Source organism: Pyrus communis, chromosome 12 (assembly GCF_041283825.1).
Source record: "Pyrus communis isolate YQ-2024b chromosome 12, ASM4128382v1, whole genome shotgun sequence".
Taxonomy (NCBI): domain Eukaryota; kingdom Viridiplantae; phylum Streptophyta; class Magnoliopsida; order Rosales; family Rosaceae; genus Pyrus; species Pyrus communis.
The window spans coordinates 7,344,728-7,488,906 of record NC_142576.1 but is presented as its reverse complement, the minus strand read 5'-3'; the positions used below and the strand labels follow the sequence as shown (position 1 = coordinate 7,488,906).

General features: G+C 36.9%; 9 protein-coding genes, 1 long non-coding RNA gene, 2 other non-coding genes and 1 pseudogene across 13 annotated transcripts in view; 6 read left to right on the top strand and 7 right to left on the bottom strand.

Moving 5' to 3' along the window:
• The window catches only part of LOC137745340 (BEL1-like homeodomain protein 9), a 5,070-nt gene extending 1,798 nt beyond the window's left edge, over positions 1-3,272 (bottom strand). Inside the window, exon 1 of the mRNA XM_068485284.2 lies at positions 1,764-3,272. Coding sequence (XP_068341385.2) covers positions 1,764-2,645 — 882 coding nt within the window. The 5' untranslated portion in view covers positions 2,646-3,272. The remainder of the gene's footprint in view (positions 1-1,763) is intronic.
• Positions 3,077-3,565, top strand: LOC148692260 (uncharacterized). The gene is made up of 2 exons (XR_015954228.1): positions 3,077-3,211; positions 3,330-3,565. It is a non-coding gene; the product is annotated as an uncharacterized LOC148692260 (long non-coding RNA).
• A 39,460-nt stretch (positions 3,566-43,025) lies between these two features.
• LOC137746041 (protein NRT1/ PTR FAMILY 5.6-like) lies at positions 43,026-47,089 on the bottom strand. The gene is made up of 4 exons (XM_068486092.2): positions 46,743-47,089; positions 45,015-45,232; positions 44,248-44,792; positions 43,026-43,996 (listed from the first exon to the last, which is right to left on the bottom strand). Exons 1-4 carry the CDS (start codon positions 46,882-46,884, stop codon positions 43,132-43,134), a joined length of 1,770 nt encoding a protein of 589 aa, XP_068342193.2. The 5' UTR covers positions 46,885-47,089; the 3' UTR covers positions 43,026-43,131.
• Positions 47,090-64,089: 17,000 nt separating this feature from the next.
• EMB1513 (copper ion transmembrane transporter) lies at positions 64,090-65,505 on the bottom strand. Its single transcript, XM_068486113.2, has one exon. The coding sequence runs from the start codon at positions 65,355-65,357 to the stop codon at positions 64,380-64,382; it is 978 nt and encodes a 325-aa protein (XP_068342214.2). The 5' UTR covers positions 65,358-65,505; the 3' UTR covers positions 64,090-64,379.
• Positions 65,506-78,405: 12,900 nt separating this feature from the next.
• Positions 78,406-79,167, bottom strand: LOC137744299 (uncharacterized). The gene has a single exon (XM_068484144.2). The coding sequence runs from the start codon at positions 79,165-79,167 to the stop codon at positions 78,406-78,408; it is 762 nt and encodes a 253-aa protein (XP_068340245.2).
• A 2,268-nt stretch (positions 79,168-81,435) lies between these two features.
• On the top strand, positions 81,436-81,506 carry TRNAG-GCC (transfer RNA glycine (anticodon GCC)). The gene has a single exon. It is a non-coding gene; the product is annotated as a tRNA-Gly (tRNA).
• A 2,975-nt stretch (positions 81,507-84,481) lies between these two features.
• LOC137745876 (putative proteasome inhibitor) lies at positions 84,482-87,814 on the top strand. Its single transcript, XM_068485910.2, has 8 exons — positions 84,482-84,759; positions 84,859-85,030; positions 85,130-85,282; positions 85,489-85,581; positions 86,544-86,621; positions 86,723-86,751; positions 86,844-86,991; positions 87,563-87,814. The coding sequence occupies exons 1-8, from the start codon at positions 84,585-84,587 to the stop codon at positions 87,633-87,635; spliced, it is 921 nt and encodes a 306-aa protein (XP_068342011.2). The 5' UTR covers positions 84,482-84,584; the 3' UTR covers positions 87,636-87,814.
• Positions 87,815-105,521: 17,707 nt separating this feature from the next.
• On the top strand, positions 105,522-108,725 carry LOC137745899 (uncharacterized). Of its 2 annotated transcripts, XM_068485936.2 has the most exons (6): positions 105,522-105,846; positions 106,417-106,504; positions 107,000-107,181; positions 107,525-107,585; positions 107,683-107,731; positions 108,468-108,725. In XM_068485936.2, exons 1-5 carry the CDS (start codon positions 105,721-105,723, stop codon positions 107,697-107,699), a joined length of 474 nt encoding a protein of 157 aa, XP_068342037.2. In that variant the 5' UTR covers positions 105,522-105,720; the 3' UTR covers positions 107,700-107,731; positions 108,468-108,725. The 2 variants fall into 2 exon arrangements, with proteins under 2 accessions (XP_068342037.2, XP_088536881.1); XM_088680755.1 differs by lacking the exon at positions 108,468-108,725 and having other exon boundaries at positions 105,587-105,846; positions 107,683-107,734.
• A 5,835-nt stretch (positions 108,726-114,560) lies between these two features.
• LOC137744298 (uncharacterized) lies at positions 114,561-115,442 on the bottom strand. Its single transcript, XM_068484143.2, has 2 exons — positions 114,977-115,442; positions 114,561-114,790 (listed from the first exon to the last, which is right to left on the bottom strand). Exons 1-2 carry the CDS (start codon positions 115,314-115,316, stop codon positions 114,774-114,776), a joined length of 357 nt encoding a protein of 118 aa, XP_068340244.1. The 5' UTR covers positions 115,317-115,442; the 3' UTR covers positions 114,561-114,773.
• A 1,507-nt stretch (positions 115,443-116,949) lies between these two features.
• TRNAP-AGG (transfer RNA proline (anticodon AGG)) lies at positions 116,950-117,021 on the top strand. The gene has a single exon. It is a non-coding gene; the product is annotated as a tRNA-Pro (tRNA).
• Positions 117,022-117,152: 131 nt separating this feature from the next.
• Positions 117,153-120,911, bottom strand: LOC137745586 (rop guanine nucleotide exchange factor 7). Its single transcript, XM_068485559.2, has 7 exons — positions 120,055-120,911; positions 119,679-119,795; positions 119,395-119,549; positions 118,927-119,001; positions 118,556-118,846; positions 118,119-118,475; positions 117,153-118,028 (listed from the first exon to the last, which is right to left on the bottom strand). Exons 1-7 carry the CDS (start codon positions 120,668-120,670, stop codon positions 117,522-117,524), a joined length of 2,118 nt encoding a protein of 705 aa, XP_068341660.2. The 5' UTR covers positions 120,671-120,911; the 3' UTR covers positions 117,153-117,521.
• A 4,886-nt stretch (positions 120,912-125,797) lies between these two features.
• Positions 125,798-128,532, top strand: LOC137744297 (putative glutathione S-transferase; annotated as a pseudogene).
• Positions 128,533-128,929: 397 nt separating this feature from the next.
• On the bottom strand, positions 128,930-130,490 carry LOC137745789 (universal stress protein PHOS32). Its single transcript, XM_068485802.2, has 4 exons — positions 130,146-130,490; positions 129,739-129,848; positions 129,533-129,651; positions 128,930-129,154 (listed from the first exon to the last, which is right to left on the bottom strand). Exons 1-4 carry the CDS (start codon positions 130,318-130,320, stop codon positions 129,064-129,066), a joined length of 495 nt encoding a protein of 164 aa, XP_068341903.2. The 5' UTR covers positions 130,321-130,490; the 3' UTR covers positions 128,930-129,063.
• Positions 130,491-144,179: the final 13,689 nt, after the last annotated feature.

Here is a 144,179-nt window from a genome sequence, read left to right as displayed (position 1 = left end):
AACTTTCCATATTCTCTTCGTAACATATACTAGTAATGTTTGCTATGTGATAGGCCGGGTGTGATATGCTTCCATCAAATTGTGCCTACATATTCACCCCACGCCTTTGATTGGTTGGGTTGGAAATACTTGTACGATTGGCCCATGAATATATTCGTTTAGGAGTTAGTCAATGAACCCTTCATTAAAAAGGGTACCAGTACTCAATTTGACAATATTTTTGTTATATGCCATCACATTCACACATAACAACATGCCTTGATAGTGTATTGGGAAGTTCAAAACATAAACACCTAACTTGTTACAGTATTAACGACATCATACTTTACCATTATTATGTAACCTTTGACGATTATAGTGTAACGTTTCAGTTATTGTAATTCAAATGTTGAATGTTAACGCTCTATATGTTGCAAAAGTTAAATGTGGAGTTACGAAACCAAATAGTGAATGACATTACGAATAATTCCCTAAGGTACCCGTATCCATTTTTTGTAAAGAGTACTGTGTATTTGTCCCTGGTACAGAATGAATCAAGAATCAAGATCCATATATGCATCTTGCTACATAATTGCAACGAATTCACTTTGATTTGTTCACTTAGCTCTCCAATAAGTAATTGATCCACATAAGCAAGGGGATGTGAAGTTAACTTCCTTAGGTTTCACCCAAAACCTTCAACCATCATATATATATATATATATATATATATATATCCAAGTTCTTGTTAAATACACCATATCATATCCAAGTTCTTGTTAAATACACCGTATCATATTGTCTCACAGCTTCCAAGTCTTGACAAGGACCACAAAAATTCACAGCAGACCGAAAACCTATTTGTCAGTGAGATATTAAATAGGCATATGACACCATATATATGCATGAAACCATATAACGTGAGACTGAATCTTCATCATTGCCCTCAACGGCTAAAGCCAGGAAATGTAACCCCGACAGCAGGTTTAAGTCTGACTCAGATATCATCATGAAGACAAAGCAACATGCACTAAATACATATCACACATGCACATGGACGAATTATCACATTTTGAAAGAAAAAAAAGTCATTTTTGCGTTTTTTTGTTCCATTAGAAAGTTTCGAATCTCGGACGCAACCTACTCCTACCCATCATTCTAAATAGGAACTGAAATATTGATTATTTCACTGTTCACGTTTGGTAACTTTGTCTGAGTTCATATCATAAAATTAAATTGCCCCGATCCCATCTTTTAAATTTCAAAAACATTATGGTTTTTATACTTTTTTTTTTTTTTTTTTTTGTTTAAATACATGTAAAAAAAATCAATTTAAACGGATTCCCTCCGCTACTTTAGGGCCAAAACTTGGAGACATTGTCACGTATTAGGAACTCATTCCACGGTTGTCAGATGCTTTATAAGCGAAGATCTCAGTGCATATATTCCCTCCTCCTAACACCTTTTCTGTAAAGACGATTTTTTGTTTTTACACTCACCAGTCTCTCCTTCCTTCAATGCAAGAGTCTCATAATCCCCTATTAATTCCATAATCGCACAAATGAATTGTAGAATAACCCTAATCAGTCCATGTTAATTAACACTACCAAATTAAGGACCGCAGTTTGTACTTTGACCAAAAACCAATGAACAATCATATCATATAATGCACAACATACAGTCACAAACGTCTGCCCAAAATTAAATCATAAAACAAATGTTGGGCAAAACAAAAACTAAAACGGGAAATTAATTAAAAATGTAAGTTAAAATTAATTGCATACCTCGTCGAGCATGGAAATTAGTCTGGACTTTTTTCTTGTACTCTGACCGCCGTCTCCCCTAGCCGTCAGTGAGTCGTCGTCACCAAAGCTCTCAATAGGAGGGTCAAGAAACGAAGAGGAATCCTCCGCCGTCAAGACTTTCGCGCTGTAAATTTCACGACTGCTCACATCGCAAAACTCCTCCAGCAACTGCTGCGCCGGCTTTAAAAACCTAGATCCCTTCAGAATCGAAGCGTACCCGGTGAACGGTCCAAAAGGGACAGAAGCAACACTAACGCCAGAATTTATTGAATCATAATTAATCCCAGGAGAGGAAAATCTCTGGAGACTGTTGTTGTTTGTGTTGTTCTGGGTTTGCTGGGTGTGGTGGGTGTGGTTGGTGGGCTGGGAAGAAGAGAGGGACAGAGAGAGAGGCTCTGGTTTGAAGACGACGACTTGATCGTCATAGGGAGGTTGTTGGTGGTCGAAATCTCTGAGGGGGTGGACGTTTTGAGGGGGACAGAGAAATGGGTTGGCGTTGATTTCTTGAACGGCAGTAAGAGTGAGAGGGAATTGTGGATCCATGTAAGGATGGTGGTTGTTGTGGCGAAAAGTAGAAGATGAGGTGGAATTGGAAGCAAAACCCATCAAGTGGTTGATCACGTGATGATGACTACCCTCTTCTTTCACGGCCGGCTCGGCGCACATGAGCAAATCTGAGGAGGAGATGAAGGAGGTGGTGGGATCGTATGAGAGAGGGAGCAAAGCATGGTGGAGATGTGATGGAGGAGGAGATGGTGATCCGGGTTGGAGGCAATCGGGGTGGGTTTGACCCGCCAGGACCCGGAGCTTGTCCCTTCTGCTCTGTTGGGGCACATGGTAGGGCTCGAAACCCTCAGCCATGAATGGAAAAAGCTCTTTAGAGACTGAGAGAGAGAGAGAGAGAGAGAGAGAGTTGCGTGTGGCTAAGAATTTTGTGGGTGAGATTATGGAGAGAAAATAGTGGAAAGGGAGAGGCTAGGCTGTCTTATCATGATGATGGAAGATGATGATCTTATTCTACTGAGCAACGACAACGTCTAAGTATGGCTTGCACAGGAGAGAGAGGGAGAGAGAGAGAGAGAGAGAGAGAGAGAGAGAGAGAGTTGATTGAAGATTTGGGTTTTTGCTTCACTTCACGCATCCTCATATAAACGCAGAGAGAGTTGAGTGAGTTCAGTAGTCACTCACTCACACACAGATCTTGCACAATACCAAAATCTTGTTACAGTCGCTTTCTCTTTCTCTCTAAAACTCTGCATTTCTGGCACATACAACAAGATAGAGAGATAGAGGGGGAGAGAGAAAGAGAGGGAAGGGGCCGGGAGGGCCTGCAGGAGCTGGGAAGCATAGGGTTTCGAGAAACCGGACGACCACCGGCTATTTCCGGTAATAATCGAACTAACTGTGGTGGCAGATATTTCTGACAGGTTTTTGGCTCTTGTCGTTTCACTGATCTTACAATTTTCCTCTCTTTTTTTGAAATTATTTGTTTTTAATCGTTTTTAGAATCCGAATATATTTTTTAAATAATTTTGTATTCCGTAGTTGGGTGGTGATGACGCACGTGAGAACGCGGGAATAGAGGACGTGTGTGTGATGAAGAAATTTTTAGTTATAACGGTAATAATATTTTATGTAAGTGATGAAAAATTGTAATTTTTAAGTTATTAATATTTTAACACATATAACACATCATTTTTATAAAAATACATGATATACCATCTCGTATGACGATTACACTGAAAAATTACTATGCATGATGAATGAAACGTTTTCTGATTTTTTGTTTTGGTTTTGGCATTCCTCCACGCTCGTCACCTTTTCCTTCTTCTCTTCTCGCTTCTCGCTTCACGAGGTTTTCTTCTTTGCTTACTTTCTTTTTCTTTTCTTTTTTCTTTTTTTTTATTTTTTTTTTTTTTTACAATTATTATAGCAGCCAATTAAAAGTATGAGCATATAAACGAGAAAGAACGTTGTTCTTCTCTTTTTTTGTTACCAAGAAGCCAATACATGTTCAAATTTCAATACAAAAATGTTATCAATCCGTGGTCTTAATCCACAAATGATATGTAGCACATATTGAAGTTCATAACTCTAAACCTTAAACCCTAGACGCTAAATTATTATATTTAAATGTACAATTATGATTTTACAAAAATGTTTGTATTGCTTTGTTAAAATCGAAACTATTTGTACAACTACATATATTAGTCCTTTTATTCAACTGTCAATTTCCTCGATCGCTTAGAATAGAAATTTGACTCGTTTATGCGTTTTTCAAACACCTTGGTGCAAGAAACAGGAAAGTTATTTGTTCCTTTTGATGGTTTTGAGTATATAAAATATCATCATGTTATGAGTTTATTTAAACTATAATATATTATTGTACATTTGTCAATTGTGCGACTGTTTGTGAATATGTAATATTTGATAGTTTAGTTATTTAATAATGTAAACAAGGAAACTTGTGTTTTGTTTCCAAGTAAACCCTATGTTTATAATTGACGCTTTTAATGAGAATAATAGACGTCTAATCTCTCCCCAATTCTCTCATCTCTATATTTATATGTTTTATTTCCAACACACATGTAATTTTTTTATTATTATATTTTAAAAATTAAATATATCAATTATGTCCTCCGTCAATATTAGGGTTAGGCAAACAGGTAGAGGAATCGCAGGTTGGGGCAGGTACGGGCCGGTTCCAAAAATTGTAAAGAGAAAACAGGCCGGGTCCATATAATTAGAAAAAGGGGGTCCTAGACCAACCCGTTTCTAATTATAATGAACGGCCGAGATTGAATGATAACCTATCATCCAATCTCAACTGTTAGTTTCAACCCTAGTGAATTCCTCCCAAGTTCCAGAGTCAGACTCTCAGTCCCTCGACTCCCTCCCCTCCCTCGACTCTCTCAAATCTCAATCGTCTTCTCTTCCTCACAGTGCTCACCAGCCTCACCTCACAGAAATCACCCAACCCATCATTGTCGTCGTGACCAACATAACGACACCACCCATCCAGCCATCAACCTCAACGACATCCCAAAAAACCCATCGTCATCTCCATCGAGCAATTGCAGGAGGTCCAAGACGAGCTCTAGAAGGTTGTACCTCCATACCTATCTCTGCATATCCTTGTTGTGCCTGCGTAATTGAACCAAATGGAAAATGGTTTGGGTTTCGATGATGCTCTATTTAGGAAATTTCTACCAATTTAGAGGTTATTATGTTCTTGTTTTTGAAATTCAATTGATTTTGGGGGCATGCATGAGTCTAAAAGGGATTCGATTTTTGGGTTTTGGTTTTCTGTATATAGGGAAATTAACCCAGAAACAAATAAATCTCAGTGAGCTAAGTTACTAGAACTTCTTCTTCGAAGTGTTTTCGAGTTGCAACGATGAGGAAGTGGACGATCCCTTCCGTTTTGCTTCTGCTTTGCCATCTCTCACTCATCCCCGATCAAGGTACGCCTAGGGTTTCTGTAGATCTCGATTAGTTGAATTGTGAATGATGCATTGTTATGAGTAAATGTTTCTGAATTCGAAGTTTGTAATGGAGATTTGATATTGATTAGGTTTTTTTGATGATCTCTGTTTGTTCACGTCGGAAATTACATGCCAATGCGGAGGCTAATTCCGACGAGCTCGTGAAGGTTGAGGAGCATATCGGCGCCATTCCACAAAAAAAAAAAAAACATAATATTTTAATCCAACTCTTATGTTCTCTTTTTATGGGGTACGTTTTTCACTAATTGCTGATGTGGAGGCTAATTTTCAAACAAAAGCAAGCTCCTTTAACCCTACTTTTAGATGGGCAATCAAGGGCAAGAATTATATAACCCTTACGTGCTTGATTTAAAGGGGAAAGGTGTAACTAGGGATTCCAAAAGCATAATCCAAAAAGAGGGTAGGCGCAATTAATTAAAGTTGTTCTGCTGTGCATATCGATTAGGTTAAGATTACTGCTACGTAACCAAACCATATAAGCAGCAAATACTCATTTGGAAAAGGTGACACTTACGACAACCAGGAGGCGGGAGCCAACTTCCTCGTATATATATTCGTTATTGAAGTATTCTTTTTAGTTTTCAATAACAATCCCATTGACCCTTTTTTTTAAAAGGAATTTAGGGTCTATTAGGTATTAGAGGTCAGGTCCCATGATCTCTAAGTTGATGATGCATTCATAAATGCATTTTATGCTGCATTGCGTACATAATCCTTTTCTTATTCTTTGTTTTTATAAATGGAGGAAATCAAACTATTGACCTAGTTTAATCCGATGCATTATCTTACTCCCGCTCGCTACTTGAATTAACCCACATTAAATAGAAAATATTAACATTTGCATGGTCTTTGTTAACGTTAATTAAATACGAGTGTTAGGTATTCTTTAAGGAAACACATTTTACTAATATGTACATGTAATCTTATGATACTAATGATATCAATATAATTTGGTACACAACTTATGTATAACTCTTTAACGAGAATATATATACATTTTTTTTTTTAATATAAGAAGTATCACATCACACATTTATGATACAACTCCCATGTGGAATTGAGACTTCTTATATTGCATTACATTGAATTATATGATATAAATATGGATGTGTCAAAAGGGGATTACATTTCTATTTAGAAGTACAATAATTGATTAACTCTAATCTAACACGTAGTTTTGGCCTATGTGTAAACCGGTACACTAGAGGCATGTACATCGTTACTTTCAAAAGATGAAGCATCATTTTGAATTTTTTGGGTTCGTTGGCAAAAGTGTCAATTCGAATTTTCATTAAAGTGTTTATTCTGATTGACATCTTTTATTGATCTTGGTTTAAGAAAAAACACTGTTGAAAAATAAGCATATATGTACCTTTGTCCTTCATTACACAGGCCCTTGCTGACGGTATCCGTGTATTGAGTCTTAATTTTAACAGGGATAGGCATGCAAGCTTGTGACTACCCAAATTCTCCAATAATCTGTCGGACTAACAACGATTTCTCTAAATTTATAGGAACTTCCAAAAATAATATTTACTCCATAAGAATAAATCAGGTCGAGAACAAATGTGGTGGTAAAAACTAAAAAAGTAATCATAGCAAAGGAGGGGAAAGAGGCCCAGCTGCACATAGATGTGACCAAACCTCCCTCGACCTTCAGCAGCAGTACGCACCACCATATATAGCCACAATGCAACAGGCTCATATTTCTTCCTATAAGGTCATCTCCAATCGATGAGTGGCTAGAAGGCTTGTTTTAGTTCTCTGGTTTTTCAAGATATTAATATTTTAATAAACAATACAAAGTCATATTTGTCTCCGTCCCCAACCAAGGGTCAAAGGGCCAAAGGGCTCGTTTTAGCCCTGTCACAAAAAACCGTCTCCAACCGAGGACCATAGGGCCAAACATAATTTATTATTTAAATATAAAAACTACAACAACTTAAATTTAAAAACAATAACAACTAAAATTTAAAAACGATAAATTGAATTTAAAAACTACAAATTAAATTCGAAAACAACATTAACTGAAATTTAAAAACTACAATAACTTAAATTTAATATCCATAATCAACATCATCTTCATCATCCGTCATTGTAGAAGTATAAAAAAATATGAAGTTATAGGAAAAAATGGAATTTAAAAAAAAAAATTGTGAAATAGAAGTTATAGGAAAACATGGAATTTAAAAAAAATATGAAACAAATTTTGTAAAATAAAAGTTATAGGAAAACAGTACAGTAAAATAGAGTGAGAATTATACCATCGATGATAATCGCCTACACCAAGATTTGCCAATAATCCTCGTCAGTACGAAAACTCTGCTACTAACACCTGGAGGGGCGAAAAACAATGGTGAGTGGGCCTAAAGATAAAGTTTTAATAAAAACCTTTTGAAAGCATTATAACCCCTCGCCGTAAAACCTGTATAGTTTCCAAAAAATAATACTACTACGTAGGTATAAAAACCAATGCACAAGAGCAATGAAAACTGAAGTATGCCATGTCATAATATCTTAGCAATAATAAATGTAAGCCAGGTGTGAAACCAATATAAAATAGTATGCCAATCGGAGTCACCTAACGTGACCTGTACGATTAAATCTGTAGCTCATCAATCTAAGCTAGAACACGAGTGAGAATCACCTAGTGTGACCTGTACGACAGGCTGGGTATAAATATGTACGCTCAAGTGCTACAATCACGTGAAGGCTGTGCGATAATTCGCGGGTCACTTACGAGTCGAAACCACCTATTGTGGTCTGTACGACAGCCTGACACCAGACTTAGATCCAAGGTGAGTGTGCAGTGTAGGAGGTGAACAATCATGTAAAGGTTGGCCCTAGCCCCTGGCGGGAGTACTAATACTGGGGTGCAGCCATGATGAGCTCTAAATAAATGTGTGAATACCAATGCAATACAACCCATTCAATCACATAATACTCACATGAAGCTTACCTGAGTCTCCACATCATCACACAATACAATTCACAAGTGTATCAATGCAATATTTAAAATGTAACTTATTTACGATTTGGCAAGCAAAGCATAGTTCCATATAAAATAAAATAAAAACGTTTCTGGAAATCATAAAGTTTATACACACACACACACACACAAACTATAAAAAGGAAAAAGACCCACTCACCTGAGGTCCGTGCTACAACTCCCTAACACGAATATCGAGGCATCACGAACGATCGTTGCCTAGAACAAATATTCAGTTACGTCTCAGAATTTTTATCAATAGAACATGTAACTTACATAAAAACACATCCCCAAGGGCATTCTAGAATGATTTGAAACCAATTGACCAAAAGTCAACCGTAGGTCAAAGATCGACGGTAAGATCCACAACCCTACGTAACTCGATCCGGAAGATCCGCATCATAGATTTCCGATCCATAACTTCCAAATATCCACATTATGCTTCTAAAACATCATACTAAAGTTTCATTACGATCCAGCAGTCGGATCTCTGCCAATTGTAAATTCAAGCGGCGGTCAACATTTTATTTTACGAACTTAGGAATCCAATTCGGGAAGATCCACATGTCAGATTCCCGATCCGTCAGTTCCTATCGTCCTCAAATATTATGAATAATAACCTATTAAAATTTTGCGGTGATCCAACGGTTGGATCGTCGATTCAAATAAGGATCAAGTGGCGGACCTTAGCGAAATTGTACCCAAACAATGGAATTTCGTTAATCAAACTTCACCTATGCAATTGGAGTATCAAACTTAGCTTAGGAATGTTAGGTGGGGTATCGGCCCATGCCGCTGCACACGGCAGTCAGCCGCCCTGACTTGCCGAAAAAATCAACTATTTCAAAAAATTCAAAAATTTCACGGAAATGAAGATCTCAATGAGTAGAGCAAGTTTCATACATGCGGCTAAGTCCAAATTGACCGGAAAAAGTTTCAAATCGCCAAGAACCCGCTGAAACCCTAGAATTTAGGTGTTCTTCAATTCGATCAATCTGCAGTTTGGGCTTGGTTCTTAACCTCCAGAAAAGTGTTTTGGTGGTGTTGATTGAAGGTAAATGTTTTAGAAATGGGTGGATCACCGCCTAGTATCCACGAAGCCGTGCTTCAGCCTTCACGAAATTGGAACCAAAACTCTCTGTTTTTGGGCTGAGATGGTGGATGGGAGGCCACATGAGTGATTTTCAAGTGATGGATGGTGGTGATCAACAAGAAAAATGGTGGAAATTTGCCGGATTTGGGTCGGGTGGCGCGCGGGTGACACAACCCGACCGAAATCAAGGCGTGCTGGCCATCACGTCTTGATTTCGATCAGGGTGTGTCAGTTTGGTACTCGGGCCCCCACCAAATCCAGGCCCAGGATGTGACAGTGGGTGTATGGACCGACGGGAAGGCTGGAGCTTTCTTTTTTCTTTTTTTTTTCTTCCTGATTTCTGATTGGTCCTTACCCTTTAATTTGATTGGTCCCTTATTCTTGGCTTAAAACTGATTGGGCTTCTTTCCCACAAGGTGGGAGTTCAAATAATTTATAATCTAAAATGTAAGTAATCAATTTCAAACGTCTGTAACTATACCGTTATAATCCGGGCTCGCAACCGGCTTTCGCCTAAGCGTTCGTACCATCGAGTACTACGCAAATATGCCAAAAGAATAAGTCATACGTTTCTCTAGATGATGGTCAACAGAAGTCCAAGTCCTTGCCTTTAGGATATTTTCGTAAAATCACTTTTTTAAAATTTATAAAAACGAAAAATTAGTGACATGTAGTCACAATTGAAGGAATATATACCAATACCCGTAATTTAGAGTTCAATAATAACAGCCAATAGTAGTCTAATTATTTTAATTTATAAAGTGCTAGCCAATTTAGAGTTTCGTCTTAAAATTATACATGAAACTTGACGAATCATAACAAATCCAACTACCGAGGTTGAGATGGTGATTCAATACGCAAAACCCCTAATTTTTTGTCAGCATTCTTGAGGAAGTAAGGTTATTTGATCATCATGATCATAGGAATTGGTATATGTACGGTGCTTTTATTATTATTATTTTTTTTTTTAAGGGTTTAGGGTTTAGGACTCCACATGATATTGTGATAATTGAAAAGTAGGTCTTTCACTTTTTTGTAACGTTTGTTAACGAGTCAGGTTGTTAGCAGATTATTTGTTAAGATAACGGTTATGATATGAAAAGACACAAACACGATCTATTGGCCAAGCCTATATATTAAGCATGATAATTTTTTGCATGATCCATTAATCTGATATAAAATGACACAAAAATAACAGATTATGAGTTAACTTGTTAACTAATCGAATTATTATTAGATCATTGGTTAAAAATTTGTTAAAATAATAGCCATTTGAATAACAAATATAATAGGAAAATAATAAGAACATGACAAGTAAGAGTCATACGGCTAATATAATAGGTGTACCAGGAAGTCATAATCACAATAAAGCTGTTTCATAGAGGGCCTCTAGGGAGGTACGTAAGATAAACTGCTCCTTAGCAAGCTAAGCTACTGCTCCCCAGCTAAAATATATGGGAATCAAACATGGGTATATATGTTCATCCGGTGACATCGTCATGCCAACGTTTTCTGTCCTTTAAAAGCCCTCGATGCCAAATCTTTTGCTTGGTCAAGAGACCAAAGATACAGTTAATACAGAGACACGTACACAGACCTAGCGCCGGATTCTTCTGTATTCAATCTTACTCGAAGGAACGGAACGGTGTTTCAAGTTAAGATTACAGCCTTTTGCTTCACATGTACAGTGACAGAGTCTCCTCAGTCCGTACTTTACGCTATACAGTACTCTATTTAATAGTCCTTACATATATATGACCAAATATTGACCCACTCTTGCGCATATGCACAATGCCTAGCCAATGGACGAGGATCCCATCCGGATCCAAATGATGGGGATTTTTAACTGTTTATCGTATATTGTGCAGTCAGAAATTATTTGAATTTTATTATTTAAAATTAAACATAAATAGTACTTGATGAAAACTGACCGTACGATATACAATAAACAATTAGAATATAAGGATCCCTAAGATCCCACCATTTGAATCTGGATGGGATCCTCATCCCTAGCTAATAATGTCATAATGTTAAACCTACTAGTACTTTAGCATTTAGTTATTTTCCTACAGTCACTCACGAAGTACCGGATATTACAGAGCACCTAAAAATGTACCACAAAATATTATAAATTGGCCCCTAATCTATACAAATATTAAGTTAATCACTATTTTTCAGGATTTGCTGTACAAAGCAAGTTCTTAGGCCATCTTCAACCGAAGGCTAGCCAGATAGCTCGTTTAGCCTTCTGACCCTTCAAGATATTAATATTTTAATGAACAGTACATGACCATATTTCCCTCCATCTCCAACCAAGGGCCAAAGGGCCATAAGACTCGTTTTAACCCTGTTACAAAAAATCGTCTTCAACCGAGGGTTAAACATAATTTATTATTTAAAAACTACAACTTAATTTCAAATTTAAATCCAACGGCTAAGTATTGTAAAAAACTACAACATAATTTATTATTTAAAAACAACAACTTAAATTAAATTCAAGTTTTGTAAAATAGAAGTTATAGGAAAAAAATATAATTTAGAAAAAATATAAAACAAATTTTGTAAAATAGAAGTTATAGGAAAAAAATTGTATAAAAAAAAAAGAAAAAGAAGGGCTACCTGCATTTGAAATTTGGCCTAGAATTCTTGTCGGTTATAACCGACAAGAATGCTAGAATGTTTGGCCCAGCTCGGGGCTGGCTGGCTGGATTGGGTCAGCCCTCTAGCCCTTTGGCCCTTTCAGATTATATGGGACCCATGAGCCCTCTAGCCTAGCCCTCGGTTGGAGATGATTTTTGAGCTATTTTTGACCCTCTTGACCCTTCAGTTGAAGATGACCTTATTATCTTTAGGGCATTTGTGAATTCAGGTAGCACTAATAAAGTAATGGCTATGGAAGTCTAAAATGGGCTCACAAAGAAGAATAATGATTAAAAGTTAAAAAGGTACGTTAGATGTAAAAATAAGTGTGAATAACACTTTTTTTGTCAACAAATAGCAATTGACTTGATAGTTAAATAGATAGAGAGACCAATAATGTAATACTATGTAACTTTAAGTGTGTTAATACTAAATTTTGAAAGACAGAAGCTAAACAGTTACTAGTCTTAAACTACAAGTCAACAAGAGTGCAAAATGTAATTAACTGTTTTGTTTTCTAACCACAGGAAACATATGTGATCGGTTAAAAAAAAACGACAATCGATGTGACAAAAAAATTTCTCGTTTAAAAAAAAAATTGGTAAATTATATCCTAGGTTTAAGGTCTATTATAACTTTATACAATATCTTTAAAACATTTCATTTTCATGCATTTACTTATCATTTGATTTCAATTTCATACATTCGTTAGAAAATTCGTTAATTAAACTGTTAAGTGATGACATGACAAATATAGAATCTCTATTTATGCTGATATAGCTGCCACATTTATGCTATATGCTAAATACTTAATAAAATATTTTAAAATATTAAAATAACTATTTAAAGAAAAAATAAAAAAAAATAAAAAAAAGGGATCCCTTTTTCCCCGGAATCCCCACCTTCCCAACCCCCATCACCCACCCCTTCCCTCATCCCCATCACCTTAGCACTGTGACTTCAATCAAGGAGGTGGAGAAGCAGGACAACCATTCTTCCTCATCCTCCTTAACACACAGCCAAATCCACAAAAAATCGAACCCTCCAGACTCCAGAAACAAAACCCAAATCGTAAATTGAGAGATATATCAAAAAATTTCAGAGATCAATTTGATGGTTGAGGGGCTTCAGAGGTATGAGAGCACATTTAGGAGGCAGGGCTCTGGGTCTACACCAGGCGTTTAATCGAGCGGAGGTGAAGAAGCAGGCGGAGGCAGCTCGAGGCGGCGCGGAATCTGGCACGGCAGAACCCACCATGGAGCAGAGGCGATCGAACGGAGGAATGAGTTATCGGACGGTCAAGGCTGCGGGATCTGTGACGTGTTAGGAAAACTGAAGCCGGCGTCGACCGAGATCGAACAAACAGGAATTTTGCTGTGTTTAAGGAGGATGAGGGAGTGAAGGGTGGAAGGAGGATCAGGAAAGGAGGATGAGGGCCCCACAGAAACTTCTCGACAGGAGGCTGAAGAGCTCCGTGTCGGAGCTACTTTGCCGGTGTGGGGAAGAGCTCGCCGGGGAGGTTCTCGTTGAAGATGGAGGCGCAGTGGGGACGGAAGTGGTTGCAGGTGATGGGGGATGGGGGAAGGGGTGGGTGATGGGGATGGGCTCGGGTGGGGAAGAAGAAGGGGATTTTTTGGTTTTTTTTTTTTTTTTTTTTTTTTTTTTTTTTTTCAGAAGATTCAGGTTTAAAAAAAAATTTAATTAATTAATTAATTTTTTTTTGCCACATGTACAAATGTGGTAGCTACATCAGCTTTTAACAGATAAATAGATGAAAAATGTAACGGATGTACTATATTGAAATAAAATAGTAGATGAGATATGAATGTGAAATGTTTTAAAGATATTGTATGAGATTATAATAAACCTCAATCTTGAGAGGGTATTATGTAATTTACCCAAAAAAAAACTCTATAGTTGGTATACTTGACAAAATGGTATGTTTCAACAAAAATTGAAATCCATGACAAAATGGTATTGTTTCAAGAAAAATTGAATTCAATCACTAAGTCTGTCAAATTTCTAATGAACGGCACACAGTTTCTCATTAAACCCATATTAAAAATTGTGTAATATTACAGAGACCAATTTTATAATGGTAATGATAGGAAACTAAATTTGTAAATTAAATTTTGTAAACTAAATTATATGAAAGTTGATAATTGAAGTATTACTTTAAGTATTGATTAACGTGCTTATTCTTATTGATGATACATCACTTAGTTTATAAATTTAATCTACCTAGCATTACTTATTTTATAAATTGAATTTGTAAACAAATAATGTGGTTATTAATTATTGGAGTTAATGTGCTTATTTTTTATTAGTGACATATCATTTTATTTGCAAATTTAGTTTAGAAATTTTTAGACATTACCCTTAAAATGTTATAGACAAACTTGATACCCAAAAAAAAAAAAAAAAAAAAAAATTGAGACTAATGTAAAACCACCACTAAAGTTGAGAGACCAAATTTTATGTAAAAGAAAAACAATGGGCAAAAAAGTTCACATGAAATGATAAATTTGCAAATGAATTTGAGTTATATATTTAAACAAAATAAGAACATCTTTAAGAGAGGCATCAATTGGGAAGTAAAGTTAGATTTGCTATGTCATAAGTAAAAATGCATTCGAAGTAGCAACCCAACTAGCAAATTAAAAAATCTAATATTTGTAAATTTTTAAGGTCAGTTAATGACACACCCCGACCGAGATCGGAGCGTGCTGGCCGTCACACAAAGGTGACGTAGCCATGTGCACGTGCGGAAGCTACTAAAATAGTAATATAAAAGTACGAATAATTAAAAACTAGCATACAAAGTACTAAGATAAGTGCTAGTAAGTGAGATACAATTTCAGAGCAGGTCTATAGCAGCCCAAACAAAACGACAACAGTAGTACGCCCGAAGGCGACCCTACAATGGGGAATGTCTGTCAGAAACGCCGGAAAGCCCTCAAGGGAAACCACCGCAACGGCTAAGCAACTAGAACCTGGAGGGGCGCAAAACAAAAGTGTGAGTGGGCAAAAACAAAGCGTTCGAAAACCATTTATAAAATACTTTCTAACCCCTCGCCGTAAAACCTGTATACTTCCCAGAAAATAAACATATAACGTACGTATAAACATGCAAAACATGCTCAAGGGTATGCCAATCATGCTCAAGATATGCCATGCCAAAGCCATAATATGAATGTAAGTGCCCAGGTATAAATCATATCAACATCATAACATCTGGCAGCCGGAGTCACCTAACGTGACCTGTACGGCTGCATCTAGAGCTCAAATCTCAACTCTATAACTGAACCTGCCCACGAGTCGGAACCACTCAAGGTGGTCTGTACGACAGGCCTGAGTGTAACATATATATACGCTCTAGTGCTACGATCACGTGAAGGCTGTGCGAATAATCGCGAGTCACCTACGAGTCGGAACCACCTAATGTGGTCTGTACGACAGGCCTATGCACCTAACTTGGATCCAAGCTGAGCGTGTGGTGCGGGAGGTGAACATCACGTGAAAGACTGTGCCCTACTCTGGGCGGGAGCACTATCACCGGGGGTGCAGGTTATGAGCTCTCAAAGTCTCTCAAACTACTGCTGAAAGTAAATATGAATACCACTTACCTGGCACTTACCTGTGCGTCCTCAGCACCCAATATGCATATAAATATGTATGCCACTACTAATGCGTGCAATGATGCATAAACGATAATGATAACATGCATGGCATAAGGCACATAACCCTTTTAAATCAATTTCTGGGAATACAAATGTATATAGGTATATACGGAAAACAAAAGCCCACTCACTAGTATGTAGAAGGGTCGTAGCCCCCCTGTCTCGCGTGTGCACGCTCGTCCTCGGGGTACGTGTCACCTAAATGCGAAACAACTATAAAAACGTTAACTTTAAAGCACATAACTAACTTCTCGTAATAACTTCTCATACATTGCTCAAAATGGACAAATGAATATACCAACGTGCTCTACACAACCTCAGGATCACAACCATATTTTTAAAATAATTTTCCTCCGCCGCACGCGCCCCCACGCGCCGGCCAAGGCACGGACCTACGCGCCCCCCACGCGCGGCCACGTGCCAAGCACACTGACGGTGTCAACAGATGCCGTCAGGAATATTCCGTTAAACTAACGGAATATTCCGTTAAAACTAACAGGTTCCGTTAACGGCGTCAGGAATATTCCGTCAGAATTGACGGAATATTCCGTCGCCTTCTTCATTAAATCGCCGGCGACGTCGCCGACGCCGGAAACTGGGAAAACCTGCAACTGGGGTTTTCTCGCTCGTTTCTCAACCGTTTTTCGTGATTCTTGGACCAAATGAAAGCCCTAGACTAGTAGAACATGTCCCAACAAGTTTTAAGGGCTAAAACTTAAGCGATCTTACCTGTGCAAACAACCAAAACCGGCCAACTTCGAGCAGGACGATCCCGACGTCCAAATTCGTCCAACGAAGTACTCCGAGGCTCCTGGGAACCTCACAAACACAACTACGAGCTCAGAAAACCCAAAAACTTAATGTACAAACTTTGCATGAACAGTACTCAAATCGGCCATTGATGAATCGACGTGAAAACCAAGGATTTCTCACCTAAAAATGGTATGGTTGAGCTCGCCTCGACCTCACGAGTTGAATGGTGTAGTTGGTTCCTTCGATCTATGATGGTTTGGGTGTTTTTGATGTTTGTCCGTACGTCGAAGGAAGAAGAAGAAGAAGAAAGGGAGAGAGAGACACGGGACAGAGGCAGAGGGAGAGTGTGACAGTGTGTGTGAGTGGTCCAACACCTGCCACCCCACACAAACAACCCACAACGTGACAAAAAAAACGAATTAGGGGCAAAATTGTAATTTCACACGTGCGTTTCGATAGTTCCGGGACGGGATGTCACAGTTAATACTTTTTCAAATTAGTAAATTGGATCCTGCAATATATTTTATTCTAAACTATTGTTTAGTAAAGAGTTTGAAAATAAAATTGATGCCACACAAGGTAGGAAAAATTAAGTTAAAATGAAATTAAGATTTGAAGAGTTTAGTTGGAGAGTGAGTTAGATTGACAAATTTTTAAGTTGAATAAAAGTTCCATGTAGATTAGCAAAGGACACTTTTAAAGAAGAAATTTGCTAAACCCCTTAGATTTAGATGAAACATACCATTTTGAATTTAGGTATACTGATATCCGCATAGAACATTACTTGGCTGCTGCAAATTAAGCAGCAGCTCTTACTGTTACCCACTCAAGTTTGGACGTGTGTTCAAATAATTGAAATTGTAAACATAGGTTAGACACATGTTCAAACATGATTGGGTAGCAGCAGGGGTTGCTGTTGAATTTGCTGCACCCAAGTAGTGTTCTTCCACAGATGTATTTTGAAAGATTATATTCAAACAATCAAAATTACTTCTCCCATACTCTTTTAATTTTTTAATATTTTTTACACATCATTAACGCTTGATAGAAAAATATTAAAAAATTAAAAGAGTGTAAAAGAATTAATTTAGAATGTGTGAATATAATCTCCCATGTATTTTTATCTGTTTATGCAAAACTTTTTATTTTCTTTTCTCGGTTATTCTTTTCATTTATTTCGGTCAAAGACAAAAACAATTGTATGTTCCCCTTTGTTAATTTTGGTTTATTTTCTCACAGTACAAAAACGGTGTCAGCAATTGCCTGGAAGGGGAAATCACGACCATTCACTGCATCGTACAGTCATCGTGCAAAAAAGAAAGCTCCTCCAAAATATATAAGCGTAAAAAGAACTCATTAATAAAAAGAAAACTAATAAAAAATTCTTAAAAAAATTAGTTTTAATAAGAAAGGACAAATAAATGCGTAAGTGAATAGTAACATCAAAGGTAAAAATGTCTTTTTCTTTTAAAAATGAACAATATCTATAGTGTTTCGTTAAAACTTCTATTAATAAACCATGTTTCCTTCTTCTTCTTGTTAGTCAATAAAAAAAAGGTTGTTTGTGACACATTTTTTTTTTCTTTTCGTTTGTAAGGATGTTCTAACTATATACGAAATTCTTGATTAATAAGATAAAAAATTTCCCTGGAAACTGCGTAGAATTTCCGCTCCTCAAAAGTAGTCATTAAAGGAGGTTTGTGATAACAGAGGAGCAGGAGGAGGAAAGGAAGCTAGAGAGAGCTAGATAAGGAAAGAAATGAATCGATAGTTTTCGTTGTTACACAACTGCATACAAAGTTTTTACTTATACTGTTTCTAACAAATCTTGCTGATATGACACTTAAACTTAATTATATTCATTTTTTTTCGTTTTTTCAAATCCTAGGAAAAAATACAAAGTAAAAACTAATAAGTGTTGACTGCCATGAGACAACTCAAATAACACATTTCACAAATACATAAAATTGGAAAGAGATCCTCTTCGGATCTTTCTCTTTAAAACTCAGAAATCAAGTGATTTGGGCCTTTAAAATTTGATCTAATGGTTAAAAATAAAGAAGTTAGTAAAAACTTTTAAAAGTTATAATAATTTTTTACCATTAAATTAAATTTTAAAGATCTTGATCATTTGGTCCCTGAATTTAAAAAAAAAAAAAAAAAAAAAAAATTCAAAAATGATCTCTTTCCCATAAAATTCCTCCCCTGTAATTTAACCCACACAAGAATTGCCAGTCTGCCATAATAAAGCAGTTTACTAAAGCTTTTCTAATCGTATATATTTTTGGCTAACTAGGACTTTGTATTTCAAACGTAAGGACCGTCCGATGTTCCTCGAACTTGGCGTTCAACCTTGATCAGCTATCGAATTGCTGGGCGGCCCCCGCGGAGTCTGCAGGACCCAGGCTAGCACCTATATCTCACTAGTTGCATATGCATGTTTATAGGCTTTGAACCGTGCACATCCGTTGCAGGTTTGCAAAGTGCCAGCAGAGGAAGAAAGTCAGGTGTGTTGGATTACTCTTACAATAATGTTGAAGTCATCGAAACTAATTTTGGTTATTGAATGGTTCACAGCTAAATATGTACATGTACTTCGTGTAACTGCCACTCAATTCCATGCACGAAGTATTCCACACTATAGCTAGTTACGAAAATTGATGTTGCATGCATGGCTATAAACAAAAATAATTAAGGAAAACTAATGAAAATGATTTGAAAACTTTGAGTTTTAACGATAAGAAAAAAATAAAGGATAAAGTAAATAGTATCAGGATTGATTTTTTAGTGTAAAAATGTTGTTTTTAGTTAAAATGAACAGTACCGGAAACTTTTCGTTAAAGTTTCCAAATAATTAATGGTCAAGATGTAATTAGAGAGATGAACACTAAAAAACATATATAGTTGAGACGAACGACAATAGCGAAAATAACTTCCGACCTTAAGACTTTATTCAAGACTTTGAATTGTATTGGGTCTCTGTTGTGGATTAAAGTGGGTTTATGCCGGATTGGAATTCTTAATGATATATTGTCATGTGTTTGGTTCAATAGAAGAATGACTGGATTTGACCTTCATTCTTTCAAGACTAGTGTATAATACAAAATAAACTTCAATAAGGTTGTCTAATTGTGTACAGTTCTTAAACTAGTCTTACATTTTTGTGACAAGTGCCTTAAAAACAAATGTGATCAGACAATCGTATCCATGTGTTTCTCGTACAATACTACTTACATATTTGGTGTAGGCCTCAGAGGTGATATTAATTCATTTTACCTTCAATTCAATTGTAACTAGTTATTTTAAATGTGGATAATATATTCAAGTTCGATTGATATGCAGAACAGTCAACTCCCTTGAAAGTTACTTGATATATGTCGACTGATCACATGCGTACATGACAATCCACTGGAAGTTTTGACCAAAACTGGCAGCATGAACACTTATGAAGCCCTGGCTTTCCTCTGTGGGTTATTAATTTTCCGTAATCCCATACATGTTTTGGATAGTGATTTAGTATCTTGTTAGATGTCTAGGCTAAGGGTATGACATTGGAAAGCAGGCGTAATTGGATGCATAATTTTGCTGAGATTTTTCTGTGAGTGCAGCTGTGCAAGAAGAATATATGGCTTTGCTCTAATTAACGAAATAAATTCTCTGTTCACTCACGGAAGTATTCTTAATTTCTTGCAAGATTTTTCTTTTTTTATTATTATTATTATTTTTTTTTTGGGTTGAATAACGTTACAAAAGAAATTACAAAGAAATTCTCGCCGAATCATTTGCGCATTAAGGTTTTTGTCTTTCTAAAGTTTCTGTTATAGCATCCGATCACTAATCAAAGAAGACAAAGACATGGATAACGTTAAACAATCATGCATGCATGACTAATGACTTTGTTTCATAATCGAGCCAATTTTCTCGACAGGGGAAAGCGATTGGTCTTCTTCCTTTCGTGCTAGTTGCTACCACTAACTTACAAGCCAATAATCTCATTCCATATATGGAAATTTGGAAAAATAACCAAATTTTGAGCTCTGTATAGAATTATAACCATCTTTTAAAATTTATGATATTATTAACCAAAATGTGATATGAAAGTACTAATTTATCCTTAATGACTAAAATTCTTGAATAAGGGTTTGTAACTGTAAGGGTCTCCTCAGCCGTCGCCATGACTTTCATTGTTTTGCAACTTGAGTACAACAAATATGGGTTCCTACCTGAGCAATATTGTATGCGAGGGAGAGATAATTTAAAGCTAAAACTTATCCATATATCCACACACACACACATATGATATATATACATATACTAGAAGAAAATGAATAGGAATATTGTCAGGGAAACTGAATTTTCATTCTGTTAAAGAAGAAGAGGAGAAGGAAATGGTTCGTATTTGGGCGTTGGAGGATAGCAGGAGAAGATCGGTGTTAATACAAGAGGTTGTGGTGGAAGCGGCGTTTGGGTGTCATGGTGGCAAGAGCATCAACCAAACTCAAAAGGGACTTATATTTTTCACCGCCCCATAACCACCATATCCAATTTTCCACAACCATTACCTACACTGCCCTCCCATTCTTAGTAGATCCTCAGTCCCATTCTTCACCAGACCTTCCTCCTCCTCCATTGAAGTATAATGGGACAAAATGTTTGGTATTTCGTACGGAGAGCTATTTCTCCTCGTCAGCGCCATTGCTGCTCTAGTCGGAACAACAGAACTACCACTTCGTTCACGGAGAAGACCAGAAAGAGGATGATTTTAGTTACTCAGGGTAAATTAGTACTTTCATACAAAATTTTGGTTATAATTATCATAATCTTTAAATAGTGGTTATAATTCTAAATAGGGTTAAAATTTTGGTTACTTTTCCAAATCTCCCTTCCATATATCATAGCCTAGGCCCTAGCTAGAGACCGAAGAAAGTTGAGGTTTCATCATAAAATCAATTGACAATATGGAGAGTAATCCAACCTCTTATAAACACTTGCAAGGTTTATCCTTTCACCAATGTCACCAATGTGAGACTTTTTAACCTTTACATTCTCACATGTCCCTTCACATGTGGTGAATTTTCAAGCCAAACATGTGGACAACACAAATTAGGTGACGTAGAGCACGTGTGGCCGTTGAGCTTCACACTTGGGCTAACCTGACTTTGATACCATGAATAAAGTTGGGGTTCCACCGTAAAACCAATTGGCAATATGCATGGGGAGTAATCCAACATCTTATAAACCCTTACAAGGTTTCTCCTTTCAAAGACTACTATATAACATGTTCAATGGTGTTGAGCAAAATAAATATCTATATATTTGAGTTATACTGATAATTTGTTGAGAATTAATTTCACATTAATGGGAGAATGAATATTGCATGGCTTATAAGTAAGTTGGATTACTCTTCATATTGTCAATTGGTTTTATGATAGAACCTTAACTTTTTCATGGTATTAAAGTAGGGATTTCCACGTTTGAAGTCTTAACAACTAAAGAAATGCATAAGAAATCTCAGAGAGAAATCGAAGAAGAAAGAAAACAAAGAGAGAGAAATTGAAGAATGCTTTTGTTATTATTTTGTAACGGTCACATGCTATACACGCATAGGCTACTATTTATAGTAATTACATATTTGATGACTCATCACTCTATAATTCCAGCTCACTTAACTAACTAACCAATTTTTAACCAGTTCAACTTATTCATAACAGATTCTAATTGACATGGTAGAAGGATCATATATGGCTGCCATGTGTCTTCAATCATTACCCCCCCCCTCAATCTCAGCTAAGGTAACCAAGTCTGATATTGTAACAATGTCTGATAAAAGCTGGACCATGTAGCCTTTTTGTCAAGATATCGGCCGTTTGATCCATAATAGATACATATTGAACTTGTAGATCATTTCTTTGCACCTTTTCCCTCACAAAATGGAAGTTAGTGTCAAGATGTTTTATTCTGGTATGAAATTGACACACCCTGACTTGGAATGTCCACTAGGACTCCGAATTGAGCTGTGATGGCTGACACCTGGAAGGTGACGAAGCCATAAAGTGTAGTAATATGGAAAATGTGAATAAATTTAAACCTAAAAATACCTAAAGACAAGAGTACGCTGTGAGCGGGAATAAACCCATTTCACATGCGACGTCAAAGCATAAGTAAAGTACATTAGTGTGGGTAAAGATCATACCCTCAGAGGTAGCCATATATACTGAGATTTGCCAAGAATCCTCGTTAATATGAACTTTCAGCAGCTAAAACCAAGAGGGGCAAAAAATAAGGGTGAGTGGGCCTGAAAATAAAGTTTTTAATAATAACCCTTTGAAAACGTTATAAACCCTCACCGTAAAACCCGTGTAATTTCCCAGAAAATAATAACACATACGTATATAGAAATCATGCTCGAGAGTCATGAAAACCGAGTATATTCCATGTCAAGTATCTCAGCAATGAAATAAGTAAGCTAGGTGAAATAAATCAATGTAAAATGATATGCAAGCCGGAGTCACCTAACGTGACTTGTACGGCTGAACATATAGCTCCTTAACCAATTCTTGCACACGAGTCAGAACTACCTATTGTGGTCTGTATGACAAGGTTGGGTGTAAATAAGTACGCTCAAGTGCTACGATCATGCGAAGGCTGTGCGAATAATCGTGGGTCACCTACGAGTCGGAACCACTTATTGTGGTCTGTACGACAGCGTTGTGCACCAAACTTGGATCCAAGGTGAGCGTGCGGTGCGGGAGGTGAACATCACATGAAGGATTGTGTTCTGGCCACGGGCGGGAGCACTAATACTGGGGTGTAGGATAATGAACACTAAATGCATCTAAGCATAACCATACACACTGCAATCACTATCATCAATATGCATTTACCTAAAGCTTACCTGGGCGTCCGCATCTTCATGCAATAATATGTATATCTATACTAATGCATATACCAAAATGTAATGCAATTGACATAGCATTTAAAAACGTAAATCCATTTAAAACCATTTGTGGGAAAATGGAAAACATATATATGTATATATAGAAAACCAAAAGCCCACTCACCTGGAGTCTGTGCTACAACTCCCTAGCACAAACATCAAGGCGTCACAAATGATCGGCGCCTAGAACAATTATCAAATCATGTCTTAGAATTCTTATCAATAGAACAGATAACTTACATATCCTATTCAAGAAGATCTGTACGTCGGATTCCCAATCTGTAAGTTTCTAATATCCTCAAATATTAGGTACTATAACGTGTCAAAGTTTAGTGACAATCCAACAGTTGGATCGTCGATTACTATAATAATCGAGTGGTCGACCTTAATGGAACTAGGTTCAAATGACGGAAATTCGTTAATTGGACTTCACATATGAAATTGGAGAATCAAATTTAGCTTACGAAGGTCAGGGAATGCCTCGGCCCATGTGTCGCCGCAGGTGGCTGTTGGCCGCTCCGACTTCGTCGGAAAATTCAACTATTTCTAAAAATTCTCAAACTTCACATAAATGAAAATCTCAATGAATAGAGCAACTTTCATACCTGCGACCAAAGCCGATTTGGCCTAGAAAAGCCCCAATTTCATGAAAACCTGTCGGAAACCCTATAAAGGGTGATTCTTGATTCAGCCTCCAAACTCACTCCAACACCTCAACAAACCCTTGGGTTTCGTTCCTGAACTCAAGATGAATATAATGGTGGTGGTGGTTGATGGGATTTACTTCAAAAATGGCGGATCACCGTCACGTAACCCTCGGCGCACCGAACGCCGTTCTTCACCAAATTGGATGAAAACACATCAAATCTTGAGTTTAAAAGGAAGAAGGAGGGTCATGGAGTTGGTTATAAGAGGAATGTCGGTGTAATTCGTCAAATCGACGGAAAATGGTGAAGAAGACCGGGTCTAGCATCGGGTTAGGAATCGGGTCGTGTGGGATCCGGGTTGGCTACATCCTCCCTTTCTCTTTTCCCTTCCTTTCTTCATTCTCTTATTGGCCATCCTCTTCTCTTCTTCTTTTTGATTGGGCGTCCCGCCCCTCATTTCTCTCTCTTTTCCCAACTGTCCATTTCCTCTCTCTTTAAATCTGGGCCATACACGTGGCTCTCCAGATTAAGCTCCACAAATCTGGAGCTTTCTAGAAAATAACCAATTTACTAAAATTCCCCCGACTTTAAACGTTAATATCTCCTTCATTATAACTCCAAATCACATTCCGTTTGCTCTCATGCGTTCGTAGCGATGAGTACTACGAGGATATGCCAAGAAAATGAATCTTACATAACTCGACAAGGCAATCAACAAAAGTCACGCATTTTCCTTGAAGGGCATTTCCATAAACCAGCTACTAGAAATGTTTCGACATTCACATTCCCACAACAATATGACCCTGGAGTGAAGCAATGGAAATATAATTAGAGACGAACAATATTGCAAAAAGCTTTTTTTGTGACTAATTACTAAAGTTGCTCCCCAACCGAAAGGTTTAAGATCTGAAAGCTTAAATTAGAAAAACCATATCTCTGACGACATTCTTCGAATGACAATTACAGTTCCAAGCTACACTTGAAAATTTAACATCACAACCACCAAGCTCATAACCTATGCTCATACCTTCACCAATATCATACTAAATTACTACTCAATCCTCAAAGCCGCTTGGAATTCTTTTTGGTAAATCTGGTAAACTCGTAAGAAGATTATACTCCAATGGTTCCTGCTAGCATCAATATGAAACTGGCGCACACATTTGCCGAGTCAACCTATCTTGAATTCCTCATTGATTGAGCGAGAAACCATGTCGAGAAGGCTAAAAGAATATTCAAGAATTTGAGGGTCAAAACAAGTCTATGAAATCTAGAGTACAAGATATCTGGATTGAATATACAGTTTTGATGTCTGAATACGTGTAAATATTTAACTTAATCATGGGCTAGCAACGAAAGGGTTGGAAGTTAACTCAACTTGAATAATAGTTTAAGGAGGGTTGACGGACGGAAACTTAGATTTTTCCTTCACTCAAAATTCACGATAGTTTGTTACAACGATAGCTCCAGGAATAATAAATCACCGATGGTGACGATTTACTCGATAGAATACTGATTAGGTGATTTAAGGACTGAAGGTCTAAACTGAAAGTTTCGACATCTAAATGGTCCTCCTGGACAGTCTGTCAACATCAGAAATTATATGGGGAACATACGAATGACTCAAAATCAACTAAATACCTTTAATACTAGGAGGTGAAACTGAGGGTACGAACATAGTTGATGCGGACTAAAATATCAAAGAGTTGGACAATTTCAAAAATGATGAATTATGCCGAAAGACTAAACAATTCTGTGGTTGTCTTAGGCCAAAAGTAGAAAGGTCGAATTTAAGAATGAGCTAACATGGTTTCTTGATGATCGAAAAGTAACATCACAAAAGTATTAGAGCTATTAGGGACTAAAAGTGATTTTCCCAAGATGTTCTTCTGTCGAGTGCTACCACTTTAGCACCATCGTCACATGAAACATTTCTAGAGTCTTGACAAAAGTAGACTTCGTAGGAATTCTAATAGGTGGTATTCTAATGGATACTATCAAGGAATCAAAACTATTTCGGATTTCCAATCTCAAAAGGTTTAATACTGATGGCTAGATGATAAGGATAAAATTGGTTGGTAAAGTCTCCAATGATACACAGTTACCGATACATTAGCCCGGCTTTAGGCCATCAACTTGCCTCAAATTTACACCTTTCCTTGGCAGGGAATTTCTTCGCTTTAAATCTAAGGGCATTCGCCAAAGTGCTCTTCCAAGACGTCGACAAGTCGACAAAACTACCTAAAACTCAGGAAAAGCTAACACATTTTTCGTATTCAACGAGGTGGCAAGATCCGAACATTAGGCTCGAAAACCAAGAATGCTTTCATCACGTGTGTGATGAACGCAATACTGCCTAACTTATGCTCTGATACCAAACTGACACACCTCGACCCGGAATGTCCACTAGGATTGCGAATCGAGCTGTGCTGGGCGATACTTAGAAGGTGACAAATCCATAAAGTGTAATGATGTGGAAAATGTGAATAAATTTAAACCTAAAAGTACCTAAAGACAAACGTGCGCTGTGAGCAGAAATGAACCTATTTCATACGCGACGTCAGAGCATAACTAAAGTACAGTAGTGTGGGTAAGGATCATACCCTCAGAGGTAGCCACATATACTGAGATTTGCCAAGAATCCTCGTCGATACGAACTTTCAGCAGCTAAAACCTGGAGGGGCAAAAAATAAGGGTGAGTGGGCCTGAAAATAAAGTTTTTAATAAAAATCTTTTGAAAACGTTATAACCCCTCGCCATAAAACCCGTATAATTTCCCAGAAAATAATAATACATATGTATATAGAAATCATACTCGAGAGTAATGAAAACCAAGTATATGCCATGCCAAGTATCTCAGTAATAAAATAAGTAAGCCAGGTGAAATAAATCAATGTAAAATGATATACCAGCCAGAGTCACCTAACGTGACTTGTACGGCTGAATCTATAGCTCATTAACCAATTCCTGCACACGAGTCAGAACCACCTATTGTGGTCTGTATGACAGGGTTAGGTGTAAATAAGTACGCTTAAGTGCTACGATCACGTGAAGGTTGCACGAATAATCGGGGGTCAACTATGAGTCAGAACCACCTAATGTGGTCTGTACGATAGGGCTATGCACCAAACTTGGATCTAAAGTGAGCGTGCGGTGCGGGAGGTGAACATCAAGTGAAGGATTGTGCCCTGGCCACGAACGGGAGCACTAACACTGGGGTGCAGGATAATGAGCACTAAATGCATCTAAACATAACCATACACGCTGCAATCACTATTATCAATATGCCTTACCTGAAGCTTACCTAGGCGTCCGCAGCGTTATGCAATAATATGCATATCTATACTAATGCATATACCAAAATGTAATGCAATTGACATGACATTTAAAAACGTAAATCCATTTAAAACCATTTCTGGGAAAATGGAAAACATATATACATATATATAGAAAACCAAAAACCCATTCACCTGGAATCCGCACTACAACTCCCTAGCACAAACATCAAGGCGTCACGAACGATCGGCGCCTAGAACAAATATTAAGTCATGTCTTAGAACTCTTATCAATAGAACATATAACTTACATATCCTATTCAGGAAGATCTGTACGTTGGATTCCCAATATGTAAGTTTCTAATATTCTCAAATATTATGCACTATAACATGTCAAAGTTTAGTGACGATCCAACGGTCGAATCGTCGATTGCAATAATAATCGAGTGGCACACCTTAATGGAACTAGGTTCAAACGATGGAAATTCATCAATCGGACTTCACATACGAAATTGGAGAATCAAATTTAGCTTAGGAAGGTCAGGAGATGCCTTGGCCCACGCGCCGCCACAGGTGGCAGTTGGTCGCCCCAACTCGCCGGAAAATTCAACTATTTCTAAAAATTCTCAAACTTCACAAAAATGAAGATCTCAGTGAATAGAGCAACTTTCATACTTGCGACTAAAGTCAATTTGGCCTGAAAAAGCCCCAATTTCACGAAAATCCACCGAAAACCCTATAAAGGGTGATTCTTGATTCAGCCTCCAAACTTACTCCAACGCCTCAACAAACCCTTAGGCTTCGTTCCCAAACTCAAGAGGAGTCTAATAGTGGTGGTGATTGACGGGATTTACTTCAGAAATGGCGAATTGCTGCCACGTAGCCCTCGGTGCACAGAACATTGTTCTTCACCAAATTGGATGAAAACATATCGAATCTTGAGTTTAAAAGGAAGGAGGGTCATGGAGTTGATCATAAGAGGAGCGTCGGTGTAATTCGTTGAATTTTGCCCAAAATCTCGACTAAAAATGGTGAAGAAGGCCGGGTCTAGGATCGAGTCAGGAACCAGGTCGTGTGGGATCTGGGTTGGCTGCATCATCCTTCTCTCCTTTCCCTTCTTTTCCTAATTCTCTCATTAGCCAGCCTCTTCTCTTCTTTTTTCCTGATTGGGCATCTCGCCCCTCATTTCTCTCTTTTATCTCTTCTCTCAACCGTCAATTTCCTCTCTCTTTAAATCTGGGCCACACACGTCGCTCTCCAAATTAAGCTCCAAAAATCTAGAGCTTTCTAGAAAATAACTAATTTACTAAAATGCCCCCGACTTTAAATGTTAATATCTCCTTCATTATAACTCCAAATCACGTTCCGTTTGCACCTACGCGTTTGTAACGATGAGTACTACGAGGATATGCCAAGAAAATGAATCTTACATAACTCGACAAGGCAGTCAACAAAAGTCAATGAATTTTCCTTGAAGAGCATTTCCATAAATTCACTTTATAAAATCGTAATAATTGGGGACGGGTCGTTACAGAAATACAGGATTCATAGCACAATGCTAAGGCAGACAAGTTATCACAATGTAGTAAAGGTGGTTCAGGAATGAATTGATGTAAGTCTTTCAGCAATAAATGAATCCACACTACACCAGCCGCACAATGTGCAAGTGCCTTGTACTTAGCTTATGTGGAGCTCCTAGATATCAAGGCTTGTTTCTTCCATTGCCAAGACACATGATTTTGTCCCATAAACACAATAAAGTCTATGATTGACCTTCTGGTATTGGGATCAGCAGCCCAATCAGAGTTTTGAGTATGCAGTTATTGAATTGTCTTGAGATGTAGAATATGTAAGACCACACTTCACAGTTCCTTGAACATAACTCAAGATTCTCTTTACTAGACCAAAGTGAACATCAGTTGGATTAGTCATGTATTGACAAGCCACATTCCAGCATATGACAAATCAGGTCTAATAAATGTTAGGTATTGTGGTGCTTCTACTAACCTCCTATAAAAACTCAGATCTTGAAGAATTTTACCTTCAGTAGCTAATAGTTGAGTATGAGGTTTACATGGAGTTGTAGTTTGTTTACAACCATCCATTCCTGCTTTATGTATCAAATACTTTGCATATTTTGATTGATTGATGAGAATATCACCATTCTCTTTGTATTCTATCTGTAATCTTAGAAATTAAGAAAGTCTCCCTATATCTCAAGTCAAACACATCACAAAGTTCTTGAATCACTGCTTGTACCTTTGATTTGTTGGATCCTGTCAAGATTATGTTATCTCCATATAGTAATAAAGCAATGACATATATGCCATCATACTTCGCAAAGAGACTTGTATCAGATTGAGACATTTGAAACCCCATTGCAGGTAAATATCATGTAAATTTAGCATTCTAGACCCTAGGTTCTTGTTTTAAGCCATAGAGTGACTTAATCAATTTACATACATAATTAGGGTGTGTGGAATCTACAAAGCCTTAGGGTTGCTTCATATAAACTTCTTCCTCCAAGTCACCATACAAGAATGCATTCTTGACATCAAGTTGTCTTAATTCCCATTTATACTGAGCTACTAGAGATATAATCAACCTGGTATGCCTTACAACAAGACTAAATGTTTCAAAGTAGTCTAAGCCATGCTCTTGATTATATCTTTGTGCAACCAATCTTGCTTTATACCTTGAAATGGAACCATCTGGATTTTTGTTCAGCTTATAACCCATTTGCTTCCAATAACTGACCTATGTGTAGGTGATGGAACCAATTTCCATGTGCCTTGAGTTTTTAATGCATCAAATTCATCTTGCATTGCTTGTTGCCACTTAATATTTGTTGCTGCACTCCTAAATGTTATTGGTTCTGCCAAGTCAGTGATTTGCGCCACAAATGGAAAACCTTCAATTTGATAATGATCATCTGTATTAATCTTTAAGGTTGATTACTGAGGTAGATTTGCAATAAAGCTTGCGTAATCTTTCCTTGTAATAGATCCTTATTGCAATCTGGTTTGCATTCTTGATATTGAATTGTCAGTTTGAGCATGATTAGAAAACTGAGATGAATCAAAAGGTAAAATTACCTCTAATTGTGCAGGATTGAGGACATGTAACATCAAAGCTGTGTTTGGAGGAGATGATGAGTTGTTTCGTAGGATTGTGATGATGTTGTTGGTATATTGTGACTACTAGATTTAATACTACTCTGCGTTGACCCCATAATATGTTGGCTAGAAGAACTTGTATGATTAACATTCAAAAATTCATGTATCTCATTGTTGTCCATTGAATTGACATACCTTGAATGTACTGGGAGTTTCACAATAATTGGAGTATTTGTAGATTGTAGTGATTGAGAATTCTCCTGAGATTGAGACTTTATATCACAGACATTAAGCTTATAAGGAAACAGACTCTCATCATGAATTACATGCATGGATATGATTAACTTCTTTGACTGTACATGATAACACAATACACCTTTATATCCCACTGCATATCTAACAAAAACTCCAAATAACAACTGATAAGGAGATTGCATTCCTAATGTTTTACTTGGCATCCTATTTATTAGAAGCACAGAGAGTGCACAAGCATGAAACCATAAGCTTTGAGGTAAATGGGTAGTTGTCATCAATGTTATTGCAATTTTTATAATGTGTCTATGCTTCCTCTCAGCCATCCCATTCTGCGGAGGAGTATATAAACAAGAAATCAAGTGAATTATACCTTTATGTTGGAGAAAATCATCAAACTTTTTACTCATAAATTCTCCACCTCCATCTATTTGCGAGCGTTTGATTCCCCATATTAAACCAAGTAAGAACAAAGCTATAAAATTTCTGAAATATCCATACATGCCTTGTGTATCCATTAACAAAACTAACATAGTATCGATAACCTTCTATAAATCTGGTTGGTTAAGGCCCCCAGAGATCTAAGTGAACCTTTTGGAATGCAAAAGTACATATGACTGTCCTATTTGGAAATACTTGTCTTGACATTTTACCAGAAATACAAAAAGAACAAACATGCTTTTGATCATTAACTGTACTAACTATTTGTGACTACTTCATCATTATTGAGAGAACTTCATCATTACTGAGACATAGAGTATTGAGAAGGAAACACCATTGGAACTTGAGAACTTGGATATGGTAACTGTATTGGACTAGAATTAGGATATGGCCCTTGAGAAGAGTATTGAACATGCCCTGAATTAGATGATGAAGACCCTTGAGTATATGGCCTTCCAAAAGTTGATCCTCCATGTGGTATCTGTGTAATCACTCATCCAATGGTATATGGCACATCTTCAGAGTTACTAGAAGACCCTTGTGTCATTAAGACCTGAGAACTCAATCCATTACTTCCTTGCATATACAATCCAGTGAGACTCTGCTTCTCTTTCTGCACACAACAACTGTTCTCTAAACTTTCTTAAAGACATAGTTGTATCCCTTGTAAAGATTACAGTCCTAATAACATGATACTTTCTTGGCAGTCCAGATAATACAACAACAATAAAGTCATTGTCACTAAAAACTTCACCAGCATCAATCAATTGATCTTTGATGTTTCTAAGCCTAGAGAGATACTGAAGCATATCTGTCTTGCAAATTAACCCAAACTTCATTTGCAGTTTTAGAGCCCAAAACATGCTCAATCGACTCATCAGACAGGGTATCAATTAACAGACTTAAGAGAGCAAGATCCCTTTCAGTCATTGTTTCTTCAATCGCAAGAAATCAAAGACGTATATCAAAGTTTCACAACATACTCGAATCAAGAAAATTCTGCAGTCAAGAAACTCAGAAAAATTACCAAATCCAACTTCTTCCAAGAAACTCAGAAAAATTATCGAGATTGAACAACCAAGAATGGCTTCGTGCCCATAACAATCTTTAACTACTCAATTAGAAATGGCTTCATGCCCACATCAATCTTTAACTACTCAATCAGAAATGGCTTCGTGCCCCCAACAATCTTTGACTATTGTTCTACTGATCATAAAAATAAGAAATCTACCTAGATCTTACAAGAACATACATCTTTTAACTTCAAAAATCTTTACAAAACGCTGAGATCAAAAAGAACTTGGAAACTTTCACTTGAGTCAGCACCAGAAAAACGAGACAAGCAGACTTGCCATATCTGAAATCACCATTAACGAAGCAGTAGAACGACGCAGCAGAACTGGAAACATAACAGACATTCAACTCTCACAGCAGAATCACTGGCTCGATACCATCTTAACAACTAAAGAAATGCAAAAGAAATCTCAGAGAGAAATCGAAGAAGAAGGAAAAGAGAGAGAGAGAGAGAGAGAGAGAGAGAGAGAGAGAGACTGAAGAATGCTTTTGTGATTACTTTGTAACGGTAACATGCTATACGCACATATGCTACTATTTATAGCAATTACATATTTGATGATAATTCCAGCTCACTTAATTAACTAACAAATTCTTAACCAATTCAACCGATTCCTAACAGATTCTAGCTGACATGGCAGAGGGATCTTATATGGCTCCCATGTGTCTTCAGTTATTATGAAGGACAACAACCACATGTATTCCACATTACCTTGAAGTTCTTTCTTTTTCATTGAATTATTTCCTTTAATTTTGAGGTTCTTTCTACTGCTTGACTCAGTGTGTATATATATATATATCCATGGCCCCTTACCCTCCTAAAGGTTGTAATTAAACGTTACCATGCTTCAAAGGTACCTAAGTATATCGTACCAAAAAGAAATCGTTGAAAGCTATAGTTTGGTACGTTTGTCGGAAGTATTGGCACGTTTGTTCTATGGTTGGGTATGATTGTTCGAAGTTATTGGTATATTTGTCTATGATTGTGTACGTTTGTTGAAAGTTATTAGATACACCCTAGATATTTTAATTGGTAGTGTTTTGAAATTGTACATTAACAATAGTATATATTTCAAGTGTAGCTAAGTATATTATCAAAATATGGGTATAATTGCTGTCATATATTGAGTAAACAACAATAAAAAATTCGAATTCAAAAGCCATAAAGCTAATATTTCTAGATTTGTAGGATAATGATGATTTTTAATGGAATTGGAATACTAAATTCTTCTAAAAAAATAAATAAACCCCCAATGTCTGAATGGCTCCTTTTTTTTTTTTTTTGGGGGGGGGGGGGGGTAAGGTGTGGTTCAATCTAGAACTTAATACAGAGAGATGTGTAAGTGGTTTCCAATCTGTTTAAGGGTGAAATATGGGTATAATTGCTGTCATATATTGAGTAAACAACAATAAAAAATTCGAATTCAAAAGCCATAAAGCTAATATTTCTAGATTTGTAGGATAATGATGATTTTTAATGGAATTGGAATACTAAATTCTTCTAAAAAAATAAATAAACCCCCAATGTCTGAATGGCTCCTTTTTTTTTTTGGGGGGGGGGGGGGGGGGGAAGGTGTGGTTCAATCTAGAACTTAATACAGAGAGATGTGTAAGTGGTTTCCAATCTGTTTAAGGGTGATTCTCATCGATCTGTGTGAGTGGTTTCCAATTGAGTCCAATTTCGATGCTGTTGATTCTAATTACAGCTAGAATCGGTGGGTTTTATTTTGTTTGTTTCTTTCTCTTTTCCCTTCTCCCATCCATTATTTTTTCCCCTAGTTTTCTTGGCTAATTTGCCTTCTTCTCTCCCCTCTGAATTCTCTCATCCATATTCATCCAATTTTCGAGCTTCAGTCACACTTTGCCGTGATTTGTTCCGGTGTTTCGAGTTGGTGAGTATAGATCTGGTGCTTCCATTGGGTCGGGTGTTTCCTCTCACCACCACCTTCTCTTTACTGTCTACCTTTATTGGCAATGTTGCTCGTGGATTCCCACAAGCTTTTTTCAATCGACTCCAAGTTCTTTGTTATCTGTAGCTGTGCTATGAGTGAAGCTTGGGACTGGATGCTGGTATTGATGAGGCGAGGCTTAATTAGGGGAAAGAATTTGCGTGGATCGACATGCACGACTATGGTTTTGATGGTTCCAGCGGTGGTTATGGCGGAGGATGCAGCGGATCTAGCTGTTTTCAATTTTCTTTTGTTTCGGTCTCAACTTCTGGTTGGGCCACTGTTATTTGTTTGTGTTTTTGGTTTTTGGGCCTTTTTATTGTAAATTTTGATCCTTTGTATTGTAAAGTTTGTTGTTGCTGGTAATGAAAAAAAAAAAAAAAAAAAAGTTCGGGAACGAGGCACCGAAATCAAAAGCCCCTGTGCTAAGGAAATTTACATGTCCAACTCATAAGCTGAGGTCCAACCGAAAAACCATCTTCTCAAAGATGAAAATTTAAATGCCCCAAAAGAAAGCCAACTAGAGGCATCGTGCGTTTTTGTATTTTGTTTTACTTAATTAGGCTTAAATAAAACAACTTTCATCCAGTTTCTTGAACAGCCCATCAAGTGGATATCAGGCTCAAATTCCTTTACATCGTACAATGCATATCATCAAAGTTGAATGAAGTAAGGATAGCACTAAAGCATGGTTGATTCCTACTGAGCTTCCACATCAAATCCACCAGCAACGTTGGATGTGTGCTAATAGATCCACCTGCACATAATCACATAGATATCTATTAGAATTATCTGAAACAACCTTCTAATTACAAACACTCGGACACCATTATAAGGCTCGTGTAAATTACACCGCATGGTTGGTAAAACTGTAAAAGACGTATATAAATATAGGAGTTATTAAGTTGTAACAAGTTAATAAGTTACTACAATGCTAACCATTGGTTTTAATGCCATCAGTAACTACAAAACTTCATCTCATGATCCAAACATGTCATTAATTCATTTTTTAAACCCTCATTCAAGGATCACTATTGCAAATAACTGGCCAAATAAAACAACGTTTAGTTATACAACTATGCTCGAACAAATTAACGAACACAATTTCCTATAAACAATGAAAGTTACATCATAACAATCATATGTGAAATTTATTTTAATTTGACTAATATTTTGTAAAAATGATTTTTGAATAATATGACCTTAAAGACGAACGACTTGGGTTATAGAATGAAATTTTATAGTGGGACTAAAACAAATAATTAATGTTATAACAACTTATGAATGCTGATATACCTACTCCATATTCTTAATTCCCCACTCACTGTTTCATGAAAATTTTTGTGTTATTATTCTTACCCTCAATGTCTTATCTCCCTATCTAATTTTTAATGAAAATTTTAATTACAAGTTTGCCCATTTTTAAAAATGACCAATAAGGACTTAAAAGATATATAACAATAATAATAGATTGGGCGTGAAAGGGTAACATGAGCCTTAAACTTATATTGTGTTGTGAAAGGAATGGACAACATGTAAGCCGATCCATCCAAAAAAAAAAAAAAAAAAGGGAAAAAACCATAAAAGAAGGATGAGGATAGAAGGAATTTTGAAACGAAAAAAATGTGGATGCTCTTTCCAATTAAAGGGTAAGAAGCTAGCAATTGGATGATTGGATATTGATGGTAGTAATTGTAGTGCATAATCACACAACAATAAAGCATTTGGAGGATCATTCATTTGCTGATAGATTATTGTCGAAACAGACTTCATTGTTAAGGAAATAGAATTTAAATTTTTTAAGAATAATAGTGGGTGAGGAAATAGCATATTAGAGGTTATTTTAAGAATAATAGTTGGTGGAAAAATAGCATTGACTTTTATAATGGGTAGGATTATAATGGATAGAGAAATAAGACAATAGAGTGAGTCTAGCAGCTCCCAAAATTTAATACCCAATTAGCCTTACCTAAAAAGACTTTAAAAGGCCTGTTAAAAATTAATCCCCTTATTTTGGCCAAAGTGTGACCTGTTAGCCCATAAGTACGTACTGTGATGAAGCGGTTGTTGCTCACCCGACACAATCGTACGAGGTCACAATTCACCCTCTTGTATATTCTTTGTAGTAAAAAAAAGACAAATATTTAAAAAACCTAAATTGAGAGACGAATAGCCCAAGCTACCCAGTAACCTCCTAAAGAGTGCTGATATTCCCACCCCAGTGTTTTATTTCCCCACCCACCATTTAATGAAAATGTTAATAACATATTTATCCTTTTAAAAGAAGACTCTTAAACCCCTATTTAATTAAGTACAAAAATTTTGAAAAAAAACAAAAAATAATTTAAAATAATATATAAATAATGGTGGGTAAGGTGTGATATCTTTGGTGGAAAGAGGTTGGGGGAAAGATTTGAGTTAGAATCAACGGAAAGGTTGGAGGAAAGAATGAGTGTGTGCTAGATGAAGGCGAGAAACTTAAGTGGAGGAAAAAGAGACTTGGGTTTGATATCTGCAGCTTTGACAAAAAAAAGGAAGAAGAGTGGTTTGGGGATCCGGGGTCTCAGTAAGGCGAAGTTAGGTGTGAAGGAGATGATGAATGTTCCGGTCTTAGGTCTTGCATTTTCTTCCATTCTTTCTATTTTTAATTAATTATTTATAATATTATTTAAAGATATATTAGAGTTATTTAAAAAAATATATATTGGGGTTATTTTGGAAATAATGATGGGTGGGAAATTACATTTTACTTTTTTAATTTTTTATGGTGGGTGAAATTATCATGTGGGTGAAAAAATAGGACAATGAGGTGGGTCTAGTAGCACTCTAATTTTATCTCTTCATCCCTCACCCCTTTCTAACTCTTTTGTCCCCTTCACCTTCTCTCTCTTCCGTCCACCTCACTCACCCCAAATTCTATCTATATGCTTTTCTTCCTACTTTCCAACCCTTAATTCTGAATTGGAATTTAGGGATGAATATGGAAATAAATCTTAAGTCCAAGTCTGATTTTTGGGGGGGGGGGGGGAGGGATAGAGGAATAGAGAACAAAGAAGAAAAAGAAAGGAAGGTAACTTTCCCAACATCAAAGAGAAAAAGAGATGTTGTGGTGCCTGGTTGTGGTTGCTTTCGACCGGGTTAGGCAGGGCCTATCGCGGCAATTCCATTTTTCTAAAATCTCCAATAATCAATCATTCTTTATATTTATTTTATTTACAACTTAAAACTGTTAGGATATTTCAAGAATATGGTTAGGAAAGAAGAGAGTAGGGCTGAGCACGGGCCGTGTTGGGCCCAATTTAGATGGACTGGACTGGACCCGAGTTTAAAAGAAATGGGCTGGTTTGGGCCGGGTCCACATGTCCTTTTTTTTATGAGAAAAAAAAAAACTAAATTTGTTCAACACAAATTCACATTACAGAATCTGTACATTTACATTAGAACAAAATACATAATCTACTGCATCATCCGATTTTTTTTTTTTTTCCATCTTTGAAATTCCTAGATCCAAAATTCCAAATAACATTAAAAAATCCAAATTTCCAAGATTGCAGCTTCAATTACCAATTTTAGTTTAAAAATCAATAACTTCAACAAAATTGTAACAAATTTAAATACCAAACAACTTAAAATCTACAATCTATAAGCATATCCATAAAATTCAAAACCAATCCGTAATCAAATCACAACAGTCCATATAATGAATCGAAAAGCTTATGCAATCACAGCCCTAAAAAACCTAAATTCTCAAATCAGAAACCCACATAATTCCTAAATCAATTGAAAAGCTTATGCAAAAATCCTAAATTCCTAAATCAGAAACCATAATTCATAAATTACCTAGGGATTTGCAGGATGATGGTGGCGTTCTCAACGACGAGGATGGTGTGGTGGTGGCCAGAACTAGCGATTGGAAGGACCGGAGGAGAGTCAGGAGGCAATGCCACGATGGTGATGGTGGCTAGCTGCTATGATGTTGACATAGTTGAGGTCGACTCAGTCACTATGAGTCTCAGGGAGTCGAGTCGAGTAGGGGTGGGAGGGAGAATGAGAAAGTGGGGAGAGTGGACAGAGATGGGAGGAGATTCGAGGAGTGGGAAAGTCCCAGTGCGATCGAGGTCTAAGAGACATACTCTAGACTTGCAGAGATAAGAGGGGCAAGAGAGTGAGCTGCAGAGGGGAGGGATAGAAATGAAAGAGATGGAGAGTTAGGGAGAGAGATGAAGAGTTTTGTCTGAGAGACAGACGAATTTTTGGACGGACCAGGTTAAATCTCAGATTTTTGGATGGTGGAAACGGTTTGGGTCGGGGACCCGTTTCCTCATCAATTAGGACTCACCCCGCTCCACAATTAAAATGGACCCGTCCCGCCCCATCTCATCCCGTTTCAAATTTTAAAAAATTAGACCCACCCCAAACTGCTTAGATCTGCCCCTACTCGCGAGTCCATGCCCCATTTGCCCACCCCTAGACGAGAGCGTTTATTTTTTTAAACCATTTATAATGGGTGAAAATATAGCATGAATAATAAAATAAGACAATAAATTGAGCATAGTACACTCTAACTTATTAACCCGTTGGTGTTTAAGCATTTTTGCAAATACATATTCTAAATCGAATATTAGTACAAGCTTTTGATGGGCTAGGACTTCATCTACCCATTTGCTACGTATGCCCAATATGGGAAAATTTTGACATGCCCCAATTCGAACAAAATTGACCTCTTTTTTTTCCTTTTGTTTGTACCTATTTGACATGCTGACAAGTGATAACATGCAATATCTGACACCACTGTGTAACAAAATCAATTGGTTCTTGTTACAATGCGTGACCTTTTGAAGTATTATACTGTAAATTATAAACTCGTCGTTCATACATAGTCAGCGTCTATCTTGAAATTTCGGAGGCCTAACACGAATCACTAAAAGGGGACTTTTGAGTTGTCAGGCTCTCTAATGTATTTTGCAGTCATATAGATTGTCTTTTCGGCAATTGTTCACAATTATATACTATTATACAATGACTTCAAAAAATAAGAATGGCCAAAACAAGAAAATGATAGGTCATACAAATATATAACCACAACTGGAACATATAATCACATCGGTACATAACATAATCTAGTTTTCTTATCAAACTCTTTTTTAATAGATAACATATTTGACATGCCTCGATCTTGATATCTCCAAATATCAGGATAGGCACATGCTGGCTGAAACCCGAGGTGACGAAGCCATTTTAACATGCATGCGAATTAAAATATGTAATTAGAAAGAAATATACTAAGTCAGAACCGAATTCAGAATGTACAACTAATCAAGAATAATGTGAAAAGAATTATGATAAAAAGGTACGAACCGAGGAATGGGTCCTACACAGAGGAGACTCGAAGATACCTAAGCGGAAGTGTCTTGACACCGGGATCGTGTGCCTCGAATCTAAATCCTGAAGGGGGCGCAAAACCAAAGGAGTGAGTGGACCAAAGTTTATAATAATAGTACTAATAATAAGAAAATCATTTTCCTTATGAACATACTAACCCCCTATTTTGAAAACACATATAATACTACATAATAAGTTTTCTGAAAACTCTAGCTTGCCATGAAAAACATTCGTAAAACAAGTACGTGTAAAATAGTGCTCAGTAATGGAAATATCGCTGCCTGAAGGCAAATCCGTAAATCTCCGTAAATCATATCAATGATGTACTCAACTAGGGGTATCATAGTTGCCCGAAGGCAGTACATGTCCATCACACACGGACATTAGCTGTGGCTAGTGAAGCTGTCCGACACTGGTTTCGCCGGTGAAGCTGAGGGTATGGCATAAATATCTCACTGCTCCTTAATTGTGTCCTATGGCTATAGACGTTTACATACCCATGTTGTGTGGATGTGTTGTATGATAACCCACTAAGCATCGAAAACTCATATCAAATCCGGATCTCATAAGCTCAAAGCCTCATTTCATATATCCATGGTAAACCATATTCATAAATCCGTAAACTAAATCATGTTCGAAAGCCAAAGAATTTCATATACGAGAATCCAATAATTCATAACCCTTAGTAAAATGTATAGTCGATAAATCATAAATATTTCGTAAAATCAATTTAAATAAATCATAAATAATGCATAAAATGTAAAATCAAGAAATCATGCTTTTCGTGAATGCAAGCCTAATATTTTATAAAAACATGCTATTTAAGAAGGGTTCATTCGCAGATATTTTGTTGCTTTCGAGCTAGCGAAGATGTAGTCAATTCCCATTGTTGCACCTAAATACATATAGCGGCCACTTAGTAAAACTCTACTAAGACGATAGAATCTGGGAAAACGGGTAACGAATTCGGATTCAGCACGTTGAAAAACCTAAGGAGGGACCTCGAGTTCTCCCACGTGTCGCCCCATGCCCTGCCACGGGGTGGCTGCCTTGGAGGCCGCACCACCACACGTGCCGCCATATGTCGAGTTGAGTCGTTGGAAAAGTCGCTAGCACTGCCGTGGACTGTGGTAGAGCACAGTACCTCTGGTGGAGGCGTGTGTACCCTACGCGTCGGCCCAGGAGACTGGGATTAGGTCTGGGTTGGGTCGGATCATTGGGTTGAGGTTTATGGGTCACGGACTTGGGCTAGAATTTGAATCAGACTTGGGTTGGGTTATAGCATTGGGCCCAGCAGCTGGGTTGGGCCAGTTTAGGTTGCGAGTCGAGTTTGACCCGATTAAACTCGTGGGTCGTCGGACCCAACCAAGGAGAATGCCAGATTTTGGCTGGAAAATTTCTTAACTATTTTTCATAGATTTTATGTCAAAATGAGGCTAAAGAAAAAGGGAGCAAAGATTTTCCAATTCCATGACTAGCTGTGGCCGGAAGGTGTGAAAAGCACCTGCAACCTCACGGTCCCTCGCCGAAAACTAGGGAAATTCCCCTGAGGTATCTCTGTGTTATCTCGTCGTTCCAAATACATAACCTAGGTTAGAATTAGGCCACAAGGGTGAAAATGAAGAGATTTCAAGTATCCTAAGGCTTACCTAAATTAGAGGGACGATAAATCTAGCCAGAGTTCTCTTTCGCATCGTGGCTCGGTGGTTCGTGCTCTTAGTTCGAGTCTCAAGGATGAAGGATAGGCCAGATGATGGTGATGGTTCGTGGTGTTTCCCAGAGTGAATGATGATTAGTGATGGTGTCGTGGGGCTCGCCGGAGTACAGTGAAGGGTGGTGGTGGTGTGTCTCTTTACAGAGAAAGAGAGGGAGATAGCTGAGATAAAAGGGTGAGCTGAGAGGGAAGAGATGATAGCTGAGGAGGGAAGAGCCACGAAGAGAGAGTGATGAGGGAGAAGTTTCAAGAGCGTGAAGGGAGAGAGAGAGCTCATGGGAGAGAAAGGAGAGGAAGAGAGTTTCAGAAGATTAGGGACCAATTTGTGGGTCCCACGTGGCACACAACCCCAAAACAATGTGTTTAAAATAGAAATTTACCAAAATACCCTTGTCGCTTCAAGCTCCATAAAATCTTCGTTATAATTTCAAATTACGTTCTGCTTATGCCCATATTCTCATAGCGACAAATGCTACAAGGATACGCCAAGAAAATAGATCTTACGTGACACGACAAGGCGGTCAACAAAAGTCAATGTTTTTGCCTCGAAGGGCATTTTCGTAAATTCACGCATTAAAAGTTGTAAAAACTGTAATTTTTGGAGACGGGTCGTTACAATATCTTAGTAATTTTTTTTCAATACATGACATCCAACCAAACAGTTTTCAATAGATAACATATAGCTATGTCATTCAGTCCTTCTTGTGGCATAGTCATGTGTAGCATTTGATAAATAGATAAATAGATTTTAGTTTTGAATATGTGATTGTGAAGGCATAACTAGTCAGGTAAAATAGAAAAAAAGGATAATCGTCGTTTATTACTTAGAACTCTCTCAAGTTCTATTTTTCTCTATTACTTTTTTACTTAAGAATCGGAGGCCCGTTGATAGACATAATAGATGTCAAAGTAAAAGGGGGAAGATTTGTGAAATCTAATCCATTCATCGGCAAAGGAATAAAGCAATGGAAAACGGTATCTCTTATTCCCATAGTGCTTGTGAGTCCACTTGTGGCGAAAGAGAAGGGAGAGACTGGTTCTTAATTGTGCTTGTAAGTTGTACGATTGAAAAAGACCCATAAAAAGAGCATCATATTTGTCTAGTGGTATAGAATACTTGGTGACACCTTTTTATGTCTTTCGGGTGACACATTATAATCACCTTTGGTGGGACGCTTTTATGAATTATTAATATTAATAAGACAAAGATTAGTGATAAGAATGCTACTATGCAAACTTTCATTACTCAATGTAAATATTTTAGAACTCAACTCTCCTATCTCATTCACCTTCCAATCTCTGTTTTAGTAGTCGTCATTTCGAATTGGTTCAGAGGAAGTCTCAGAGATCCACATGAATACAAACACAATAGGTATATTTACGTTGAGTATAATACTTAACTATAATATATGCATGAACTGTTCGTATGAGATGAGTACATAATGTGAGAAATGCATGTGCCATTATTCTCTCTCTCTTCACTATCAAGTAACTCATCATACCATGTGAAAATATAAAGAAATTGATAATATGCACGGGTTGCATGTGAATTTATATTGGCAATTGGATGGCACCAAAAATTTTTACGTCTAATACTTTTTTAAATACTGAAAGCGACGCGTTTACAAATTAATTTCAAACACGATTTCACAATAGTACTTCAAACTTAACAAGTAAATTATTTTTAGACTTACTAAACCATGGTTCAATTAATATTTTTATTGAACTAATATATTTGTATATATTTAGGGAAGTGTTATTGGCACTCCAAAAAATCTCATTCTACACTCATCACAAGTGTATTTTTCTTTCCAAATATAGTAAGTTTGGAGTGTAGAATGAGATTTGTAAAGTGCCAATAACAATTCCCTATATTTATATATAAATATATATTATGTTTCATGGGATCGGGCCTTCATTTTCCAGTTCATCTCCAAAGCAATCAGCCACAGCTACCTTCTGCACATTCTTGTAAGAATAACGCCGAGCCACGAAAACATAAACACACAGATTTGCTGCTGCCACGCAAGCCAGGAGCCAATAAAACCTGTCCAACCGACTGCTGTTCAAATCCTTACCGAACCAACTCTTCCCTCCATTGTCCGTGATGTGATCAACGGCCGTGATCACAAAGCTGCTAACGAAGTTCCCAGCTCCGATCACACTGAGGTAAAAAGCAATGCCTAAGCTTCTCATGGAGTCCGGGACTTGGTCGTAAAAATACTCCTGCAACCCCACGAGAGTAAACCCATCTCCAAACCCAACGATCAGAAATTGTGGTGCCAACCACAACACGCTCATGGAATGCGAACCCTCTATTGGGTCACTTTTGACGAACCCTAGTCGTTTCTTCTCCACCAGGGCAGCTGCTACCATCGTAGCGATGGAGAAAATCATTCCGATTCCAATCCTTTGGAGGATGTTGATTCCTCTTTCGTTTCCGGTTGTCCTTCTCAGAATCGGGACAAGGAGTTTTTCGTATATTGTGACGGAGGCGATCATTCCAATGGCTGCGAGTGCGAATATTGAGGCAGGGGGGACCACGAAACCATTTGCAACCTCTCTGTTCATGGTGGCACCTTGTTTGATGAAGAATGTGGTGGATTGTGCCACACACATTCCAAATGGTAGAGTCGCTAGCCAAATTGGGATCAAGTTGAGAACAAGCTTCATCTCCTCCACCTTGGTCACAGTTGCTAGTCTCCAAGGGCTTGGATTCTCAGCCAAGTTTTGTGCGCTTATAATTGCCGCCTTGTCAAGAAATCTGAAACACATGATGCCAAGAAATTCTTGTTCATACAACATGTTTCTTAGTGACTAAATTGTACAAAAGTAATAGTTTAATAATGTAAAATGTCAAATTAATAATCTAATAACATAACATGTCAGATTGACACTCTGACAACACATTTTGTTAACATAACATATTAGAAATATCGCTTGCGAACATTACTCTCATCGTATATATACAGGAACATATTGTGTTATGTAAAGAAAGGATATCAATTTGCTTACCTGAGCTTCTTCGTGTGGCACAGAAGCCTCCCATGGACCTTTTCTGATTTGGGGGTTTCATACAATTGAGCAGGGTCAGAAGGGTGAGGCTGATTTCTCTTAGCAATGGCAGCTACAAGAACTTGCAACATTGGTGTTAAAGGGCTCCCAGTCGGTTTTCGATAACGGTAATTCCGCCTTCCAATTATGAAGATAGAAAGTGATACAGCCATGACTGCAGTGACAACAATATCAGCAACACCCCAACTCACATGGTCTTGCACATACACTACCACAGTAACCCCAAGTAAAAGCCCACAACAAAGCCCAAAACTCCACCAATTGAAAAAGGACATCTTCTGCTTTCTTTCTTCACGGTGATCGTCATCGAATTGGTCAGCTCCAAAGCTCTCCAGGGCAGGCTTATGACCCCCAGTCCCTATAGAAATTAAGTAGATTGCAACAAAGAACACCACTTCATGGATTTTTCTGGGTTCGTGGCATGTTTTGGTATTACAAGGCCTGAAGCTTGGTACGAACCAGGACATGCATAGAAGAATCAAACCCTAAAGTAAAAACAGACGAGTTATTTTCTGAATAAACTAACAATTGTTTAATTTTCAGGGAAGGTCTACAATAGGTGTGACGTTTTATACAAAATACCTCAATGCAATTAGTAGTGAAATCATTACTATAATTGTGATTTAACTTGGTCAGGTTTCTGATATAGGAGACGATTTAACAATAATAACAAATTAGTTTCTTCAAAGGTAAATGAGATTAACTACCATGAGGTAAATGATGGATGAAAAAAGAACTGTTTTGAAGCGCCCCAAGTAAGCATCAGCCACGAAGCCTCCAAACAGTGGAATCAGTGTGGTGACACCAGACCAGTGATTGACACTTTTGGCTGCGGTCTTGAGGTCGTCATGCATTACTCTGGTGAGGTAAATAATTAAGCTACTTGCTATTCCAAAGTAGCTCAACCTCTCACTGAACTCAATAGCTACACACACGAAGGATAATCACATACAGTTAAAATTGGAGAAGTCACTAATTGTTAATTATTAGAATAAAATTCTGCTAAAGAATTTGAACCAAAGAAAGAAAAATGAAACATAAAATTTTGTGCCTTTTTATCGGGAGTAGTATATTATAAAGTTACAGAAATAGAAAATAATTGATAAAATGGCCATTCAAAAAGTAAGAAAATTAAAGATAGATTTGTGGCTTTGGAATCTCGAACCACTATAGGTATGGCCCTTCCAAAACTTTGTCTGGTTTACTTTCTTTTCTGAATTTCATTAAGGGTGGTATTATTTACACATTTTTTGTTAATTTATATCATTTGATTTTCTTCAATTCATTCACTGTGACACTAAAAAATTAAGAAGAGTGTGTGAGAGATAAAAAAAAAAATGCGTGGATAGCAACTAACCTTTCATTAATTCAAAGCTATACCAAGGCTAGCATGACATAACGGCAAAAGCTATTTCTGTTGACCTATATATGTACATGCTTAACTTCTTGTGTTTCTTTACATGATACATGTTATATATATGTCTCCTGTTATTTAGGGGAATGAGTTTTCCGCTATCATGGTATCTCGTACGAATGATAGAATGTTATATATATACGACTTTCTTTACATATCTACCATTGTATTATTACAAAGTACCTATATACTCTTGCCATATAATATATTTCTTTCTCCTGTTAACCTAAAATGGCAGTTAGGGAGCCAGTACATGATTTTACAATTGTTAAGATATACCATATGATTTTGAGCATAAAAATATAGACCCCTATGTATATAAAGTTTCTTCTAATTTGATATGCTATTTCATTAGATTATGAATTAAATACAAGTGAGTGAATATAGATGAGTGAATTTAGATAGTATTTGTAGCTGAAATTAACTGAATTTTCCAAAATATTTGGTAGCACAATAGCACTAATTCATAGCTTAGTGACCATTTTCAGCACTTTGTTAATTACTTGTGTTAATCGATTAGAGTGGCCATGAGCCCTAAACCCTATACACACACAGTAATTGCCGCTGAGGCCCCAGCTCCCACATGCACTCTTAGCAGAACTTGCGTATATATTCATGGCCTACATACATATTATATATGTCCAGTCCACCTTTCGTGGATCTAATTGAAGAAAGTAATACAATACAAGACTGCAGTGCATCATAAAAGAATATACTATTCGTTTTGTGGACAATAATTTCGTCCCACAAAGTTATATATTCCAACGGTGAAGATAAATGTATTTAAATTTCTATTGCACATGAAATCTTTATCATGATCTTCAACAGCTAAAACTAGACAAAAATAATCAAGCTAAAAAAAAAAAGAAACATCTTGCGGAGCATATATGCCGTAAGTAGCATGAAATATAATTGCTCAAGAAAAGTAGAACGAAATTATAGATTTTTATTGGCAATCAAGAACAACTTACGTAATACGGATTTATCAAGTAGTTAGGCATAAATATTAATTATTTCTTACCAACAACAAAGAGAGAGGCTTTCCAAACACCAGTTGAAGCTCGGAGAGGAACGTTTCCTTTATGATCCAGAGAAGAATCATAAACCCATTTCTCCTCATCTTCAATAACTTTGGTTGACTTTGCTCCCTTGCTTTCTTCCATCTTCACTAAGAAATTGAACTTGTTGTAGTATCACTTCCAAAGAAGGAAGCAAAAGTATTTAGTAAAGGCTGTGTGATTCCTAAGAAGATGGAAGTCTGGTATGCATATATATGGAGAAGTGGGTCGTCGGTAAGGAAAAGCTTTTACTTTGGTTCTCTTTATATAGTGGAGGATACTCACTTTTCAGCTGTTTCACTTTTGAAATTCTTCAAGGTATGACCGATACATGTAGCTTTATAAGATTTCGAGCTTCTACATTTAGTGCTTTTACCTGCATTTTATTAAATCTTAGCGGTCATAATAATTTGACTACTTAAAACATTACACATTAGTTAGTTTAGCCATTTTTATTCATTTCTTTTTCCGGTTGACTAACATTATAGTTAGTTTGCTTCGAGCCTACTCTACTAGAGAAGTTTATAGACTCGTTTGGAAGTACTTTTAAAATGATTGAAAGCATTTTTTATAAAAATATTTTTAAAACTAATTCTTAGTAAAAATGTAAGTAAATCCTCAATAAACACTAATTAAAAATTCAGCCATATCATATATGGCCGACGTCAATATATATATAGATAGTGGCACTACCACCAAACACTAGTTCAGTGGTCAGAGCGGTAGCTTATATGCCACCTAGTGGGGAGATAGCATCTGAAAATACGTATATGGCTGCATAATTTCGATTTAAAACCATCACACTCATAGCAGTAGTGGCTCTAGCGAGAATATTTAGCTAGCAGCAGTTGTATAGAAGTTGACTGCATTTACCCAAGCTTATCTTATTAGAAAAACAGACTTGTATATATCAACTTTTTGAGGAATGATTTGGACTACTAATGCAGTAGTCAAATTATATTTCTGGAATTGCTCCTTTTTGATTGGTTAGCAAAAATATCAACCTTTCTTTCTATCCAAATCCTATAAGAATCTTATTATAACTAGTGCTCTCAATTTTAATCCCTTTAATGGGTCGAACATGAAACCTTATATATATCCAGAAAAGAAACCCCGAATGGCATTAGTTGGAATTGTTGGAAATATCAGAAATTCTGTACTATAAACAAATAAAAATAAAAATAAAAATAGTATGGTAACTTCTATACTTTAAAGTTTCCTAAATCAGCAATTATTCCAGTGAAGCATGTTTTGTTAAATTTGGAATAAAACCACACGGACATTTCTGTTCATTTTCTTTTTAAGGAAGATGATAGCAATTTCATTAAAACAAACTCAAATACATCAAAAGTCTTGTAGAAAGACACTATGAATGATGTCAGGAGAATCCTCGAGCCAAACTAAATTAGAATTCACTAAGAGACCAAGGTTAACCAAGTGGTGTCGGGTATTTTGGGTGAGTGTCTACGGTTTAAGGGATGTTTTCTCTCTTTGGATAGTTGTAGTTTCCTTGTATGTAGGTTCTTGCAAGATGTACTTTTTTTATTTTATATTTTTTGTGATGTGGTTGTCTTAACAAAATGTACTGCAAGAAGATATAGTCGTTCAACAAATGTTGTATTTCCTTCCCTCTCTGATTTTTCTTAACTATTTCCTCCCACCAAAAGAAACCCAGAAAATACCCACCAAAGAAATTTTGTGGTCTGCAAGACTACAACTAGCCTTGTCCATTTAGATTACGAGGATTAAATCTTTAATCAAACAGACTCGACCACAAATCAAACTTAATTAATTAGTTTATGGATCAAGTCAACCGCAGCTCATTGCATTCAAATAGGTGGCCAGAGCACTTCCATTTCGTCATAATTTGCACTCTAGAACCAGTAAAATCAATGGCAATTTTGAAACATTTTTGGGACAAACTAATGCTTGCCCCAATTAGTGCAGCATTTCTTTATGAAAAAAAAAAAAAAAAAATTTATTGTGTGTGCAGATTAGTGACTTGTATTATGAAATTAGGGTTTAGGTTTAGGGTTTGTGGGAGATATGATGGTAAGTAAACTAGTCCGGTTCAATGCACCATGTGTTTTGTATTTGCTTTTCTGTAAGAGAACTGTTATTAGCACTTCAAAAATCTCATTCTATACTCCTCACAAATGTATTTTTCTTCCTAATTATAGAAAGTTTGAAGTGTCAAATGAGATTTTTGAAGTGCTAATAACATTTCGCTTATGTAATATCTCTTCTTTAATTTCTTTTTTTCTTTTTGCAGCTGACCAATGAGCAAACCATGCTTTAGTTAGAAAGCAAGTTTTTTTTTTTTTTTTTTTTTTTGACTAACCATGAAATTCTGTTCCTGTCCATTAATTTCCATCATATTCCCTTTGAAAGTTTCGTTTGATAAAGAGTTAATATCAGATTATTGTTTTGCATGTGTTTTTATAAGGAACTTGAACTATTAGTTGTAAAAAATTCAACTCTCTGTGAATATATTCGATGGTCATTGGGAAAATAACTCAGCACTTGAACACATGAACAACATGCGTTGTACACCTTTTTCTTGAAAATGTTGTACTGGTATTTGATATGACAACGTTAACATTGCCAGTGAGTAGTGGCATGGAAATTCTTCTTTTTGACAGAGACCCGAGACCCGAGACGTGAGCTTTGCATTTATCAGAGTATTTGAGTTCAACTATGATTCTTATATAATTTGACTACAAGAACTGCAAAAATTTGAACAGAATCAGCATCAAACCAAATTTTGGGTTATTGTAAAACGTAATTGAAAGATGGTATGCGCATGCTTCTTTGTATCTAATTTCTGTTATTGTCAAATGTAGGTTGGTGGGTGCATTAAAAATATGCAAAAGATCATTGACGAGGTAATCTCACCTATTTCTTCTCAATAATTTTAAATAAGAAAATTTTTATGAACTCAGAGCCAAAGTGGATGTCTTTTTGAGAGGGAGGTGGAATGTCTGCCCTCCCATCTTCATACTTTTTCCATATCTTTTTATTTTTGTGGTCACGGTTAAATCATGTCAACATTTTATATTCTTATTACTTTTTGTTTTATTATTTTTATAAAAAAATTAATATAAAATATTAACGTGGCTTAACCGTGACCACACATTACAAAAAGGTATGGGATGAGTATGAAAATGGGAGGGCAACAATCCACCTCCTTCTGAGAGGAGGGCTTAAGTCCCTTCAGGTTAAGAAGCGTGTCAATCAATGGCCTTGTATTTCTTTATAATCTTCAATAACACCTAATGCACCTCAATCATCCATGGCCACCTTAAAGATAATTCAGTTCTTTGCCTAGTGGCTGTCAAATCTATCACCATCGAAACATTTTAGGAGCAAGTGCAGTTTAATACCGATAAGGGCATATTACACCTGTTAACTCACGTGTATCAATCTGATTTTTATGTAAGTAAAAAAAAATTCAGCTTATTTAATTATTTTGCCTACCTTTAATCTCATTTAACCCTAAACCCTAAATACTGCCATTTCCTAGAACGTCCATAAGACAAAATTGATGGGAATAAGGTGAAATGGTTCGATTTTGATAAATTTAGAGCAAAATAAGACAAATCTAATTTCAAGAAATAAAGTGAGATTAAAAGACAATTTCAAGAGACCAATCAATAAATAAGCCAAAGTTATATGAAATATGTTAATACACCTCAATCAGTAAGCTAGTCTGAAGGTTGGACTAATCGAGCGGCTAATAGTGTAAAATTTGTAATTTTATTATTATTTTCGTTAATTTTTAAACGACAAAGATTCCAAACTGAAAAGAGGCTAAGTGTAATTGACCTATTTTTTTTTTTATTAAAAGCAATATTTTATAATATTCTAAAAATGATTAGGTAGTAGTTGAGTGGCGACGGGTATAGGGTTGGACCTGGGCGGAATTTTTTATTTTAATTAAATTTATTATACAACGTATAAATAATTTCCCTTGTTTTACTTAAAAAGAAACTATACTTGTATTGGGAAACATAAAATGAAAAATGAAAGGATATATAAATTATAAATTTTAGAAAAATGTTATTAGCACTCGAAAAATCTCATTCTATAGTCCTTACAAGTGTATTTTTCTTTCCAAATATAGAAAGTTCGGAGTGTAGAATGAGATTTTTCGAGTGCCAATAACAATTCCCAAATTTTATTGAAAACATGGATATCAAATAGTATTACAGAGTGAGACACACACAGTCGCACAGAGAAAGTCTTGGTTTCCTTTTCTATTTGAGACAATGTGTCGTGACCCATTTGAAAAAAAGAAGAGAAAAAAGTCACTAGCCCGCCTAGTTGGATACTTGATTTTTTAAAAGCCTAGGGTTTAACCGTGGCGGTGGTCAACTGGCTAGGCCGCCTTTTAGAATACTTTTTAAACTAATCTACACTAAGAGAAGGAGATAAATGATTTGGACTCGGTGGGTTGAAAGAAAAGTCCTCACTATCAAGATAATCCACCATGTGTGTAATTGACCTAATTTTATGCAATAGATTTGGTAGACCCTTAAATTCAAGCTTTATCAGTTCAACTAGATAGTGATTAAGCTAAAATTAAAAGGAGAGTGACACAAGATGGATATATTCCAGGAATGGGAAAATGTGAACTAAAGCCAACGTCAGTTAATGTTTTTTGGATGGGTATTCAGGGTACAATTAGATCCCAATTGCAACTAAAGATCAGGAGAAGACCATGTTTACATGCCCGTTTGGAACGTTTGCTAATAGAAGAATGCATTTTGGATTATACAATGCACCTGCCATTTTTCAACGATGCATGATGGGCATATTTTCAAGAATGGTTGAGAAGTTTGTGGAAGTGTGTCTTTGGGGATTTGTTTGATCTGTGTTTGCATAACTTGTCCTTAGTTCTTGAGAGGTACCAGGAAGTAAACTAATTTGGTTTTGAATTGGAAAGTGCCACCTTATGGTCATGCAGGGAATTGTTCTAGAACATCTAATTTCGAGTAAAGGAATTGAAGTTGATAAAGCCAAGATTGATGTCAAAGTCAAGTTTCGCCTCCCACAAAGGTCATTCCTTGACCATGTTGAATTTTATATATGGTTTATCAAGGATTTCTCTATGATTAGTCGGCCATTGTGCAATTTTTTTGGCTAAGGATGCACTATTTACTTTTGATGAGGCGTGTCTAGAGGCTTTCAACACATTGAAGACACTCCTGACTTTAGCACCCATAATTGCCACACTTGATTGGAATCTACCATTTGAGTCAATGTGTGACGCTTCTATCTATGCAATTGAGGCTGTTTTTTGACAGAAAAAACAAAAAAGTAAAAAAAAAAGAAAAAGAAAAAAGACAAGACAAGCTTCCTCAATTTATTACTAATCTCACCTAATTCTACTCAATAATTTCTTTTAAAGAAAAAGTCAATGAATTGAGAGCCAAAGTGGATGGCTTTTTGAGAAGAGAGCTCAGGTCCCTTCAGATAAGGAAGTGTGTCAATCAATGGCCGTGTATTTCTATAACACTTATTGTAATGCATCTCAGTCATCCATGGCCATCTTCCAGATAATTCAGTTCTTTGCCTAGTGGCCATTTGATCTATCACCATTGAAGCATTTTAGCAGGAAGTGTAATTTAATGCTGATACGTTACACATGTTAACTCACGTGTCATCAATCTGATTTTTATGTAAGCAAAAAAATATAGGCTTGTTTATTGATTTGCCCCACCTTTAATCTCATTTAATTAACCCTAAAAGGCTAAACCCTAAACCATACTATAAAATGTCTAGATTGTCATTTTATATAACTTTCATGAGACATAATTGGTGCAAGTATGGTGAAATGGTTTGATTTTGACAACAGAGCGAAATGAGATAAATTCAATTTTAAAAAGTAAATTAAGATTAAAAGGCAGTTTTAGAAGATCAATCAATAAATAAGCCAAATTTATATGACATCTATATATTAATACACCTGAGTCAGTTGTCTGAAGATTAGACTGCTCGAGTGGCTGATAGTGTAAAATTTTTAATATTATTTTTGTTAATTTTAAAACGACAAAAGACCAACAATTCAAAACTAAAAAGAGGCAAAGTTACAGGCAATATCCTATAATATTCTAAAAATTAAAAGGCAGTACTCGGGTGGCGGGAACAGGAGGGCCTGGGCTGATTTTTTTTATTTTAATTAAATTTATTACATAACGTATAAATAATTTCACTTATTTTACTTTAAAAAAATTATACTTGTTGTGACGATATAATGCAAAATGAAAAGATATATAGATTATAAAGTAATATAATCTAAAACATGGATATTAAAGAGACTATTACAGAGAGATGCACATAATCGTAGAGAGAGTCTTAGTTTCCTTTTCTATTTGAGACATAGTGAGTTGTGACCCTAACTCATTTGGAAAAAGGAAAAAGTCACCTAGTCCCTCCTAGGTATCTGACTCGATTTTTTAAACATTTAAGGATTAATCGCTGCAATGGTCAATTGCCTAGGCCACCTTTTAGAATACTTCCTAAACTAATCTACACTAAAGCAATGAGAAATGATATGAACTCATTTGGTGGGTTGAAAGAAAAGCCGTCACTATCAAAGTGATCCACAGAATGTGTAATTGGCATAATTTTACACAAGGAATTTCATAGACCCTTAAATTCAAGCTTTATCAAATTCAACCACCTATGCCGCCTTTTAGAATACTTTATGAACTAATATTATATACACTAAAGCAAGAAGAAAGAATATGAACTCATTTGGTGGGTTGAAAGAACATCCCTCACTATCAAAGTGATCCACTACATGCGTAACTTAATTGTATACAATGTATTTCGTAAACCCTTATTTAAGCTTTATCAAATTCAGACAGACAGTGATTAAGCTAATTAAAAGGAGAGTGAAAGAAAAAATGGGTTTATTGGACGATTAAAAAATGGATTTATTCAGACAATTTGCCTCTTTTTTTAATTTCAAAGACACATAAAAGTTAGAACACATTTAACTGCTCAAATATAGTGTGCACAATTTAAACATGTTTCTATAGCAATTGGTTGCTGAGTCATAGTCGCTTGCTTCTTTGAATGCTTCCGACATTAGCGATATGCCAAAAAGATTAATAGATAAATCAGTGTTAAACACACCAATAATGTGTCGACACAATATCTCAAGAACTTTTTTGTACCTTTCTTCAATGCTTACCCAACTTCCACCAAGCATGTAATTATCAAATCGGAGCTGAAACTACTTATATTTTTCATTTTTAACTAATTAACTACAAACTTGAGATAATGTTGTTCAATAGTTTGAAAACATAACATATTAAACTGCTAAGTGAAAAATATCAATACATATAGATACATATTAGTGTATACATATAATTATATTGGGAAATTGAGCAAAAAAAAAATAATTACAAATCTCCATTGCTGAAAGGATCACTTTCTAAGATTTTGTCAATATGTTAGCAAATTTGATTGATAATGTCACCAATATTTAATCATGACGTCATTATATGATTTTAACCAATTTATCAATTGGGATTTGCAAAGTACTCATTTGAGGCAATTTCTGAAAAGGATGTGCTATCCACACATCATTCTTTACTCCTCACACACCTCTTGTTAATTTCTATCATTTGATCCGATAGCCGAAAATTGAGAGAAGCGTATAGAAAGTAAAAAAAAAGTGTGTAGATATCACATCTCTTTCCCCAAAATATATCCACGTACACCAAACTTAATACTGCACCTTTTTGTTTAAATCTTGGGAATTTTTTGGGATTTATTTCCATTTATTCGTAAAGTAATATGCAGACTCAAAGCTATAAGCATTCTGGTTTAATCATGCTTTGGCCAAAGCTACAAGGGAAGAAGAAACAGTCAACAAATAAAGTTACTCATAGTAAAATAAGCATTTTGACAGTTTGTGTTCTCACTTCATTTTTCCTTTGAATTCATCTGAACAAACTCTATGTTTGGAAAACAGAGAAACGAAGTTAACCTCAAAAGTAAACGAACATACGCAATCACGACTCAGTTAAGTCAATTTCTTATCTGCAAAGTAGAAACTAAACACCAAAATTCAGCAAGATAATCCTCAAGTCCTCCATCCAAACAAGGATAAAGATAGAATCCACTTAAGACGGATTCGAGTGGCTCGAAGAAAAGACACACAACATCCCATTAAACCCCTTGTGCTTTACAGGTAAAATATGTGGAGGTCAGAGGTTTAACAAGCCTGAAGGTCGACTGTGTGGACAAGTGGGAACACAGTAAAGAGCGTATAGTGCTTCTAGACATGATTGCTAAATCTGGCCCTTGTTATATTACAAACTTTTAATGCTTACGGAGACTTCAGGCCTCAACTTATGAGTGGAGCAAAACCTACCCATCCCAGAAAGTATGAATCGTGACTGACGTAGAATATACAGATCAAGATCAAGATGAGCAAGGATAACATTCCTGATAAAATACATGTATCCTGGTTCTGGTTAAAGTGTAATCAACTATACAGGCGTCTATGGCACTAATATGACACAGAATTAAATCAACTAAAATAGTGTGACAGCAAATAAATCCACAGAGAACGTCATCAGGTGATAAACATAGTATACGCATGCCTTCCAAGTTTTATGACAAGGTAAATGCAACAGCAAAACTCACATCAAGCTTTCAAGAAGGATTAGAACCCTGGAGTATCTGTATTTCTCTTACAGTTTTCAAGCTTATCGTCTTTCTCAAATGCAATTGGGATCCCAGAAAAGGAAAAATACAATTGTAACTATACAACTTATTAACTAAGCATAATGTAGGAAACCAGGAAGCGATAGGGTATACATTTAAATAACCTATAGATATATCATAGTCCAATATAACTTGAAAATCAAAACTAACATTTCAAATTCATCACCATTTCCAGCACAAGCATCAGCTTTCAAATCTGACCTTAAGGAGAATCAATGCGTCAATGCGTCAATGCGTCAATACGTGCACTACCCACCTAGTCCACTAGAGAAAAATGACAGGCAAAAAGAAATGGGATGGCTATTCATATCCATTTCAAAACTGTTTTCCCATGACAGAAAGAGATCGACATAATTCTCAAATGCAAACTACTTAACAATAAACTCTTTAGAAACCCTTTGAGCCAAATATATGGTCCAGATAACCTTATCTTCATACTGAACAATACTGTTGATGCAATATGCCCACCAATAGACAATTTTACTGGTTTAATTTTGGTTAAATCTGTGGTGACGATATTTATAGGCTTCAGATTCCACGAAAACAAGAAAGAGAAATGCTAATACCTACCGCTTATGTGGTTCATCATTTATCACCCGTAACAGGGTATAACATTCTTTCTTTTTCTAAAGAGCAGATTAATCTTCTTAAAACCTAACATTTTGAACTGCCGTTGAGTTTATTGAAGAAGCATGTATAAGAACCTTCGTGAAGACTAAAGAGAAAAATACTAACATCTATAGCGTGCAAGCGGGTGTATATGCGGGTGGTGCATTTGCCCAGCATATAAATGGACCGCATCAACTCATGAAGTGAGTGTTGAACATCATCTATGTGAGAAATGAAGAGAAAGTTACTACAGTAAATTGTAGTGAAATAACCACAAATCAAATGTTAGTTAGGTTGTTACTCAATTTGTTAGGAAAGTTACCGTTGTATAGTTTTTACTTTTACCTCTTTTACTTTTCTAAAGTGTAAGTATAAATACCCTCATGTAACTTATCATTATTCAATCAATGAAATATCAGCATTATCAATATGGTATCCATCATCTAAGTCCACCGATCTTCGATCCTGTTTTCCTGAAAAATACTTTCCAGCTTTCTCACCAACCAAACAGTACATCTTCCGCTTCAATCTTGTTCATCAAATGAAGCGAATTCGTCGAATTCTTCCTTTCCAACGATTGCAAACCCTGCTCCTTCTCCGGTGTTTGTGAATCCCTCTTCTCAATTGCACAATAACACATCTTCTTCGATGAACACAAACCCTAATTCCTCTTTTCAGGCGTCAATTAACTCCATCTCCATGCAAAACATTGGTAGTATGGTTCAAACGAAGCTTAAACGTCACAACTACCTTGTTTGGCGCTCTCTGTTAAATCCGATCTTTCACTGTTACAAACTCACCGGCATCATTGATGGATTTGAACCTCCACCGCCTCAATTTCTTGCTAATGATTCTGGAAATCTGACCTCAAATCCAAATCCAGCTTTTGATTCTTGGTATGAGAAGGATCAAAACATCATAATTTGGCTAAACTCTACACTTTCTGATGATTTTATTGCATACACCGTCGGCGTTCAATCTGCACGTGAATTATGGCAAAATATTGGGCGATGTTTTGGTGGAGTTTCTCGCTCTCACATTCATCAACTGTGATCGGATTTGCAGTCCATGAGCAAAGGCACTTCCTCAATTTCTGAATACTTGCAGCACAATAAAGAGATTACTGATGCTCTTGCTGCCGCAGGTGCACTAGTTGATGATCATAATCTTCTCATCATTATTCTCAATGGTTTACCAGATGAATATGATTCTTTTTTTTTATTCTGTGCAATTTCGCCTTGCTAATACTACTATTGATGATCTACATGGCTTCTTGCTTAACAAAGAGATGGCTCTTGCTCACACGAAACAACAACATTCATCTTCTGCTGAACCATTTCATGCCTTCACTTCTGTGCCAACACCTTCCAATGCTCCTCTGCTGCTCACTACACCTTCACAAACTCAGACCTACAATGCTCAGAATCATAGTTCATTCAACAATGCAAATCGAGGCAATTATCAAAGGAATAACTATCAGATAGGCTATAACAATCGATACAACACTTGTGGTGGTAATCATGGTTTTCGCTCCAATATTATTACAACAACAATTCTAAGGCCATTCCTTGTCAAATCTGTGAAGATCTTGACCATCTTGCTATTGATTGTGTCAATCGCATGAATCCTAATTTCCGGGGATGTATTCCACTTGCAAAACTTACCATGTATGCTTCCTCTAATGCTTATTCTGTCACACCCCCGATCCCAACATACGTCCAAGATCGACACATGACGTTACCAAACATCTGTATCTCTAACATACCCTACCTCCGAGATATGTACAAAGCATAACTCAATATTCGAATTGCGTTGTAATTTCGTATATTTTATGGATGCATCTAACCTCCTTATTAGACTGCCTACATACCCTAAACAGGGATCAAGCCATTCGTAGTTCATCATTTCACTACACTTGACTATTCATCACATAAATCGCTATGTCTCAACAATATATCACAATGCATAACCTGCAATATTACAAGGGACAAACGACGGAGCACAATCATATTCACTAGACACAATTGTCAACGAGTCTAATCATAATTACCATAACCATAACCAACATCATTCCATAATCACATCAATCAATAATGCCAACCATCACATCATCAATAACACATACAACATGTCGAAATGCGGGCTAGAGCAACAAAGTTCGGCCGAAGACTACATCTTTGGAAAAGGGGATTTCGAACCACCCAACGTAACCAAGACACCAAATGGGTTTCCGGACCATCACTTAACGGAATCCAAACCAGGATACAATTCCGGACCATCACTCAATGGAATCGCGGAGTAAAAGGGATTATGGATCATCACTCAACGGAATCCAAACCAGGATACGATTCTGGACCATTACTTAACGGAATCGCGGAGTAGAAGGGATTCCGGACCATCACTCAATGGAATCCAAACCAGGATACGATTCTAGACCATCACTCAATGGAATTGCGGAGTAGAAGGGATTTCGGACCATCACTCAACGGAATCCAAACCAGGATACGATTCTAGACCATCACTCAATGGAATTGCGGAGTAGAAGGGATTTCGGACCATCACTCAACGGAATCCAAACCAGGATACGATTTCAGACCATCACTCAATGGAATCGCTGAGTATAATGTATAACATCAATCAATGAAACATGACATGGATCAAGTTAGGTTACTTAAGTTACAAAGACTCACCAAAATGAGAAATGAAATAATGACACGAAGGGTGAAACATGTTTCGAAGCAACAAACCCCATTTAATGGTCCGCTACTAGCCCTCACATTTTATCACATCAATCCAATCATACAATACAAACCATATTTCCAATGCACAAATCAAATCATACTTAATAAAAATAGATCGATGGCTAGAAATAAAAATAACGCTTCAATAGAATTCACATTTAATAAACATAGGTCTATGGCATATATATATATATATATATATATATATATATAATTCACATTTCAATAGAAATTTCATTTATAACCCAAATCATATTCACATATGACATTAATATAAGAAATCAAGGCAATCACTATATCACATATATTCAATTCACTCCAAAACCAAAGTGGTCCCAATAGACTTCACATAGTATTATGTGGTACTATATTTAGTATTTAGAACGTTTTGCGACATGTTGACCAAAAGTTAAATCTCGGTCAACAGTAGGGTTTACAACCCTACGTAATTTGATCCGGAAGATCTGTTCATCGGATTTCCGATCCATAACTTCCCAAGGTTCACATTATGCTTATAGAATCACAGACTAAATTCTCATCGCGATCCAACAGTTGGATCTCCGCCAATTGCTAGAATTAGGTGGTTAACAATTAATTTTACTAACGTAGAAATCTAATTCGGGAAGATCCGTACATCAGAATTCTGATCCGTCATTTCCAGCTATCCTCAAATATTATGTTCTATAATGTATCAAGGTTTGGTGACGATCCAATGGTCAGATCATCGATTCCTATAATAACCAAGTAGTGTACCATAATGAAACTAGGTTCACAATAATCAAACCACATCATACGTATATCAAATCTGAGATCAAGATATCAATTTAGTGTAAAATAGCATCGGCGGCCCACTGGCCATGTGCCGCCGTGGGTAGCGGTCGGCCATCCCGACTCGCCAGAAAATTCAACTATTTCTAAAAATTACCAAATTTTACGGACATGTAGATCTTAGTGAGGGGAGCAATTTTCATACCTGTGGCCAAGGTCAATTTGACCGGGAAAAGCTTCAATTCCACACAAACCCGCTAGAAACCCTAAAGAAGGTGTGCTTCGATTTGACCTCCATTCTCACTCCGACGCCTCCACCACTGCTTGGGCTTTGTTCCTGAGGTTGAGAAGAGCCTATTAGTAATGGTGGTTGATGGAGTTGGCTTTGGATTTGATGGATTACCACCACGAAGCAGTCGTACCCACCGGTGCATTTCTTCCCAAATTCGAATCCAGTCTTCTCAAATTTGGTGTGGAAATGGTAGAGGAAGGGTCGATATGATGATTAGGAGTGTTAGATTGGCCCAATTCGTCGGAAAAAGGATGAAATTCGTCGGAGAAAGCACCAGTTACAACCGAGTCGCAAGTAGCACGGGTTAGGGTGGTGTTTTGCTGGCCTTCCCCTTCTCTCTTTTCTGTCATTTCTCTGGTTCCTCATTCACCACCTCATTTCTCTCTCTCCTCCTCCCCTTGGCTGAGACTCTCTCCTTTGTCTCCAAAAACTCCCTTCTTCCTCCCTCTCATTCGTTGCTATCAAGCAGCTTCCATCCATCTTTTCTTTTTCCTTCTGTTTTTTTTTTCCCTAGCATAAAATAATTTATCCACCACCATTTAAAGAAGGGAAATTCTAGATTTATGCATGGTTGCCAACTATATATAAAATTCTTTAAAAAAAAAATCTTGAAATTAATAATACTTAAATACGTAATTTAAATAGTGAAATTCGGGGACGGGATTTCACATCTTCTCCTCCACCATGGTTCTTTGACTATGGAGCAAGCTCTCACATGACTAACAACATTCAGAACCTTCAAAATCCTCAGCCTTACACAGGGCCAGAGAAAGTTTACATTGGCGACGGTCAAGGTTTGCCAATTCTTCATACTAGATCTATTTTTCTTAAAACACCATATGCAACTTTTACATTAAAGAATGTGTTACATGTTCCTCATCTCAAACATGATATTCTTTCTGCAAATATGTTCTTGTGTGATAATTGGTGTTCTTTGACTCTAAATCTGTTGGACTTCAATGTCAAGGATCTTACTACGGGGATGATGCTTTTTAGAGCACCTGTTCGTTGTGGTCTTTATCCATTCTTTGCATCTTCTTCAACTGCAGCACAATATTCTACTAATATGGCAATAAAGACCTCTTCTGCTATATGGCATCAATGTTTAGGACATCCAACATTCAAGACTTTTCGATCTCTTTTGTCAAAGTCTAGTTTGCCTATTTCTAATTCTGTTCAGCAACTGTTTTGCTCGAATTGTGTTTTAGGCAAGTATGCTAAATTGTCATTTCAAAATTCTATATGTACTACCTCTAGAATTTTAAAACTTGTTCATGCAGATGTTTGGGGTCCAACTCCTATATGTTTTGTCAGTGGCTATGGATTTTATGTCATCTTTGTTGATGACTTTACAAAATATACATGGTTGTATCCATTGAAACATAAATAAGATGTCTTGCATGTTTTTGTCCAATTTCAAGCTCTTGTTGAGAATCTTTCTAGCCACAAAATTGGTACACTACGATCTGATTCAGGGGGTGAGTTTACTAGTTCTCAGTTCAAAAATCATATTTCCTCTCATGGTATTCAACAGCATCTAAGCTGTCCATACACACCTCAGCAAAATAGTTGTGCTAAGAGGAAGCACGGGCATATTGTGGAAATTGCCAGGACTCTTTTGATTGTCTCCAAGTTTCCTCATCAGTTTTGGGTGGAGGCCTTCCTCACTGCAATCTACCTTATTAATATATTGCCTCCATCTCATAAAGCATCTCCATGGGAACAAATTTTTCACAAAGCTCTTGATTATACAACTTCAAGGGTGTTTGGCTGCATATGCTTTCCCTGGCTCAAACCCTATTCTACTTCGAAATTGGAACCTAAGAGTAAATTGTGTGTATTCATTAGTTATAGCTTGGTTCACAAAGGTTACAGGTGTTTAGATCCTTCTACAAATAGGGTCTATGTCTCTCATGTTTAATTTGACGAAAACACTTTTCCTTTCCATTATATCACTAAGCGCCAACCATCCACTATTTCCAATACCACACCTTCACTAACTTCCTCATTCTCTTTAATATTCCCAAATCTTTACCATTCACCCTCCCATCCTATCAACTCTATACCAACTATTAATCCCAATCCCACCGAGTCATTATCGAATTCGCTACCAAATTCACCTTTAATCTCAACTTCTATATCTACCTCACTACCAAATTCACCTTCAATCTCAACCTCACCTGCTATTTCAGCTCCTATTTCTCAATCTCTACCTGTCACCTCAATTCATCCTATGCAAACAAGGTCCAAATCAAGTATTTTCAAACCAAAGGCCTTCACATCAACCAAACACCTTATGCCTTCTCACTTGGACAGTGAGTTTGTTCCTTCTACATATCTTCAGGCATCAGAATATCCTCATTGGCGATCTGCAATGCAGAATGAGTTCAATGCTTTACAAAATACTGGAACTTGGAACCTTGTTTCTCCTACATCTACACATAATTTGGTTGGTTGCAAATGGGTGTTATGGATCAAAAGAAAGCCTGATGGCTCTAGGATAGGTACAAGGCCTGTCTTGTTGCCAAGGGCTACAACCAACAAAAGGTTATTGACTATAGTGATACCTTCAGTCTAGTTGCCAAACCTGTGACTATAAGGATCTTGCTTACTCTTGCAGTGCAATTTAATTGGTTCTTACATCAGTTAGATGTAAGCAAAGCCTTTTTACATGGCTATCTGAAAGAAAATGTTTATATAGTCCAGCCTCCAGGATTTGTTGATCAAGATAATCTTCATCATGTTTGCCATCTTTAAAAGTCTTTTTATGGTCTCAAACAAGCTCCTCGAGCTTGGTATGAACAACTTCAATCAGCACTGTTTTCTGTTGGATTTTAAGCATCTCACTCTGATCACAGTCTGTTCATTCTTCACAAACCTGTTCTTACTGGTTTATGTTGATGATATTATAATGACATGACATTCTTCCACTGCATGTCAAGTTGTTATTGATCAACTCAGTGCTCAATTTCCCGTCAAGGACCTAGGAGACTTGCATTACTTTCTCGGATTGGAAGTGAAAAGATCATCTTCAGGGATATTCATCAGTCAATCCAAATATATCCTGGATCTTCTCAAATAGTCAAGCATCCTCTCAAACGGTCAAGCATGGATGGTGTAAAACCATGTTCTACTCCACTTGGTTCTGCCAAATTGGATCTCACAGGTTCTTTGATGTCCAATCCAGAGGAATATCGTTATATTGTTGGAGCATTGCAATACTTAACTTGGACTAGACGAGATTTGTCTTATGCAGTTAATTTGGCATGTCAATTTTTGCATTATCCTCGAGAACCTCATTTTCAGGCAATAAAAGGCATACTCAGATATCTCGAGGGCACACTTGACCATGGTCTTTGGTTTCCAAAAACCACAGCTCCTCTTACACTTAAAGCCTTTTCGGGTGTTGATTGGGTTGGTTGTTCTTGGGATAGACGATCTACGGGTGGTTTCTGTATCTTTCTTGGTCCTTGTCTAGTTAGTTGCAGTGCCAAGAAACAGCATAATGTTGCTCGGAGCTCTACTTAAGCTAAATATAGATCCCTGGCTCACACTGCTGCTGAAATAACTTGGATTTGCCAACTTTTCACTTATATAGGCTTTAAGTTGCCTTCTCTGCCTCAGATTTGGTGTGATAATGTTTCTGATATTGCCTTAGCCTCTAATCCAATGTTTCATGCTAGAACAAAATACGTCGAAATTGATTATCATTATATCCAGGAATTGGTTCTAGTTGAACTTCTCAAAGTCCAGTTTGTATGCAGTCATGATCAATTGGCAGATATCTATACAAGGTCTCTTCCCAGACAACATTTTCTTCTTCTCAGATCCAAGCTTTCACTTCAACCTTCTCTGTTTAGCTTGAAGGGGTGTGAAGAGAAAGTTACTACGGTAAATTGTAGTTATAATAACCACAAGTCAAATGTTAGTTAGGTTGTTACCTAGTTTGTTACCTCTTTTACTTTTCTAAAGTGTAAGTTTAAATACCCTCATGTAACTTATCATTATTCAATCAATGAAATATCGGCATTATCAATAAGAAATACATTCAATATGACAGAGTGATGCAAGGTTAAGTTTAAAGTTCTGCTTCTGGCATATGTTTCAAAGTATTATACAAATAAGAGTATAGACTGAAATATCAACAAATTCATGTGAAAAATTCGTGTAACACTTGGTATATTATAATCAATTCGTCCATAAGTATTGTTATGTGTACTTTGACTAAAATTACATTGTCGTTCAACTCCTTCAGCTTAAAATAACTACAGAACATAAATATACACATACAGATTGGGAGAGTGGTGCCTTCCTGAATCAAGATCCTTTACCAAACACTAATGCAAACGAGAGATCCACATAATCACCAAAATTAAGCCTTCACGGTCAATTTACGAGTTCTTAGGATCCTCCAGTTGCCACTCACTTAGTTCTGAATATAAACTTCATGGCTTGCCATTTTGCACCTTAAGTTCATAGCTCCCATCTTGCAGCAAGCTCATATCAAAAACTTCAGACCCCGAACCATTTCGTCTACTACGCCGAGTCTTTCCACCGCGCATTGTGAGACTCTGTCCTCTCTGTTTTCTATCAGAACCAGCTTCTACACCGGGCATTGTGGGACTCTGTCCTCTCTGTTTCCTATCAAAACCAGCTTCTGCATTTTCAAACCCACCTGAAGACCCAGATTTTCTCCTATTCTCCCTCTTCCCCACTCTGCCACTATACTTCTTCGCAGCTTGGCCATTCACACTCAACGATTCCATAGAATGTTTTAGATTCAAACATCCATCTGAGTCCTCTAAATCCAATGATATACTTCCCGATTTTCCCTTACTTTTAAACCCATCACCCAATTCCTCAGCTCCTCCAAATCCTCCATCTTCAAGCTCCAAACCCTCCAATTCCTCCAGCCCAGAAATCCTTTTATACGGCCTCACACTATGAACAACCCCTTTGGGGAAAAACCTCGCGGAGGGCAAGTCCTCCATGGTGTGAAACAACTGGGGGCCGTCCCTCTCCGTCCACAAATCGAACCCACCAGGCTTCTGAAACCTATCGGCCAAGACCTTGACTTGCTCGTCGGCGCTGACAGAGAACAAGTTCGGAGCTTTCTCCACGACCTCCCACGGCCGCTCGAGCTCGGACACGGCGGCTTTGAGCTCGGCCCTCTTTCGCATCTCGTAGATTTGGCGCTCCCGGCAGAGCCGCGCCTTGAGGAGCTGCTTGGCTTTTTTGGCCTGCATGCGTTTCCACTGCCACTTGGATACGCCTCCGGGGAAGGTTCTGGGCCCGCCGCCCATCCGGATTACCATGGGTTTGGGGGTTAGGGTTAGGGATGGGAGGGAAAGGTGGGAGAGCTCCGTGTGGAGGAAGAGAGGGGTTGGGGACGTCAAGGCGTTGGAGAACGAGAGGGGCTGCATTTTGGGAAGCGAATTAAAAATTGATTGAGAAATTGCGGGAATTGGGAGAAATGAAATTAGGGTTTGCAGAGATTGGAACGGAGGGAGAAGATGGCGGCAAGTGAGGGCAGCGGAGCCAGTGTGGAGTGGAGTTTCAAGTTTGTGGCCGTTGGCTTTCTTAGCATTTTGGATGAGGGGGTGGGGAAACAACCCGACCCGGACCCGCTCCTGCTCATCGATAAATATTGGGCTTATCTTTCGGGCCCTTAACAAGCTGTGGGCCGGTAATATATCAAAATTGAGCTCACTTTTACCACGCATTTAAATAAATTTGAATTACGATAATAAGGATTAAGCAGTAAAGCAAAATGGCTTTCCCTTCAATAAGAAATCTTACGGGATTGTAAAATGTTGTTGTAAAGCCTAATTAATTGTTGGTAGATTTAAAAAATTTATTGGAGTATTGGTCACAAAATGCTATTGATCAGTCTGATGTATGTATTATAATACGAGTGAATGATAAAAATTCACACATGATGAACATATAATATAAATTAATAAATGAATACAATTATTGTCAGCTCATGCGTTCAAAGTGATGAGGGTGGGTACATTCGGACCTTCCAGTGTTACAAAAGTAAAAATAGATGCAAATATTATAACAGTGAATTGGTAGTAGCAGCATGACGTTCACACTAAAAAAATCTAGAACTTGAATATTTGAACCAGAAATCAAGAGTTTTGATGTTGTGCAAGAGGTGCCGAAGGTTCATCTACAATCCAAATTGTTAAACATTAGCACCTCAACTATACCAATTGTCGAACAACTGTTTTACCCTCAATTTTTTCAATTTTCTTTTTAAATATATTTTCGTTTAGGTTATCTTAACCATCTTCAACACTAACTCAATTAAATTTCTCTTTTTAATTAAAATTCAAATAAAAAGAAATACTTTCCTCCAATATTAATCCAAGTCATTTTGTCATTTTACAACAAAAGAAAAGAAAGCTGAAATAATTCAAAGAGGTTCGCTCTACACCTCCAATTTTTCAAATTGGCTTTGTCGCGTGCTTGGCGACAAGTGTTGGCATCGTGCAAAAATAGCAATTAAATGTGGAATCTATGGCCGATATTAATTGGATTTAGTAGTTAAAGATGGTCTAATGCATACATAATATGGTTAACATTAGACTTGTAAATGAGTCGGTTTTATTGGGTTTGGATTAGTTTCAATCCGATCCATTTACTAACGGGTATCCAAACTCAACACGTTAAACTAACAGGTTACTCAAACCCAACTCGTTAAGTTAAGGACCACCCATACCACCTGTAAACTTCTTTTTTATTTATTTATTTATTTTTACATTTTGCATTCCATTTGACTTTATTTTCTGAAAAATAGATTATGTATAAGTTTTGCATGAAACTATTTTTCTTATGCCGCCGCCTGTTGTTGATTTTCGCAAAAGCTTCCACCTGCATTTAGCTTTCTACATCCGTCAAATTAACTGGCTGCCAAACATTCTTAATATCCAAATACCCTTCTTTCTCCTTCATTGCCAAGCCTACCATGTCCAGTGAATAACAGCCTCCTCATTCGCCTGTTCTTCAGCTCGATGTCTATCACATATCAAAATTTGAGCCAATGGGATTAGTACAACTTCAGAAATTCTGGTGCAAACAAGGATCGATTGTCTTTTCGTTTTGCTGATTTCATTATTATTGGATTAAACTAATTCATGCACGTCAATTTCCTTCCTAGATCTCCAGAATTTGCGGGAGAGAGGGAGGAGAGAGAACTTTGGGTGGGTGAAAGAGGTTGGCGTTGAAGCGATCGATGGCGCAAGGGGCTAAGGAGTGAGTGGGGGCCTCGTGGTTGCCTTTGTAGACGAGACAGTCGAGGGAGGGGTTTTCCTCAAGTGACGGCACTGCCTGACGAGAAATGGTACCTTTTATTTTTTAAATTACACAAACACCGTTGTTAATGGGTGTTAATCGGTTCGGTGGGTAAATCCAAAAGGACCCGTGTTGGAGCGAGATTTCTCCCAAGCAGAAATGCCTTCACAGATTCGTTGACCGCAATCTTCACGTTCGCCGAATCCTTCGTTAGAGATGCTTCCGAATGGTCTTCTTTTGTAGCTTGCCCGGGTGGTACCGACAAGAGATACTTCGACGTTCAAGTCAGTCGATTGATTTTTTCTTCTTTGGATTTTCTCGGGTTCTGATTATGTACCTTGTTCTTTGGCTCCTCTCTCCATTTATAGGATTGTATGCTTGAGGATCAAGCACCACGACCAATCCTCCTTTCCCACTTCTTTAGTGGTCATCCGTCATATGACTGCATGCTTTGGGAACAAGTGCCACGACTTGTCGTCCTCTCCCACTTCTCTTCCGTAGTGGGGTAGTTATCTAAGTACGTTCCCTTGCGTCCGTATATTTCTTGTGGGCTTTTTACCTTGCACAACACTTTCCCCTTAGATGATTGGTAGTGGCCCATGTGTCGAAACCAGATTTTATCCTCCCACAGTGCCCTCTTTTTCCCTTTTTTACGCATGTGAAATAGGGGAAAACTGAGTTTTTCGATCTCATGGGGCCTTGAAACTACACTCTTTAAGCCAAGCTAAACTTGAAACACTTTTTACTAAGGCCAAATTTGTGGAATTTGCTTTTTCTAGGAATAAATTTACTGAAGGTAAATTTACCGAAGCCTTCGTTTCGTTATGAATGAGGGTTGACATCTTCCCACTATGATTTTCGAACGAGGATTTACGAACGAGGACTTACAAAACTAACACATTACGAAAGAGGACTGACATCTGACGAACTAACAAAATTTAATTGAGTAGGTTGTCTGATAGGCTATACATATATGTACCTAAGCCTTCGTTTCGTTACGAATAAGATCTTCCCACTATGATTTTCGAACGAGGATTTACGAGCGAGGACTGACACGTTGACATGATTTACGAACGAGAACTTACGAACGAGGAATGACACGTTACGAAAGTGGACTGACATCTTACGAACTGATGAAATTTAACTGAGTAGGTTGTATGACAGGCTATACATATATGTACCTAAGCCTTCGTTTTGTTACGAATAAGATCTTCCCAATATGATTTTCGAACGAGGATTTACGAGCGAGGACTGACACGTTGACATGGTTTACAAACAAGAACTTACGAACAAGGACTGACACGTTACAAAAGTGGACTGACACCTATATCGGATTTATTATATAGATCTCTATCCTATCTTGTCTACACACGTACATACACTTTTACCTGATTTACACACACACACACACATATATATATACATACATATATATATTATTATTTTTTTCCATGTATGTTTCCTGCTCACACATATAATCCACAATGCTAGGCTGCACACCTAGTCAGCACATCTAATTTGCACACCTATATATACATATATCAATACACACACACACCGAGACACTTCCTTCTCTCACTCTCTCTCTTTATAAATATATTTATAAAAAGAAAGTTTAGTCGGTACCACTAGCAGCCGTGCTTTAGAGAGACCCCAAATTTGTCTTCATCAGTGCCTTTTTTTTTTACCTATTCGATCTCAAATCTTCTATCTTGGGTTTTCTTTTCCCATTCGATCTTAGACTTCCGATTTTGGTTGGATCTCTGCCCATCCGATCTTGGGTTTTCTTTTCCCACCACTTGATCTTAGATTCTCGATCTTGATTGGGTCTCTGCCCATCCGATCTTGGGTTTTCTTTTCCCAGTCGATCTTTGATTTCCGATCTTGATTGGGTCTCTGCCCATCTGATCTTGGGTTTTCTTTCCCCACTCGATCTTGATTCGATCCTCATCCCTTGGTTTAAGATTTGAATGAAATGAAACTTTATTTGTCAAACAATAGGGAGATGTCAACAGACATCCAAGGATACACCCTTCGACTTGCAAGGAAGACAAAAAGGGATTTACCCTTCAACATTGCTGGAAACAAAAATTTAAATACGGAAAACATAAACACAAAAAGCTAAATGTGGTACTTTCTCAAATGAATTGCGTTCTATGGGCGCGACACATACTGACATGTTTCAATGTGCCTGAGTTTATAAGCTCCCTTTCCGAAGGCTTCGGTCACCTGGTATGGTCATTCCCATATGCGTCCAAGCTTCCCTGCATTCAAATCTTGTGTTTTCCATGACTTTTCTCAATACCTATTCTCCTACCCTGAATCTTTTCAACTTGAACCGCTTGTTGAAGTAAGCAGCAACTTGGTTCTGGTAGTTGATGCGGGATTTATACGCGCACAAATTAAACCCTCTTTTTGACAATTGTAGTATAAGTATAAGTAGGGATCGTTCTGGACCGGGGATTAGGAGGGATTGCAAATCTCTTGGAAACTGACTCAAAAACTTAAAAACACAGTTTAAAACACTAAACTAGACTCAAAGAATACAAAATTAAAGTTTAAAACACTAAGACAAACCAAAAACTCAAAATGCTTTAAAAACACAAACTAAAATGATTTCTAACTAAATTGACATTAAAGTAAAGGGGGATTTAAGTTTATACGAAAATTGAAATAACGAAACAAGTTAAATAAACTAGACAGAATAAAAAATATGTAAATATGAATATGATGAAAGTATGGATGAATGGATGCTAGCCAAGGGGTTCATCTCCACACATGTTACACTTGCATAATAAAATGATTTCCAATTGCGTTTCAATAAATCATTAATTCTCAACACTCCAAGTTAATTAGATCCGCTTAAATTAACCTTCAAATCTTCCTAACGTTATTGAATTGGATGATTGCATACGACAACCCAAAACATTCCCCACAAGTCCCCTACATGATTGCATAATAGAGATACAAGCAAGAATCATTACGCTCTATGAAGATTATAAGTTTTGACGAGGCATTCGTTACTATGGAATACGCATGAAACTTATGCCAAGAATTCGTTTAACGCGATTGTTTATAAGCAACCTCCACTACTTGTGAATATAAGTTCGTAACTATTAGGTGAAACTCACTTGTATTCTAGCGTCATATTCATGCATGAAAATTAAGTGTGCACTCTCAATAAACATACATAAATAAGTTATCAATCAAACGGTTAAACAAATTGAATCCACAACTTATGAAACGCAATTAGAAGTAATCAAATCAAAATGCAAACATAAACATATATCACCCCCTAGCTAAGGTGGGTTTAGTTCCTCATACAAAACAAAGAGAATTAAAATTAAACATTGAAATCAAAGAAACACCTAAACATTCCAACAACTCAAACTTGAATTGTATGAACGTTTAGGCCCTCTTCTCTTCCTCTTTATTGTAGCATAAGGTCTAAGGATAGTTGGTTTGGGGGAATGGAAGTGTGGAATGGAGTGAGGAGTGATGGAAATGGAAAGATGGTTTTTGGATTCTAAGGGAGACTCACGGCTAAGAGAGAAAGGGATGTGTTTGTGGTGTGTTGTGTATGAAATGAGATGTCCATGAATGAATGAATGCAAGGGTATTTATAGGAGTAGTGGAGGGAACATATGGCTATGTCATTTGTAGGTGAAGTAGGTGGATGTTGTAGGTGAAGTAGGTGGATGTTGTAGGTGAAGTAGGTGGATGTTGTAGGTGAAGTAGGTGGATGTTGTAGGTGAAGTGGGTGGATGTTGTAGGTGAAGTGGGTGGATGTTGTAGGTGAAGTGGATGTTGTAGGTGAAGTAGGTGGATGTTATGTTAAGTGATAAGTGATAAGTGATATGATATGTGGTTATGATATGATAAGTGGTTAAGTGATGATGATAAGTGATAAGTGATTAAGTGATATGATATGTGGTGATGATAAGTGATAAGTGCATGTGGGTTAACTAATGAAGGAAATGCATGTGCAATGACAATGTGTTAGAATGGATGTGTGTTATGCATGGCATGATTGGGATTAGGAAAGTTTTAAATGTCCTAAAACTAAAGAGAACAAGGTTCCAACACTTTGGCTCCAATTAGGTCTTCAATTTCGTCCAACACTTTGGCTTCAAGCATAAGCTATCTGTCCTTAGCCCAAAAGTGCTCCAAAAGTCTCCAAAATGCATCTTTTTGCTCCTTTAGCCCTTTGGACCTACAAACACACGAAAATAGCTTAAAGTACTAAAATAACTAAAGAAACATAACGTAAATGTACGAGAACAAGCCATTTAAGTCGCATAAATATGCTCCTATCAAATACCCCCACACTTAGCTTTTGCTAGTCCTCGAGCAAAACAGAAAAACAAAACAAAAAGAACAAAACACAACCTACACCTTCCAACAATCGTATCAGGGACTTCCAATGCACATGACAAGTTAAAAATCATTATTCTCACAGATTTGAGCCATCTTTACACTTAAGTACATTCTTAATCATAGTCACCACATACTAGTTCACAATTAAGCAATTAAAACACATTTCAAATGTAGTAACATGCCTTTAGAGAATTCCCTCAATTTCTTACTAGATGTACTCTCGTTTTTCACACAGATTTTCTGACTACACACCCTGCACTAGGTATATGTGAGAAGATTGATGTAAACATGTAGACGAACACTCACATATGTTATAATAAGGAAAGCATTTTCTGGAGTTAATAAGCATGTTTAGATATGATCTCATGAATGGAATGCTACTACTTAGACGCGAGAACCAGTGACACCATAAGCTCATACCAAGTTCAAACTCCACAATTGAAATACATAACACTCAATATAGAAGTCAAAGGGTAGTAACGGGGCTAGGGTATTGGCTAACAATGAAAGGTGAAGGATAAACAAACATTCTTAAAGCAATAGTGAGCAAAGTATTGAATTAGACACTTAGAATTCCCTTAAGAACGCAGAAGTCAACTTTGAACACCCAAGGGAAAATCACACAAAACTTAGGGCCATATTCAACTTTTTGGACCCTTTCTTCAACCATCAACGCTCGTGAGTTCATTCTTACTTATTTTCACTCCTTTTTTTTTTTTTTTTTTTTTTCTTCTTTTTCTTTTGAATCTCAAAACATACATATAAACGTAAGAACAAACTTTTACTCCCCCACACTCATTTTCTTGCATAATGTAACTCAAAAGGAATTCATTTAAGTCATGCTCACTAAACTTTAAGAACAAGGGTATAGGAAAGTCCTACTCTAAGCTAGGTAAGGGGTGATGTGGGTAAACAAGGAATAAAGGCAAAACGAGGCTCAACGGGGTTAAAACTTACAACATATACGAAGTATGGGAAGTAAGGCTATTTGGCTATGGTGGTGGTCACTACACAACTTCTTCTTGAATATGTGTTATGCAAATCAATAACATGCTTTGAATGAAATGGGCATGAGTTCTAGCATTTGGAACTATATGATGAAACGCCTTCTAAGTAGTAACCAAGCAAAGAATAATGAGATCATGCAACGACTTTAGAAAACAAGAAATCACAGATTATACTCTCCAAAGAACGTTATAGGCTTAAGTCTCTCAGGGTTGTAGCGTTTGTTTGAGTTCCTTCCTTCCTTCAAGCATGTTACAAAAACGAATTTTTTTCTTTTATGATTGCATGTGAAGTCATACATTATAACCATAACCAAGCATATACCAAGAGTAAATCAAACTTTTCTCTATGTTTATAACTCTTCCTAACCGTCATGCAATTATAAACCAAATCCTTATCATTGTGTTGGAAGGTACCTTAAGACACAAACACACAAAAACGACTCTTAAAACAACTCTTTTTGGGTTTTTCAAAACAATTTTTCAAATTTTTATGGGATTTTCGAATTATAAAACAAAACACACTAAAACACTCTAAAACAACTTAAAAACACCTTAAAACAGCAAGGAACAACATTTGAAGTTATGGGTGATAAAATCCCACGAATTTGCATTAAATATACTTAGTTACCTCCCCCCCCCCCCCATACTTAAATCAAACATTGTCCTCAATGTTTTAAGCATATGGTTCACACAAAACATAAGTAAACACACAAAAAGCAACTAAACATACTAAACATGGCAGAATGTAATTAACAAAGAGAAGAGTTTAGGGACGCAAATCTGGTTATGGAGTGTAAATTCCCTCTTCTCCTTGGTGATTGCATTGAGGCTTTGATCTTTGTGATTCCACATGCTTACTCTTGAACTGGTTTCTGCCCATCGTTGATTTTCCTTTGTGCTACTTCTTGAACTGGGCAGCAGGATGGTTCTTTTGGTTTCCCCCGAAGGTCTGAGCTTCCTCCTGTTATCTGTTTCTTTGTTCAATCTTTGCAGGAGTGGTCCCTTCTCTGGAAGTGTATCAACCGTTGAAGATGACTACTCGAGAGCAACGCTAGGTAAGCAATCAGGAATAGATTCCAGGCAGTTGGCTCCAGATCGGAAGACTGACTCCAAGTGCCGGCTGATTGCTTCTTTTACTTTGCCATGCAAGTAAGAACAAGGACAAAGAAAAAGACAGGGAAAGAGCATGATATGAGATACTTTTGCTTTTGACCTTGATGATATGAGATACCTTTGCTTTGAAGAAGCGGTGAATGAATCAGCACATGCTTCAATCCGCCGTTTCCTCTTGGGTCATATGTACTCCAGGCATCTGGTATCATCTTTGGGGAAGAAGAAAGAATTGAGTATTTTGAAAGGCTTTGCTGGGAGTGCGCCCTCAGAGGTGAGGGAGAGTTGGGCATTTTCTTCAGGTTTGCCCTGCCATAAAAGACGAAGGTCGACATATATAGAGATAATATCAAGTGGTGGTACTTTTTACCTTTGTCGACAAACGTTTTGATCCCGCAAATCCGGCTCTTTGAAATAGTGGCGCCTCTTCGATCTTTGAATACGCCTCTTCGATTTCTGAGCAGGCGCCCCTTCGATTTCTGAACGACGCCCCTTCGCTTTCTGAACGACACGTGGTAGTGCAGATGCTGCTCCTTTTGACAAAGCTGCACGCGTCTTCTGAAAAGCAGAGAAAGCGTCGCCGAACTTTGCGCTTGTCAGCTAAAGATGTGTAGATGCGATGATGGCCTCCACGTGTTTTCAGCTTTGTCAGAAATCTTTTGACAAAGTTGAACGCGTTTTCTTGAAAAGCCGAGGGAGCGTCGCCTAAATTACGCCGGAAAATCCGGCTCTTTGAATCGGTGGACGCGTCGTCTTGGCTTTTTATAGAGCTATCAATCACCCCAACACACACACTCTGAAGATTTCCCATTCCTGAAACTCGACTCCGGCCCTTTGTGAAATTTTAACTCCATCCACCCCTTCTCTTTGAAAACTTTTGAAAAAAATGGCAAACTCATCGAACCTTAGCTTAGATTTGAGTCTCAGCAGCGATCCGGTTGCACCCCGTCAAGGTAATGTATGGCGCCCTTCTTTTTTATCTTCTAACGGTCCTCTTTCAGGTGAAGACTCTGTGATGCAGGACGCCACAACAGCTACAATAGTAGCTAAAAACCTCCTTACTCCAAAAGATAGTAGGCTGCTGTCAGGACGGTCCGATGAGTTGGCCGTTCAAGAGTCCCTCGCACTTAGTGTTCAGTGTGCGAGTTCTGTGTCCAACATGGGCCAACGCCTGCTTGCTCGGTCCCGCCAAGTGGAATCGTTGATGGCAGAGGTGGAAAGACTTAAGCAAGAGATCCAGCAGCTTAAGTACGAGAATAGAAGTTTGCATGTGCTTGCAAATAACTATTCGTCGGGGATGAAGAGGAAGCTTGATGAGCTGCAAGAATCTGAGGGTCGAATTCACAGTGACCGTCAAAGGCTTGCGTCTTATCTCCAGAGGCACCTTTTTCCTGGGTCATCCAGCGCTTGGCCAAGTATTGAGGCCTGGAATGCTCTAGCTCCGATGCCTTCCGCTTCTATGCCTTCTGCTCCTATGCCTTCCGCTTCTATTCCTTCTGCTTCGACGCCTCGTAGTGGGGCTTCACGTAAACATCCTCTGTGAAGGCTCCATCTTTCTCCATGTTTAGTATCTTTCTTTTTTTTTTTTTTTTTTTTTTTTTAACATAAATAAAATCAAACGGCATGGAATTGGTCCTTGAATGGAAGGTGATACTTGAAGTGAACCGGCATTGGTTTGAATTCTAATGTAGGTGCCTGATTCATAAAAAACAACAAGTTAGTATAAAATGTAATGGAATTTGAAAAAAATGACTTACTTGTTTTGTCTGACAAGAACTCAATGACAAACACCACTCCTTTGAAAGTTTCAGGGATATTGGACTTGGCCAGATTGCATGTGATGGTTATGACTTGTCCAATGTCATCAAATTCAACTTCTTTGGGCATTGTTGTCTCAAGTATATCCCCTTTGATGAATTCATGAAATTCCCTACTTTGCACCTTTGGAAGGTCTTCCAAGATGTCTTTTTCACTTTCTTCTTCCTTGGAATTCATGAACCTGCAAGGAATAGGGATATTAGGTGGAATGGGGTTAGAACTAATTGGAACAACCTTACTTGAATTAGATGGCGTAGGAGCAATAAGTGCTTCCGGTAAAGGTGCTTCAAATCCTCCCTTCGGATTTACAATTGTTGAACTAGGGAGTTCGCCTTGGTCTCGAAACTGTCCTACGAACTCCGCGATCTGCCCAATTTGCTTATCCAAGTGGTCCAACCTCTGTGGTGGCTGCATAGGCGTTGAATAGAACTCCTCATATGGCTGCCAATATCCTTCTTGTTGAGCCTCATTGTCTTGATTTTGTGAGCCCTGCACCAAACAAATTAATTCATTAAGCTTTTGATTATAATCTATTGACGAACTTGAGTTTGGTTGGGCATATTGAATATGAGGTTGTGGTGGCTGCCAATATCCTCCTTGTTGAGCATTTTGAGGTTCCCACCACATAGAGTTTGAATGATCACTCCAATCCGAATTGTAAGTATTGGAAAACACGTTATTCCTTGATTGAAGATTAGATATATCAACTCTTTGCATTTGGGACCTTTCCATGAGCTGTGACAAAAGAGAAACGTTATCAAGTGTCATGTTGTTCTTAACAAACAAAACACAAATAAAAACTAAATCTAAAAGACAATACAAAAACAAACAATCCAAGGGATTAGCAAATTTTCTAATCCCCGGCAACGGCGCCAAAATTTGATGCGGGATTTATACGCGCACAAATTAAACCCTCTTTTTGACAATTGTAGTATAAGTATAAGTAGGGATCGTTCTGGACCGGGGATTAGGAGGAATTGCAAATCTCTTGGAAACTGACTCAAAAACTTAAAAACACAGTTTAAAACACTAAACTAGACTCAAAGAATACAAAATTAAAGTTTAAAACACTAAGACAAACCAAAAACTCAAAATGCTTTAAAAACACAAACTAAAATGATTTCTAACTAAATTGACATTAAAGTAAAGGGGGATTTAAGTTTATACGAAAATTGAAATAACGAAACAAGTTAAATAAACTAGACAGAATAAAAAATATGTAAATATGAATATGATGAAAGTATGGATGAATGGATGCTAGCCAAGGGGTTCATCTCCACACATGTTACACTTGCATAATAAAATGATTTCCAATTGCGTTTCAATAAATCATTAATTCTCAACACTCCAAGTTAATTAGATCCGCTTAAATTAACCTTCAAATCTTCCTAACGTTATTGAATTGGATGATTGCATACGACAACCCAAAACATTCCCCACAAGTCCCCTACATGATTGCATAATAGAGATACAAGCAAGAATCATTACGCTCTATGAAGATTATAAGTTTTGACGAGGCATTCGTTACTATGGAATACGCATGAAACTTATGCCAAGAATTCGTTTAACGCGATTGTTTATAAGCAACCTCCACTACTTGTGAATATAAGTTCGTAACTATTAGGTGAAACTCACTTGTATTCTAGCGTCATATTCATGCATGAAAATTAAGTGTGCACTCTCAATAAACATACATAAATAAGTTATCAATCAAACGGTTAAACAAATTGAATCCACAACTTATGAAACGCAATTAGAAGTAATCAAATCAAAATGCAAACATAAACATATATCACCCCCTAGCTAAGGTGGGTTTAGTTCCTCATACAAAACAAAGAGAATTAAAATTAAACATTGAAATCAAAGAAACACCTAAACATTCCAACAACTCAAACTTGAATTGTATGAACGTTTAGGCCCTCTTCTCTTCCTCTTTATTGTAGCATAAGGTCTAAGGATAGTTGGTTTGGGGGAATGGAAGTGTGGAATGGAGTGAGGAGTGATGGAAATGGAAAGATGGTTTTTGGATTCTAAGGGAGACTCACGGCTAAGAGAGAAAGGGATGTGTTTGTGGTGTGTTGTGTATGAAATGAGATGTCCATGAATGAATGAATGCAAGGGTATTTATAGGAGTAGTGGAGGGAACATATGGCTATGTCATTTGTAGGTGAAGTAGGTGGATGTTGTAGGTGAAGTAGGTGGATGTTGTAGGTGAAGTGGATGTTGTAGGTGAAGTAGGTGGATGTTGTAGGTGAAGTAAGTGGATGTTGTAGGTGAAGTGGGTGGATGTTGTAGGTGAAGTGGATGTTGTAGGTGAAGTAGGTGGATGTTATGTTAAGTGATAAGTGATAAGTGATATGATATGTGGTTATGATATGATAAGTGGTTAAGTGGTGATGATAAGTGATAAGTGATTAAGTGATATGATATGTGGTGATGATAAGTGATAAGTGCATGTGGGTTAACTAATGAAGGAAATGCATGTGCAATGACAATGTGTTAGAATGGATGTGTGTTATGCATGGCATGATTGGGATTAGGAAAGGTTTAAATGTCCTAAAACTAAAGAGAACAAGGTTCCAACACTTTGGCTCCAATTAGGTCTTCAATTTCGTCCAACACTTTGGCTTCAAGCATAAGCTATCTGTCCTTAGCCCAAAAGTGCTCCAAAAGTCTCCAAAATGCATCTTTTTGCTCCTTTAGCCCTTTGGACCTACAAACACACGAAAATAGCTTAAAGTACTAAAATAACTAAAGAAACATAACGTAAATGTACGAGAACAAGCCATTTAAGTCGCATAAATATGCTCCTATCAGTAGTTCGCAAGTCATAGTGCGGCGATTTCTCTTTGTTCCTCAACTAAGTCGTGGGTTTCAAGGTAGACATAGTAGTGCCTGCTGGAGATGTAGCAATAATGGTTGTGGCCTGCTTTGATTGGATAAGTTTCTTTTCCTCTAGCCTAATGATTCCATCAGCCCGAGCCATCACCTTCCTCATGTCTAATGGTGGAATTTCGATTAATGACCTACGCATCTTTGTTCTGGGCAACACCCCTTCTCGGAACGCCAAAGACGCAGTGTGAGAATCACATTCTTCTAGGGTGGACATCTCTTCCGTGAACCTAGTCACATAGCTTTTGAGGCTTTCGCCAACATTTTGTTTGGTGTTGAACAAGATCGTAACATCTTTTCTTGGCCTCTGATTGAAAACATATTGAGATATGAATGCCTCACATAGCTCCGTAAAACTTCCGATAGACCTCGGTTTTAGTTGTCTAAACCAAGTTAAAGATGATGCTGAAAGACTTAAGAGGGACAACTTGCACAGAAGGGCCTTATCGTCTCCTTCAAGCCCCATCTGCTGTTGGAAGTGGTAAATATGCTCAACGGGATCAATCGTGCCTTCAAACAACCTGAACTTTGGTTGGGTGAACTTGGCGGGCTTTTTAACTTTCAGGATGTCCTCCTTGAATGGTGATTTGCGAATCCTTCTGGCCGCTTCTAAAGCAAGTTCCGCCGGGGTCTGTAACTTGTATCCCTTCACAATCTTCTCAATTTGTTCTCGCAAATCAACGTCTTTTACTTTTTTTCGATCCTTTTCCCTTGTGATTCTTTTCACCATGATTTTTCGTCACCTTAACACGGTTGTTGGATGGCGCGCTACTAGAGCTGCCCTCCTCATCTTCTTCTTCTGCACGCTGTCTCTTGGTGCCGGCCACATTTTCCACTGTGTTTCTTGCTTCAGCCTTCTTCAATGCCTCATCGGCTGTTTTTTTTGTTTCTCACAATTCCTTCATTAGCCTTCTAAATTGTTCCAAGGCGAGACTGGGTTCAGTATTTTGGGAATAAGACATCGCATGCACCGATCGAGTCCCTGCATCTCCGGAGGGATTCGGAACTTCTTGTGCGAATCTAGTCATGTTTGCAGCTTGATTTTGTTTCTCTTCCCACAGACAGCGCCAACTGTTGGAGCGAGATTTCTCATAAGAAGAAATGCCCCCACATATTCGTTGATAGCAATCCTCACGTTCGCCGAATCCTTCGCTAGAGATGCCCCCAAATGGTCTTCTTCTGTAGCTTGCCCGGGTGATGCCTGCAAGAGATACTTCGACGCTCAAGTCAGTCGATTGATTTTCTCTTCTCTGGATTTTCTCGAGTTCTGATTACGTACCTTGTTCTTTGGCTCCTCTCCCTATTTATAGGATTGCATGCTTGAGGATCAAGCACCACGACCAATCCTCATTTCCCACTTCTTTAGTGGTCATCCGTCATATGACTGCATGCTTTGGGAACAAGTGCCATGACATGTCGCCCTCTCCTACTTCTCCTCCGTAATGGGGTAGTTATCTAAGCACGTTCCCTTGCGTTTGTATATTTCTTGTGGGCTTTTTACCTTGGATGACTGGTAGTGGCCCATGAGTTGAAACCAAATTTTATCCTCCCACAACCGTTACTTAATGAGTTATTAACAGGTTCTTTCGTTAAGAACCCAACATATTAAGCATTCACCCGAATGCTAATTTTAATGGATGGATTGAGTTCGACTTAACGAGTTAGGTTTAAAATGATAGGTCTAGCTAACACCCGTTGATGAACTAATATTCCTTAGAAAGAAGAGATGATGTAGCTAAAGGCACTCGGAAACAATTAAAGTAATGCAAAATAGAATAATTTCGGTATCATCCACCATCTCATGATGTTCAGTTTGGTTGAGCAGGACATGAAAGGAAGGTGGATTGGAGGAAAATGCTACAAGGATTAGTTATCAAAACTCAAAAGTAATAGGATATGTATGGAAAAGAACAGAGGAATTACATAAGGAGTTTGGATCGATTTAAAACTAAATGATTACTTCTAACAAGCATCAATAATCATCGTTGTTTCAAAAAATTAAAGATGAGTAATGAGTATGATCGTTCGCAAGAAAAACTCATGTCATTAATTTTTTGTGAATGGTAGTCATGGAAGACGAACCACCCGAAACTTCCATGCTCATTTCAATTTTTATAACCCTTATAATTAATAATGAGTTATTCAATATCTTTTATTTTGATGGAATTGATCAAATTTTTTTCATCTATTCAAAGAAAAATATAGGAGATTCATTTAGGACCTTTTTTTTTTTTTTTTAATTTTTAATTTTAGTTAGTTTTTATTGGCTTGCCATTATACCTTTGTTTATGAAAAAGCTAATATTTGGCAGTTGGAGTAACTACTATTTTTTTTCTTAAAAAAAAAAAAAAAAAAAAAAAAAAAAAAAAAAAAAAAAAGAAACAAAAAAAACTGTTTGACATTTGGATTAACTACATTTTACGCTTTTCAAGTTTAGGGTATATTTAAAATAGATCAATAAGTTTTAATTTTCTCAAATAATACAGAGTCATTGTTTGAAATCATATCAAGTTACGTTTTCACTATTTGATCATATTCATTAAATTGATAACATCGCAAATGTGGAACCCGTTTCTTGCGTAAATAGAAGCCACCTTTACACCATTATTACCAAATTGTGCAAATGTTTGTTGTTTTCTAGCATATGAAGTATCTAGTTATTAATGAAGAAGAATATATTTGTTAATTATTTTTAAGGGAATTGTTTTTGGCATTCCTAAAATCTCATTTTGCATTCCAAAATTTCTATAATTAGAAATAAAAATACACTTACGAAAAATGTCGAGTGAGATTTTTGAAGTGCTAATAATAGTTTCCTATTTTTAGAGGGAGAAGAATAATTCAGTTGTTACATTAATTTACGTAAAACTCTCAAAAGTCAAAATTGTTCACATGGTTGTCAAGTCATCAATTTGGCAAAGGATCCAAAGGTCAAATAGCTAGAAGGCATAAACTGAAGCTATGTCAAAATAATAAATCCTAGCCTTCATAACAAGAAGCACCAGTGGTCTAGTGGTAGAATAGTACCCTGCCACGGTACAGACCCGGGTTCGATTCCCGGCTGGTGCACTTCTTTTTTAACCTTTTTCTAGAGCCATTTTATTTTTTTGGCACTTTTCGGACTGTGAATTCTGATCGAACAAAGTTACAGCCAGTTTCAGGAACCAATTGAATCTGCCTGGCTGGAGAGTTGAAGCCGGGAGGCACGTGTGTTCGTGACAGCGAGGAGCCTTTGCGCACGTGCAAACTACATCCCATCTCTTTGCCCTACTAGGGTTTGCCTATCACCATTCGCCAGTCGATGAGCTGGCTTAGTATCTCCAGCTAAACAATTCATCATCTTATAAAATGAAAGCAAGCAACCCTAATCCAATCACTCACCCTCCATGCACAGACCGTGACTGACATTAATTTGACAAAAACCTTGTAATATCCATATGGGACACCGCTGCGGTCTCAAGTTGTCCAAAACATGTCTTGTTTCCTGCTGCACGATGACGATCGCACCTTCCTAATCTAATTTTTATCACTAAACAAGTACTTGATTTCATAAAAAATGAAATAAAATATTGCATGAGAAGTTGCGAAGAAACAGAGAGTGGGTTCTTAAAATATCATGAAACCCTCCGCTGTGTCTCTGATTCCCCAAACACTACTACGTACAATGCAGGTTTGTAGATTCCATGCCGCTGCTATTGTTCATCACCAACTCTATCGAAGGGGCTCTTCTATACAAGCAAATCAAGATATACGATCGATGTACATATTTAACGGACATGCATACAACCAAGATCATGAAAATGCATACAACCAAGATCGATGTACATATTTATTTGGTTCATTTTGGGGTTATAAGTTTACTAATTAAAATGGTCATATACATGCTTATTTGATAAAGTCCAATCCAAAATGAGTCGTTAAACAACCCCAATGTAATTCAACGTGTCCGCGCGAAATAAGATATGTTGAAGAAATTAGAGAATGGTGTCATCTAGTAAGTTGCTAGCTAGCTAGACCTACTGCTAAGGGAATGGTCACTGATCACCATATATATGAGCTTTTTCCATCCCAAGCAATGGATATGATTGATGTGAAAAACACCGACCAAAATTTTGCAACTTCTGACCATCTTCCGTTCTTTAGAAATAGATCTTTGGAACTAGAGCTACCCTTTGTTTATTTTTGATCGGACATTAACTTATATTCAAATTCATTTCATGTACAACTTGGCAAATAAATATTTTACAGATCTTGTTCCCTTGATTCAAATATTAGGTGTATTTCTAATATTCTAGTGTTTGCACGTGTAATCTTCTTGCATTTCTCCTGTAATCTTCTTGCATTTCTCCTTCTCACAGGCAACGCCATTAATCAAGTACAGGGATGAATAAATTATACCTAGAATCCAACAATTCGAACTTTCCATCAAATTAACCGCACAATTATAGGATCTGCATGCACTCTTCTCACATGAAAACCCCTATATATGTTGCTCTCAAAGAATCGATCTGATCATCCTCCTCCTTCCCTCCAAACACAAGTATCCAACACCTGATTTCAAAAGTTTTCTCCTCTCAGTTGTAATCCTTTATTTTATCGATCGATAAAATTCATCGTTTTCTCGATCGAAAAAAAAAAAAAAAAAACCCCATTTCCAAAAATGGCTCAATATCAGTTGCTTCTCCTTTTCTTGATCTTGGGAGCTGCTTATGTGAGTGTAACAATGGCCGATGAAATGGCTCATCAAAACCTAGAGCAGTCTACTTTAGCTTCACTCTCAGGCAATCCAGCTCCATGTCCCTCTCCATCTATAACTAGGAAGTTGGGAAAGCACAACCCTAGTAAGACCAACCCTAAGTCTTCTGATGCGCCAGCTTTAAGCCCAAGAAGTGCACCATCTCCGACGACTACGAGTGAAACACCAGAGACCGGAGAGAGCGTGAGCATTCTTGAGCAGGAGATCCACATCAAAAAGCACCACCACTCAATGGACAAGTCGGTTGCCGGCGGCGGTGTGATCCTCGGAGGGCTTGCCACAACCTTCTTAGTCGCAGTTTTCTGTTACATTAGAGCCACTGCAAGACATAAAGGTTCGGTGACTAGTACTACTGGTTCTAGTCCCTAGTTCTGTCGTATGGATGTAAATGGGTGTGTCAAATTCGAGGTTATGTTACTGTAAAGAAAATAATACGAAGTAGAAATATGATATTGAAGCCATGTTAATTATCTGTGCCTTGAACATTGCAACTAGTGTTGGTAGATATTGGACGACCACATAATTTGATCACGAATTCATTTGATATTTCACATCAATTAGGCAAGAATAATGTTGTTTAGACATACAAAAATAATCTCGTAGCTAACATGCTTTCTAATATAGATGAATCCCAAATATGATGGTGTGACCACCGCGATTAAAGAGTGTCAATTATGAGATCAATTTTTGTATCCTTTTTAAGGTAAAAGCCAGATTTAATTCGAAAGCACTAAGAGGCAGAGAGTTACAATGGAGGAAGGTTTTTCGCAAAACAAGAAGTCACCCATTACATATGGTGGTTTCTCGAACCAACAACAATCAAGATCAGACCGAAAACCAAAACAGATGAGGCACTACACAACACCGTTGGATTAGCGTATCATATGGGCCGATTAAACCCCAGTGATCGATTGCAATAGGGCGTCCGAATCTTCCATGATATTTCCAACATGTCACACATTGGTAGACTAGAAATGCAAAACCACAATAATCTTCGCGATTAATGACTTTTATACACTTTTTTTTATCTTCTCACATATCCTTCTTTCTTTTTTTTTTTTTTTTTATTTTTTATTTTTTATTTTTTATTTTTATTTTTTTTAATTATCAGCTGGAACAAATCAAGTGAAATCAACGATCAAGATTAAACACGACGGTATAAAAAACTAAAAAGATAGTGTCAAAATTACTTCCTTGTGAATTCTACCGACCGTTTGAATTATACTGGGCCGCTACCGACTCCAATGGGCCCAAAGCTATAGTCACTGAACCGCGAACACTCTCACCTGTTCTCTCTTCTTTTGTCTTTCCAGTTTCCCAAAGCCTTTCCTCCCGCGCAAGAAACATCAAACAGAAAAACCCACCGATCGATCGCACTGATTCACACAGCCATGGCGAACGACAAGTCGGTGATGGCCGTGATCAGAGCCGCGAGGCCGACCTTCCGCAACAACGATGACAAGGTCGCCTTCGCCGTTCACGCCTCCTTCCTCGCCGCCGGCTACGTTCTCACCGCCGTCGGTCCCCCCGCCTTCTCCGATTCCGCTCTCTCCTCGTCTTCTACGGGTACCCACATGCTTAATTTCGATAAATGTTTAATTTTTCTTAGAATTTTGATAATTTCTCTCAAAAATTTTCTGGGTTTTTGTTAATTTGGGGTTGCAGATGAAGTGGGCATGGAGGAGTGGAACGAGCTCGACGGCGAGTACGCATTTGTCTATATAAACCCAGAAAAGGGCTCGAAGAAGGTGCTTGTTAAATGCCTTGTAATGAACGGCAAGTTACTTGTGGATGCTCTGGCTGATGGGAGTTCTCGGCCCGTCCATCTCGAAATCGAGTAAGTTTCTGCTGCAATTATTTTGTGTTTTTACAAAATTGGGTTCTTATAATTGTTGCTTGTTAATGGGGTTTCGGTGGTTTTCGAAACGAATTTCAGCGTTGGTGAATATGTTGGAGAGGATGGGGGGAGCAATTACTCCACACAGTTCAAGAATTTGGAGAATTTGGTGAAGAATTTGGATACTGAAGTTCTGTCAAAATTATATGGGTCTGCATCTTCCACATCCGGTTCTTCAAGTAACCTTGAAAGGTAACCGGGTAGTGTCTTGCATTCGCTTCGGTTCTGCTGAAATTTTTGTTTTTAATCTGAGTTTTACATGCACTTTTTTATGTTGAATTGTATTAGGATTGTGCTAAAGTAGTCACCGTTATAGTTATGCAAATTTATGGGTATGAAGGTTAAGAATCAGTGAGTGTTCTTATTATACTTTGCCTTTTTGTTATGGAACTTTGCAGTTCAGAAAGGAGTGAGAGATCAACAACTGAGCCTGTTTCCGGACCTTCAGGCTTTTACACTGGACCTTCAGGCCCTTACACTGATCCTTCAGGGTATCTATCTCTCGCTCTCTCAGCATTTATGTATTTTCATGTCGCTCTGCGTGTGATTCTAGGTAGTCCATATGTTTGTTAAGTTTTGCTAGCTTATGCTTTGGGTTTTAAAGAAAGTTTGTTTGATAAATCTTACGTGCTTTTTTTCCCAAGATCATTAGATTATATGTTTGTTGTGGTATTGTGAGGGGACATTGATTCAGTCCCTAACAAAATGGAGCAGACAGTAGATGTCTGTACATTACAAAGTTAATTTCACATATGATCCAGTCCTCCCTCTTGGGAATTCGTCCGTTGACGAGTGGTTTCATATTTCATCGCCTTGTGGAGCAGTGTAACTGCCTTTACCATTTGGATCTGGCCATGGGACATACATTTAACCAATTTCCAATTTAGAGGGTCCATATATGAGATTTGTTTCAGTATGTTTAATCAAGTCAAGTTGGGATAAGTGGCTGCTTTCCTGTTTATAGCATCCTATACTATTTTCGTTATCTAATTTCGAAGATTATTCTTACTTCTTAGTTTCCCCATCAATTTGTAAGGAAATAACTAGGAGTCTAGGAGGTTCAAATTATCCTTTTCTAGCTTTAAAATATAAATAAATAAAAACTTTCTTTCTTGAATTAATATTAGTAAAATGACATCCCTTTCTACCTTGTGAGAGGAACCTAAATGTTTTAATTTTTTTCGGAAGTTTTTCATTCAGATTAATTAGAGGTTAGTTGTTAAGAGAGTTTGGGAATTGCATTGATAATGTTAGGAAGAAAATAGACAGTTGTCGCAATATGTCTTTTTTGTTGTGATCGGAGTGAGTTAGCGGCGTCGTGTTCAAAATTTTCATTTGTACCCTTAAAAACTCAGTGGCTGGTTTTATTCCCCTTTACAAATTAGCTCATATATTGCATGGATAAGTTTTCAAAGTATGCAGTTTACTCTATGCTTTCTGGCTTGCTTTGCAGAATTATATATCCTCCTGTCATGCCTTATGGTGGCAGTGATCTTTTGCCTGGGCCTGGTGCTGGAATCTACCCTTCAAGGTACTGTATTTCAACAAGGCATCATATTGGTGGTCATTGCAGTTTAAACCCTGTTTTACTGTTCCATATTTGACAACATGTTTGTTATGTCAATCTTTCAGGGGTGGTGACAGTGGAGGCATGCTTCTTGGTTTGTATAATACTTATTTACTCGTATTGTGCTGATAATAATCACTTTACTTTTTTATTGGGAGTCACAGTTCATTCATTTTGTGCAAATAGGACCCCGTGACCCTCGTTGGTTTGGTGGCGTTGGAGAGCCTGGGTTTGGCTTTGATCCCTCTAGGCCAGAAGGTGTTCCACCAGGTGCCCGTTTTGATCCCTATGGGCCCCCGGGTGTTCCTGGTTTTGAGCCTAATCGATTTGCAAGGTATGTGGAATAGTAAATTTTCACTAATTCTTGGTTGTTGTATGATCCATCTGATTCTGTAAGACGGCTTACAGCCATCATTATGGTTCAGTGGCTTGAATTTGAGGGTTGATGATAGTTTTTGTTCGGTTTTGGTTGGTAAAGTTGGTCATTGTTTTGATTATGTGCTGGAAGGGTAGTGTAGAGTCGGTTATTTGTACTCTTCTCTCTTTTACTAAAATCTGATTTCCCCAGTGGTAGGAAAATGGAATCGAAATTAGTTTCTTGCCTGGTTTCCACCTGATAGAGCTGTCATTATTTTTAGTTTAGCGCCTTTTTATTCCCCTCAAAACATGCCAAAAATTATAGGTTTAATGAGCCTTTTTTCGACTCGAGGCCTTTGATCCTACTTAATCCATCAGGGTGGTATCGATTGAGATTATTACCTGTGGGTTCACTGTTACTTTCCAAATGAATATACAATGGTTTACGGCGTTTGGGAGCTAACAAATAATGAATGATGGATGCAAAGTTTTCAGATCAAAGTACCTTCATCTGGAATATAGTATTGTATGATTTCTATTTCTTGCAGGAATCCACGGAGGCGGGGAGGTGGCACTCATCCAGATCTGGAGCATTTCGGGCGCGGCTCAGATTTCATTTAGGTATGCTGTGCAAGACATGTAGTTTGTCATCAAATAAGAAACTTGAGGACTACAAGGAGCTGACAGAGGATCACTTTTTTGTTCTTGCTTTCTTGTTTGGCTTGCAAGTTGCTGTGTAAACTTTGACATTGTAAAGGAGATGTTTTCATAAGAGTATCAGATATGCTGTTTATTTGAGATCCCGAACGTCCTTTCGGTCAGCAATTTGTTCGTGCTATTCGGTTTTGCGTAGGTGACGGACTTTTGACTGTCTAGAAGCGGTTTAAGCCCTTCCGAAACGATCTCGGTGTTGTTCATTACCCTTTCCTTCAATTTCCTAAGAAAAATTGACCACAAATATCATATGCCCCGCCTCTTACGTGAAGGCTGATACCCTGCAGAGGTAATCTGTTTCTAGCTCCCTTGAAAACATGTCTCTATCCTTTGAAGAAAATGGATGAAGAAATTAGATTTTCCTAGAGAATTCAAGTCACAAAAAGGCAGTCTTCACTCGTCTCAACGACCATCATAGGATCACAAGAATCCGATACGTTGATCGACTCATGTTTTGAAAGGACTCATCTGCACCCTTCTAGATGTCACTTGGCAACTTGGATCAGTAGCACGATGCCATGTGATTTAATGTAACGTATCGACTCATGTTTTGAAGGGACTCATCTGCACCCTTCTAGATGTCACTTGGCAACTTGGATCAGTAGCACGATGCCATGTGATTTAATGTTTTCACATGAAATTGCATAGTCATGGTGGCATTTAAAATGATGTAAGTAAATCTTTCTCCAAGTTGTAGAGGCGATGAGCAAAGATTTTCTCTTGCAACCTAGAGTAGTGTGCTTCGGCTATGCAATCGAGTTCCGATCTTCATTCCTGTAATTCAGATAACTGTAAAATATCATTTGTATTAAAAAATAAATATTAACCTAGTGACATCATCTATTCAATAAAAATTAGACACATATTTAAAAAGTATATCACCGATTCAATAAACTTTTAACGCGTAATATTTTGGTTACAGCTTACCAGAGAGTTTCTCTCCATTATTAGAGTCGGCCACAATATGAACGGCCACTTGAAAATCTAGAAACGAGAAGGAAGCTTCCATGCTATTCCATGTCAAATTCCAAAACCTGCTGAGACGTAAGACTCCGGGCAACGTGTGAAACATTTCCCAGCATTTTCTCTAAAAGCACACTTATTCTACATTGATTAAGACATTTTAAATAAATAAATAAATAATCCATCACTGTTCCTTATATATATATATCCTTTCTAGTTCGAGTTAAAATATATACTTCGGAACCCACTACCTTTACTAATTCCTGGACCTTCTGGAGCTGCAAAAGCACAGATTTTGCTGGGGGAAAAAGCACAGATATGAGCCTCCCAAAGTATTCTCTTCTTCCTTTCTTGTTGCTTCTAGTTGTTCTTATTACATCTAGGAAATCTTCAGGTGCTGAAGGAAGGCCACTCTCCCTCTCGCCACAACAAGGTAAAAAGTTCAAGCAACATACTACGTCTTACATGTAACCCCAAACTGAGAGAGAAACTCGTCACGTTGCGGTATTTCAAACCATCATGCAGTGTCACGCATGCAATCCACGCATGTTTGGTTTGAAATACCGCTACCGGGGCATCACAGTACAGTCTCTGATTTTGGATATAATTGAATTGACTTAGTTAGATGTGTTGTGTGAACAAATTGCAGGATATGCGAAGGTTTTTGGAACACTCGGAATAGTTTGCGAGTGCTGTGATGGAGCTGGAGGTGAATGCACAAGTACGTGGAAGGGATCTTGCACTAAACTGAAATGTCATCCTTGGAAACAGCATTAACAGTCCAAGAGATATTTTGTTTTCATTGGCTTTTTCATTGGCTTTCTCTTCTTCTCTATACTTTGTAAAATATCCCATATACTACTGGAATTAGAGGTTTTTCCTCCCCTTTAAGCTGGATAATGTAAACCGTTAATTTATACCTGATGGAGTTCTATGATTCTCTGTTTGATTGCCGGTCTAATGCTAATGATTCTGAACTAATAATTGCCTAATCGGAAGATATTTGATGCTGGTTACATAAAACTTTATGTATTGACCTAATTATGTTACTAGTTGATTTTCTTAAGGCGATTGGTAGATTAGTTGGTTAACAACATTTAGTTTTACGGTTAAAGTTCTCAGTTCAATTTTTTCCCTCCCAAATATCCATCGTGTAAAAAAGACAAAAAGGAAAAAACCTGCAAACATCTACTCAGAGAACCAATCCAAGGTGCTGAGGTTTTCAAAGTGTGTGTGTTTAAGGGGAGATATTAGGTGGAAGTTGAGATTAGGAACGTGGCTGAAGTTTCTTCACAGGTGGATTTTGCTGCTGCTCCAATAATTGACTTCTAGAGACCCCTTCATCGTATATAGGTTTCCATGTGCCAATTCCACAGAAGCAGTTAACACTCACATGAGAGCTTTCGAAAGTAGAACATATTATACGTACTAGCCTCTTGAGTTTGTGGCAATTTGCTCTTTTACATCTTCTTCTTTATTTATAATTTTTTGTTTATTAAAAAATTTAAAGAAATAAAAGAAGAAAACACCCACTAAGCTTTTGTTTTGCTAGTTTGGAATTTTATTAAAATTAATTGCTCTATTTAAAAATCTTAACTGGGGGAGAGACAATTGGCATTTGCATAGTCCACACGGCAATTTATAGTATTTTGAATGTTTCACCATTTTGGGGTACTCTTTTTATATATACTAGCATATGGGCACACACAAAATGCGTGAGAAAAAATTTTATTTTTGTTTTTGAAATAGAAGGAGAGAGGAAGAGAGTGACAAAGAATGTGGGAGTGGAAAGTTTTTTTTTTTTTTATTTTTTTATTTTTATTAATTATATGTAGGTGAGGTTTTGGAAAAAAAAAAATAACAGCAAAATTTGGTTGTGTGATATTACATTTTTGTCTCATATTTCTTATTCATGTTCTGTTTTAATTAGGGGGTTAAACTGGTAATTTCATAAGATTTTGATTGACAATGAGTGTTTTATTAATTAGTAGATACACACACACTAGCCTCTTCACATGCATTCATGTGCGTGCGAGAGGCTTTTTTAATTACGGACTGTATGTGCACCTAAAAATGTCTTGAGTTAGTTGTTTTTCATTTTAATTGCCAAAATATGTTTTTAATATATTGTGCAAGGAATATATTTTTCTTTATCATCCACGTCCTAATAAAAAAACAAAAATTGATCTCTTACGGAGGGAGAGCAGCAAAATATGATGTTTGTGATGTTCTGTAGTTGGGGGATGATTTACACGAAATGTAGTATATAAAAAAGTCTTGCTTCATTTCAACTAATTACGTGATTCCTAATATGTAACAACTTTAATAATAATACCATTTCAATATACATTTTCACTGATCAATTAACTATTTTTTATTGATTTTTAGTTTTCTAACTATCGCTTGTAGATCTAGAATAAAAAAAAAACAACTATTGTTGTAGATTTGCAATGAAAATTTGAATGGGAAGAAATTACAATGATTTGGAGGTGAATTTGCTCAAGCAAGACAACAATAAAAAACCCCTAAACGACTACCACATGTGCGAAAACTTCGCACGCCACCATACAAAACTATCACGGAATGATAGATATAACATATCTGTATTAGCAACTGCAAAGGGTCATCGCCAAAGAGCGAGGCCACGTAAAGTCATCGTGTGAGCAAGATCATATAAAGTCATCGTAGGTAGACGAGACCACATAACACATCGCTTAATGCAAAAACAACATCCAACCAACATTGCAGCGTGGCCACAACACTCGCTAGGTGAGACCAAAACTAAACTAAGATGAACTAAATTAATTAAACTAGTCCGAAACTAAACAAAAAAAAAGAAAAAGAAAAAAACCAAGAAGGGAACCACAATCCGGCATATTCCGATGAAGGGATAAGACGATTCTGAGACAAGGCAACCCGCAATGACAAGCATCAATAGGACCATCACCTTCAGTGAGTCCCGTAGCAGATGAAGAGACACCGGAGTGTCCAAATTTGGAAACCTCAGGCAGCGGGGCCATCAAAACAGGTCGACCCAAGCTGTGCAACACTAAATTATCCCGCCCAAGGCTGAGCAGCCACAAAGTTTGCATGACCAGGCAGTGCAGCACCAAATCTGGGTGCAGAGGGCAGCTGATCCCTAGAAAAGTCGATAGCAACATTCGATTTGAAACTCTTAGCACCGGGAAAGAATGGCGGAAGTGGCTCCGACCTGCCAACAGCCCCAAACCAAACACAAAACTCTGAATCGAAGCCAAAACAAAGAGAGAATGATTGGTACACAAAACGAATCTTGCCAGCAATGGAATAACCATTTGTAAATGGATCCAGATATCAGCATCGAGCTTTCTTTTGTGAATAGACCCAGATCGAGAAGGATTGGGAAGGAAGAGGCCTTGAGCAAGGCATAACCTGGATCTGGGGGAAGCGTGAAGCCAAGTCAAAATGGTGGGAGAGCAAGACCCATATGTATCCGCAGACCCACCCCCACACGAGAGGGCAAGGTCTGGATCTGAAGGTTGGGGGAGAGACATGGGATGGGAAATGAAGGTGGAGGGCTGAGAAGACTGGGTTGGGGAAGATGATGTAAAGAAAAACAGAGGGGGGATGGTGAGGCTAGGGAGATGTGGAGTGGGAAGGGGGGAAAGGAAAGAAGGGAAAGGAAAGACGTGAAGGAGGGGGGAGGCTAGGAGAAGAAGGAGAAGCTGCCCATCGGCCCCTAGCCTCAGCCAGAGGCCGGCGGCCAAGGAGGAAGGCTAGGGTTTGACGCTGGTTTGAAAGGGTTTCTAGGAGAACTCTCTTGACCTCTTGGGTAGAGTTGATATCAAAGAATTGACTGTTGCAAATATTTTCATAGAATTGACCGTTGTGAATATTTCCAAAGTACTAGTAAGTGAAACCATGTATCTTGACAATTGCAAATATTTTCATAGAATTGACTGTTGTGAATATTTTCAAAGAATTGGTAATTGCAATCGTATGTGTTGAAAGAATTTTTTCTGGGGTGGCTCAGAAAAAGTACACCATATCATTTAGTTTACAAATTTATCTATAAATATAGTATTTTTAGTATTATTCTAAATAATATTTCAATTTTTCCTGTAATTATAAACAAAAATTCTGATAAATTCACTTCAAGAAGTGGCATCCCACCATTGTGAACGCCAATCCTCTGCAATAGTAGGCAAAAGCACCGAAATACTTCAAAACAGTACCATCATACCCTCTCTACGTAATTAACTATTGGACTTCCTAAAATATATATTTCAGTGGTTTTAATCATTCTTTGGTCTGATGAGAAAAATGTTTGGCAATTTGACCATTAATTACCATTTGAGTTGACAGATTATCTGAATGGCAAACTTGGCAACTTAATGCTCCCATACTTTATGGTGTTTTCAAAGTAAAGTCGGAATTATTAAAAACAAAGTTATTCAAGGTAATATATGTTCCTTGGATCAGTGCATTTTCCCCTTGACTTATGACTCAGTTGAAGGTATCCAAACTTCTTATAGTACCAATTCTTTTTAATCAACAAATTGTATGAAATGTTGCACCATTAATGGTTTATTATAAGAATATTGGTTTGACAGTTTGAAGGGTGCCAAAAGAAAAACCACGAATGTTATTAGCTTACTTTTCAATCGTCGTTCTTCCCTTGTTGGCAATACTCTTTTTTGAAGTTTTTCTCAGTGAAACAATCTATATGCACATTTAAAAATGGGTAAAGTACAAAAAACTACCTCAACTATTGGGGTCACGACAGTTTCATACCTCATCTTTTAAAATTGATAATGTCATACCGCATCTTACGAATTTGTGACAATGTCATACCTCCGTTAATTTTTCTGTTAAGTGCTGACGTGGCAAGAGACTGTGACCACTTTTTATTAAAAATTAATAAAATATTATTAAAAACTAAAAAAAATATTTAATATTTTTAAAATATTAAAATAATAAATAAAAGTAAATTTAAAAATAAAAAAATAAAAACCTTAGTCATCCCTTTCTTCCCCTTCTCTCTCTCTTCCCCATCTTCATCTTCTTCTGCTTAATCTTTAACACACAAAAAAAAAAAAAAAAAAAATTTGAAATCCCAACCCCACCCGCCCCCCAGGAGAAGGAGGAAGAACCGAAGAAGAAGAAGGAGGAAGAAGAAGAAGAAGAAGAAGGAAAAAAATAATAATAATAATTTGAAAACCCAACCCCACCCGCCCCCCCCCCCCCCCCCCCCCGAAGAAGGAGGAAGAACCGAAGAAGAAGAAGAAAAAAAAAAAGAAAAAGAAGAAGGAAGAAGGAGGAGGAAAAAAAAAAAAAAAAAAATTTGAAAACCCAACCACCCCCCCCCCCTCCCCCAGGAGAAGGAGGAAGAATCGAAGAAGAAGGAGGAAGAAGAGGAGGAGGAAAAAAAAAATGGAAACTGCAACACAAAAAAAAAAGAAAAAAACCAGAAGAAGGAAGAAGAAGAAGGAGAGGGGAAAGGGTCCCGCCGCACCCCTAGGAAATTTTTTTGTTTTGTTTTTTTATTTTTAATTTTTTTTAATATTTAATTATTTTTTAATCCAGCTGGATTAGTGAGTGGTCTTTGTTTTTTGCCACGTCAGCACTTAACAGAAAAACTAACCGAAAAATTGACAGAGGTATGACATTGTCACAAATTCGTAAGATGCGGTATGACATTGTCAATTTTAAAAGATGAGGTATGAAACTGTCGTGACCCCAATAGTTGAGGTAGTTTTTTTTACTTTACCCTTTAAAAATCTTATATTAATATCCAATTCAGAAAAAACAATCCCTCCGAAAAATAAAAATCTCCTCTCCCCCTCCGATCTCTCTTTTCCTACCCTATGTAAGCCCACCAAAAACATCTTGTACTCCTCCTCTGTCCACGCAACACCTTCCCATATAAAAAAAAACCAACCAATCCAACAATTAGTTAAGTAGCGACTTAGTACTACAATCTAGTGATATTTCTCTTCACTTATAAGTGAGAGGTTTTAGGTTTGATTCTCGCCAAAAGCGAATTTGAACCAAATTATTACTAGTCAATTGTGAGGCTAAGCCCACCCCTCTTCTTTAGTGTAAATAATAGGGGTGTGATATCCACAGACCCCTTGATAAATGAACATATTAGGATAATTAAAGAGAAAATTAGAATTCCCTACAATTTTATATCTTTTAGACTAAACATTTGTATCTTTTCAAAATTTGACTAATGTGCTTTAACCAATAAACACCTTAGCATTTTCAGTTAATTTAAATTACATATCATTATGTATTTTTTTGAAAGTAAAATAATGATTAATTTCTGAATTTATCCTCTAAGTTGTTGGATGTGTTTTTTTTTTTCCTTATTTAGTGGGATATTAGTTATTAACTCTATTATCTCTTTTTCCAATTATATTCTTTCTATCAAAATAAATTGTTTTGTCCTACAAACGTTAAATATTCTCTCTTTTTTCAAATGGTTTGTTTTTTATGGATTTTTTTTTCCAAATTGTTGGTGATCCACAATAATTTTTTCATATTTTTTTGTCAAACTATTTTTCTTTGCATTTTTTTGTTACTTATAGTTGTTGACAAACTATTATTAGGTACAACATATTATGTGTATATTATCGCTAAGTACGTTTGAATTTGTAAAAAAAATGTGGTGGTAGTAGTTGTAACATCCCGTCCCGGGATTTATTAAAACGTACGTATGAATTTACGATTTTACCCCTAGATCGTTTTTGACACGTTATTAGTTGTTGGTGTGGTGTGGAATGTATTGGATCACACCCACACACACACTCACACATCACCCTCACTTTCCCGGGATTCCCTCCCTCATTCCCTCATTCTGTCTTTCTCTGTCTTCTCTCTGTCTCTCTCTCTCTCTCCCCGAGTCCATTTCCTCTCTTCTTCTTCTTCTACACACGGACAACACACACATATACTCAATACTTCACCAATCAAGAAACCAAGACCACCATCGTGTTCATGGAGCTGAGAGGAGTCCAGTGGTGCCATTTTCAGGTAAGGATATCGTTGTTTTCACGTCGTTTCGACGAGGTCCGATTATTACACTGTTCATGCAAACCTAAACTAGTGTGTTTTTGGAATTTCTAAGCTTGTAGTTGTGTTTGTGAGGTCCCAAGGAGCCTCGGAGTGGTTCGTTGGGTGAGTTTGGACGTCGGGATCGTCCTGTTCAAAGTTGGCCGAACTTGGATCGTTGTTGCAGGTGAGATTCCTTAATTTTTAGGCCTTAAAACTAGTCTAACGTTGTTCTACTAGTCCTAAGCTTCATTTTGGTATAAAGAACGTGAAATTTGGTTGAAAAACGAAGGAGAAAACTAAGTTAGAAAATTTCCCAGTTTTCCGGCGCCGTCGCCGACGCTGGAGGCTCGCCGGAGAAGAAAGGGGAATATTCCGTTAAGTCTAACGGAATATTCCTAACGGCAGTGGACGGAATCTGGTTAGATTTAACGGAATATTCCTGACGGCGTCTGTTGACACCGTCAGTGTGCCTGGCACGTGGCCGCGCCTGGGGGGCGCGTAGGTTCGTGCCTTGGCCGGCGCGTGCGTGGTCCAAAAATTTTTCTAAAAATATGGGCGTGATCCTGAGGTTGTGTAGGTCACGTTGGTATATTCAATTGTCCAATTTGAGCAATGTATGAGAAGTTATTACGAGAAGTTGCTTAGGTGCTTTTAAATTAACGTTTTCGTAACTTTGTCGCGTATAGGTGATTCGTTTTCCGAGGACGAGCGTACACACTTGAGGCAGGGGGGCTACGACCCTTCTAATTATCAGTGAGTGGGCTTTTGTTTTCCGTATATACCTATATACATATTAATTCCCAGAAATTAAATAGAAAAGGTTATTTGTTTTATGCCATGCATCATATGAATATTATTTACGCATCATCGCATGTATTAGTAGTGGCATACATATATATATATATATATGTGTATTTGGTGCTGTGGACGCACAGGTAAGTGCCAGGTAAGCGGTATTCATGTTGTTATGCAATGGTAGTTTGAAATGTTTAGAGAGCTCATAATCTGCACCCCCGGTGTTAGTGCTCCCGCCCAGGGCCAGGGCACAGCCTTCACGTGTATGTTCACCAGTGCTCCCGCCCAGGGCCAGGGCACAGCCTTCACGTGTATGTTCACCAGCACCGCATGCTCGCCTTGGATCCAAGATAGGTGCAAGCCTGTCGTACAGACCACATTAGGTGGTTCCGACTTGTAGGTGACCCGCGATTTATCGCACAGCTTCACGTGATCGTAGCACTAGAGCATACATATATATATATTACACCCAGCCTGTCGTACAGACCACGTTAAGTGGTTCCGACTTGTGTGCAGATTCAGTTATTGAGTTGAGAGTGGAGCTCTAGAGGCAGCCGTACAGGTCACGTTAGGTGACTCCCGGCTGCTAGATTATATGTTGTTGATGTGAATTACACTTGAGCATTTATATTTGATTATGAGATTATGTTGTGGCATATTGGAGCATGAATGGCATATCATGGAGCATGATTGACATATCTATACATACGTATATATGTTCATTTTCTGGGAAGTATACAGGTTTTACGGCGAGGGGTTAGAATGTATTTTGCTAAAGAGTTTTCAAAGAACTTTGTTTTTGCCCACTCACGCTTTTGTTTTTGCGCCCCTCCAGGTTCTAGTGGTCTAGAAGGTTCGGTGGTTTTTCCCAGAGGGCGTCCCGGCATTTCTGACAGACACTCACCATTGTAGGGTCACCTTCGGGTGTATATATGTCGTATCTTTTCCTTTTGGACTGTTGTAGACTTGCTCTGAATTGTGTCTCACATACACTAGTACTTTGTATGCTATTAGGTTTTTAATTATTAGTACTTTTATATTACTATCTTAATAGCTTCCGCACGCGCACATGGCTACGTCACCTTCGTGTGACGGCCAGCATGCCCTGATCTCGGTCGGGGTGTGTCAGTAGTCACCCGCCATTACCACACAAAAACGAGTGAGATTTACGGCATCTCTTAATCTAATAAAACTCAGGTCACAACAAGAATACCATTTCCATATTTGATTAGATTTGGGACAGGATAACCTTCTTAATTTAGGTTGATTTTATTTTAATTCATTTCACGTATAAAAACTAATAATTATGATTAACATATTTGTCTCATGGTTCGATGGATTCTATGAACTTTACCTAAGATTTTGTGTGAAACTTACGAGGATTCCTGCATTGTAAATTATCAAGAATTTTCCATGTAATTCGTTACAACCAAATCTCACCCATACTTTTTTTTTCTTCCTATATAAAAAATAGGGGGGTATGTATTAACTACCATTAAATATACATACTGAAATATTTTTGCTGAATGAAAATTTGTTAATCACATATGGCGCTTTACTACGGTGGTGAAAAATAGGGGTTTGCACGGGCCGGGCAGGGTCCAAAATTGAAGGAACCGGACCAGACACATTTGTAAATAAAACAGGGCGGGGCGGGTTTTGGATTTTTCAAAATGGGATCCGGACCTAACCCGACCCCTTTGAAACGGGCCAATTCCTACGGGTCCCCACAGGTCCAAGTGTGGGTGCCTCATCTTCCCTAGCAAGTCCACATCTCCTAAACTCCTCCATCCTTGAGTAACTCGAGTCCTTCAGCCGCTTCACCGTCACGATAAACCCGAACTCCATCACCGCCTTGTATGTACTTCCCATTGTGGATCCATATATATAAAATCATGGCACCATTTATCCAAAATCAACAAAACCAATCACTTTGTCAACACAGTCAACAAAATCATTCACTTTGTCTCTAGTTCCTTTTCAAAATCTACAAAAGGGATTTGGGTTTATACCGTTCGATTGCAAGATCCATACACATATAACAACAAGAGACATTGTCCTTCAATTTTTCCTTAATCTAAACATTAGAAACAAAATCGAAGAAGGATGAGACTAAAGTGTAACTCCACAACAAATTCAAAAGAAAAAAAAAACCCCATCTCAGATTTCCCACCATATCTACAGATTAATGAAAACCCAGATGGGCTAGATGCCCAATCTTACAAAAAATTAAGATCTGAGATGAGACACTGGAAGACTAAGAACAGAGGGCATAGTGGTCAATTTCGATTCACATGGCACTAATGATGGTGGTTTTTGACAATCTTGAGGTGCTGATGATGGGGGTCTTCGTTGAAGAAGAGAATCGAGAGATGGGTGGTGCGACGGCGGTGGCAGTTCTGACTTTGATGTCGTCGAGGTCGAGGAGGAGAAGACGAGTGACAGAGAGTATGTGGGTGGGAGGAGACGAGAAAGAGTCAAGTTACAGACTGGGGGTTGGGATCCTAGATGATGGACTAAGTGATAGGAGCATATTTAGGCGACTTACTTAGCTTGTTTTCGTGCATTTATATTGTTAATTCATAGTTGTTTTAGTAGTTTAAGCCATTTTCGTGTGTTTTTAGGTTCATATGGCTAAGGAAGCAAAAAGATGCATTTTGGAGCAAAATTGGACTTGGAATGGATAGCTTATGTTTGGAGCAAAAGGAATGGACGAAATTGAAGACCTAATATCAAAGGATCCTACCTATTCTAGGTCACAAAACTTGCAACCTTAAGCCATGCCGTGTGTCCCCTTATGTTTCCCTTCCTTGCCGTGCAAGGAAGGACTTTGTTTCCTATTCTAACTACTTAAAACCACATTTCTTTTCACCCTAATCTCAGCCACATGCATTCATACAAAGCTTTTGCCATGCATTCCCTTCATAAATCAGCCACATGCACACACAATCTGCCATCATTCACACAAACAAAGCCCTTTGCCGTGCATAACCTTGGCAATTCCAACCTAATCCACATGCATTTCCAACCCACATGCACCCTTTAATCATTCAACCATGCAGCCACACATTCACCCACATGCACCCTTTAATCATTCAACCATGCAGCCACATATTCATTCTCCACTTCCCTTGCCGTGCACACTCCCATCCCATTTCCAGCTTTCCACAACTTTTCCTAGCTGTTTTGCACATGCACTCCCATTCTTTAATTCAGCCACTTAATTATTCAACCACATTCACATATCACCCACACAATCAGCCATCTCCCTTTGTGCCGTGCATCCCATCACTCTTTAATTATTTCAGCCACATGCACCCATAATCATTCACACCTTGCAGCCACATGCATTCCCCTTTGCATTTCCAGCTTTCCACCAACCTCCTAGCTGTCATATTCCCTCTTTTAATCATTCATCCACCTATAAATAAACATCCATTGCAGCCACAAAGGGGGATTCATTCATTCAACCATTTTGACCACCAACACAACCATTGGAGCCGTGCAAAACACATCCATTCCAGCAACAAATCCCTTGGTGCCGTGCCTTCCTCCACCATTCCAGAAATTCATACACACTTCACACCATCACACAACCATTCCTCCATACAAATACCACCCCAAAACCTATCCTTAGACCTTATGCCGCAACAAAGAGGAAGAGAAAAGGGCCTAAACGTTCATACAATTCAAGTTTGAGTTGTTGGAATGTTTAGGTGTTTCTTTTCCTTTGATTTCAAGGTTTAATTTCAATTCTCTTTGTCTTGTACGTATGAGGAACTAAACCCCCCCTTGGTTAGGGGGGGATTCGAAATACATGTTTATGCTTGCGATATGATTTGATTACTTCTAATTACGTTTCATAAGTTGTGAATTCAATTTACTTATCTATGTGAATTACATTGATTTGTGTGTGTTGGTTGAGAGTGCACGCTTAATTATCATGCATAAATCGGATGCTAGGATATAAGGAAATTTCACCTAATCGTTATGGAATTATATTCACAAGTAGTAAAAGTTGATGATCTCAATTGCGTTAAGTAAATTCTTGGCATAAGTTTCATGCAATTCATAGTAACGAGTGCTTCGTCAATGCTTATGGTTTTCAAAGAACTTAATGATTCTTGCTTGTATCTCTATTATGCAATTCATATAGGGAACTTGTGGGGAATGTTTTGGGTTGTCGTATGCAATCATCCAATTCAATAACGTTAGGAAAATCTGAGGGTTAATTAGTGCAATTCACGGTTAATCTGGGGCGTTGAGAATTCATGGTTTATTGAAAAGCAAATTGGAAATCGTTTTATATGCAAGTATAACATGTGTGGAGATGAACCCCTTAGCTAGCTTCTCATCCATTCCATTCCATCAAATTCGTTTTTACAATCTTTTCTTATTTTCGTCCAAAATCAAAACCCCCCTTCTCATTTGTTCCAAATCTGTCCAAAAGAGTCCTTTTGAGTCTTTAGAGTCAAAACCAAATGTATTTTCGTCCAAATTAAGTTCTAGTGTCTGTTTGAGTCAATTTGATTGTTTTAGGCAGTTTTGAGTGTTTCAAAGCTGTTCTGAGTCATAGTAGTCTTGTTAAGAGTCTTTAAGTTTAGTTTTTATGTTTTTGAGTCAATTCATATTAGATTAGCACCCCTAGTTAATCCCCGATTAGAACGATCCCTACTTACATCATTACTACAATTGTCACAAATAGGGTTTAATTTATGTGTCACATTCGTTTCGCATCACTAAGAACCAGGCCGGTCCGAGGGCCCATTCTTCTTAATATGACTCAGGCCCGCCCTTTAATTGTCATCACCCCACTCCGCCCCGTTTACTCTCTAAAAAAATTGGAACCGCCTCATACCAGCCCTGAACCTAGATTACCCACCCCGACCCACGATTCCATTACCCGTTTGCCCACCCCTAGTGAAAAATAATAATGTCTATACACTTTGGTGTTGATTCAATCCCTATTACTCCTTCCGTCTAACATTTAACAACTTAACTCACTAACGTTATTGTTTGTCCCAAAAAAAAATTGTTAATCTTTGGGAAAAAAAAACAAAAAGGAGGTTTTGTAAATTTATTATAAAATTAAGAATCGATACAAATATCAAAAAGGACACTTAGGATGTATATCCTCAATCCAAAGAAACTTCAACAAAACATAAAATAAAGATAACATTGCAAAGCCCAATGAACTCCCTTCTTGATGAAAAACTCTCAAACTTAATGAGTTGGCATATGAAAAATTATGCGCACAAAACTAGCAATATAATGAACCGGCATGTGTTGAGATGGCTAGATTGGTTTTCATCTTTGAGCGATGAGTTATGTGGTCTCGTATGTCAATGATGACTTGATGCGGTATCGCTCTACTACAATGACCTTATGTGGACTCACTATTCAGTGGTGACCAATGTGACTGCCAGACTTTGTTGTGTGTATTTATTGTGACATATCAATATCGTTGACAGTTGTGCGCTTGGCAAATGTGTTATTGTGAGTTTATGCTTGTGGTAGCCTTTTAGGGGCAGAGACTACAAAGTTGGAACTATGGCCACCAATGATAAGAACAACTACCTTCCTAAAAGTTGGTTGTATTATTTTCGTTGATCGTATCTTTTTGCGAGTGTGGTCTTCGTCCCCCCGCTTTTATTTGGTTCTTTTGTATTATTTTATTAAGAGTAATGCTAGGGAAACTAAATTTTGTAAACTAAATGACATGAAAGTTGGTGATTGGATTATTACTTAATCGTTGACAAACATGCTCATTTTCTATGGTGACACCTTATTTGGTTTGCTAATTTAGTCTACAAATTTAGTCTCCTTAGCATTACTCTTTATTAATAGAAAATAAGAGGGAGGAGGGACAAGTGGGAGCTTTCCGAGTGTACGAGTCCTCAACCCCACGAGGAGAGTCGGTGGCTTACAAGTGATCATTATACTAAAGAGTTAATCTCGCCTAACCCTTCTAAGTATTGCTAAAAAACTGATCAATGAATGAATGCTTACTATTTGAGCTAGAAATGCTTTTGTCAACATTCACTACTTTTGACAAGTTGCTTCTTTTTTTTTTAACTTTTGACAAGTTGCTTTTTTTTTTTCGTTCAAAAAAAAAAAAAGCAACTTGTCCAAAGTAGTGAATGTTGTGTTATGTCTTCAATAGATGAAGTTTCATTTTTGTAAGATGAAATATAGAATCCAAAGGATAATACAAATTGGTGTAATCAAGTTGGCTACACTAGTGTTCTTTTTCATTTGCATTTAAGTTCAAATTCTTCTGTGGTGCATATTTGTATGAGAAATAATTTTCACACATTTTTTTTCTTCTCCTATGCACCTCTATATATTTACGTCCATTATTGATGTTTCAATTTAATGGACTAAAAAATAAATGAAAGTGTGTGTGAAAATCAATTTCCTTTCTAATTTTTAGTTATTTTACGTGATAAGAAATAAAAAGATAATAACAAAAAAGGAGAAATAGATGATCCTTAAAAAGAGAGTCAAAGATTGCGTGGTTATAGTTCACCAAATTATTTATTCTGGCCATGAGAATGCATATTGCTTTGTGAATGAATGAGTGAATGATTCATTTGTACAGAAAGGTGACAATCCTTGTAGTTTAAAATTGAACACACTTACATCATGCGGCGACCCTCACTTGTACACTGCACAGCACAACGCAATTCAACCGACGACGCGACTAGAGCTTGTGCCATGTCCAATCTCTCATTCCTCGACTTGTGAGGTCGTCACCTTCTACTTGGGGGTGCTCGTGACCCCTTGTCCCATCATCAACTTTATATAATCAACTCAACTCCACCAATTCCATGGAGATGGATTGTCTGCCCTCTTCTTTTCGTATCTTTTCTATGTTTTCTTGTTTTGTACGGTCACTATTAAGTCACATCAAAATTTATTTTTTGTCTTATTATTTTGATAAAAAAATTAATATAAAATGTTGACGTGGTTTAACCGTGACCGTACAAAACAGGAAGGTATGAAAAGGATATGAGAAGGGGAGTGCAGACAATCCATCTCCTAATTATTTCAAGTACAGTGTCTTCAAACACAACATATATCATGTATTACTGACCATTAATATCCTTTTCTTATAGAGCAAACTTTCTTATCCAACACAACCAATCATAAAGGTTGGATATATTTGGTTTTGTTTTTATCAGCTAATATTTCTCGTGTACGACCTCATGGTGCCGCTAAATGCTTGACAAAATACTCATGTCGGCGAATTGTACTAGCTATCAACAGGGGTCGGCAAACTCTACACATGCACACTGCTTGGCCACGCACATCAAGTCATGTACACAAATCCCCAGGTGCTCAATCAAATGCCTAAATAACCTCGTCGCGAAAATTTATTAATAGTAAAATGATTTTTTTTACTATAATTATGAATGAAAGTACTATTTGACTTAATACAATGACTGCATTGGTACGGAATCCTAAATTCATTTTAGTGTGAGGGTTAGGTAACATAATATAATAGACTGCTTAACAAGACCAAATCTTTTATCATATTCTTTAAATGGTGACTATAAACAGGATGCTAGAAACTTCTCATTTGAATCTTTTGATTCTATCTTCTCGAATCTCTTTTTCATCTTTTAATATTGCTTGATAATCGAAATAATCTACTATCTAGATGCCCACCCTTTGAATATCAATTTTGTGAAAAATCAACCAAATGAAGAAGAAGAAAAAATTAAAGTTTGATTAACATTTTCAAAATTTCAGTATTTAAGTAAGAAACATAGTTCGTCTATTTATAGATAAGCATAAGCACTACTGCACTAGTTGATTAAAACATTTCAAATTTATTATTATTATTATTATTATTATTATGATCATCATCATCATCTTCAAGAGGTGATATTTTCAAGAGGTGATTTTAAAAATAGATGGTGATATTGCATGGTGAGAAGGAGAAGAAAGTAAAACGAAAATGAACAAATGAGAAAATTGCTAGGATTATTATTCTCCAACTTCCAACTTCCAACTTCCAACTTCCAAATCCAAATCCAAATCCAAATCCCAAAATCGAATCCCAAATCCAAGCTTAAAAAAGCAGGAGAGTGGGGAAGAAGTCCCGTCTCTGTTTGGTCCGACAAGAAGGTCATAAAGGTCTGTTGCTCTCTTTTCCTTTAGAAGCTCTATCCTTAACCCTATTTATTAGGGTTAGATCCATTTTAAATTTTAATGTCTAGAGTTTAGAAATCATAAAATTTGAGCCACACAAATAGAATTTGACGGCTCTTATAAACTTATTTTGCTGGTCGATTTCTCACAAACTAACGACTTTGTTTTTTTTTCCATAAAAATTAAAGATGTAAATTTTTTAATTCTAAAATTCGAACAGTAAGATTCAAAGGTAGACCAATTCCTATTTATTGTCGAAAACAAGCCTAAAAGAGTACGATGGGAAGAGTTGTAGGGTAGGGTTGTTATTATCCACTAGCTACTCGTGGCAATAAAAGGCTGGGATTTATTTAGAGGGCCTACAATGACGTCTCCCTGCCCACGTGGCACAAATCTGTAACTCTTCTCGACAGGTTGAAGGACGAGGAGAACGCAAAAGTAAAATCAGAGAAACAGAACCGACTAGTAGTACAAAATAGTATGAATTCTCAGATTTCGTAAAGGACGATAACGTGTTATATTTGTGTTTAATTCAATACTGAGTGATCAGTCCATCGAAATCTTAATATGTTTTCGTCATAAGAAAAATAGAGAACAGAGTGAGAAATATTTATGATTAATTTTGGACTAAATTAAATTGGGAAAATTCGAAAAGGGTAGGCGTCGTTTTTGGCTTATAAAATGGGGTGGGGGAGAGGGGGGAGCGACGGTTTCGTATTTTACTGAGTATGGTTATGATCTTTCACGTGTCTCTCCCTTTCCTCTCTCTCCGTTTTTTTCCGTTTCTGTTTGCTGTCTCTGTCTCTATTTATCTATCGCGCCTGCTTTCTGTTTCATTTCGCAGCAAAATAATAAATATATAATAATCTTGCTGCGGTTTTCTTCCTTTCTTATTTGTTAAGCTTCGTTTGACGGTGCTATTTTTCAACATATACATACACACACACACACACACATATATTATAATATATACACCTAGCACTCTCCTAATATATAAAAAACAGAGAGAGAGGTTTAGGTTTATAATTGGGAAAGAGCAATGGAGGGAAGAAAGAAAACTGGGTCGTCGTCTTCTTCCTTCACCTCTGAGCTTTTCGGGTCGAAGGAGTCATCTGCTTCTTCTGGGATTTTTGGGGCCATATTTGCGCCTTCGTCCAAGGATTTGGTATTATTCCCCTGTTTTTTGAATTATTTTTCTGAAATTTTTTATGGGTTTTTTCCTTCTTGTTTTCTTCGATTGTTTAATTAGGTTTTGATTTTTATCTCTGCATTTTTCGTTTTGGCTTTTAAATTATGAGAATCCTAGCTGGGTTTTGTTTGATGGCAAATGGGGTTCTGTTCTTTCCCTTTCTTTCATTGAATTTAGCTTCAAGCCTTCGCCTTTACGTCAATTTACGTTGTTTGGGGGATGTTTTTGCAATTCTCTCTCTTAAAATCTTGGTGGGGTTTATCTATATTTTCTCCCAAGTTTGGTGAAATTGGGTGAAAGCTCTCAATTGTCGTCTATTTTCTGAATTGGATGATCAAGAAAAGTTTTTAATTTTTCATACTGAGATAACATTATTTTATTAATGAAGGGGTTTAGAATTATAAAATGGTTGTATATATTTGTTCTTTTGATTGGATTTTGCTTTATCTCCTCTTTGAATCTCTCCCTCTCTCTCTCTCTCTCTCTCCTGGGTGATCTTTTTGTTAGATTCTGTGTATATAGTATTTTATTTTTCTGTTGATTCAGGTGTTTGGGAGGGAATCTCTGCGTTCTGAAGTCACTGGGAAAAAGCTCACGGATGAACCATTGCACTTCAAGCCCGGAGATGAGCCAGGTTTGTTTGCTTTTTGTATCTTTCATCTGTTGTTTTTCATACGTTATGGCCGAAGTTTGTATTTTTTTTGTCCAGTTTTGTTTAGATTGCTTCTTTCTGCATGCTAGGCATAAGCTTGGTTAGCCTATTCCTTATGAAGGGGCCATGGCTAAAAGTGCTTCTGGGAAGTTCTTTCGGTTTTTATTCAGGAAGCACTTGGATTTTTATTATTTCGACGTGCTTCCAATTAAAACTTTTCAAACAAAAGAGCTCGTGAGCATAACTGCTGGGGGTCCGATATGGATTCTGCACTATTCATTCTGAATTGAACATTATGTTTATTTTCTTTTCAAATAAAAAAGTTTTAATTGGGTTGACCTTTTTATAAAATATATATATATATATATATATATATTTTTGTAATTGTAGATCCAAGTAATTCTTGATTTTGTAAGCATGAATTGTGTGTTTGGGAAGTGTCTGATTCGGATGGATATCGTGTTGTTGCTGCTGCAGATGGTGCCTCAAAAGAGATCGAAGGTGAGAGTAAGAGTATAACAAATATGGACATAATAAGCTCCATCTATAGGGACCAGAGAGTGCAACAACCTTGCCATTTCAGTTCATCAATCTACTATGGTGGCCAAGATATTTATGCTCACCCCCAGAGTACCCAGAACCCTGAATATATCACTCCGGTGAGCGTTTTTCTTTGTTCTGTTATGTTTTATGTATAATCCAAGCACCAATGGAGTAATCGTGTAAAATTTGAACATTGAGATGTAACTTGTTCATTTCATGCTCTCTATGGCGGGAAATTTTCCCTTGTCATCGGGTGTATGGTGCGTCTCTATCATTTTATGGCGAGAGATAACAAGTCACATGATGAGAAATATTGATACATGGTTGTGGCACACAAGATTTTCTCTTTTGTGGCATGTTATGTCGGGATATAGCAAATTATTCAAAATTACTATATAACTAAGGAGTTTCCATTTAGAATATGGCTCTTATTGGGAGATTATTTCGTGATTATTTCAGTACAAGAAAGATGGGACCGAGGATGATTCGGGAAGTGCCTCTAGAGGAAACTGGTGGCAAGGTATAAATCATACTGCAATTGTTTACTGGAGAAATCTGTATATACTGTTCTAAAACTTCTGACATTGTTTTTTCTTCCAAATTTTCCATCTCTGCAGGGTCCCTCTATTATTAAGGGCTCCTTTGCCGAAGCTTATACTCGTCAAGGTATGTTACTTATGAAACGTTATTTGAATTTACCATTCATGTCTCCAACAATTATTCTAATAATTACGTATCTAATTTGACTCATGGACGAATATGCAAGCATACGTTTCAGTATACAATACAGACACTTTCTTGTCGGTGACACGTCATCTACCATTTGAGTCTATAACAATTATTCCATTAATTACATATCTAATTTGACCTATAGGCGAATATGCAAACATACGTTCAAGTATCTATAGTATAGACACATCTTCTCGGCAGAATGTCATCTACCAATTGTCGGTGGCACGTTATATATAAGTTGACCTATTGACGAAGGCATACGTTTCAGTAAATACTATATAGACACGTCTTGTTGGTGGCATGTCATACACCGTTGAGTCTCCGACAATTATTTAATAATTACGTATCTAATGTGCAAGCATACGTTTGGGTATATACACTTGTCGGTGGTACAGCATCTACGTTGTCCTTAACTTTTTCTTCTTTTTTCTTGACCTCGGTGAATTTCAATTTTTAACTTGCCTATATATTCAATCATGACATTTACCTTTAGAATCTTACCATATGAAGCATAGGTTTTTTCCCTTCTATTAATATGTACACAAAAGATTTTTGTCAAAAATTGTTCATCCGGTTTACGAACAATAATTTTGGTTCTTCTCGTTTCAAATTGATCAATGTCGTCCTCTATAGTTTTATTTGAGTGACCTTTGTGTATTATGTTTTGCAGATAATATAGGAAGGAAATAGGGTAGCAGCAGATGGTTGTGGACACAGCTGGTTTGTTTTCCTCCAGCCCCCCAAACACAGTACTCATATGTATGCACCTTCTTTAGTTTCTCTGTGAAATATGTACTCTCTCTCTCTCTCTCTCTGTTCTACTGTAAAGGATGTTTGGTTTAGTGACTTAATCATCCTCAACTGCTCTAATATGGTTCAAGATTTAGATGTTAATTTAGTTTGTTTAATGAGTGGTTTGTACTTCTAAGTCCATGTGGTTCTCTTTATCTCCGCTCTCTGTTGTTTTTCTCTGTGGATGGTTGGATAGTTAGTTTGTAGTCTCTGATCAACCTATTTGTGGTCCATGGATTGTGGCCTGAGACAGAATCTGATTGATGGGCATGAACCCAAATCTGAACCTATGTTGTATTTGTGGCTGGTTTTTAAAATCACCTCATAGTCCCAGTGATAGGGTTATCCTTCGGGGAAAATGTTCTCTTTTCGGATTGTCTAGTTCACGTTCAAAGTAACAATGTAAGTATGACAAGAATTCTCTGGAAAAGACTGATTATGAATTGGTAATATAATTGATTCTTGTGTGAGTACATGTAGTTCAGATTCATTCTGATAATATAAGTATGACAAGAAAATATAACTCTATTTTTCACTTGTATCTAATTTTTTTATTTACTCTCCTTTTCACTTTAATTGGTTAAAAAAAATTATTTGTATTACAGTTTAGTAATATTCTTTTATATTTCTAAGTGAGGTTTTAGAAACGAATCTTAAAATGCAAGTTCATAATTAATTTATTTCTCTTACATGTGAGTGAAACTAATAACAGCATCTTGTTGTAGTGTTAGGAAAAAACTTGAACACGACATTGCATTATTGAAGCGATGGTGGTGACCTGTCCATTGTAATTTCTCAAGTGGATAAAAAGTTTATTCACTTTTCTAGCTCACCTCAAATTTAAGATTCCACTTGTAATTCCCAACGTACACGAAACTAACAAATCCGACCTCAAAGGCGGTGGTGGCCCATCAAAGCCAGGATTCTTTTGCTTTCCAAACTTTTTTTCGATTTCTTATCCCAGCCTCGACCTTATCCAACCTGCAAACTATCCCATGTAGGCCTGGCAATTATTGACACGATCCGATAACTCGACACAACACAACATAAAATTAACAGGTGTTTGGATCGACATGATAACGAATCGGATTGTTATCGGGTAATCTGATAAGCACCTGTTAAGATTACGGGTTGATTCGAGTATACACATGGGTAACACGACACACAAGAAGAATACTATTATTTTTATAATTTTATAACCCTAAAAAAATATTGTAGTAATTATATATATTAATTTAACAATTTTAAACCCCTAAAAACTATAATAAATATATATATATATATATATATTAAATTAACTATAATAATTATACCCCCAAAATATTAACTATCTATAATAATTATATATATATATATATATATTAAATTTTGAATTAAATTTTATAAAAACTATAATAATTATTAATTAATATGCATCCATTGATTTGATTCTATAATTGATCATTCCATTCCATTCTCTGCAGTGCCGCTCTTTTTGAAGAAAAAGGAAGGGAAAATGAAAATGATAAGAAAAGTTGAAAAGGAAACAAAAAAGAGAGGGAATTAGGGAAAAATGGGTAGGCACCGTAGGCTGCCGGAGGGAAAAGTGAAAATTATAAGAAAAGTTGAAAAGGAAACAAAAAAGAGAGGGAAAAATAAAAATTAATAGAAGTGGTGAGAAATTATTTTTTTTTTTTAAAGTTATTAACTTTTTATCACACATATGACATATCTCACTATATTTATAATGACTCACGTAATGTACTACTCCGTGTACCAATCAATTACACGTACAAAATAAATAGATTTAAATCTACTTAATAAATACACACACACACACACACACACACCATTGAACTTGATGGGATACGAATTCTCCGAAACTAATTTCAACAATCTCAACCGTCAAACTTGTTTGTATATGCTTCGAGATCACATCAGCAAAAAATTGCAAAAAACAAACATTCAGAGATCAAGTAACAGGACAAAGCTTTTCAACGGTTATAAACGAAAAATCACGATTTAACGGTTATTTTAACTTTGATTTTGATGATTTTTTACAGCTATACTCATTGACCCTATATGAATACAATGAATGAATTTGATCTTCAATTTAAAATATTTACACAAGTGGATACCACAAAATCTTATGTTATACTTGATGAAAGTATAAATAAACTCTAAGTGTTAAGTCAATCTATTGTTTTTATGGGATACGAATTCTCCGAAACTAATTTCAACGATCTCAACCATCAAATTTGTTTGTATATGCTTTGAGATCACATCAACAAAAAATCACAAAAAACAAACATTCAGAGATCAAGTAACGGGACAAAGCTTCTCGACGGTTATAAACGAAAAATCATGATTTAACGGTTATTTTAACTCCGATTTTGTTGATTTTTTTACAGCTACACTCCTTGACCCTATATGAATACAATGAATGAATTCGATCTTCAATTTAAAATATTTACACAAGTGAATACCACAAAATCTTATGTTATACTTAATGAAAGTATAAATAAACTCTAAGTGTTAGTCAATCTATCGTTTTGATGGGATACGAATTATCCGAAACTAATTTCAATGATCTCAACCGTCAAACTTGTTTGTATATACTTCGAGATCACATCAGCAAAAAATCACAAAAAACAAACATTCAGATATCAAGTAACGGGACAAAACTTTTGACGGTTATAAACGAAAAATCACGATTTAACGGTTATTTTGACTTCGATTTTGATGATTTTTTACAATTACACTCCTTGACCCTATATGAATACAATGAATGAATTCGATCTTCAATTTAAAATATTTACACAAGTGGATACCACAAAATCTTATATTATACTTAATGAAAGTATAAATAAACTTTAAGTGTTAGTCAATCTATCGTTTTGATAGGATATAAATTCTCCGAAACTAATTTCAACGATCCTAACCATTAAACTTGTTTGTATATGCTTCGAGATCACATCAGCAAAAAATCGCAAAAAACAAACATTCAGAGATCAAGTAACGAGACAAAACTTTTTCACGATTATAAACGAAAAATCACGATTTAACGGTTATTTTAACTCTGATTTTGATGATTTTTTTATAGCTACACTCCTTGACCCTATATGAATATCATGAATGAACTCGATCTTCAATTTAAAATATTTACACTAGTGGATACCACAAAATCTTATGTTATACTTAATGAAAGTATAAATAAACTCTAAGTGTTAGTGAATCTATTGTTTTGATATGATACACATTCTATTAAACTAGTTTCAACGATCCAACCGTCAAACATGTTTGTATATGCTTCGAGATCGTATACGTCAAAAATTTGAAAAAACAAACATTCAGAGATCAAGTAACGAAACAAAACGTTTCGACGGTTATCAACGAAAAATCACGATTTAACGGTTATTTTAACTCCGATTTTGATGATTTTTTACAACTACACTCCTTGACCCTATATGAATACAATGAATGAATTCGATTTTTAATTTAAAATATTTACACAAGTGGATACCACAAAATCTTATGTTATATTTAATGAAAGTATAAATAAACTCCAAGTGTTAGTGAATTTATTGTTTTGATAGGATACGCATTCTACGAAACTAGTTTCAACGATCTAACCGTCAAACATATTTGTATATGCTTCGAGATCGCATACGCCAAAAATTTGAAAAAACGAACATTCAGAGATCAAGTAACGGGACAAAACTTTTCAACAGTTATCAACGAAAAATCACTATTTAACGGTTATTTTAACTCCGATTTTGATGATTTTTTACAGTTACACTCCTTGATCCTATATGAATATCATGAATGAACTCGATCTTCAATTTAAAATATTTACACTTGTGGATACCACAAAATCTCATGTTATACTTAATGAAAGTATGAATAAACTTTTAAGTGTTATTGAATTTATCATTTTGATGGGATACGCATTCTACGAAACTAATTTCAATGATCCAACTGTCAATCATGTTTGTATATACTTCGAGATCACATACACAAAAAATTGCAAAAAAAAAAACAAACATTCAGAGATCAAGTAACGGGACAAAAGTTTTCGACGATTATCATTGAAAAATCACGATTTAACGGTTATTTTAACTTGGAGTTTGATGATTTTTTACAGCCACACTCCTTGACCCTATGTGAATACAATGAATGAACTCGATCTTCAATTTAAAATATTTACACTAGTGAATACTACAAAATCTTATGTTATACTTAATGAAAGTATGAATAAACTATTAAGTGTTGGTGAATCTATCATTTTGATGGGATACGCATTCTACGAAATTAATTTCAACGATCCAACCGTCACACTTGTTTGTATATACTTCAAGCTAAAAATCGCAAAAAAGAAACATTCACAGATCAAGTAAAGGGACAAAACTTTTCGACGGTTATCAATGAAAAATCACGATTTAACGGTTATTTTAACTCCGATTTTGATGATTTTTGTTACAGCTGCACTTCTTGATCCTATATGAATACAATGATTGAACTCGATCTTCAATTTAAAATATTTACACAAGTGGATACCACAAAATCTTATGTTATACTTAATGAAAGTATGAATAAGCTCTTAAGTGTTAGTGAATCTATTGTTTTGATGGGATACGCATTCTATGAAACTAGTTTTAACGATCCAACCGTCAAACATGTTTGTATATACTTTGAGATCGCATATGCCAAAAATTTCAAAAAACAAACATTCAGAGATCAAGTAATGGGACAAAACTTTTCGACGGTTATTAACGAAAAATCACGATTTAACGGTTATTTTTTAACTCCGATTTTATAATTTTTTACAGCTACACTCCTTGACCCTATATGAATACAATGAATGAATTCGATCTTCAATTTAAAATATTTACCCTAGTAGATACTACAAAATCTTATGTTATACTTAATGAAAGTATAAATAAACTCCAAGTGTTAGTGAATCTATCTTTTTGATGGGATACGCATTCTACGAAAATAATTTCAATGATCCAACCGTCAAACTTGTTTGTATATGCTTCAAGATCGCATACGCCGAAAATCACAAAAAACAAACATTCAGAGATGAATTCGATCTTCAATTTAAAATATTTATACTAGTGGATACCATAAAATCTTATGACATGATGATCGATGAAAATTGAGGATTTTGTAAAAGGATTAACATGCAAGCTTTGAGTTCCATTGACAAGGTTTAAACTTTTGAGAAAGGCTTCACAACCTTGAAAACAAAAACTCTTTCATTTTGCATATCCTTGCATTTAATATTTTGTAATAGATTAGTAGTGTATGTATGTTTGTTTATTAGGCTCTTATTTTCAAGTGTAAATGTAGTACTTAAACGACAAATGCGTTTTAATGTTTTGAAGTAATATTTATGTGGCAATGTGTGGTATGTGCAAATTTAAGAAAAAAAAAACATTTTTCTTAACGGGTCATAGCGGGTCATTATGGGTCAAGGATCCGTTAAGATAACAGGCGAACATGACAAACACGACCCGTTTGCCAAACCTAATCCTATGTCCGGTAAGGCAGCTTTCCCCATGGTCGTTAAATTAAGTTCTGGTCGTTGAAGGCGTGGAAGAAGATTCTTCTGCCACGCTTTTACAAAGTTGCTTTTGATCTTGATGTTACAAGGAATGTTTGTCTCCAATTTGTCCAACCAATCATTCATTAATTAAGGGTATGTTTACATAACGGAAATGAGCGTGCAAACAAACGGTATTATTTTCGTTCATGATATCTCATGGGTTTCCTAATATGATCAGTAAAAAAATTGAGTGTTCCCAACTTAAAAAATAAACTAAGATATTACGCCAACGACTAAGAGATAGTTTATATTATACTTTTACAATAAAAAATAACACTTATTCACGATTTCTCATTATCATCATTCAAGATTCCTCTCATTCAAGATTCATTTCAAGACAGCTTACCGTTTAGTTATATCACGAAGTAAACAAGTTACGAGGAGTTTGGCAAATTGCATATTTTATTTTACCAGAAAGAAGGATACGTACATGTGTTTCTAAAAAAAGAAGGATACGTACATGATACAGGATACTAGCTTTAATTTATTGCCAAATTACAAAGCAGTAATCCTACTTAATTAGTCACACTAGTAGCTAACTGCTTCAAATTCCTTAACCAGACCACTCCACGGCCTTCAACCTTTCCTTCCATTCAATCACGGCATCGTATAGGCTGCAACATTAACGTGGCATGAGGTTATGTTAGTAAAAAAATAATATTAAACAAAAAAAAAAAGTTAGGTTGTTACTAATAAATCATAGTTTGACAATTGCGTAAAAGAAACATTGAATTTTTATGTTTTAACGAGTAATTTATAGTACGTATCATACTAAGAATTGCATGTATTTATAAATTTACCTCCGCACTTGTAACCGACTGGGCGGTTGGCAAAGTTGCAGCGCTTGGGAATGGTTATGGCAACCTCAGGCTTGACACCAGAGCTCTTGGAAGTGTTAGAAAGCAGGATGGCGCAGAGGCAGCTAGGGTTTTGGCCCAACCTCTTGACTTGCTGACAGCAACTATTGGAAACAGCAGCTTTTTCATATTGTGCAGCAGCTGCACAAGGAGCAAACTTGAAGGCCTCCTCATCTGGACTAGCTTTTCCACAAGCACTTGCCCCATCAGCCCTTTCAATCACAGCAATGCTTAAAACTGCAAGAAACCCTAGTACGCAAATAAATTTCACTGCAGTTGCCATTTTTGTGTTCCTCACAAAGTTCACTATACAGAAGTTTGGAGTTGATATTTTGTCCTATATCTTACAATTCCACAAGGATTATCTCTGTGTGATGAGGTTTTTATACTTGAATCCGATCAGAAAATGTGGGTTTTCCATTAATCCACTCAGTGCTAGTGGAAGTGGCACTAGAACCAAATTGTTTATTAATTTTTAAAGCACTTTTGGATACAGAAACTGGCCAGAGGGATTTCTGTTTCACTTTTATTCGAATAAAAAATATAGCATTGATCATTAGATGGTATGACATGCCATTACTGACAGTGAAGATCCTCAAAAAAACCCTTGTTGCTGAGACACCTCATCCAATTCTCCAAAAACTCCATTACCGACATGTTCCGTTGAAATTTCTCCTCTTCCTATGTGTGAATACGTGTAACCAACTACCACTCTAGGTTAAATCTTCCAAGATAAACAACTGTTCAACCACTTCACCAAAAGCAGATAAGAATTAAGTCGGCTGGTCGACATAATGTATCAGCCTCTTGCACTCGAGTTCGAATAACTTGGCTGTAAATTTTGTCTTCCATTAATCAGATTTGATTTGTTTATATGACACGTTGTGGAACCAAAAATAATCACAAGGCGACACGTGGATTTTTAGATATAAGAGGACAAAAATACCCTTGAGGCATAATGGGATTCCTACGCACGAGCAGCGGGCAATCATCCCTCAACCAAGTCAAAAGTGCCCAAAGAAGGTAACAAATTCAAAATTATTTCATCCTTCCTCATTCCATATTCTCTACAAAGCAATCATTCCATAACCTTCAAAACATTCCATAAAAATTAGGCTAATTGGTTAATTAATGGATTTATTTCCTAATTAATCCATTAATCACCAATTAAACCACCCATTATACCAATTAATCACCCATTACACACCAAAAGTACCCCAAAGGGCCGGCCACCTTTTCTCCAAAGGGGACTGGCCATGCTCTATATATTGAACCCCTTGTTCTCTAAAAAGCTAGGTCTACACTCTTGCAAAACTCCAAAAACTCTCTAAACACTTTTCTCTCTAAATTCTAACTTTGGCATTGGAGGTTCTTCAGCCAAAGCCCCCCCTCCCCCCATTCATCATGGGCGCGTGAGGTTTTTGGCCTTGACCCTAAGATGTTAATTGTTTTGTAGGTGTAATTTTGTCCAAAAAGGAGGCGGAAATTTGCATCCACAGACGTGTGTGCAACTATAATTTTTTTTCCTCCAACAGACCTCCTACAATGTTAATGCTAGTTCCTTCTGTTTATAGATATTGGACATTTCCTAATGATCAAGGTCTAAGTAATAAGAAACTTCTAACTCAAATGGTTAAGAGCATTTATCTCTGCATCCGAAACTATGTGTTCAAACCCCACATCACCAACATCGCTTGAATAAAACATTCACCCTCCAGCCTGCGGCCTTATAAAATGTTGGTTCAGAAATATTATGATGCAAGAAGAAACAAAGGTCGGAGGGAAGAATAATGAGGTTATGATGCAAGAAGAAACCCCTTGAACAAGAGCTAATTATGGCAAACGGACTTCTGTGCAAATACAGTGGGACTTAATATATATATATATATATGTCTTTATCAGTTCATATCACAAGTGGGCATTTGGTCTAGTGGTATGATTCTCGCTTAGGGTGCGAGAGGTCCCGAGTTCAATTCTCGGAATGCCCCTGTTTTTTGCAAGATTTTATTGTCCATGGGAGATGATGCGAGCACTCCCTTCTCAATATCCTTCCCTCCGTATTTTAACAATTACCAGTATTTTCTTATGATTTATGATTTCATAGATAATAACATAAATATGTTGAAAATTGCCGCCATTGTTTTCTTCCATTCTTCATGTCCACTGCATGAGAAAATAATAAGAATTCATATACTCCATCCAAACTAATGTAAAATTTTCACTTCTCTCTTTACATCTACCGTCTGATCCATGTCAAACAGCGACACTGGTCGGGAACAAACTCAAAACCGTAATACAGGATGCATATCTAAACACGAAACACTCAACTCGACACCGTTGCAGACATCTCGTTCTAACGAGACTCGACAACCTAATCAACCTTCCAGGGTTCCCCACTCTCAGATGTCCTCCTATGTCCTTAATAAAAACACGCATAAAGGAGCTCGTTGAAGTGGCTGAGCACTCGTGCGTGGGCAGCCGATGGATTTCATTCTTGTGTGAATGAGTCCTGTGATTCCGGGCTTCTTGATGCTTTTGTACACTCAAAAGAATCCATTCGCATGTGAGACCCTAGCGTTTCTTGCATTGTGTTCGATACTGAATCTGGTTTCTCAATTGGATCACTGTAGTCCTTTCCTTTTGCATCGATGTTAAGATAATCAGTCAGAACTTTTTTTACACCCAACCCATGCTGAGGGATCTTGCCGATGGTGATGAATGGTGATCTGTCTCCCCTCAGAGGGCTAACTAGCTGTGCGGGTGAAAAGCTTGGTGTGGTGAAAGCTGTTTTGTATGGAGTGCTTGAGATGGGCACCGAGTATGGAGTAGGATTGCTCTTGTGTGAAATCAGACTCACGTTCGAGATTGATGGGAACTGATCAGAATGCCGCATCAAGTCATCTACATAAAGCAGGTCATCAATGCGTGCCACAATGTTAAATGCCAGGCTCTCCAAAATTCTTGAATAGCTCTCCAAGATGGATTTCCCGACGTCCTAGCAGATCAAATTTGACCGATAAGTACAAAGAAAAAAACAATTAGAAGGCATGAATGAGAACAAATTTTTGAGTGGTAAAGTCGGAACCTTATTGTACTGAATCTTGCTCATATCAAGGGCTGTCTGTGGAAGACCAGGGAACCGTTGCTTCAAACACATTAACAAACTTTCTGCTCTTTCTGGAAGCAACTCCTTTTTCTCTGCATCAATCATCAGCTCCTTGACCATTTCCCATGATGACTTCGAACCAAATCTGTTCGCAACACTTGTAGGTTTTGGGTTTGTTTTTTTACGCCACAGATAGATCGAGGCCTCCACTCTATTCGCAATCTCTATGGCTTGATGTTCAGAAGACAAATCAAGGCAATCAAGCAGGCATTCTGCGGAAAAATGATCTGACGTAATGTATCGATAAATAACATCCCCTAAGCTTGCTCTTCCATTCTGAAACCAAGTTAAAACAAAAGATTAACAACCATGTCTTTCCAATTACACATCACCGGAATCTTGAGGATGTTTCAAACCTTTGGAAGAGATTCCAGATATGATTCAGGGACTTCCATATCTGCTAAAGTAATACTATTGATTGCCATGGCAGCTTTTAATATTTGACTCGTGCAATCGCGTTTGTGCTGCAATTGCTTTCTTGAATTTTTATGGAGTCCACCAGAAGGAACTCGGGGCACAGGTAGCCACCATTTTTCCTCTTGGCGCTGTAACGCTTTTCGGAAAGAGGTTGACCCATCCGCATCTGGGGCTAGAATCCCTTGATCAACATACCAGAACTCTGTATTGTCAAAGCCATCTAAGATTTCCTGCAAGGATTGGCTAAATTCAGAATGGAATTCTCAAAAATGGATCTAAGTGGCAAATGAAGAAGTGTTTAGAAGCTGACAAGAAGCATGTTATCCAATTTACGAAGGGCAGGGAGATTAACGTAAAGATCTGAGCGGGGTCTGCAAGTCATGACCTGAATTGAAGTATATACGAGTCAGAACAATTTCAAGGAACTGATCACTTAGGACCTGAAATTGAAGTATAAAAAAAACATAGCCCTACACTTTAGAGTTGCTTATTACAATATTATCACATAAGTTTATATGAGCCTAAAGGCTCCAAGCCTGCATTTACATTACAAATGCACCGTTTATAATGCAGCAAATTAAACATGAAGTACGCTTTATTAGTCATTACGGGAACTTATACCTATAAGTTCTCACTTCAACTCACAATTGAAAGTTTTAACCATTCTTTAGGTCTGTTGCCATTCCCAGTACAATATATAATTGCGCAGAGGGTTTCTGTATTGAAAGCCGAAAGATATTTTGCCCTTCTAAAAATCCACATCGGTATCAGACTGTACCTCCAATTTGCTTCCATCAGGAAAAGTCTGCCAAGAAGGCATCAACTCAACAATGTGATCACTCACACAAAGAAGCCATTCCATCTCTCTTCGCCACATTGATTTCTTCACTTGCGGTAGAGGTTCAAGTCTCCAAAGTTGCCCGAATAGGGTAGCTACAAGAGGAAACCACAGAATAAGAAGAATTAGCATCGGAATCTACAACAAACTTTTCGTTAAACAACCCCGCAAATCAACCAATCCATAGTTTTAAGACATTGGGAAAGTAAATCAAGAGCACGTACCACAAAGATTAGTAATGGCATTTGATATCGCCAATGCTGTGCAAACTCCATTTCCACAACCTGACATGTCTTCTCCAAGCAGCAATTTTGAAAACCTTTCCTTCATCAACTCAGTCTCTACAATCCCATAAGCCAAAACCAAACATTTTTATATGAAAAACCATGAAATTCTTGAGTGTCGGGCCTATTTGGAATTGCTTCTGTAAGGGTTAAAAGCACTTTATAACAACTTTAAAAGTGCTTCAAGGTGCTAAAAGCACTTTAAACCCTAGGTAGGTGCTTCTAATAAATGTATCCCCATCATAAGGGTTTATAAGCAAAAGTGCTTCCTACAAAAGCAGTTCCAAACCAGCTATGAATTGGAGAGGAATAATACCTGATATTGTCGACCCTTGTTTCTCTAGTTTCCTATCATCCAAATGGGTTTTCTCCGCCGCTTCATCACCATTCTCACTGGTGCACTCCGGCGCCTGGCCTTTCTGAACAGGCCAACCCACCGACGGCGGCCAAGATGACTCCTCCGAGCTGCTGTGGCTCTGCTCCTCCTCGTGCCCCGTCGTCTCCGACGTCAGAAAATCCGAACTTGAACTGCTCTCACGACCCTTCTCCTCAATCAAATCCTCAAAGCTCCCAACTTTATCCAAAGCTTCACCAAAAAATTTGTCACTTTTCTCCCCAATAACTTCATATTTCCCCACCAAACCCTCCATTGAAGCTCCTCCTTCGTCAACAAAACCCGGCGAATCACAGAAAGCAGAGTTGTTCACCACCATACCATCGTACCGAAGCCTTCCCGGGCAGCAGGAGTTGGAGATTCGAGCCCTGCAATGCAAGTTCCGGAGATACTTCGACGCCCAGAAACCGAAAAGAGAAAATGGGTTGTGGGAGTTGAGGCTTCTGAAGCTCAGTAATGGCAGACAGAGCTTGAGGTGGTGATCTTGTAGGTGGGTTCTTCCTTCTCTTTCCTCTTGGTGAGTGAAAGCTCTGTCCATGGGATCTCAACCATGTCTGATAGTGAAAGGCAGGTGGTGAAATATGAAGAGAAAATGGTGGGGTTTTCTAGAGAGAAGAGGTTTTTGGAGCTGGTAATGATTAATGGAGCTTGATCAAACACATGAACAGCGAAAGAGAGAGGCGCATTTGAACTTTGAAGAGCGTATTTGGTTCTAGTTTATACTAGGAGAATGCTAGCTTTTATCTTCTACTACTGTTTCCGTCTATGTTTTTTGGTTCACTTTTTAAAGATTATTTGTGTGATAAAAATTAGAGCAAAGGCCAATAACCATCAAACTTTTTGAAATGATTTCAAATTAATTTCAATTTTTAAAAATATTTTAAATAACTATTCAACGTTTTTGAAATTAGATATTTGTTAGATCATCGGAGTTAAGTGACGACCTTATCAATATTAAGTTAGTCTCTACTAATGTTTTGGACAATACTAAATTAAAGTTGGTCTTTACTAATTGTCGCCTTTAGAGCTCTAATTTCCTAAATCGACTTTTTTTTTATCCAAGTTAAGTTGTAAATTTGCCCAGCTAAATTGTGTTGATTTGGAATTTCAAAACTCTATAGATGACTTGAGAGTTGAGAGTAAGAACCTGGCCGCTTTAATAATTGTCTAGATCATCACTTAATGCTAGTGAACTTAACAAATGTCCAATTTTCAAAACATTAGGTAGTTATTTGAAATGTTTTAAAATGTTATCACAAATTTGGAATCACCCCTAAAGATTTGGTAGTTATTCGGATGTAACTCTAAAAATTAACTAAAATGAATCCCTTTAGTCATCTAGTGTTTATTCATATAAATGGATAAACTATATTTCTCACTTAAATGCTGAATTTGAAAATGTTAGTTGAACAGTTAAACAATTCCTAATTTGATTGATTTTTTTTTTCTTCTGCAAAATTAAAGGGTGAGCAAAAAAAATTAGAATGTTTTGATCATCAAACAACATTGCAAAAATTAAATGATAGTAAATTAGTAGCATCTTCTTTCTATTATGTGAAAGATACACTACTTTAAACTAATCTAAAAAATTTAGACTCGCATGCATAGCGATAGCCGATCCACTTTAATCAATGTGGTCATCTTAAATCTTGAATAATTTTTATCATACCTAAACCGCTAGTAGCTCTCTCTCTCTCTCTCTCTCTCTCTCTCTCTCTCTCTCTCTCTCTCTCTCGTTAGCATTTGACAAGGATTAAAAATGATAAATGTGTATTAAAAATAATACTGCTAACTTGGGTTTGAAAAATACAATAAACAATGGTTATGGGAATCGTGCAATCGACGGATCTCTCAATGATGTCTACCAATTTGGATTTGGATCCTCTCCGAGGCAACTGATCGCGATCCTCTTGACCAATGTTAGTAGACCGTTGGATTTTAATCCAACAACTACAATTATTATAACGTTTAGAAAGTTCCCTGTTTGTAGTCATTGGATAAAAATCTAACGGTCCACTAACACTAGTCACAGGATCCCGACCAGATGCCTCGGAGAGGATCCAAATCCTACCAATTTATCCTTGATTAGTTTGTAACTTGGAGCTCATTGGTTGTGGTTGCAATGACCACATTACTCTTCTACCTGAAATTACCAATCCTATCGTGTGAAGTGTGGGAATTTTATTCTATAAATTTTGGGATCCAGTGCTCATAGGATTGTGTCACACATTTAACTAGGTCCATAGAGTAAAACAGAAGCATTGTACAGAGTTTATATGTTGATTTCGTTCATATGCTTATCATAGGATTGAAAATCATGCATACATTCAATGGTTAAATCACAAATGAAAAATATCAAAAATTTATATGTATTTTCGTTGTTTAGTGTTTGGTATCGCCTGAAATTTAAAGGCAAGTACTAAAATGTTGAATCCTAGCAAACTATTGTAAATTTTTTTCTTTTTTTTAAACCCTTTTTAGGAAATTCATTTTTAAAATACCAAGGATATAAACCAAAAAAAAAAAAAAAAGGTTTGCATTGAGATGTACCCCGGGGCATTCCAGTAAAACCGGTCTGCTTTTAGAAGCAGAGTTTCCAAGTTCATAAAAAACCAATAAATAATTCAAAGTATAGGAACACTTTGGAAGTATAAAACAAAGTTATGCTGGAAGAATATATCTCAATCTTCTAAAAGGAGTTTCAAATTGTTCATATAAACAGAGCTATAATTTTGACCTAAAAAAAAAAGTGCTATAATTAAACTACTGTTGCAGTTAATATTATAATAGGAATGTGAGTGTAAGCTAAGCAAGAATCCTACATTATTTAGAAGATTTTTTACTTGTATAATTTGTATTATTTATGGGAATTATTATTAGCACTTCAAAAATCTCATTCTACACTCCTCACAAGTGTATATTTTTTTCCTAAATGTAGAAAGTTTGAAGTGTAGAATGAGAATTTTGAAATGCCAAAAACAATTCCCTTATTTAAAAGATAAGTAAAATTTGTTAAAATTAGTATAAATAAGGCAGAGGTCAAAGAGAAATTAATCAAGATACAGCTGAGCCAATTCTCTCCATCTGTCTGCCCTCTTTCTCCCCTCTAAGATATTAGTTAGGGAAATTATATTCACACATCCTAAATTACTTCTCCTGTACCTTTCTAATTTTTTATTATTTTTCTATCAAGTGTTAGTTGTTAGATCTCACATCACCTAGGGGAGTGGATCCTCTATGTCTTATATGTATATGCCAACCTCAATATAGCACAAGGTCTTTTGAGAACTCACTAGCTTCGGGTTCCATTAGAATTCTGAAGTTAAGCAAGTTTGGGTGAGAGCAATCCCAGGATAAGTGACCCATTGGGAAGTTCTCGTGTGAGTTCCCAGAAACAAAATCGTGAGGGCGTGGTCGAGGCCCAAAGCAGATAATATTGTACTACGGCGGAGTCGAGCCCGGGATGTGGTGGAGCCCAGGTCGGGATGTGATATTAGTGGTGTATAGAAAATATTAAAAATTAAAAAGCTGTGGGAGAAATAATTTGGGATGTTTGAATGTAATCTCTCTATTATTTACTACAACAACTAGCAAATGATATTTTTTTTTTTTTAAGTTATTATATCAGATTAGTTAAACAAGTTAACGAAATTGGAATATACAAATCTAAGATTCTATTGTTTGGTTCATATTACAAGGCTATGAAGTGTCAAGTTTACCTATAATGGCCAAGATTGATTAATTTGAATTTGAAATACCGGTGGGAGAAGACTACTAGATTGACTACATTAAAATTTTCATAAGATTGGAAAGAGGCAAATAATCTTGAGTATGGCCTAAGATGCAGAGCAGCAGAGGTTGAAGAATGTCAAATTTCACATCAGAAACTTGACTATTACACCCTTATCTTATCTAATGAATGTTTTCACTGTCATTTAGTATTACGGTTTAGTAGTATTCCTCTTCACTTGTAAGTGAGAAGTCTTAGGTTTGATTCTTGCCAAAGGTGAGTTTGAACCACATTATTGCTAGCTTATTGTGAAGCTAAGCCCACATCCTTTCCCTAATGTAGATAATATTGTTTGTTAAAAATAAAAATTGTTTTCACTACTATTTGCATCGAAACATTTGATTCTTAACTTCACACGTACGTTGGTAGGTGTATATGATTAAATTAAAATTAGTACAGTAGTCTCTTAATCATCTCTAGGAAATCTTATCGACAAAAAAAAATTTGTTTATGGTTTAATGATTTGGGGCATTTCATGATTAAGTTTTGTTTATGCATGGGACAATAGACAGCATTTTCATGATATTGACCAAAGTAGTTAGTGGGAAAGAAATAAAATTAAGATCCATAATAGGGTACTAATTATATATGATCATTATACAAAAATTCTGAAGTCTCTACTAGCTACAGATGCCCTAAATTAAGAGAAACTTTTCAGGGTATCGGAAATGTGGCTCGTACACCAAGTATCATATTACAAGTGATTTAAATATTTTTTTTTTCAAGTACGCAATTACTTGTATTATAAATTTAATGTATGAGTCTGTGTTCCCGGCACAAATAAAAATTTCTCTTGGCACACAAAAAAATTTCTCTTAAACTAATCTCAATTTTGTTTTGTTTGGTGACTTTCCGTGCAAGGCATTATTATGTAATTCCAATTTGTGTGTGATGAATGATATAATGATGGTTGTTGTTCCAAGTTCGAAATGATGAAAAACGTATGTGAAGAAAGAAAGGCTCCTCCCAACCGTTGTTTGGATGTTGACTGCTACCTTGAATAAACGTAGAGGGAAAGGCACTCTTCAATTCCAAGCTGCTTCTCAATCTCTAGAAATTTAAAACAAAAGAAAAAAGAAGAAAGCAATGGAGCCGATGACAGCATGATGCACCACTTTTGTGCTTTAAATTGTTGATTCCTCGTTAAAGCTTGTGTTTCCATTTATTGCCATGGCTCCATCCTCCATTTCAATTTTCATATGCAAATTTTTTTGAGATAATAACTTATGTGGCACGGATACACTGTCGTGATGATGGTGTTCTGCGCCAATGAAATAAAAATATGTATAAGTTTTTGTTCATATGTCCATGTTTCATTGACACAACACATCACATGACATTATACTCATGTCATGTAAGTTCTTCTCGTCCTAAAGAGTCAAAAGCTGGCCCTTTGGCAATTTTCTTTCGGAATGATGTAAATACGCTACACAATTGATGGACCACACTGCTAACTATTATTGTTGTTTACAAATGTGGAACTATGATCATTTGTTTAGAGGTGTTAAAGAAGCATAGTGGACCCAAATTGAGATGTGTTACAATGTAACACAATTGCCTAACACGTGTCTAGATGATTTTAGATTGTTGATTGTTATGAAATTTACATTTGATCAATGATCGTATAGCTCTTACACACGTGAGCTACTAACCTTAGCAAAATTCTTTTATGTTTTACTTATCAAATAACAAATTTCACTAAAAGTCCCTTCAACAATTCAACTATGACAGCAAAACATCAACTTCAGAAAGGCAACAAAACTGTTGATCTTAAGTGAAGCTCATAAGACCAATATCCACCAAAACCCTAAAACGACTCATTGACTCGAAGTGACACAATAGCAATTTTTGGGGTTTCCAGGAGGAACTGCTCTAATGGCTCCATCCATGGGTTACCTTGTTCAAATCAGAATACGCCCACATACATGCAAGGCTTGTAGCCCAGCACCCGAAGGTAATAGCATTTTGGAGCCCAATTCTCTTTCCGGAGCAAATTGTTAGCAGTTGCAGTAGTATTTTGATTTGGGTAACTTCCAAATGCACCCTATGATCTAATCAATACATCTAGCATTTAAAGTTTTTATTTTCTTGTAAGTGAGAGGTTTCAAATTTGTTTGTTCTAAGTACGAGTGCGGTACAATTATAGTTATCCCATTGTGTAGCTCAATACCCACCCTAATTATCGTTGTATATAAAAAAAATCATTTAAAACTTCTTAGGGCGTGACTTTAACGTAACACTCAATATTACATGTATTTCAACTGTTAAATTCGGTTCTACAACTATTAAATCATCTATTTCAATCATAACTAATTATTTTTTGTGCTACTCGGTGCTACATACCATCTAATAGAATACCAATTGAACTGCCCGAAATGCACCGACCTCAATTGGTTTGGCAATCGGTTCTCGAAATTCTTAGGATGTGGTTAATCGAACCGACCCGCATATATTTTTAGTTTTTTAATCACAATTAATATGTGTAGTAATATAAATGATTAATTATTTACAAGTTACTGTGTTTTCACTACATGAAAACAAAACTTGATTAGTTTAAGAGACCCTTTCTAGAAGAACACAAGCACCATTTGGAGAACACAACAGCTGTTGCTTTGGTGCTATCCTTGAGCTGCTTCATTTGTGCTTTTCTTTGAGCAATTACTCATATTGGTGCTATGTTTTGTAGCTTTTGGAAGAGAAATTTATTATGCATTTTCGTCTTCACAGAAATCGAGAACCAATCCAAACCAACTTGCCACATTCGATTAACCAACCAGATCGGTTTTAGACCCAGCTTGGTTGGTTTCAGTTTGCAATTTTGGCCAAACCAACCCGCGCCCACCCCTAGTGGAAATAGCTCTAAAGCTGAAGGTGTGAAATATGAATACGTTGAGGAGGACTTGCCCAACAAAAGTGCTTAGGTCATCTCCAACCGAGCCAACCATAGGGCCATAGGCCAAAGGATAGCCCTTTTTAACACAAAACTCATCTCCAATAGAGGTCTGGGCCAAAAACTCTTAGGACCCGCCAGGCCAAAATCCAGCGATATGGCCAACGTCCTAGCCTTCTTTTGCCAGCCAGCCAGCCTTTCAATTGGGATCAATTGGAATTTTTTTCTTTTTTTTTAAGACGAAATTAAAAAATTTTAAAAAATTCTAATTTTTTTTTCCCTATAAATACCTAAGACCTTTCTACACCATTTCTCACATCATTTTCACCCTTCCATACTATCTTACCTCATTTTATTTCAATTATTCACATTCTATCCACCTCAAACACTCTTTTCATACACACCCCTCTCTTACCTCTTCCAATAATCTTTTCTTTAATTTTTTTCAATAATTTTCAAATGGCTACATCTTCAAGTGGCACTCAAAATATGTCTGGATGCTTATTCATTTAGGGACAAGTGGCACTCAAAATATGTTCAAAAACCTTATTTTAATATAGTAGTTTAATTCAATTAACCAAAAAAATTAAATAACAAACTTAAAATAATAAATTATTGAGGGGGCTAAAATATAGCCTCTTTCAGTTGAATATGATATATAAATATATCATGATACTGTTCATTAGAAAATAATTTCTTACAGGTTATAATTTGAACATGAGCTAAACATAACCCTTTAGGTTGAAGATAATCTTAGCTTCTGTACCCTGAATCCATCCCAATTTATCAGAAGAACCCTATGCCCCTGCACAATGACAGACCAATAGCTGAGTCCCACGTCATTCTTGAGTACATTGATGAGAGTTGTAAGGATGGCTTTCCCATTTTGCCTAGAGACAGTTATGAAAAAGACCATTCACGCTTTTAGGAAAGTAAAAATGTTTCACTTTTATCTTTGTGCATTAAGTATATTAGAAACGTTATCTAGTTAGATGGTGAATCTGAATCATTGATATTTAAGATTATTTTTAATAAAGTTAATTATAGTATGAATGTATAGTTTAGATTAATAGTCTATCAATATAAGCATGTGCATGGTGATTTGCATTAAGTATATTAGCTAGAAGTTCTTTGTGACTAGCAGTGTAAAATGTTTATATTACTAAAACTTAAAAATTGAATCTTGTTTGAAATGTGTACTTGTGCTGTTTGGATTAAACCTAACAATACATGTTTGAACCCACATAATATTATGGTAGAATAAAATGTTTATGCTATAAAATATGAATTGTTGATCAAGTTGGTTCTGGATTATTGTATCTTGAATTTGTTTGTTTTTATTTATGTTCAGTGCAAGCCGGGAATAATCAAAGCTTTCTTTGAGAAGGAGGACCGTGAGAAGGTGGTGGACGAAGCGCGTGAGCTTCTAAAACTACTTGAAAATGAGCTCAAGGACAAGAAGTTCTTTGGGGGAGAGACTATTTGATTCGTAGGATTCGTAGACATTGCTGCTAACTTGATAGGCCACTGGCTTAAACCAGCTCAAGAAGCTTTGGAGTTGGATCTGCTGAACAAAGAGAAATGTCCGAAACTCTGGGATTGGTGTGATGAGTTTGTCAATCACAGTGTCGTTGAGGAAACTCTGCCTCCAACAGATAACCTAATTGGTCTCATCCTTGTCGCGCAAGTTCGACATAGATGCTTTACAAGCATTTCATAGCTCGTGAATAAAATTACAAGAAAAATTCTAGATTGTTGTATCTTGAATTTGTTTATTATTCATTCAGAGCAACCGTCGTATTATGTCGTTGAATTGTGAATTTCAACTGCCAAAGATTTAAAAACTTTGCATGTGCTTATAATAGACTGGAGTGGCTCCCTTCTACCAATAAATTTTGAGAATTGATTTTAAAATGAAACTTCAACTCGGGCCTTGGACAACCTCGTTATAGCGAAGATAGAGTGGATAGAATTCGACAATCGACACAGGTTGGCATGACTTGTTTCTTGCAAAGAATTGCAATAAATCCATAAATGCGCGCAATGACAATGAGACAAAGATGTTCATTGAACCGTGTCTTGTGGTCAATTGGGATGGCTATGATTGAATAACTAAATTAATACACAAAACCAAATGCATTCATCTTCAAAATAATAACATCAGAATCAAAGAAATGCCAACGTCGAAAATAATGACAGATTATTACAAAAACCAGATCCAAGTTTGTAATTAATTATCGATAATACAATTTTAATGGTGTTGCATGCTTGGGTCCTTGACGATGGTCACAGGGATTGGAGCATTCGTGAGCACATAGTTGCTCACACTCCCCAGTAGGATCCTGTTTAATTTCCACAAAACAAGTAGATTAAACATATAATCCCAAATTAATTAAGAAACTCTTATTATAAAACTAAAAGAGAAAATTGGAGCATGGTCCAAAATAAAAAACCATTTGTATTCATCGCTAAACTTATCATAGTGTGAAGTAGTAGTCATTTCGGATAATTCTGTTAGAACTTGTCTTTTATTTGTGCTATTTTGAATAGAAGCTATTGTGGTGTTACCTAAAAGCACTAGTACTCTACGTTGTGACAAAGTCGAAAAACCAATCCTCACATATTTTTAGTTCAGTTACCAAAGTTCAATTCCATATAAAATTCAGATCAATGCTCCAATTTTCAATCCCATATAAAATTCAAGAAAACTGCATAGATACCTTTTGATGGTGCCAAGGCCTCTGCTCCCCATGACCAAAGTGTCCAGCTTCAGATCTTCAACTGCTTGAAGCAGCTTCTCCCTTGCATCTCCCCAATACAATTTTGTCACAACATTCACCTGCAAATTAAATCCCATCAAACATCAAGCACAAAAAAATCACTAATCACAACCCAGATAAAAAATATGCCATTAATCAAAGCAAACCTCTTTCTGCCTGGAAGCAGTGTCGAGTGTGTCAAGAACTTCCAAATCAGTTTGGACACCGTATTTCGTCATAATCTCAGGCTCCCTAAACTCTGTCAATGGAATCAGAGCTGCAAAAAGCAAAAAATCCCAGATCGGATACATAACCAATATTATCAAAGCTTCAAACTTTACCTATAAACACACAAAACTTAAAATGATTAGATCAGAAATTTTTATGCGCGTCAACGTTGAATCAATAACATGTCAGCACGTTTTGTAGGCAAATTTAATATAAACTCATTTTCAAATGGCATATTTAGAACAGACGTTTGTTCCATAGACTAAAATATTCTGATCGACGAGAAGGATAAGATGACTTAGTTAACTGACATAACTCACGTCTACGAAATTATAAGTGTACTTACGAGAACCGGATTGGGCCCAGAGCTGGGTGCGGGACTCGTCGAGGGAGTTGGGGTTGATGTGGATGATATAAAGGGTGTCACCTTTGTCAGCCAAGTTGGCAATCGCCCATTCCAAAGCGTTCTTGCTGCTCTTCGAGAAGTCCATCGCCACTCCAATCTTCCTATCCCTTCCCATTCTCTTTGATCTCTCTCTCTCTCTCTCTCTCTCGATCTCGATCTTCTGCAACTCTAGGGTTCTATATCAGACAAGAAAACACAACCGTTGCGCGTGAACGTTTAAAAAGACGAGTTTCGAAGCTTGTAGAGTAAGCAGAATATAAAGAAATGATGAAGCGTTCTAGGCTTGTAGCTAATGGTAATGGGTTGTGCGTTTTACTGTTGGCCGGTATTTGTTTTTCGTTTCATCCTGACCGCCCACGTTGGTCCAGGGGATCAGTGGTGGGTTCCACTTTTGTTTAATATGGGATTAAAAGCCGTTGCATCGTCACATGGGGCTTCATGATGTGGTCGCGTGATAGAAGCACCACGACACTATGAACATGAACTCATTAGGTTTCGTATTGGCATGCCTGCCGGGTGTAGCAGTGATTCAGTGTTATGGATATTGGATATATGATACTTTAATGGGTCGGTTGCTTAAGCTTTATAACCCTAATTATTTTTTTTTATTTTTTATAATCTGTTGTAATCTTATAAGCCATTCAATATGTGGATGACCAACCTATTATAACTTTACATGTTTGTCCACTAATCTACTTGCTGCCTTATCCTTCCATATAAAATCACACACAAAAACACAAAGCCTTACGGCTGAAAGGAGAGAAAAGAAAGGAGGAAAAAGAGAGAAGCCACAAGGCTCATGGCAGAGAGAAGAAAAAAGAGAGGAGATAATAGAGAGAATTATCTTTGTAATCTTATTACTTTAGATTATAAATGAAAGCATCACTGCTGATCCGAGGACGTACTCCAGTTACATTGACTGTATAGGAACCTCGTAAATTTTTTGTCTTGTTTATTTATTCCACTGCACACACCGTTGATTTTACAACAAGTTATCAGTACGAGAAGCTCTGGTGTCAGGGGAAAGCACAATGCCACAAATCATGTTCACCTCTATCACTTGGAATCTCATAGATAAGAAAATCATTTCATTTCATCTTAAAATCTTTGTACTACTGATTTTCCTGAAGCAAATATATATACATATATATATATATATATTGTTGTATGACTGTATATCATCCTTTGCAGATACAAAAGAGTACGAACTCAAAATTCGTAGAGAATCTAACAGCCATGTAAACGGCCTCAAAACTACAACTTGCAAACCTCGGATTGAAATACTTTCTTCTTCAAAATTGTTTGTACGCCCAGTACCTACAATATATCAAATTTTCAGAAAATTTGAACTGTGCGATCATCGCAAATGCCTGAAATACCAAACCAGTTTCCAATTTCCGCAGAAAATTGGACAGTCACCTTATGAGTACCAAAACTCCATTTCAGTATCTCAGATCGAAATTGTTTCTTCACAAAAGTTGTTCGGTATCCTCTTATCCATATCATACTAAAATTTGAGCTAAATCTAACGGTTTGATCTTCTCATAAGTTGCAGACACTCTTGACTTCAAAACTTATGGGAACTGTTTCGACTTTTTTGAAATTTACTGGAGGAGGAACAACAATTGGAACTTATTGTTACTATTACTTCCTGAGTAACTAAAAGGACTTAAAGTTGTGAAATGAAAAAAAAAAAAAAATTAAAAAAAATAAAAAGAATGAAACAAAAGAAGCGCGAGACCAAGAAAAAGAAAAAGCAAAAGATGAGGACTTAATCATTGCATTTTCTGTTTTGGCATATTTATGTGCACGGTGTTGGTTTAAAACCCTATCACAAGTTCTATTTATTTATAGTGGGTAGAATTATTAACCTTTGCTTTAAAGCTTTGGTATTTATGTGAATGATGTTGAATCAAAGCCCTTGTCATAAGTTTTATTTATTTAAAAACAATTTATTTATCATGACTGGAGTTACCGCCTATTGCTTTAATTTATTTATTGTACTTCTTTTTGTTACGATGAGTGTATATTGGACCCGAAGTTCCTTGATCAGATCAGAACTTGAAGTTTCTTGATCCTCTTCACATAAAATGATTGGACCCGAAGTTCCATCATGCAAAAAGATCAGGCATGAAGTCCCTATATCCTCAAGATCGGACATGAAGTTCCTTGATGAGTACCTTAAGTTTGAAGAGCCGAAGTGCCACAACTTAATTGTAATAAAGGACATATGAGTCTCAGTTCACAAACTATTAAATAAGGACTATAAGTTCCTTGATGTATGTATATGATGATATAATGCATATTTGTTGAAGAGTTTACATCTCAAAGTCTTGATGATTATTGCATATCACTGGGCATTGATGTTGAAAGTCATGTTCCTCATGTCCTTACCCAAAAATGGTTTAGCAGAAGCATTTATTAAGCAGATGAAATTGATTACATGCGCTCTGCTCATGAAAAAGAAATTGCAAGATGGGTACATACCATTTTACATAATTCATTATTAAGTTCGGTTGAGACCAGTTGCCAACCATCAATATTTTTCAGTACAACTCGTGTTTGGGCACCAGCCAAATATCATACATTTACGAGTTTTTGGTTGTGTTATCCATGTACCTGTTGTACTGCTACAACGTACTAAAATAAGACATCAATACAAACTGGGAATTTATGTTGGATTTGATTCATCATTTATCATTCAATATTTGGAACCCATGACTAGGGATATATTTACTGCATAATTTACAGACTATGATTTTGATAAGATAGTTTTCTTGCCGTTAGGGGGAGAAAATAACATTGTTCCAGAAAAACGATGAGAAAATATCATTCCAGAAGAATGATGAGAAAAGACCGTTTTAGAAGAACGAAGAGAATTTGTCTTATTTTGATTTACGAAGCAATCAATCAGAAAATGAAGTAAGAATAATTGAATGATGCAACGAAAGTAAAAAAATCAATATACTTGCTACAAATGTGGCTACAAGAATTGATGTCCCTGTTGGACAAAATAATGTGGTAGCAAATGATTTATCTATTACACGCCTGAAGTGTGGCAGACCCTTAGATTCAAAAGGTTCAATCATTCGAAAGAAGAAGAATATAGCACTACTAAACTATTGCATTCCTGAAACATAACTGTTGCATGCAGGAAGCATGGCAGTCGCCGCATGGATACACGTCTCAGAAAGGATAATTCGTGGACATGGGAATTTTGATATCTCATGCATGAAACATGATAGACGTATAGATTCCAATGACTCAACTCCCAGAAGTGGAGATTAAAATCCAAGCTCTATAACGCTCTAAAGGAGGTTAAGATCCACATTCTCTAAATTATGACTATCCTGAAAGAGATAGTGTAATGCCCTTGAAGAGGCAATGGATATCCAAATAAATGAAAAGCTTTTATGCATGCGCATACACATGAGAATATGGGATCTCAGATTAATAATAACCAATGGTAATTTTGGTTTTTACAAGTAGCTACTAAATTCATCAATGAGCTGTGTTGATATTGAGCTGCGTTCTTTTGTTCGTCGACAAAATGAAAAATTATTGGCCAAAAAAATGGAGAAAGGCAACTCCATATCAATTTACCTAGAACGTGGGAAAATAGACCTATATATATGTGTATATAATACAACTAGCCAAATGATGTTGAACCCAGAAGGTTACATAGGGCATTTGTAATAAAGTGAGCTACACTCAAATGATATGACACAAGGTTCTTAGTTGAAACTTGAAATTGCAATACACTCTTGGAAACATGATTTCTCATTATGAAGCTTGTCCATTTAAAGGGAAAATTATATATTACATGAAACTTTATGAGATGTCTGAAACATATCTCCATAAGTAAATCCCTCAAATATATATGGAAGTAAGTTGCTCTGTATAAATTCCAAAGGAAAATGTGTCATGAAGTGTGGAAAATCCCTGAAGGATTCAGATTGCTTGAAGAAAACCCTTGAAGGGTAAAACATAAAATATGTACCTAAATACCAATGGATGGTATAAATTGCCTTAGTGAGTACTATCATTCTGATATTGTTGCAACATACTAAAATCTCTTGATATTATTAAATTGGAACTCCTGAAGAGTCAAGAGAGATTATAAAGTGTTGAGAGAAATATTGTCTCAAGTTGCAGATCAAACAATATGCCAACACGAATCTTATCCATGATATTTATGGTATTAAAGAACCATATGGATTGAAGATCATGAGTTGAACACTCAAGTGGTTAATTAATATTTAGACACTAAGAAAAATCATTCATTCTCATAAGGAAAAGATGAATGGATGTTTCGTCCAGAAGTACCACATCTTAGTGAAGTTTATGCTTTATTGTATTTATATAATACATTGAATGAAATAAAGCTTATCTATTAATATCTCCGAGAAATTACAGACATGTACATACACATGAGTTAAAATGAACAAACATGAGGGAACCTTCACAAAGGTTGCTTATGTGAAGTCTAAGTACTCGGAAGTACCCCAGAAGGGGAAAACACCAGAGGTTGATTATTTGGAGCCTCAGTACTTGGTGAAACTCCAGACGGCTGAGACAATGGGTGTCTTTGGAATAAAACCACGAACCTTTGATTGTCACTTTAAGTTCGACTTTCGGATTCCAGTAGTTGGTTGAGCTTTATTTTCATGCTTGTCGAGTAATTATTTGCAATCACATGTAACATTCTACTCTCGTGCTTTAGTCATCTGATCTCTTGCTTAAGACTTGCCACCTCGGCCATCAATGATTCAACTTGGCGAGTTCGAGCAAGTAGACGTTGGCCCATATTGGAAACAGAGCCAGCACACTAAACACTGAGAGCCAAGGAAGGGAAAATTCTACATGTAGTAGTTTTTCGAGCATACATTTTGAGCACAATTGATGCCTCTATAAAAGAAGAAGCAACAGGGTCACTTGTTCAAAAATCGAAGAGACAATGCTCTTCGAATTTCAAAAGCTAGATTTTTGGGATAAAGTTCATCAACATTTCTCAAACTCAATCTCAGTTTTTGGATATCACGTGCAACTTTGTCAAGATTTCTGATAAAGTTAAAAACGCGAGAATCTTACTGTTCTAATTACACCACAGTTGCTGACAAGAGTACAGGCACAACACCACTACCTGTTATTAGGAAATCCCTATATATGTTGACCTATATCTTCTATAACAAGGCAGACCTACAAAAATATCTAACTCTTCTTCATTTCCGAGAATGCATCTTCAACAAAGTATCTTGAAATACTCAGTTTTCTTCCTCTTCGAGAATACCTCTTCAAATAAGTCACACCAGAGCAAGAATATCTCATATCATCAGGGTCGAAAGCAAAAATATCTCATATCATGCTTTCTCTTGTCCTTTTTCTTTGTTGTTGTTCTTATCTGCAAGACAAAGAAAAAGAAAGCAATCAGTCAGAACATGAAATCAAGCTTTCGATCTAGAACTGATTGTTTGGAACTCTTCCCTGATTGCTTACCTTGCATTGCTCTCTAAGTACTCATCTTCAACTATTGATATGATGTTGGCTATTTACACTGAAACTGTCAAGCATGATGAGTCGATAAGAAGTGATGTTCTGAATGACCTTTCAATTGCAAGGCTTGCATTTCACTCCTGCATCAGAGGACAAATACTGCAAGAGAAGATGTCAAACCTGCATAGGAAAAATATCATTTCTGCAAGGGAACAGATAAGGCAAGCGAAAATGATACATTGAAGCATATGGAGACAAGCACAACAAAACACGAACTTATTCATCCCCGACGAAGCTGAAGATCACTTGTCATGTGGAGCTGCTCGTGGTTCCTTTTCATTCAATGACAAGTCCCAAGGATCTTGAAGAAATCACAAGTCTGATTCAAGATCAAGTGTCCACCATCCTTGAATCAAATTCTGCTCCAAATAAAAGGAGTAAATTCAGACCTTTGGTGCAAGTCTAGCAGAAAGTCCTATAGCCTAGTTCAAGAAAAAGCATGTGGAAAGTTAACAACAAGTAAAGCACCTCATTCGGCAACTCTCCCTGCTAAGAGACTAAAGCAGAATGATCAATGATCAACCTAAAGAATTTGAAATTAGGCGGAGATACTCATCAAGGGGAAGCATCCAAAACAGATCAAGATTTTAACTAGTCAATTGAAGGCTTGTGGCCATCCAAGGGGAAGTGTTGTAATCTTATAAGCTATTCAATGTGTGGATGACCAACCCACTACAACTCTACATGTTTGTCCACTTATCCACTTGCTGCTTCATCCTTTCATATAAAATCACACAAAAAAGCACAAAGCCTTACGGCTGAAAAGAGAGAAAAGAAAGAAAAAAAGAAGAAAGAAGCCACAAGGCTCATGGCTAAGAGAAGAAAAAGAGAGGAGAGAATAAAGAGAGTTATTCAAAGAAAAGGAGTGATTTTTGTGCTCTTGTTCCACTGGATTTTATTTTTATATATTTTTTAATTAATGAATTGAATAAATTAAAAAAGAATCAACGAATAGAAAATAAAACGTGCGGAAGGTCGAAATGGAGTACAAAAATCATAATGTTTGTTCGATTCAATAGTTCTAGAAGGGTAGTAAATGTTTATTCTCACAAGTTTGATGGTCTCTCTTTGTAACTTGTACAAAAGAAGAAACAAGGTTCACTATGCATCCATGATGAAGAAAAATGATTTGATAGAATACCCGTACGAGTTTGATGGTCTCTCTTTGTAACATGTTGCTCAATACGTGGCAAGCATTAAATTAATAAGGTTCATTTCTTAGGATTGCACAAGTGTTGTTATTATATTTTGATTTTGAGATATTTTTTAGTGTACTAAAAACACAATCTAATAAACTAATTGTAACAATATAATTGATTGTAAACTTAAAATATAAATTTCAAACAAATTTATTATGATACTTAATGTATCAAACTATGTTCCCCGCATCTTGAAAAATCTCTCTCTAATTCAAGAGATAACTTCTTCCTATTCTCATGAATGAGTCAAGAAAACATAGTCCACTTGTCCCTCAACAAGAGAGATGAATCATATAACAGGTGGCGTTGGATAAACAAAATCGTGTTAAGCCGATCGTGCCAAGGTACAGACCGGGTCCAGCTTTGGCCCTTTAGATTCGGGCCGGCCCTCTTCGGCCCCCAGCCGCGGACCGAATGGTTGCGAAGTTGCCTAATATGAAAAGCCCAAGGGAAAGGAAATAAAATAAAATGGATGCGGATGAGTTGCCTAAATTATTGTTTTGCTTTCCAGAATATGGAAGAAGGAAGCTGATTTGCACTTTCCTTTGTCCTTGTCGTGTAACTCATAGTCATACGTCTTTTTGTTTTTTGATCAAAACAGTCATATGACTTATGATCGTATCTCCTCCTTAATTTTGTAGCCAATATCTTCGCTGCAGTTTCAATTGAATTACAAGAAAAGGAAAAAAAAACAATAAATTATGTGGTGCAAATGCGACAAAGCAGCTTTTACGATACATATATAGGGGTTGAATAATGTGAAGGGACTTTAACTTGACCGTTAAATAGTTTTGTATTCAGTTATATTGAAGTTTTTTACGATAAAACTCAACACGTATATAATTGTGTACATGGTTAAATTGAAATAGTATTAGTGATTAATTGTGAACTAATAACCCGTCTCTCTGAAATCCTAACATAAAACCATTGAAGAGATTTTATGCAGAAAATTCAGCAAGACAAGTCGTCAGTCAAGGACACCTCGCTCTGTAAGTAACCAAATCCAGCATTACTGAGTTTGTGTACACATTGTTTTGTTTTGGGTTACTGGAAGATGGGAAACACACACCCATTTAATAATTTGACCCCAAAATATAATAATAATAATAATAAGTTCTAGTAAGTTTTGGGCTAGTATTTTGTATTTTCAGGCCTCTATGGTGTGGTATATGGACTTGTGTTTTTTTACCAATAATCTAAAAGTTAGAAAAACATATCCTATACTCCGATGGAACCATAAAAAATCTCCTCATACCAAATGAAATGATAATTGATACTAAGATAGCAGGTTGCATGATCATAAATTCAAGTCTGACTATAATGGTACGTAACAGTTAGTGGTATGGGGTTTACACAAACCGTGGAAATTATCTATTAGATCCATATCTACTAGATCTAACCGTTGATTTTTCGAACTACTAACTAAATGGAATGCATCATGGAAGAAAAATTGCATAAATTGCATAAATTCATAAAAATTCTTGAGTTTAATAATAATAAGCCCTTATAAGTGGTTCGAAAAGCATAATAGCATAACAAGAGTCATGCTATTTTGGTATTTTAAACGAATAACGTGATGTCATGTATTTTAACATTTATACATGACGTTGAGTTATTGATCCCAAATGCCATGGTAACATTCCAAGATGTGTGTACAAGTCTCACGCTATAAAAAAAATAAATATATATTTTTTTGAATCTCCCTAAACAAATGAGTTGTGCTATCATCCACACCAAGCACAGTCGCATATCTTTGTGACAAACATCAATAGTTGTACATTTTACTAGCATTTCGCGTCACACTAATTACATAGGTTGTTCAAGTTCAGATAATCTGCTAGCATAACTCAGGCGCACGAGCACAACCAATGATCTTGGCCATGGCAAAGTCCATCCTAGTTCGTGTAGTTTCCTCTTTCCTGTGTGTAAATTAAATTTACATTCTAACTAATTGTCATTCTTAACCCATCTTATGTAATCTCTGTTGCGAGTTACATATTTATATGTTAATTAAAGTGTAAATAGTAGTATGTTGTCTCACATTGACAACGTGTATATGTAATATCAATTGTAATTCATATATATACTCCACTTTAGAGATTAATGAATATACAAGAAATTCTCAAATATTGTCATATATATTTTTGGTATTTTACCATGTTTAATTCAACTTGGTATCAGAGTCAGGAAGCGGGCCCGTACTATACTGCCACGTAATGGGTGGGTTCCCTTAGCCTCGCGCGATGATGGTGGGTCTCTTGGCCTCGCTTGTAGGGTGAGTCCCCTTGACTTCACGTGATTGTTGAGATGTGTGGATCTCCCACGTGTGACCCACTAATTGGGTCCCACGTGATGGGGTGTGTTGAAATGTCCCACATCGACCGTATCAATGAGAAAAGACGAGTTTAAATATTCTAACCCCACTCCAACTAACACTAAGGCCTTTTGTGATAAAACATTACATCTGACGGATTGTGCAGGTAGTAATTACCAAGTTTGTGACAGTATCGTTGTTGTAGGTGACAATTCTCTCTTGGTGACCTGTGTGCTTTAATTTTGTGACCACTTTTCTTAGTATCATGCAAAAATAAAAATAAAAATAAACGGTGCCATGCTACAGTACCAAGACTAGTGTCGTGCTACAGTACATTGCTACATTGCCAGAATAGTGATTCTGCTACAGTGTTTTGGTAAATTGTCTTAATTCCGCTACGTATCTTTTGTGCCTTTATTGTTCATGTTTTAGCTAAATGGCTCAATATAATCATAGTATTCTTATGCATTTTGGTGGAACAAATATATGGATAATTGATACTGAGGCCAATGATCATGCGATTGGTGACCCTAAAGTGTTTGATGAGTTACGTGACTATATTTGTGATCCGTATACTACTAGTGCAAATGAAGCATCTTTTCCTGTGAAGGGTGAAAGCACTATCTCTCTCACTCCGACCTTATCACTGTCCATGCTTTACTTGTTCCTGATATTAAGTGCAATCTTTTGTCGGTAGGAAAACTACTTGATACCTTATATTGTTACGCTCACTTCTACCCCAAGTATTGTTATTTTCAAGACATTCAAACTTAGAAGATAATTGGTCATAGTAAAAGAATTGGGGGTTTGTACAGCTTGACTATGGAGGATACTGTTGCTTCAGGTTCAAATAATCATTAAGTTCTAAGTGCTAAAGTAAATGACAAACATCAAATTTGGTTGTGGCATCGACGTTTGGAACATCCATCATTCAGTTATATGAAGCATCTATTTCCTTCTTTGTTTCGCACTTGTAGTGATTCAAAGTTCAAGTGTGAAACATATGTCATGGCTAAGAGTCATCGTGCTTCCTTTCCCATACGTGATTCTAAAGCTACTTTGCCATTTGATTTGATACATTCTAATGTGTAGGGTTTGGCGAAGGTTACATCTAATGGATTTCGTTGATTTATTACTTTTATTGATGACTGTACTCGATTAACTTGGGTGTTCTTGATGAAGAATAAAAGTGATGTCCCTTTACTTCTTCAAGAATTTTGTGCAATAGTGTCTACTCAGTTTCAAACCAAATTTAAGGTCTTTAGGTCTGATAACGAAGGAGAATATGTGAATCAACCTTTGGCATGCTTTTTTGTGATCATGGTATTATTCACCAAACGACTACTCCTTTTAAACCCCAACAAAATGGTGTGTCCGAACAGAAGAATTGTCAAATAATAGAGGTTACTCGCTCCTTGATGTTGGATAAATATGATCCTAATCATTTGTGGGGTCATGCTATTTTGGCTATTGTGTACTTAATAAATCAAGTTCTAATTAGGGTTCTTGATTTTTATACACCGTTTGATGTGCTACAAAAACATGTTTCTCCTGTTTCTGTATCCAAACTTCCTCCAAAGATGTTTGGATGTGTGGCGTATGTGCATGTCTACTTTTATCAACTGAGTAAACTTAATGCATGTGTTCTTCGATGTGTATTGATTGATACGCTAACAATCAAAAAGACTATAAGTGTTATCATTCTCCGACTCAAAAAACTTATATTCCTATAGATGTCACCTTCCATGAGGAAGTTCCGTATTTTGTGATGCCATCTTCCAACTCCCCACTTCAGGGGGAAAAGAAATGCAGATTCGAAAATATGGTATGGAAGATGTGTTACAGGCAGAGTTGGGGACGAAACCTATTATGATGTGTGATACTGACCGGTCGACTATAGATGACGATTGGTCATTTGTCATTTTTGACACAGTTTCTAATAACGACCCGTTAGATGTGCCCAACGAGTTGCTTGTTGTTGGTATGTCTGACGAATTGTCTTTTGATGACCAGTTGCCCGCTGTTGGGATGACTAACAAGTTGCTTGTTGATGGTTGTCCAATGATGATTCTTTTAACGGTTTGGTACAAGATGGTGACACGCATAAGGCAAATTTTAATGATTCTTCTACTTATCAGTTGCCTCCACAAGTTAATCGTGGAAAACCTAAAAATATGAGCATAATATGCATGCCAAAGCCAAGTATCCTATCAACAACTATACGTTTACTCATCGTTTGTCCAAACCAGATGCATCTTACATATGTCAGTTATCTAGTGTATCAATTCCAACAAAATTGCAGGCTGTTTTGTCTGACCCTAAGTAAGTTAATGCCATGAATGTTGAGATGGAAGCTTTGGAAAAGAATTCCACTTAGGACTTGGTTTTGTTGCCAAACGGGAAAAAAGCTATTGGATATAGATGAGTGTTCACTATTAAGCATAAAGCATATGGTTCTATTGACCGATACAAAGCCAGATTACTTGTTAAGGGTTATACTAAAACTTATGGAGCGGACTATCAAGAGATTTTTGCTCATGTTGCCAAACTTAATATTGTGCATGTTCTTCTGTCTTTAGTAGCAAATCAGGATTGGCCCCTACTGCAGTTTGATGTTAAGCGTGTTTTTCTCCATGGTGATCTTAAGGAGGATGTTTATACGGATATCCTACCTGGTATTGGCATATCTCCTGAAAAATGTGTTGTGTGCAGATTGCAAAAGGCTTTGTATGGTTTGAAACAATCTCCTAAAGCGTGGTTTGGGAGGTTTACAAGTTCAATGAAGAAGTTTGGGTATGTTCAGAGTCATTCATATCATACTTTGTTTCTAAAGCGATGAAATGGCAAGCTAACTGCATTGATTATTTATGTTAATGACATGATAGTGACTAGTGATGATCAAAAGGAGGTACACTGCCTTCAAAAGTACCTAGCTACTGAATTTGAGATGAAAGAATTGGGTGAATTGAAGTATTTTCTTGGAATCAAGGTTGCACGATCCAAGCATCGTATTTTTCTATCTCAACGAAATGATGTTCTTGATTTATTAGCTGAAATAGGTAAGTTAGATTGCAAACCTGTTGATACTTCGATTGAGCATAATCATCGTCTGGGCTTATTTCCGGATCAAGTTCCTACTCATAAGAAACGTTATCAGAGGCTTGTAGGGATATTAATTTATTTGTCTCACACTCGCCCTAACATTGTTTATGCAATTAGTGTAGTAAGTCAGTTTATGCACTCACCTAGTGAAGCTCATATAGATGCAGTAATCCGTATTTTGACGTACTTGAAGATGGCTCCTAGCAGAGGCTTGGTTTTTTCCAAGGATGGTCATTTGAATGTAGAAGGGTATACATATGCAGATTGGGCAGGTTCTATCACCAATCGGCGATCTACATCTGGATATTTTACTTTTATGGGTGGTAATCTAGTTACTTGGAGAAACAAGAAACAAAAAGTTGCGGTTAGGTCAAGTGTTGAAGCTAAGTTTCATGGTATGTCTGATAGTGTATATGAGTTGTTGTGGTTGAAAAAATTGTTGAAAGATCTTGGATTTAAAACCAATGGGGCTATAAAAATCCATTAAGATAACAAGACTATATTAAGATTGCTAATAATATAATGCAACATGATCAAACAAAACATGTGGAGATTGATCGACATTTCATCAAGAAAAAATTGGATGTTGGAATTCTTACTTTTCCGTTTGTGGGATCTCAAGTTCAACTTGCTAATGTGCTTACTAAGGATGTGTCTAATAGTGTGTTTTTCAACTCGCTTGACAAGTTGGGCATGCGTGACATCTTTACTCTAACTTAAGGGGGAGTGTTGCGAGTTATATATTTATGTATTAGTGTTGACCCTAAAAATTACAAAGCCTACGTGGCGCATAGGCCGAGTAACTAATAAGCTAACTACGTCATTCTGTTGAATGCGGGGCATGCTAACTCGTTGGCCAAGCTCGGCCGAGGAGTAAAATTTGTTGATGTTACGTTAAGCGCGTTGCTGACTTCTTTATCTTGCGACTACAGCCGAGGAAGGAACAAATCTCGGCCTTTGGATTCTCGAGCCTAAAGACAAGGCTGCTAGTTCTGCGAAGTTCACGAATCGTCGGCGTCGGATTCGGTCACGATGATTATATTCGTGAGAGTATAAGCACATCGAATTGATACCAAACTATATAGACACAAGTATTCAAAGGTAATGTGTGTATTGATGGTAAATGTGGTTCGACCCTCAGAATGTCGAACTCTGAAACTCACTTGGGAGTATCCAATCATAAAATCATTCGGCGTTTAATACCAAATGTCGTAACTCGTAACACCTTACTTCCCCGAAAAAGCTAATAAGATGACCTCTCCAATAAGGATTCGGAAACCCTTCTTGACCGAGACTTGGATAGGTAACCAGTCGACCTCGACGCAATGCTGTTTATCCAAACTGAATGTGCTCATCGGTCGGCTGATTCTACGGCAACAATGTTGTTTATCCAAACTGAAGGTGTTCGCCGATTGCCTTTACAGTGTTATTTATCCAAACTGAAGATGTGTCAGCGGGAAAAAGAAAATAAAAAAAATTTCAAGTTGTTTGAGAAGTTTGCGCAGGGCAGTTGTGTATTGAATTGGAGGTCCCTTAATTGTTGCACAGTGCCTCCTATTTATAGGGACGAGCGCGTGTTGGTTGATAAGCTCTAAGGCTGATTGAAGTTCCACCATCCTACTAAAACTCTTCCACCGTTCAAGTTTCGGTCGAATCCTACAATACCGGCCTTCTGAACTTAGTCAAAAATGCAACCAGATTCACATTCACTCCACATGCAGCCTTGTGCTTAAACAAGATAAGCACTCATTTTATATTGATAAGAATGTAGAAATTTAACCAAAATGCGTTTCATCCATATCATTT

Excerpts from the sequence above, each read along its gene's own strand:
- LOC137746041 (XM_068486092.2), bottom strand. The coding sequence starts at position 46,884 with ATGGAAGAAAGCAAGGGAGCAAAGTCAACCAAAGTTATTGAAGATGAG. Across the intron at positions 45,233-46,742 it reads AGCCTCTCTCTTTGTTGTTG|CTATTGAGTTCAGTGAGAGG; the intron begins GTAAGAAATAAT and ends TCGTGTGTGTAG. Across the intron at positions 44,793-45,014 it reads CATCCATCATTTACCTCATG|GGTTTGATTCTTCTATGCAT; the intron begins GTAGTTAATCTC and ends TTTTTACTTTAG.
- EMB1513 (XM_068486113.2), bottom strand. The coding sequence starts at position 65,357 with ATGCAGCCCCTCTCGTTCTCCAACGCCTTGACGTCCCCAACCCCTCTC.
- LOC137744299 (XM_068484144.2), bottom strand. The coding sequence starts at position 79,167 with ATGGTGAAAAGAATCACAAGGGAAAAGGATCGAAAAAAAGTAAAAGAC.
- LOC137745876 (XM_068485910.2), top strand. The coding sequence starts at position 84,585 with ATGGCGAACGACAAGTCGGTGATGGCCGTGATCAGAGCCGCGAGGCCG. Across the intron at positions 85,031-85,129 it reads CCCGTCCATCTCGAAATCGA|CGTTGGTGAATATGTTGGAG; the intron begins GTAAGTTTCTGC and ends AACGAATTTCAG. Across the intron at positions 85,582-86,543 it reads CCTTACACTGATCCTTCAGG|AATTATATATCCTCCTGTCA; the intron begins GTATCTATCTCT and ends CTTGCTTTGCAG.
- LOC137745899 (XM_068485936.2), top strand. The coding sequence starts at position 105,721 with ATGGAGGGAAGAAAGAAAACTGGGTCGTCGTCTTCTTCCTTCACCTCT. Across the intron at positions 106,505-106,999 it reads CAAGCCCGGAGATGAGCCAG|ATGGTGCCTCAAAAGAGATC; the intron begins GTTTGTTTGCTT and ends TTGCTGCTGCAG. Across the intron at positions 107,182-107,524 it reads ACCCTGAATATATCACTCCG|TACAAGAAAGATGGGACCGA; the intron begins GTGAGCGTTTTT and ends TGATTATTTCAG.
- LOC137744298 (XM_068484143.2), bottom strand. The coding sequence starts at position 115,316 with ATGGCAACTGCAGTGAAATTTATTTGCGTACTAGGGTTTCTTGCAGTT.
- LOC137745586 (XM_068485559.2), bottom strand. The coding sequence starts at position 120,670 with ATGGACAGAGCTTTCACTCACCAAGAGGAAAGAGAAGGAAGAACCCAC. Across the intron at positions 119,550-119,678 it reads TGCCATTACTAATCTTTGTG|CTACCCTATTCGGGCAACTT; the intron begins GTACGTGCTCTT and ends TTCCTCTTGTAG. Across the intron at positions 118,847-118,926 it reads AATTGGATAACATGCTTCTT|GAAATCTTAGATGGCTTTGA; the intron begins GTCAGCTTCTAA and ends CAATCCTTGCAG.
- LOC137745789 (XM_068485802.2), bottom strand. The coding sequence starts at position 130,320 with ATGGGAAGGGATAGGAAGATTGGAGTGGCGATGGACTTCTCGAAGAGC. Across the intron at positions 129,849-130,145 it reads CTGGGCCCAATCCGGTTCTC|CTCTGATTCCATTGACAGAG; the intron begins GTAAGTACACTT and ends TGCTTTTTGCAG. Across the intron at positions 129,652-129,738 it reads CTGCTTCCAGGCAGAAAGAG|GTGAATGTTGTGACAAAATT; the intron begins GTTTGCTTTGAT and ends TTTAATTTGCAG.